We start from the raw sequence: 144,179 nt of genomic DNA on the forward strand, positions 1-144,179 counted from the left end.
AAGGAGACCAGTACTGTACACAATACTTCAGATGTTGTCTCACCAATGCCCTGTATAGCTGAAGCATAACCTTTGTATTCAATTCCCCTCATGATAAACAATAACATTCTATTAGCTTTCCTAATTACATGCTGTACCTGTATACTAATCTTTTGTGATTCATGCACTCGGACACCCAGATCCCTCTGCATCTCAGAACTCTGCAATCTTTCACCATTTAGATAATATGCTTTTTATTCTTTCAGCCAAAATGGACAACTTCACATTTTCCCACATTATACTCCATCTGCCAGATTTTTGCCCACTCACTTAACCGATCTATATCCCTTTGTAGCCTCTTTATGTCCTCTTCACAACCTATATTCCACCTATCTTTGTGTCATCAGCAAATTTGGCAACCATACCTTCAGTCCCTTCATCTAAGTCACTTTGGAAAACTAGCGCCATTTTGAACCCAATCTGCGCCCCAAATTGTTGATTATGGGAACAGAATCAAGGCAGAAACTCTACCTCAATGTGTTAAATATATTTCCATCAGACTGTCGCATAATGGGAGTATTCCAACTACAGCATAGACAGTATCAAAACTCCAGATAGAGTCATCATTGTCAGTATTATAATTAACAGTCATGTTCAGCCGTGAAACAATCCTGATCAGGAGCCTCTAAATACAGAGAACCAAGTCCACATTCCATACAATCACTTGATGACCAATGCTGCATCGGGCAGTGTATCTAATTACTAATCCACCAGGGTAGCTTCTTTCGCTAATCACTGGCAAAGATTTACCAGTTACGATTCATTTTCACTTCGGGGGTTGTCTCCATCCGTAGGCTCTTGAATCATCTCATATTCTTCCTATCTAGGATTCCTTTCTAAGGGGTGTTTTATTAATGGGCATGCCTACTTTATTATTATGTTTGACATGTCTTGTCAGCAAATACAAAGGGATTACACTGCTTCCTGACACAGCAATCCTAATGGCCGCATGTTTAAATATCGGCTGCCTGTAATGACATCACAAATCCCAGCCAGAATGGAGAGGTTTGGGTAATACAACTGTCAATCACACCTGGAGACTGCACTGCTGTTAAGTGATTGGGATTGATTTTAAGTGCACAATTTGTATTCCATAATTATCTTCCACTCACTGCATTTTTCTGGAGATATAACCCTGCTTTTAGCAGGAAACTATGTTGTACTTTAGTTCATTAGTTTTGTTTGCTATAGATTTGGTCATGAGTTCTATTTGCTGTAGTTCATAGAGAGTCTTTTTAAATAGACTCTGTAGACTGGTGTAGTGCGCTGTTTTAATAGACGGTTTGCTGAGTAAATAGCCTTTGTTTGCCGTAAAATAGACTGTTTGCTATGAGTCCTGCCTCAAGTCCCGCCCACCTCTAACTCATTGGCTAACACAGTGGTATCAAAACTCACTTTAAGTATATTTTGTTCTTGGAAGAGCACAGGCACAGTGTTTTCAGTAGACATGATTGTAGTTGCCAGGCTTTACTTTCTGCTGGTCCAAGAGGGTGATTGATCTGTCAGTATTGGACACATTTCTAATCAGCTTTTCCAGTCGCTTTTTGATTTTCTTCTGATCTTCCAAGGCACAGCCCACGATTATGGATTGAAATCTTTGATCGACCGGGCCCTGAGGTGCCTCAGAGGAGCAGGCATTGTAGAGAGCCGTCAAGCAGTTCTTGGCACTTCCCAGATCCTCCAGGACCTTATTGACCACCTCATCAATCAACGCCATGGCTTTGCAAAGGGACTCCTCCTGCTGAAGGTTCCGGATCGTCTCCACAGAAACTGCCACAGTCAGGGTTCGGCCGATGAGGCGATTGGCTGTCAAATTGAGTTCTTCCCGCTCCCCTGTGTAAAGATTTGAATAGACTACCAACAAAAACACCCTCAAATTATAACCCGCACTTTCATTCATGTTCATATTTATACATAGGAAATAAAAATCATGATTCATTTCACTGCCAAAAAGTTAGAGGCTGAAATTCCATCTACAAATTAAACTGTGATCAAACATAATTCATTCCTTTAATTATCTTTAATTATCATTAGTTTCCAACCTTTGATTTTTGACACATACTGACTCATAGCAATTTACTGAAACTGGCCATTCAGCCCATTGTGCCAGTGTCAGCTCTTTACTTGAGCAAACCAAAACTAATTCCACCACTCTGCTCTCTCCCTGTTTCAAACAAGGATTTATTAATATTGATCCAATTCTCCCTTAAGAGATTCAGTTGTCTCTATCTCAGCCATTCCCTGCGGCAAATCATTAAATGATTCGACTGTGTAGTTTAACTCACATATTTGTGCCATTAGGGCAGTAAAATGTCTGAAGGCACTTCACAGGGGCATTAACAGAAAAAAACTGGCACCAAGTCAAAGAAGGAGATATTAGGACAGGTGGTCAAATGCTTGGTCAAAGAGGTAGGTTTTAAGGAGCAACTTAAAAGGAGGAAAGAGAGGTGAAGAGGTGGCAAGGTTGAAGGAGGGAATTCCAGATATAGGGCCTCAAAAAACTTAGACATCTGAAGAATATAAATGATAATTAAAGCTATGAGTCATGAATGTGGGCATTTTATGACCTCTGGAATTCCCTCCCTAAACCTCTTGGCTGCTCTCTCTTTCCTCCTTTAAGACACTCCTTAAAACCTACCTCTTTGACCAAGCTTTTGGTCACCTGTCCTAATATCTCCTCCTTTGACGCAGTGTCAATTTTTGTCTGATCACACTGCTGTGAAGTGCTGTCAGACCATTTACTATGTTAACAGAGCAATACATCAATTAAACAATCAGGGATGCTTCTGGAAATAAAAATGTTTTAACTATAAAAGTTGTAAAAAGGTAGAAGGAGGATTATCAATCCTGAAATACTTACAATTTTCTCAGTGTATTACCTTTTCTGATACATTGGGCCTGAATGGCTTTATTTGACTCAGTTCCACATTTTACTTCTTACGTGCTTCTCTCCCCATATAAGCTACTGATGTTAGGAACATAGAAACATAGGAATATAGGAACAGAAGCATGCAATTCAGCCCTTCAAGCCTGCTCCGCCATTCAATTAGATCATGGTTGATTATCTACCTCAATGCCACTCCCCCGTGCTAACCCCATATCCCTTGATGTCATTAGTATCTAGATATCTATCGATTTCTGCCTTGAACATGCTCAATGATTGAGTTTCCACAACCCTCTGGGGTAAAGAATTCCAAAGATTCACCACCCTCTGAGTGAAGAAATTCCTCCTCATCTCAGTCTTAAATGGCCTGCCCCCTATTCTGAGACTGTGTCCCCTTGTTCTAGACTCACCAGCCAGAGGAAACATCCACCCTGTCTCGCCCTGGAAGAATTTTCTAAATTTCAATGAGATCATGTTTCATTCTTTGAAACTCGAGAGAATACAGGCCCAGTTTCCTCAATCTCTCCTCATAAAACAATCCCGCCATCCCAGGGATTAGTCTGGTGAACCTCCGTTGCACTCCCTCTATGGCAATTATATTCTTCCTTAGATGAGGAGACCAAAACTGTACACAATACTCCAGGTGCGGTCTCACCAAGACTCTATACAATTGCAGCAAGAGTTCTTTACTCCTGGACCCCTCCCCCTGGCCTCTTACCCGCTCTTGATCTCTTCATTGAAAACTGTCGGCGAGACACTTGGTCATCTCAATTTCTCTGCCCCCCTCACTCACTCTAACCTGTTCCCTCTGAACTTGAGGCACTCCGTTCTCTCAGGTCTAACCCCGACATGGTCATCAAACCTGCAGACAAGGGTGGTGCTGTTGTTGTATGGCGTACCGACCTCTACCTTGCAGAAGCTCAACACCAACTCTCAGACACTTCTTCCTACCTCTCTCTGGACCATGACCCCACCACCGAACATCAAGCCACTGTCCAAAGGACTGTCACTGACCTCATCTCCTCTGGAGATCGTTCCTCTACAGCTTCCAACCTCATAGTCCCGCAACCCCGGACAGCCCGCTTCTACCTCCTTCCCAAAATCCACAAACGGGACTGTCCCGGCAGACCCATTGTGTCAGCCTGCTCCTGCCCCACTGAACTCATTTCTTCCTATCTTGACTCTCTTTTCTCCGCTGGCAAAGTCTATTCCCACCTACATCCGTGACTCTTCTGACGCCCTACGTCATTTTGACCATTTCCAGTTTCCTGGTCCCAACCACCTCCTCTTCACTATGGACATCCAATCGCACTACACCTCCATCCCCCACCAGGATGGTTTAAGGGCTCTCCGCTTCTTCCTTGAACAGAGGCCCAAGCAGTCCCCATCCACCACCACCCTCCTCCGCCTGGCTGAACTTGTTCTCACACTGAACAACTTCTCCTTCAACTCCACTCACTTCCTTCAAGTAAAAGGTGTTGCTACGGGTACCCGCATGGGTCCTCGTTATGCCTGTCTTTTTGTGGGATATGTCGAGCATTCTTTGTTCCAGTCCTACTCAGGCCCCATCCCCCAACTCTTTTTCCAGTACATTGATGACTGTATCGGTGCCGTTTCCTCCTCCCGCCCCAAACTGGAAAACTTTATCAACTTTGCTTCCAATTTCAACCCTTCTCTCACCTTTACATGGTCCATCTCTGACACTTGGGCGGCACAGTGGCGCAGTGGTTAGCACCGCAGCCTCACAGCTCCAGCGACCCGGGTTCAATTCTGGGTACTGCCTGTGTGGAGTTTGCAAGTTCTCCCTGTGTCTGCGTGGGTTTTCTCCGGGTGCTCCGGTTTCCTCCCACAGCCAAAAGACTTGCAGGTTGATAGGTAAATTGGCCATTATAAATTGCCCCTAGTATAGGTAGGTGGTAGGGAAATATAGGGACAGGTTGGGATGTGGTAGGAATATGGGATTAGTGTAGGATTAGTATAAATGGGTGGTTGATGGTCAGCACAGACTCGGTGGGCCGAAGGGCCTGTTTCAATGCTGTATCTCTAACTAACTAACTTCCCTTCCCTTCCTCGACTTCTCTGTCTCCATCTCTGGAGATAGGTTGTCTACTAATATCCATTATAAGCCCACCGACTCCCACAGCTACCTCGACTACACTTCTTCACACCCTACCTCCTGTAAGGACTCCATTCCATTCTCCCAGTTTCTCCGTCTCCGACGCATCTGCTCTGATGATGCTACCTTCCATGACAGTGCTTCTGATATGACCTCCTTTTTCCTCAACCGAGGATTCCCCCCCACTGTTGTTGACAGGGCCCTCAACCGTGTCCGGCCAATTTCCCGGACCTCTACCCTCACCCCTTCCCCTACCTCCCAGAACCATGACAGGGTTCCCCTTGTCCTCACTTTCGACCCCATCAGCCTCCACATCCAAAAGATCATCCTCCGCCATTTCTGCCACCTCCAGCGTGATGTCACTACCAAACGCATCTTTCCCTCCCTTCCCCTGTCAGCATTCCGAAGGGATCGTTCCCTCTGCGACACCCTGGTCCACTCCTCCATTACCCCCACCACCTCATCCCCGTCCCATGGCACCTTCCCCTGCAATCGCAGGAGGTGTAATACCTGCCCATTTACCTCCTCTCTCCTCACTATCCCAGGCCCCAAACACTCCTTTCAGGTGAAGCAGCGATTTACTTGTACTTCTTTCAATGTAGTATACTGTATTCGCTGCTCACAATGTGGTCTCCTCTACATTGGGGAGACCAAATGCAGACTGGGTGACCGCTTTGTGTTTATTTCATTTCATCTTAGTTTGTTCAGTTTGCTTACCCACTGTTTTTTTTCATGTTTGTACTTGCTGCTGTTCAATCTTCAGTCCGTTAACACCCTATCTGTACTAATGCTTTGTCTTTCAACACACCTTTAACATATTGTTTGCCTTTGCTCCATGACCTTTTGGTCAGCTATGTGGCCTTGTCCAATCTACACCTTCTCCTTTGTTATCTTTTGCTCACCCCCGCCTCACTTGCTTATAACCTTTGACATTTCTAATATTTGCTAGTTCCTGACCCGAAACGTTAACTCTGCTTCTCTTTCCACAGATGCCGCCAGACCTGCTGAGTGGTTCCAGCATTTCTTGTTTTTATTTCAGATTTCCAGCATCCGCAGTATTTTGCTTTTATTTCTTTACTCCTGTACGCAAGTCCTCTTGCAATAAAAGCCAATATACCATTTGCCTTCCTAATTGCTTGCTGCACCTGCATGCTAGCTTTTAGTGACTCATGAACCCAGGTCCCTTTGGACATCAACACTTCCCAATCTCTCACCGTTTAAGAAATACTCTGCATTTCTGTTTTTTCTACCAAAGCGGATAACTTCATACTTATTCAAATTGTATTCCACCTGCTATGTTCTTGTCCATTCCCTTAACCTGTCCAGGTCCCCTGGAAGCCTCCCTGCATCCTCCTCACAATTTACATCCCCACCTAGTTTTGTGTCATCAGCAAATCTGTATAGATTACATTTGATACCCACTTTCAAATTATGTATACAGATTGTGAATAGCTGGGGCCCAAGCACTGATCCTTGTGGTACCCCACTAGTAACAGCCTGCCATCCTGAGAATGACCCATTTATTCCTACTTCCTGCTTTCTGTCCATTAACCAATTCTCAATCCATTGCAGTATATTACCCCCAATCCCATGTGCTCTAATTTTGTTTACTAACCTCCTGTGTGGGACCTTATCAAAAGCCTTCTGAAAATATAAAATAGACCACATCCACTTGTTCTCCTTTATCTATGCTACAAGTAACATCCTCATAAAAAAATGATTGCTCCGCTCTCAGCCTCGCTCTCTCTGACCCTCTGCTCTCAGCCTTGCTCTTTCTGACCGCTCTGCTCTCAGCCTAGCTCTCTTTGACCCTCTGCTCTCAGCCTCGCTCTCTCTGACCGCTCCGCTCTCAGCCTCGCTCTCTCTGACCGCTCCGCTCTCAGCCTTACTCTCTCTGACCGCTCCACTCTCAGCCTCGCTCTCTCTGACCGCTCCGCTCTCAGCCTCGCTCTCTCTGACCGCTCCGCTCTCAGCCTTGCTCTCTCTGACCGCTCCGCTCTCAGCCTTACTCTCTCTGACCGCTCCGCTCTCAGCCTCCCTCTCTCTGACCGCTCCGATCTCAGCCTCGCTCTCTCTGACCGCTCCACTCACAGCCTCGTGCTCTCAGCCTCGCTCTCTCTGTGCTCTGCTCTCAGCCTCACTCTCTCTGACCCTCTGTCTCAGCCTCGTTCTCCCTGACCGCTTCGCTCTCAGCCTCACCCTCTGCCTTGCCTGAGTCCCCACTATTTTGCTACCTCTCTCCCACTTTTGAGTCCAGAATCAGAATGATACTGGGGCTAAAAGGGTTCAGTTATGAGAAGAGGTTACAGCGACTAGGCTTGTGTTCCCTTAAGTACAGAAAGTTAAGGAGTGATCTAATTGAGGTGTTTAAGAAGATTAAAGGATTTGATAGGGTAGATGGAAAGAAACAAATTCCTCTGGTAGGGGTGTCCAGAACAAAGGGGTATAACCTTAAACTTAAGAGCTCAGCTGTTCAGGGGTGATGTCAGGAAGCAATTCACACTATTGAGACTGGGGGTCAATTGAAAATTTTAACACTGCGATTTTTTTTAGGTAAGGGTATTAACTTAAGGGTTACAGACCAAGGTAGGTAAATGGAGTTAAGATACAGACCAGCCATGACCAAATTTAACAGTCTGCACTGAGTGCTGCTTGAGTGCACGGAAAGTGAAGAAGGGGGTTTGGTGATTGAGGGAGTTCGATGAGGAGGGAACTTGTAAATTAATTAAGAAAAATGCATTTAATTTCATTAACACAATATAGATGGCAGGACAGATGATGTGTTTCAGCTGCAGGAGCTCCAGTGTGCCATGGTAATCCATGTAGTAAGTGGCTGTGGCTTGAGGAGCTACGGCTCAGAATAAATGAGCTAGAGGACAAGCAACAGACAATGCGACACATCAGAGAGGAGGAAAGATACCTGGACACTTTAGGTTAAGGGATAGGTCAATAGAGATGCAGTGGCAGACATTTAAGGGGATATTTCAGAATGCACAGAATAGATGCATTCCAATGAGAAATAAAAACTCCAAGGGGAGGACCCACCATACATGGTAAACTAAAAAAGTTAATGATAGTATCAAACTTAAAGCAAATAATTGTGCAAAAATGGGTGGCAGGTCAGAAGATTGGATAGAGTATAAAAAACAGCAAAAATTGCCTAAAAGATTAATAAGGAGGGAAAAATTAGAGAATGAGAGAAAGCTAGCTAGAAATATAAAAACAGATAGTAAGAGTTTCTATAGCTATTTAAAAAAGAAAAGAGTGAACAATATGAGCATTGGACTGAGAGAAAGTGAGTCTGGGGAATTAATAATGGATAATAGGGAGATGGCAGATGAATTGAACAGGTATTTTGCATCAGTCTTCACCATAGAGGAAACAAGTAACATCCTGGAAATAGCTGTAAATCAGGATATTAAAGGGAGGAAGGAACTTAAGAAAATTACAATCACCAGGGAAGTGGTACTGAGCAAATTGTTGGAGCTGCAGGCTGACAAGTCCCCGGGTCCTGATGGACCTCATCCTAGGGTCTTAAAAGAAATGGCTAGTGAGATAGTTGATGCATTGGTTTTCATTTTCCAAAATTCCCTAGATTCAGGGAAGGTTCCATTAGATTGGAAATTAGCCAATGTAACTCCTTTATTTAAAAAGGGAGGGCGACAGAAAGCAGGAAACTGTAGGGAAAATGTTAGAAGCTATTATTAAAGATGTTATAACAGGGCACTTAGAAAAATTCAAGGTAATCAGGCAGAGTCAACATGGTTTTGTGAAAGGGAAATCATATTTAACCAATTTATTGAAGTTCTTTGAGGGAGTTACATGTGCTGTGGATAAAGAGGAACCGGTGGATGTACTGCACTTAGATTTCTAGAAGATATTTGATAATGTGCCACATTAAAGGTTATTGCAGAACATAAAAGCTCATAGTATAGGGGGTAACATATTGGCATGAATAGAAGATTGGCTAGCTAACAGGAAACAGAGAGTAGAAATAAATGGGTCACTTTCTGGTTGGCAAGATGTAACGAGTGGTGTGCCACAGGAATCTGTGCTGGGGCCCCAACTTTTTACAATTTATATAATTGACTTGGATGAAAGGACTGAAGGTATGGTTGCTAAATTCGCTGATGACACAAAGATAGGTAGGAAAGAAAGTTGTGAAGAGAATGTAAGGAGGCTACAAAGGGATATGGATAGGTTAAGTGAGTGGGCAAAGATCTGGCAAATGGAATATAATGTGGGAATCTGTGAAATTGACCATTTTGGCAGGAAGAATAAAAAAGAAGCATATTATCTAAATGGTGAGAGATTGCAGAGATCTGAGATGCAGAGGGAACTGGGTGTCCTAGTGGATGAGTCACAAAATGTTAGTATGCAGGTACAGCATGTAATTAGGAAAGCTAATAGAATGTTATTGTTTATCGCGAGGGGAATTGAATACAAAAGTAGAGAGGTTATGCTTCAGCTATACAGGGCATTGGTGAGACCACATCTGGAGTACTGTGTACAGTATTGGTCTCCTTATTTAAGGAAGGATGTAAATGCGTTGGAAGCAGTTCAGAGAAGGTTTATTAGACTAATACCTGGAATGGGTGGGCCATCTTATGAGGAAAGGTTGGACAGGCTAGGCTTCTATCTGCTGAAGTTTAGAAGCGTAAGAGGCAACTTGATTGAAACACATAAGATCCTGAGGCGTCTTGACAGGGTGGATTTGGAAAGGATGTTTCCCCTTGTGGGAGAATCTCGAACTAGGGGTCACTGTTTAAAAATAAGGGGTCACCCATTTAAGACAGAGATGAGGAGAATTTTTTTCTCTCAGAGGGTCGTGAGTCTTTGGAACTCTCTTCCTCAAAAGGCAGTGGAAGCAGAGTCTTTGAATATTTTTAAGGCAGAGGTGGATAGATTCTTGATAAGCAAGGAGGTGAAAGGTTACTTGGGGTAGGCGGGAATGTGGATTGAGGTTACAATCAGATCGACCATGATCTTGTTGAATGGCAGGGCAGGCTCGAGGGGCCGAGTGGCCTACTCCTGCTCGGAATTCATATGTTCGTATGTATCTGACTTGAGGGGGTTGAATGACCTACTCATGTTCCTATGTTCCTTCCTACATTCCTAAATAACTCCCTCATAAACAATGGTTTGGTAAACACAAGCAAAATAAAAAGGAAGCACATGCCACATTGGAAGCCTCCACTTGTAGTATTACGTAGAATTCACAGCACAGAAAGAGGCTATTCACCCCAACTGGTCCATGCCGGTGTTTACACTCCACATGAGCCTCCTCCCACCTTACTTCATCGCACCTTATCAACATATCGTCCATTCCTTTCTCCCTCGTACTTATCTAATTTCCCTTTAAATGCATCTCTGCTATTTACCTCAACCACTCTACGTGTTACTGAGTTCCACATTCTCACCACTCTTTTGTGCCTGTTATAACTGGAATAGCATCCTTTAAAGGCCATGGCCTTGAGACAATTAAATATCTGCAGGATGGGGTTTGAAGCATTTGTTCTTGAAATTTGTGGAGTGGAAGATTTACTCTGATGATAAACCTGCTTTTCAGCCAATTTCCCTGCACATAATCACGGGAAATTTTGCCCCCTGGTGTCCAACTTTATACTGAATTGTCAGCTTTTGACTTGTGTATTTGATAAATACTGTCGAAATTATGAGAGAACTGAATTATAGTTGCAACGACTGAGCTTCAATATACATGACAAGTTTTGAGAAAAATAATATTTCAAAATTATTAAGTTGTGCAAAAGTCTTTGAATTTATTCTCTGGGAATGAAGAGACTGGGAACTGTATGTGATGCACAATTAGAAAATGGTGCAGGACAGGAGAGAATGAATACAGCAAAGAATAGCAGCAAAAGAATAATAAGCTTTATGATTTAAATCACATTTGTTTTACTGCCAACAGCTACTGGAATTGCTTCTGGGTGTTCATATATACAAATCTTTGAAGATGGCAGGACAAGTTGAGATGACTGTCAAAAGAGCATATGGGATTGTTGGCTTTATAAATAGAGGCATAGAGTTCAAGAGCAAGGAAGTTATGCTAAACCAAAAAAATACACTGGTTAGGCCCCAGCTGGAGTATTGTGTTGAAATCTGAGCACCACTCTTTGGGAAAGTTGTCAAGGTCTTAGAGAAGGTGCAGAGGAGATTTAGTAGAATGGTAGCAGGGATGAGGGACTTCAGTTCTGTGGGGAGACCAGAGAACCTGAGGTTATTCTCCTTAGAGGGGAAATTTAATAGAGGTATTCAAAATCATGATGGGTATTGATCGTGTAGATTGGGAGAAACTGGTGGGAAGGTCAGTAAGGAGAGGTCATAGATAAGGTAATTGGCAAAAGAACCAGAGGCAAGATGAGGAGAATTCTTTTTACACAGTGAGTTGTTGTGATCTAAAATGTTCTGTCTGAAAGGGCAGTGGAAGCAGATTCAATAATAACTTTCAAAAGAAAATTAGATAAGTAGTTAAAGGGGACGAATTTGCAGGGCCAATGGGAAAGAGTGGGGGAGTGGAACTAATTGGATAACTCTTTCAAAAAGGCAGCACAGGCATGATGGGCCGAATGGCCTCCTTCTGTGCTGCATTATTCTATGAATCTATGAATTATTCACACTTTCTATTCACAGATTTGGGGGAACAAAATCATTAATGGCAAATATGGATTGAATCGTGCAGTAATCAAAGGCCAGGGTCCAAATGTTAAGGGATTTTTTAAAAAAGATATTAAAAAAACATAAATTCGTTTGTCTTCAGAAGCTTATTTTTCCCTGGATACAAAATATCAGCTGCTCCTGAGGAAAATAAACGTTATCTTGTACAGAGGATGTCGTGAATATGATCAGGAAAAAGAGACACTGAAGACCATTGCTCTCTCTCAAATGTCAGTGTGGCTCACCAGGTGGCTCACTCACCTTTGACTGAGGACATTGTGCGTTCAAAGGCCTAGTTTAGGACTTGGGTACATAATCTAGGGCTAGGCTGACTCACTAGCCCAGTAGTGAGGGCGTGCTGTGTTACCGCAAGTGATAAGATGTTCAACTGCGTTGCAGTGTGCTTGCTTAGGTGGGTGTGAAAGATTCTCATTCACAATAACATTTGAAGAAGAGCAGACGTTTCTGGCCCTCATTCCGCCCTCAACCAACACTATCAAATGACTTTAACTAACAGTCGGCTGAGTCACTAAAGCCAATCAAACAAGCTTATTCTGCTTCTATTTGATAACTGTCATACAATGTTAGCTGTAAGGATATTAAATTAATATCACAATTCTTTTCTTTCATCGTCAATTTCTTTGTACCAATCTGACAACACTCTGTTTACACTCTGGTTACAATGACCCCTGTTGCCTGGCAGCCCCTCCCTGACCTCCGGCCTCCCTGTGTTGAAACTTCTCTCCATTTTGTGGCTACCACATTGATCTGCTGAAATCTCTTTCTCTGTTCCTCCCTAGTTGCAAATAATTCATTGTACAAGTGCTTGCACATCGAGATTTCACTGCATAGGAACAGGAGTAGGCTATTCAGCCCTCCAGCCTGTTCCACCATTCAGCATGGCCGCACAGTTTCCTGCTCCAATGTATTGTTGCCCAGGTACCCCCCTCATACTGCGGAATTCCACACAATCTATTCATTTAGCATTTCAAGTAACAAAAACAGGGCAAGGACTCACCGTCGCTGATATGCTTCATGTCCTGGCTGTTCTGCACACTTTGGATCAGCTCCAGTAGGGTCTCTTTCTCTTGCTCCATTGAAGCTGCTGCTTCCCGCAAAGCTTCCACCCTAAAATGAAAATGTTAACACGTCTCCGTGCCTTGGGGTGCCAGTGTGTGACGCGGATGGAAAGGAGAAAATCAATGATTCCAGTAAGGTGTTGTCGGTACATCATATTCCTGAATGACCAGCCCATAGAATCATAAACCAAAGGAGGAGGCCATTCGGCCCATCATGCCTGTGTTGACGCTTGGAAAGAGCTATCCAGTTAGTCCCACTCCCCCCACTCTTTCCCCACAACCCTGTATCTTCTTCCCTTTCAAGTATTTATCCAGGAACATAACAACTCACTGCATAAATTAATTCTCCTCATGTCCCATCTGGTTCTTTTGCCAATTACTTTCAATCTGTATCCCCTGGTTACTGATCCTCCTGCCAGTGGAAACAGTTTCTCCTTATTTATTCTATTCAAATCCTTCATCATTTTGGACACTAAAACTAAATCTCCCCTTAACCTTCTCCACTAGACAGAGAACAACCCCAGCTTCTCTAGTTTCTTCATCTTACATCATACATATTCTTCAATTCTTAGAACAAAACCATAGATTGAAATAAATACCATTGTAAGGTGATAAAATCAATTTATTTAAGCACATTTTCCACTGATTTATGCTGGAGCTTCCTGTTACATTTTGCATTGCAATATGAAATGTATCTTTTCACATGGATTGGACCTAGGCCAGGGCAGCAGGGCTTTAATAAAAGCAAAATACTGCAGATGCTGGAAATCTGAAATAAAAACAAGAAGTGCTGAAAATACTCAGCAGGTCCGGCAGCATCTGTGGAGAGAGAAGAAGAGTTAACATTTCAGCTCAGTGACCCTTCATCAGAACTGGTAAAGGTTTTAAGTAAATCGAGCGGGGGTGGGGCAAGAGATAACAAAGGGCAAGGTGTTGATAGGACAGAGGGTCACAGAGAATAACTGACCAGAAGGTCATGGAGCAAAGGCAAACGGTATGTTAATGGTGTGCTGAAAGACAAAACGTTAGTGCAGAGAGGGTCAGAATGGCCAGAAAAATGAACAGCCCTGGCCCATAGCACAAACATGAAAAAACAGTGCGAAGGCACATGGTAAAAAAAATGATGAAACAAACTAAAATAAAATAAACAAATGATAAAAAAATTTAAAAAAGGGAGGCTAGTCATGCTCTGAAATTACTGAACTCAATGTTCAGTCCGGCAGGCTGTAGTGTGCCTAATCAGTAAATGAGATGCTGTTCCTTGAGCTTGCATTGGTGTTCGCTGGAACACTGAGCATGAGAGCAAGGGGGTGATGGGGGGGGTGTTGAAACGGCAAGAAACCGGAAGCTCGGAGTCATGCTTACGTACTGAGCGGAGGTGATCCACAAAGCGGTCATCCAATCTGCGTTTGGTCTCCCCAATGTAGAGGAGACCACATTATGAGCAGCGAATACAGTATACTACATTGAAAGAAGTACAAGTAAATCGCTGCTGCACCTGAAAGGAGTGTTTGGGGCCTGGGATAGTGAGGAGAGAGGAGGTAAATGGGCAGGTATTACACCTCCTGCGATTGCAGGGGAAGGTGCCATGGGACGGGCACGAGGTGGTGGGGGTAATGGAGGAGTGGACCAGGGTGTCGCAGAGGAAACGATCCCTTCGGAATGCTGACAGGGGAAGGGAGGGGAAGATGCATTTGGTGGTGGCATTACGCTGGAGGTGGTGGAAATGGTGGAGGATGATCTTTTCGATATGGAGGCTGATGGGATGGAAAGTGAGGACAAGGGGAACCCTGTCACGGTTCTGGGAGGGAGGCGAAGGGGTGAGGGTAAAGGTGCAGGAAATGGGCCGGTCACAGTCGAGGGCTCTGCCAACCACAGTGGGGGGGGGGGGGGGCGGGAATCCTTGGTTGAGCAAAAAGGAAGACATACCAGAAGCGTTTTCATGGAAGGTAGCATCATCAGAGCAGATGCGTCAGTGACGGAGAAACTGGGAGAATGGAATGGAGTCCTTACAGGAGGCAGGGTGTGAAGAAGTGTAGTCGAGGTAACTGGGGGAGTCGGTGGGCTTATAATGAATATTAGTAGACAACCTATCCCCAGAGATGGAGACAGAGAAGTTGAGGAAGGGAAGTATCGGAGAGGGACCATGTAAAGGTGAGAGAAGGGTTGAAATTAGAAGCAAAGTTGATAAAGTTTTCCAGTTCGGGGCGGGAGCAGCAAACGGCACCGATAAAGTCATCAATGTACCGGAAAAAGAGTTAGGGGAGGGGGCCTGAGTAGGACTGGAACAAAGAATGTTCGACACATCCCACAAAAAGACAGGCATAACTAGGACCCATGCGGGTACCCATAGCAACACCTTTTACTTGAAGGAAGTAGGACTTGAATAACGGACGCCCTGGCTGCTGTGTCTGATGAGATTGTGACGGGAAATACACAATTCTGTCTGGAGGTGTTAAATGGTAATGGCACAAATATGTGTGTGTGTGTGTGTGTGTGTGTGTGAGAGACATCAGATGGCATGTGGTGGTGTCTTGTTAACACAGGGCGGGGGTAATATTAAATTGTGGTGATAGTCTAGACAACAAGTTGTATAAGTTATTATAGTGTGCATGCTTTATGCAGGCAAATTGAAACATTATTTTTTATAAATTGCATTGATGTTAATGCAAAGTTAGAAAGAACTTGTGTTTGTGTTGTGCCTTTCATCACCTTAAGAAACCCCAAAGCTACCTTACAGCCAGTGAAGTTCTTTTCGCAATACTGAAACTGTTGTAAGGTAGGGAATGTAATTATAAACTGGTGTACAGTGGGAGTAAATCAGAGTAATCACTCAGGATAAATTGAATTGGTATAGATTAATAAATAGTAATTTACATCCATATGACAAACGGGGTTTTCGAATCTGAACTGTACAGTATGCACTGTAGTTCACATCTAGTGTGAGTTCTTTTATCTTAAATCTGTGACCTCTGGTAAACGACCCACCCTCCTGCCAGTTTCCCCCTATCGACTCTATCCAAACTCTGCATGCTTTTGAACACCTATTCAATCCCCCCTTCATCTTCTCTACTCCACGAACGCAGTTGCTTCGATCTGAGATTGAAGTGCTGGTTGCAAGGTGCAGAATAGGCACTGCTTGTTAAAAGGGGTGAGCTGTTGAGAGTGTTTAGTGAGAACAGGAACTCTGAATCATCGAGATTTAACCGCACCTCAGTGGACAGAGAGAGGGGCAAAAGGCACAAAAATCTTTACTAAAAATAGAAATACAGAAGTCTCTTTCCCATTCGTTCAAAGTCTATCCTGGTCTCCAAGGCTATTTTTAGGATCCCTGACAGTGGTGCCAAGAACGGTTCTAGAATATAAAAAAATAACAACAATTTTCATTTAAAAACCCCATATATAGACGAGTCCCCTTTTTATAGCTTGGCTGTCTGTTTCTACAATAGCCAGTCTAAAGGGCGTGACTGGTGTCCTCCCTACCTCAGCTCTAAGTTGTCGAGAGTCTCCAGTAAACTCCCTGCTCGGTCTGCCATGGACACCGAGCGGAGGAACTTCTTCTCTGCATCGTCCTTGAGCTGATTCACCTTTAATTGCGCCATGCTGCTGAGAAGCTTCAGCCTGTTGACTTGCCTTTTCCTTTCACACACACACACTCTCTCTCTCTCTCTCTCCTTTGCTTCCTTCCCCCTCCTCTGGGAGATTTGGCTGCACTTGCCGCAGGATCTGCTCGTCACCCGACAGGGAGATGAAGATTTCCAAACATGGTGAGGACTCCCCGCCCTCACCAGGAACCAGCCCTGCTGCTCAGGGCCAAAGATGCAGAGCAGAGCCCAGCAGGATTCAAACACAGCCACTCACTCGGATTTGTTCCTATCTGGTGGCATTTTTTACTCGCTTCTAAAAGGACTCAACACATTTAGCCAAGTGCAGTTTTCATTCTATCAGCTCGTGAATTATTGATGGGGATTATAAACATGTCATTTAAAAAAAACTTACTTTTCCTTTCTGTCTCTTTCTCGCTCTCTCTTAACCCAATCTTTCTTTCCCTCTCTTGATTTCTTTCTCTGTGTGGTTTTCTTCTAATTCATCCTATTTCCTTCTCTGTAATTCCTCTGTTTCTTTCTCAACCTTTAAATATCATGGGTCGAGGAGGATACTCCTGGTCCCCTTATTCACCGAGGTCCCAGATGTCCTATTGCCCTCATGGAACTGTTATCAGCTCACACTTCCCGAAACTTAGGATGCAAAAACATTTTTGAGCTGAAGGAAGGGTGCAGGAAAAAAAAATCTAAATGCGTGCAGTGTGAGAGGCCCCACTCCAACAAGATCTGGCCCTTTTTTATTGATTATTCTGAATTTGCATCTAGTTCAGTATAGTCTTGGATGTCTACATTACATGTCAGCCTTGGCTCACTGGTTGCACACTCGCCTCTGAGTTAATAGGTTGTGTTTGGGTTCAAAACCCAACCCGGAGACTTGAGCACATACTCCGAGTTGACATTCCAGTGCTGTCTTTTGGATGACATGTTCAACTGAGACCCCATTTGCTCTCTCAGATGGGCACAAAAGATCCAACAGCACTATTTCAAAGTAAAGAAGCGGAGTTCGTCCAGGTATCCTGCCCAATGTTTATCACTCAATGAACATCACCAAAACAGAGTATCTGCGGTTGCCATGCTTCCCACAGTTTTTTTGATTCATTCACGGGATGTGGGCATCGCTAGCGAGGCCAGCATTTATTACCCATCCCTAATTGTCCTTGAGAAGATGGTAGTGAGCTGCCTTCTTGAACCGCTGCAGTCCATGTGAGGTAGGTGCACCCACAGTGCTGTTAGGAAGGGAGTTCCAGGATTTTGACCCAGTGACAGTGAAGGAACGGCGATATAGTTCCAAGTCAGGATGGTGTGTGACTTGGAGGGGAATTTGGAGGTGGTGGTGTTCACATGTGTTTGCTGCCCTTGTCCTTCTAGGTGGCTGAGGTCACAGGTTTGCAAGACGCTGTTGAAGGAGCCTTGGTGAGTTACTGAAATGCATCTTGTAGATGGTTCAGAAATATTTCAGTGGCTGCAAAGCGCTTTGAAAGACATAATACAAATACAAGTTCTTTCTTTCCAACTTCATGTGCGCATTCATATACAAAACCAAAAGTATAGTATAAATGTGCCTGTGTAAAACATGCAGACTGTGAAAACCAGTGCAGGAACGTACCCTGAAGATTTGGGTTGGAAATGGTTTCGTACCAACATTTCTTTACCTGGTCATTCATCTTATTACCTTTAGTAGGATGTTGCTGACATATTCATTTATTTTGTGTATCACTTTAAAATGTTTTAATAGTTATGTCCAAGGTGGGAGGAGTGCACTGTCTTTTCTATTTCCACTTCTCCACAGGTCACAACATATATTTAAATGTTTTTCCAGTTACTGATATGGTCAATCATATACTCTACTCTTTATCCCAGAATAAAATACACCAACCAGGTTTCTTTAATAAACAACAAAATTATCAGTTTATTATAAAACAAGACTTAACCAGTAATGAAGTAAAGCATTAACACACAGATTGAAATATGAAAGTTCCCTTTTTAAATACACCACACAAACACTCGCACACACACTGGTTAAAGAAAAATAAAGAAATTTTCTCTGCAGAGCTCTTTTATAGAAAAAGGTCCCAAAAAAATCTTTTGCAAAATACTTGTTAATTCTTGAAGAAAACAGATGAGATATGTTGTGCCCAAAAATGGCATACAGTCTGGTATCCAAGACCACGTAGACAGGTCAGTGGGATCTTTTCTGGAGCAGTTCTTTTCAGGCAGCATTGAGAATTAATCTGACAGGTTTTTCCAGTTTCTCAGGAGAAATGCAACAATAGGAGTTTCAGCTTTCACACACATTGAACTCTCAGGGCTTTTCAGAGAAGTGAAGAAACAGATGAGCTTTGTGTTTCTTGGCAGGTTGACCTCCAACTAACTCAAAACAGGCCACATCCCAAACAGAAAGTCAAAACAATATCCCTAAGGTGAAACCTCCTGACCATCATAAATCTTGACGTCACCTCTCTGTAAACATCTTCCCCAAGTCACCAAGGTTTCTGTTGTTTATTGAGCTTACAGCATATGACTTCGAGTAAAGGTTTGTTTTCAAACAAGACCTCACAGTGACCCTTGTAAAAACACATCCATGGAATCGTTTCAGTTTTAAGCACAAGTCCTCAAAAAGATTTTAAAAATGGAAGCACTTTCATAACAAAATAAATAATTTATACTTATATGGCATCCATCAAATCAACAGCCTCCACCCTAAGCATTTATCAACACTCTAGAAGTGCAGTGACTATTTTCATGTAGGCAAACACAGAAGCAATTTTGCACAGAGCAAGGTCCCATTAAAGGCTCATGAACAGCCAGATAAGCTGTTTATGCCGTCCTATTTGGCTGAGCAACCAGTCCCATATCCTTTCCATCAGTAAGACCAACTGTATTATCTGTTGCTGAAACCATCAACCATGCCTTCATTACCTCCAGACTTGACTATTGCAATGCACTCCTGGCCGACCTGCTACTTTCCATAAACGTTGGCTCATCCAAAACTCTGGTGCCTGTATCCTAACTCGCACCAATTCCCATTCACCTCATCACCCTTGTGTTCACTGACCTACATTGACTCCCATTCCCCAAATGTCTCAGATTTAAAATTCTCATCCTCATATTCAAATCCCTCCATGGTCTCTCCCATTCCTACCTCTGTAACCACTTCCAGTGCTTAGAGAAACCATGTTCCTCCTTTTGTGCATCACCCACTTCCTTCACTCCACCACTGGCAGCCATGCTTTCAGCTACCTAGACCCTAAGCTCTGGGACTCCCCTAAACCTCTCCTCCTTCAAGTCCCTCCTTAAAACTTACCTCCTTGACCAAACTTTTGGTCACCTGTCCTAATATTTCCTCCTTTGGGCTTGGTGTCAACTTTTGCCTGACAACACTCCAGCGGAGCAGTGTGCAATGTTTTACTATGCCAAAGGCAAGTAGTTGGTTGAGAAAGGAATGAGATGGTCAGGACACAGAACTCGCTGCTCTTCACTGAATTGTTCACTGACACCTGAGATGGAAGACAGGGCCGTGATTTAACACCTCATCCCAAAGACAGCACTTCGGACATTGTAACACTCCCCTATTGCAGTGAAATACCTGCCCAAGTTATATAATGAAGTTGATAGCGATGCTCAAACCCACCACCTGAACTCAAATGTGAAAGAAATATCAAGTAAGGTTATGACGTGATGTTCATATGTGATAAGGCACTTTGCAAATGCAATTATATCTTTCACAGCATCTCACAGAAAATCACCACATGGGCCTGAATATTGAAAGAAATTGCATTTATATAGTGCCTTTCACAACCTCAAGGTGTCCCAAAGCATGTCACAACTAATGAAGCACTTTTTGGAAGTCTACTCACTGTTACAATGTAGGAAATAGAGCAGTCAACTTGTACACAGCAAGATCCCACCAACAGCAATACAGCAAGGAGAAAGGGAAGAGCAATCAGCTTGAAATATACTTATATTTCAGGGAAGTATATTTTAAAAACTTACCATATTAGTTGCGGTTTAGGACACAGGTATGTACTATGAATTTGAAAGCAAAATACTTCTGCCCTCATGCCATCCCTCCCAGAACTGGGGCAGGGTTGCCCTTGTCCTCACTTTCCACCCCACCAGCCTCCATATCCAGAGGATCATCCTCTGCCATCTCCAGCGTGATGCCACTACCAAACACATCTTCCCCTCCCCTGTCAGCATTCCGAAGGGATCGTTCCCTCCATGACACCCTGGTCCACTGCTCCATTACCCCTGACACCTTGTCCCCTTCCCATGGCACCTTCCTATGCAATCACAGGAGGTGTGATACCTGCCCTTTTACCTCCTCTTCACTATCCAAGGCCCCAAACACTCCTTTCAGGTGCAGCAGCGATTTACTTGTACTTCTTTCAATGTAGTATACTGTATTCGCTACTCACAAAAATACTAATGGAAAAGGCATTATAACTAGAGGGCTAGAATATAAAGGGAGGGAGGTTTTGCTATAGCAATACAAAGCCTTGGTTAGATTACATCTGGAGTACTGTGGACAGTTCTGGATACTGCATCTTAGAAAGGATATATTGGCCTCGGCATAAATGTAGCGCAGAGTCATCAGAATGTTACCTCAGCTCCAAGAGTTACATTATAAGGAGGGATTACATAAACTAGACTCACTATCCCAGGCCCCAAACACTCCTTTCAGGTGAAGCAGTGATTTACTTGTACTTATTTCAATGTAGTATACTGTATTCACTGCTCACAATGTGGTCTCCTCTACATTGGGGAGACCAAACGCAGATTGGGTAACCGCTTTGCAGAACACCTCCACTCAGTCCGAAAGCATGACCCTGAGCTTCCGATTGCTTGCCATTTCAATACACCCCTCTGCTCTCATGCCAATATTTCTGTCCTTGGCCTGCTCCAGTGTTCCAGCGAACATCAACGCAAGCTCGAGGAGCAGCACCTGATCTTTCCATTAGGCACTCTACAACCTTGCAGACTGAACATTGAGTTCAATAACTTCAGAGCATGACTGGCCTTTTTTTAATATTTTATTTTTTAATCATGTGCCTGCTTTTCATGTAGTCAGAGCTGCTCATTATTCTGCTATAACAGTTGGACTAATGCCTTGTCTTTCACCACAAGCATTAACACACGTTTTGCCTTTGTCCCAGGACAACTTTGTTATTTAATCTCCCTCTGCCCTATCAAACACCTTCCCCTTTGTTCTCTCCCCACTCCCCTGCCCTTCACTTACTTAAAACTTACATCTTTTCTAACCTTTGCCAGTTCTGATGAAAGGTTACAGACATGAAACTTTAACTTTGCTTCTCTCTCCACAGATGCTGCCAGTCCTGTTGAGTATTTCCAGCACTTTCTGTTGTTGTGACGATGAATTTGAGTCTGCCCTATATACCCTCTCCAGTTCAGCTGTGCTATGAGCTATGCACGAAGAGATCAAGAGGGCGGTTGGCCCTGCCATCATCAAAGTTGCTGCCTGAAGTTGGCATATGAAGTACTCACCAACAGATGTAAACAGATGTCCCACTGGGCTGAACACTGACAGCTATATTCCCGTGAGTCAGAATCTTACAGTCTGCACTTGACGCTCTCCCGCAACTTCATGTCATGGATGAATTAGATGAAGAACCCTTATCACTGAAGCTTGAGAAGGCCATAGACCGCCTAGCGAACAGAAGGGCACCGGGCAAGGACGAACTCCCAGCCGAACTGCTCAGCATGTAAAGTCCTATCTATTGCTACACCTTTATGACCTTTTCCTTCTCTACTGGAAAGTAGGCTCTGTTCCTCAGGAGATGCATGATGCCAAAATCATCACCCTATACAAAACAAAGGTGCCAGAGGAGACTGCAACAACTACAGAGGCATCTCACTTCTAAGTGTCACAGGGTTAAGGCCTTTGCTAGGGTCATACTTAAAAGACTCCATTTACTTGCAGACCAAGTGTACCTGGAATCGCAGTGCAGTTTCCATGTCTGCAGATCTACTGTGAACATGATCTTCTCCATATGCCAGATACAAGAGAAGTGTATGGAACAGAGTATATTTCTTTACCTTACTTTTGTAGATCTCACAAAGGCATTCAACACCATCAGCAGAGCAGGGCTCTACAGGATTTTAGAAAACATTGAGCTGTCCACCAAAGCTCTTCAGTCTCATCCACTCCTTCCAATGACAACATGGACTGCCCTGTACAGTTTGATGGCTCCACTTCCGAGTTTCGAAGTAAAAGATGGAGTGCAACAGAATTGTGTCCTGGGCCGCACTATGTTTGGCATCTTCTCCATGCTCCTGACTTCCGCCTTCCCTGCAGATATACAAGCAGTCTACTTGCACACTAGGTCAGACAGCAAGCTCTGCAATGTATCAAGGCTGAAAGTGAAGAGAAAAACACATTGCATCCTGATCAGAGAACTCTGCTGCGTTAGTCGCTCACATGGAAACTCAGCTACAAAGACTCTTGGACTGTCTTTCCTGTGCCTGTTACTTGTTCTCCTTGAATATAAGCGTCAAGAAAACCATGGTTATGGGACGTGTTGCATCTCTGCCCCTGATCACACTAAATAACACCTTACTGGAAGTGGTTAGCAAAGTCTGCTACCTTGGGTCCACAATCCGTCCCTTGATGCAGAGCTCGATACACTCATAGGGAAAGTAGCTAACACCTTTGACAACTTGCAAAACGTGCATGAGAACACCAAGCTAATGATTTCTCAGGCCTGTATTCTCAGCACCTTGCTGTATGGCTGTGAAACATGGGTAACTTGCAGCTACCAGGAAGAGCAACTCAATAATTTCCATCTTCACTGTCCATGGCACATTATGGGTAGATCCTGACAGAACAAAATCACAAATGTGGCAGTCCTCTCAAAGGCAGAGCTCCCAAATGTGTTGGCACTAATCAAACAACTGGCTTCTATGGATCGGGCACATCCACGGGATGAAAGACAGTCGCATACCCAAGAACCTTCTGTATGGTGAGGTAGCCGTGGCCAGACGACCAGTGGGGTGCCCTAAGTTCTGCTTCAAGGATGCTTGCAAGCGTGACATGAAGGCCCCAAATGTTAACTAGCACACTAGCTGGAGTCACTAGCTGTCAAGAGGGAATTGGCGACATATTCTGTGGATTGATGTGCACTACCATGACGACCAGCAGCTTGGCAACAGGCGCCGACGTCAAAAACAACTCAGTATCACTAGGCAGCTTCACATGCGGCACTTGTGGCAGAACCTGCCTCTCAAGGATTGGCCTTCACAGGCATCAACAAAGGTGCACCAAGAGAAGACACCCCACCTAAATGGATTGTTTGCTGCGTGTCTATCATCTTTCGTAGATGGAAGGATGTCAACATACATACCCCTCTCCAGTTCAATTGGCAGTCATACCCATCAGTCTCGTGTTTATGGGAGTTGGCTGAGCCTATATCTAGTTGCACAATAGCAGGGCCCAGTACTCCTCATGATGAGAACTAGATACAAATGTATTTTGCACATGTACTCAATCTCCCTGAAGGCAGACGGAGTGGGCACTAAATGAAACTTGGCTCAAATTGTTCTTCTGCTTTATTGAAGTGTACAAACAGAGCAAGAATTATGATCAGATGCAATTAGTTCAATCGATACAACTTATCTCTGTCCAAAGGCAAATGATAAGCAGAGAGAACTACAACATGAATTCTTAATAAGTTTCTGATCCTGCACCATTGCTGAGTGTTGGACATCTTGGAGAGTTGAGGGTTAATCAAACTTCCTTGCATCTTGGAACAGGCTTTCGAATATGAACAGAATGGCTCTGAAGTGGAAATAAGGTTCAACAATGACTTCGCCATGAGTGATTAGTGTAACTTTAGTGGCTAGGATAATAAATGTAGGTAGAGTCATCCAGTGACTGTAGTATAGAAAGACAAGTTAATAAAAACTGCTCTTCAAAGAGGTCAAGAACAGGTAGGAAGTCTTGATTTGAGGGAACTAACTTTGGAGTAAATAACTACAACTGTTTGCATCAATATTGTCTTCAAAGAGATGTCATGAGGTCTTACCTGTGACATGTGCCTTTGATGTAGATAAAACATGGTGTATAAAGGAGCATGGTTTTCAACAGTTCTTCAAAAAGAGTTCGGTAGATAAAAGATGAAGCCGAAAAGTCACACTAATCTGGGTCGACTCGATATCTCATCCTAGGTATCGAGTCTGTTCTGTACACTACAAAGTATTTTGTGCTTACTCAAAGTGTGTTGTGAACCATAGAAGGAAGGAGGTTGACTGATAACAGCAAGCAAGACAAAAATCACTGCGATGTAATATTTCTGGGATCAGTGATGAATATCCACTATTCAACACAAGCTGCTTTCTGAAAACTCCAAATTATTTAGCCTTCTGTCCCAAACACTTGATTCTTCAAGTTATTGAGGCTAGGCCTCTATCAGAACCACTAGATCAGATCCTGGTTATTCTGAATTCAATGACAAATCCCATAATTGCACACCTTTACTCGTGGCTGACACTCCCAGTGCCAGTACTGAGGGAATGCTGCAGTGTCAGGGGTGTCATCTTTCAGATCAGACCTCAAAACGAGGCCCCGCCTTCCTTCACAGGTGAATGTAAAAGATCCTGCAACACTATTTCAAACAGAACAAGGGAGTTCTCCCCAGTATCCTGGTTAATATCTATACCTCAACTAACACCTTACCCCTTTTGGGGGCAAATTGGTTGCTGTGTTTCCTTCATTACAACAGGACCCAAGATTGTAAAAAGACAGGATATTAAATGCAAATTTTCCAGTAAGGTATAGTGCTTATACTAGTGATCGTGTTGAAATGAGCCGATTTAATACAATCAGGGGACCCACAAGCATGATCTGTGCTTCGGGTTCAGTCGAAAACATTTCCTCCTTTACAAGCAGAGAGAGCATGAGGCAGGATCTGTTTGAGGGCTTTGGCCACACAGGTGAGCTCAGATATGTGCAGATCACTGACAGAGTGTTACAGCAAACAAAATGAGGCACAGCACAAAAGAAGTTTTATTTTCCAGTCAACTACCAAATAAAATCTCAACAAAACACAGCAGTTTTTGAACATGTACATATGAAAAAATATACGTGCTTATATTTAAAAAGACTCGTCTTCATAACACCCGCGATGCGAGGAGTTAGGAAACTGAACATGGCAAAAAGAGGGAGAAAGATCCTGGATTGGAATGTCATTGCTGCAGATTTCAGCAGCATGAATGAACCGCACAATTTTAACATCTTAATTTTCCATAAATAAAATGCAAGAAATCCAGTGAATTGTCTAATCTGTGCAGAAGCCAGAAAACCCAGCAGTGATGCAGGCAGCTTGCTCCAACACAAGTTGAACAGCAAGGGGACTGATCCGACACAAACCTATCAGGAACAACTCTGTGCAGTTTTTCTGCGTTGTCATCATGGGCACCCTTCAGAATACCATGGCAACCAAGCACTTTAACCCTGCATTATGTTTAAATGCACTCCCTCTGGCCCCTCTCCATCTCTGTAGGTTTCTATTCACCCGCCATGAAAAAGGTTTCTTTTCCTTTTTCCTTCCTTCTAGGGGCTGTGAAGAGCTCCAGTTGACAACTAGCCAAGAGCAACATTTCTTCCCAGTGTTGGAGATTTGGAAAAGAAAGGCAGCTCTGTGGCTTGGAAAGAACGCTGGTGCACTTTTCCTTCGTTCCGAGCCTCCTCTGCATTCGTGCTGATTTGATTTACTGGGGCTTTTTCTTCACTCCTCCCTTCCATCATCGCACCCCAATCACTTTTTCTTCATGCTTTGCAAACTGGCTTCTTGAACTTTGACATCTGAAACAAACAGGCATCAAGAAACTTTATGCCTTTATTGAATTACAGAATTTTATAGCACAGGAGGATGCCATTCAGGCCATCATGCCTGTGTTAGCTCATTGAAAAACATTATCCAATAGTTCTCTGCTCTTTCCCCACAGCCCTGCAAATGTTTCCTTTTTGCAAGCATTGAGTAAATTCCCTTTTGAAAGTTATTACTGAATCTGCTTCCACTATGCTTTCAGGTAGTGAATTCCTGATCGTAATCAGAACAAATTTCCACTCATGTTGCTTCTGGTTTTTTTTTCCCAATTACCTTAAATTGGTCTCCTCTCATTACCCACATTTATCCTCTCAAAATCTTTCACCATTTTGAACACCTCTATCAAATCTCCCCAGGACAATCCCAGCTTCTTTACCCACACCACATAACTGAAGTCCCTCATCCCTGGCACCATTCCAGTAAATCTCTTCTGCACCCATTCCTTGGCATCATTCCTAAAAGAGTTTAAAACTGGGTACAATATTCCAGCTGTGGCAGTTCCTGAACTCAGCTGGGTCATCAGGATGTGGCATTCCTCCACCAGTTGAGAAGGAAAACTTGATTCCTTTTCAATGAAGCAAAAAAAAAATGTCATTCACTCATTTTCTCCTTCTGCCTGCTCCCTGCCTTTGATAAACCCCCATCACCTCTGCTATTCTCAGCCCTGTGAAACACTGCTGTTTATTCCGACTGTGTTCACCAATTATTATCCCTGATGTGAAATTCTGGGTTTGGAGCTTGAAACCGGAGGTGTGAGAGCAACTAACTAGGTGAAAAATTCTCTTAATAAAGACAGTTAATTTATTGTTTTAGCTGAAGTATTCTTCACTTAAAAAGTTATGACAAACCAAGACAGCACCTTCAACAACTGTTTCCTGCTTTTCCATAGCCTCTTGCAAGCTCAACACCAGTGTTTCCTGGAGGGCTTCATTTTCATCGTCACTGCCTGGAGTCCAAGAAAAGAAAGTTAACAAGGCAACTACAACAGCCGAGAGACCAAACAGGAACCAGAACTGTTTAATATCTAACTAGACAGTGTCAAACTTCCAGCTCTGATCCCTCGCCTTCCACCAGAGTTGTGTTCCCATATTGCTTTACTAGCCCTCCAAAAGTTTGGTCGTGAAGTTGTGTTAATTTTCCCTTTCTATTTCCATTAACAGCTTGCTGTTACGCTATCCTCAGTGGAGTGTGACAGTCCAGGCTTCTAGTACTTTATGCAGGCCACCCACATGCCATTTCCCCCACCTCCACTAGACCTGCTACTTCATGCATGCCTGCGTGACAATTTGCAACCCATTAAATCTGGAATAACGCTGGGCCAGTACTCAGAGGAAAGAGAGAAATTGAAGAACAAACTGTTTATTTTCAGAATGAGTCACTTTGTGCTATTGGAACATGACCGCTCGGCAACTCAATGCTCGCGACGATATACTGTTCCATTAGTAACTTTTCTCCGTCAAGAAGGAAGGAATTTCAGCTATGTGGAGAGTCTGGAAAAGATGGGGTTGTTCTTCTGAGAACAAAGAAGATTTAATAGAGGTGTTCCAAATTATCAGGGATTTTGACAGAGCAAATAAGAAACTGTTTCCACTGGCAGGGGGCGTCAGTAACCAGAAGAGACAGATTTAAGGTAATTGGCAAAAGAACTTGAGGGGAGATTAGGAGAATTTTTTTTAAACACAGCAAGCTGTCGTGACCTGGAATACATTCCCTGAAAGGGTGGTCGAAGCAGATTTAATAGTAAATTTCACAAGAAAATTGGATAAATAGTTAAAAAGAGAAAAATGCAGGGCTATGAGTAAAGAGCAGATGGAGTGGAACTATATTGGACAGCCCTTTCAAAGAGCCAGCACAGACACGATGGGCCAAATGGCTACCTTTTGTGCTTTTTGATTCTCCACAGCAGTCAACAAATCAACACAACAGCAGCGACAGGTGTCCCTGCTGGCTTCCCTTCTCAAAGAAGACACTCCAGAGGAGAGATGGCATTGAAGAGCATCTCATGTAGAGACAGGGAGTATCTGCTGTCTCGGATAGCTACACAGAATACAGCAAAGGAGGCCATTTACCCCATTGAGTCTACACTGCCTTTTTCAAAGAGAAGTCCAGTTAGTCCCACCTCCCTGCTCTTTCCCCATATCGCTGCAATTTTTTCTCCAATTCCCTTTTGAAAGTTACCACTGAATCTACTATCACCGCCCATTCAAAAAGTGCATTCCAGATCACAACTTGCCATTTAAAAAAAAAATCTTATTCTGCCTCTGGTTCTTTTGGCAATCAGCTTAAATTTGTGCTCTCTGGTTACTGACCCATCCGTCATTGGAACATTTCTCTTTATTTAGAATTAGAATCATTACAGCGCAGTACAGGCCCTTTGGCCCTCGATGTTGCGCCGACCTGTGAAACCATCTGACCTACACTATTCCATTTTCATCCATATGTCTATCCAATGACCACTTAAATGCCCTTAAAGTTGGAGAGTCTACTACTGTTGCAGGCAGGGCGTTCCACGCCCCTACTACTCTCTGAGTAAAGAAACTACCTCTGACATCTGTCCTATATCTATCACCCCTCAACTTAAAGCTATGTCCCCTCGTGTTTGCCATCACCATCCGAGGAAAAAGACTCTCACTATCCACCCTATCTAACCCTCTGATTATCTTATATGTCTCTATTAAGTCACCTCTCCTCCTCCTTCTCTCCAATGAAAACAACCTCAAGTCCCTCAGCCTTTCCTCGTAAGACCTTCCCTCCATACCAGGCAACATCCTAGTAAATCTCCTCTGCACCCTTTCCAAAGCTTCCACATCCTTCCTATAATGCGGTGACCAGAACTGCACGCAATACTCCAGGTGCGGTCTCACCAGAGTTTTGTACAGCTGCAGCATGACATCGTGGCTCCGAAACTCGATCCCCCTACTAATAAAAGCTAACACACCATATGCCTTCTTAACAGCCCTATTAACCTGGGTAGCAACCTTCAGGGATTTATGCACCTGAACACCAAGATCTCTCTGTTCATCTACACTACCAAGAATCTTCCCATTAGCCCAGTACTCTGCATTCCTGTTACTCCTTCCAAAGTGAATCACCTCGCACTTTTCCGCATTAAACTCCATTTGCCATCTCTCAGCCCAGCTCTGCAGCCTATCTATGTCCCTCTGTACCCTACAACATCCTTCGGCACTATCCACAGCTCCACCGACCTTAGTGTCATCCGCAAATTTACTAACCCACCCTTCTACACCCTCTTCCAGGTCATTTATAAAAATGACAAACAGCAGTGGCCCCAAAACAGATCCTTGTGGTACACCACTAGTAACTAAACTCCAGGATGAACATTTGCCATCAACCACCACCCTCTGTCTTCTTTCAGCTAGCCAATTTCTGATCCAAAGCTCTAAATCACCTTCAACCCCATACTTCCGTATTTTCTGCAATAGCCTACCATGGGGAACCTTATCAAACGCCTTACTGAAATCCATATACACCACATCCACTGCTTTACCCTCATCCATCTGTTTGGTCACCTTCTTGAAAAACTCAATAAGGTTTGTGAGGCACGACCTACCCGTCACAAAACCGTGCTGACTATCGCTAATGAACTTATTCTTTTCAAGATGATTATACATCCTGTCTCTTATAACCTTTTCCAACATTTTACCCACAACCGAAGTAAGGCTCACAGGTCTATAATTACCAGGGCTGTCTCTACTCCCCTTCTTGAACAAGGGGACAACATTTGCTATCCTCCAGTCTTCCGGCACTATTCCTGTCGACAATGACGACATAAAGATCAAGGATAAAGGCTCTGCAATCTCCTCCCTAGCTTCCCAGAGAATCCTAGGATAAATCCCATCTGGCCCAGGGGACTTATCTATTTTCACACTTTCCAAAATTGCTAACACCTCCTCCTTGTGAACCTCAATCCCATCTAGCCTAGTAGCCTGAATCTCAGTATTCCCCTCGACAACATTTTCTTTCTCTACTGTAAATACTGACGCAAAATATTCATTTAACGCTTCCCCTATCTCCTCTGATTCCACACACAACTTCCCACTACTATCCTTGATTGGCCCTAATCTAACTCTAGTCATTCTTTTATTCCTGATATACCTATAGAAAGCCTTAGGGTTTTCCCTGATCCTATCCGCCAATGACTTCTCGTGTCCTCTCCTTCCTCTTCTTAGCTCTCCCTTTAGATCCTTCCTGGCTAGCTTGTAACTCTCAAGCGCCACTCTATCTAAATCCTTCATGACTTTAAACAACTCCATCAAATCTCCACTTAGCCTTCTCGGCTCCAAGGAGAACAAATCCAGTTTCTCCAGTCTCCACACAACTTTAATCCCTCAGATACCAAGTCAGTGTGTGAGGGTCCACTGTTAGTTAACCATGCCTTGCATCCTTTTGTCCTTTAATCACCCTTGCCCTCCCACCGATCACAAACCTCTTCCCATTTCTTTCCTCCTCTCCCCCAACACTTTTTGCCCTGCCTCTGTGATTGCTTAAAACCTGTTACATTTCCAGTTCTGCAAGGAGGTAATCGACCAGGAACATTAATTCTCTCTCTCAGTCCAGATTCTGCCAGATCTACTGAGTGTTTCCAGCATTTTCTGTTTTTATGTCAGATTTTCAGCACCTGCTTTGGTTTCTGCAGTTAGTGATGTGGCCGCTTTATGAACCCACACTGACAGCTACATTTCACAACTTTTAAACACCTTCGGAAGAGCATCTCAAAAGAAAAGCAACCATTTCCAGAAGTAAAAAATTACATCTAATGTTAATGTAGGAATCATAGACGCATTTATTCCAGTTAAGCTGTGTCATGGGATTCAACTTTTCTTTTATCATCTTACTGCTTCTGCCCCACCTTTCCCAATATCAGATATACTATTCAGTAAGGCACACATCAGCTCCCCTTCCATCTGGTGGGGGTTCAGAATGTGGCCCGGACGCATCGTTTTCTTCAACTGATTCTTCAACTCCTCGAAGCCTTTGTCTCCAGAGAGTACAGTGAAAGGGATATGCTTTGGCAACTGTTCATCCATACGTCCGGCCTGGAAGTGTTGGGTGGGGGGAGAAATAGGGGCAAGGAGGGGAAAGGAGTTGGAAAGAAGAGAGAAGAGAACATAAAATAAAACTTTACATTTCTACCATTAATCAGAGTTGTGCAATTGCTCTATTCCCCAATGGTACAATTTAAATGGTACAATATTAAAGGGGGCGCAGGAAATGAGACACATGGAAGTTCACACACATAAGTCTTTGAAGCTACAGGACAAGTTGAGAAGGCCGTTTAAAAAAGCACACAGGATCCTTGGCTTTATAAATAAAGATGCAGAATACAAAAGCAAGGAAGTTATACTAAACATTTATAAATCACTAGTTAGGCTTCAGCTGGAGTATTGAGACCAATTCTGGGCACTGCACTTTAGGAAGAATGTCAAGGTCTTAGAGAGGGTGCATAAGAGATTTGAGAGAATGACACCAGGGATGAGGGAGTTCAGTTATGTGGAGAGACTGGAGAAGCTGGGAATGTTCTGCTTAGAGCAGAAAAGTGAGATTAAGAGGGGCTTTAATAGTAAATAATGTGAAACAGGAATAAGGCTGGGACAGACACAATGGGTTGAATGGCCTCTTTCTGCCCAATATAATTCTATGATTTCTATTTCTCCTTTCTCCCTCTACCTGGTACTAATCTTGATTGAAGCAAAACAGAATATACGTGTTGGGTTATCTGAGATCTACACAGGGTTCAGCAATTAAGTTGCTGACCAGCTTTGAAAAATGACTGTTCCAATCGTGGGTTGAGTCTCCCCCAGATTGAAATGCATATAAAAACCTCAACTACAATCCCCATTGTGTAGCACGGGTGTATTGGTGTTTGTGCAATTTGGCAGCGATATACAGTGAAATCCAGAAGCAAAGTATCCAATATATTTTTTGTTAGAAAACAGTAAATCACACGCCTAATTGTTACCCAGTTGCATCCAAATTCTCCACTAGGCTAATCACAAACAGCTGACTGGAACAGCTCGAGGACCTGACATGGCCTTTTCCTGCATTACAATTGACTACACTTCAAAGTGCTTCAATGGCTGTAAAGCACTTTGAAACATCTGGTGGTTGTGAAAAGCGCTATATAAATGTAAGTCTGTCTTTACAACACAGAGCTTTTTAAAAATGGAGAAGTACTTATTAGACTGCCTGAAATAGCCAGTGAGCTTAATACATTACAAACAGTGCCTTTGTAATTGGCTCCTGGCTAGTGCCATCTGTTAGACATAGGCAGTTGCAAATGATAAGCTTGGGTGGTGTAGGTAATGAGGACTGTGTGTTTATTTACAATTATACAAGACAATGACATAAGCAGTGCCTAAAAAATTCCTGAATTTCATCTGTTAAAAACATATGATAATTTTTGATGGCGAAGGCTATTTGGCCCATCTTAATTTATACATCCAGAAAATGATCTGCATTCCCTCCCTTATCCCATTGCAGCATCCTATGGTTTTTTTTTAAAAAAATGATTGCAAGGATTTAACCTCCATGACTATCTGCTCTCTTGTGTGGACAGATAGGGCAAAGGTGGGTAAACAGAGCGAGGTCACAGTTCAGCCATGAAATCATTGAATGGTGGAACAGGCTTGAGGGGCTAAATGGACTACGCCTGTTCCTAGGTTTATATGACCAAAGGAGATACCATTGCACTATTTCAAAGAGCAGGGGTTCTCCCCAGTGTCCTGGCCAAAATATTTATTCCTCAAGCAACAACTAAAACAGATGTTATCACATTGCTGTTTGCAGTATCTTGCTGTGCTTAAATGGACTGCTGCATTTCCTACATTACAACAGTGACTGCACTTCAAAAGTACTTCCTTGGCTGTAAAGCACTCTGGGATGTCCTGAGGTTGTGAAAAGGCGCTATATAAACGCAAGGCCCTTCTTTCATCTGTCACTATGCTGCCCACCCATGTCATTATGTCCCAACTTATTCCATAATTTCTGAGCTGCCTGCTTGCATTCCACTGCCCCTTCCAGTTAGTCATCACTCACGAATCTTTAACACTTGGCATTTGTGACTCCACCAACCACAGCTTAAAAAAAAAAGCAAGACATGGCTTTTCTCTCACCCCAAAACATGAACAATTATCTATATCCGTTGATTTGTACGAAAGAACCAGGTTATAAAAAAACAGAACACAAACATGCATGCAGATGGCAAAATCAGCAGCATCCTTCCTAGCACTGCACCGTGGATGAAGGAAAAAACATCCAGTGTTGACGAGAAAATTGTAGACAGGACAGTTTTCTGGTGCTTTCCAATGAGTGTTTCCACCTAAGGAAAAATACATTAAAAATAAAATAGTGAATTGTAGAAAAATATGAAGATCTTATAAAAAAAAAACACAACTCAAGGATAAAGGAAAGGAATGCAGAGAATCACCCATCTCATAATGCAACACTCTCAATTAAAGCATACAGCTGCATTTGTACATCAAGGATACTCTCGCTTGCAAACCAAATGGATATTACTTCTTCCCTGATGGTGCGTTTAAATTTTATTTCCATCAAGGTAAAATTTTTCTTCCCGTCTCCGCCAAACTCAGTCCACTTGAAAATAAATAATCTGGGTTTACCTTAAGGATGTAGCATTAGTGGGGTGGACAGCAAAAATGATTAACATTTGCCTAGAAGGGACAAAACAGAGTTGATGGTTGGAAGTGGTTAGAGATGTCCCACAAGGTTCAGTAAGGCCACCTTTGCGTCAAATTTTGTTTCGTAATACCCCTGTGAAGCACCATAGGATGTCTTATTACATTAAAAGTGCTATATAAATGCAAGCTGTTATTATATATCAATGATTTGGCTATAAGCCTAGAGTGCGCGACGTTGAAATTTACAGCTGATCTCAAAGCAGGAGGTGCATTAATTTCTTTAAAAGACCAAAGGAAACCGGATAAGCTGGGGGAATGAGGCTAAAAAGTGGGAGAAGGGATTCATTGTCAGCAAGCGAAAGGTACCACATTTCCGTAGTTAAAAAACAAACAGGAGTGATAATACGCCGACCGGAAGTAGGCTTGGTGCTGTGGAACAGCAGAAATTCACAGGTATGGGTTCATAGGGCAGTTAATGTCAGCTGTGGCTTAGTTAGTAGCACTCTCGCCTGAGTCAGAAGACTGGGCTTGAAGTTCCACTTCAGGACTTCAGCTCAACTATCTAGGCTGGCACTGCAGTGCAGTACTGAGGGAACATTACACGGTCAGAGGTGCCATCTTTCGGATGAGACGTTAAACCAAATCCTCATCTGCCCTCTCATGTAGGTATTGGCACTATATTCAAGAAGAGGTGTTATTCCCTGGTCACCTGGCCAATATTTATCCCACAATCGACATCACATTCAACATCACCAGTTTCTCCTGCATGGTGCAACCTTCCACGACAGCACTTCTGATATGTCTTCCTTTTTCCGCAATTGAGGATTCCCCCTCCACTATGGTTGACAGGGCCCTCAACCGCGTCCAGCCCATTTCCTGCACCCCTACCCTTATTCCTTTCCCTTCCTCCCGGAACTGCAACAGGGTTCCCCTTGTCCTCACTTTCCACCCCACCAACGTCCACATCCAAAGGATTATCCTCCGCCATTTCCAGCATGACGCCACTACCAAATGCTTCTTCCCCTCCCGTTAGCATTCTGAAGGGATCGTTCCCTCTGCGACACCCTGGTCCACTCCTCCATTACCCCCAACACCTCACCCCCTTCCCACGGCACCTTCCCATGCAATCGCAGGAGGTGTAATACCTGGCCTATTACCTCCCCTCTCCTCACTATCCAAGGCCCCAAACACTCCTTTCATTGAAGCAGCGATTTACTTGCACTCCTTTCAATTTAGTATACTGTGATCGCTGCTCACAATGTAGTCTCCACTACACTGGGGAGACCAAACGCAGATTGGGTGACCGTTTTGCGGAACACCTCCGCTCAGTCCAAAAGCATGACCCGAGCTTCCGGTTGCTTGCCATTTCACCACACCCCAGTGTTCTCATGCCCACATCTCTGTCCTGGGATTGCTGCAGTGTTCCAGTGAACATCAACGCAAGCTCGAGGAACAGCATCTCATTTACTGATTAGGCACACTACAGCCTGCCGGACTGAATATTGAGTTCAATAATTTCAGAGCATGACGGACCCTCCTTTTTATTTGTAGTTATTTTTTCTTTTTATTTTATTTTAGTTTGTTTCATGGTTTTTTTTTATTAACCTTGTGCCTACCCACTTTTTTTTTCATGTTTGTGCTTTGGGCCAGGGCTGTTCATTTTTGTGTCCATTAACACCCTCTCTGCACAAACGCTTTGTCTTTCAACAGACCATTAGCATAACGTTTGCCTTTGCTCCATGACCTTACCAGTTATTCTCTGTGACCCTGTCCTATCAACACCTTGCCTTTTGTTATCTCTTGCCCCAACCCCGCTTTATTTGCTTAAAACCTATTAGATTTCTAACCTTTGCCAATTCTGATGAAGGGTCACTGACCTGAAACGTTAACTCTGCTTCTCTTTCCACAGATGCTGCCAGACCTGCTGAGTATTTTCAGCATTTCTTGTTTTTATTTCAGATTTCCAGCATCTGCAGTATTTTGCTTTTATTATCGCTAGATGATTATCTGGTCATTACCCCAGTTTTGTTTGTGGGAGTTTGCTGATTGCAAATTTGCTGTGTCGTTTCCTATACTGCAACAATGACAACTCTACAAAAGTGCTTCATTGACTATGAAGTGCTTTGGGACGTCCTGTGGTTGTGAAAAGCACTATATAAATTTAAGTCTTTCTTTTCACCCAAGGTTGATAAGGCTGCAAAACAGCGAATTAAATTCTATCACGAGGTACAGAATTATAAAAACCAAATGGTAATAATTATATAATAAACCTTAATTAGACCACAGTTAAGAGAATTGTGTGTAGTATTCGGCTTCACATTATAGGATGGATATTGAGAATATAATGCAGATTCACTAGGATGCTGGCTGGTACAAGGAAATACAAATACGATGAAAGGCTTGCAAGATTGGGACTTCCATTAGAACAGTGCAGAGTATGGGACAATACAAGAGAAGCAATTAGGGTTTAGCAATATCTCAGTGGGAAGCACTCTCATTTGAGTCAGAAGGTTAAGGGTTCAAATCCAGAGACCTAAGCACATAATCTAGGTTTACACTTCAGTGCTGTATTGAGTGTGCATTGCACTGGAGGGGCTGTCTTATGGATGAGACTTGAAACTGAGGCCGTCTGCCCTCTCAGGTGGACGTAAAAAGATCCCATTGGCAATATTTTGAAGAGGAGCCATAGAGTTCTCCCTGGTGTCCAGGCCGATATTTACTGGGCAGGTATCTGACGAGAACTAATTTGCAAGGCGAGGGGGAAATAGTTGGGGTGTGGGACTATATTGGATAGCTCTTTCAAAAAGGCCAGCATAGACACAATGGTTGATATTTAGAATAGAAGGCAGGAGAAAAATCTTCAGAGAGCTGCAAGGCTATGGAATTCACTTAAACGGTTAGTGCTTAAACCAGAAATCCAAGATTCAAGATTGGATAGGTGGGTGAAATAAATGGGGTTGAAGGAATAAGACAGCAGAGTGGGTAAAATATGGTCAGAACTACTCATTCACGTGGAGGGTAAATGTCACCATGGACTGGATGGGCTAAATGTCCTGGTACTGTCTTGCAATTTCTATGTATTTTTCAGATGCAACCATAATCCATGACAGTTTCTTCCCTTCAAAAAAAACCCCAAAAAAGTCAACATATTGAACTAACCTTGAAAGCCCCAGAAAAATGTGCCTTGGTTAAGATGCCCTGGTAAATGGTTGAAGAAGCCTGCCCAATTATCCAAATCGATAAAAACAAGGTGAGTCATTGTGCGGAGCAGGTCCAAGTCGGGCAACTCGATGTCTTCTTCCTGGTCTGTGGCTTCCTCTTCTACTAGTTAGTAAAATATAATCACCAGGGAGAAGGAAAAAAAAGTTTACAATTGTTGCAAAGTTACAGCTTCAATAAGTCCTCTGAATAAACTAACATACACTAGACCATGCCAGGAAGCACTTAGCTTAATTCAGTGGAACAGGCCTTGCCGGAAAAGTAATGGTGCGTTAACAATGCACTCCATTATTAATGCACAAATTTTTATATTTTTACCTAACTTTTCCCTCTCTCTCAATTCAATCTTTCTGTTCCTCTCTTTATTCTTTGCCATGAGGCTGGTGGAAGTGGAGACGATCAATGTTTTCAAAAGGAAATTGGATGGGCACTTCAAGGAATAAACTTGCAGCGCTATGGGGATTGAGCAGGGGAGTGGGACTGACTGGATTGCACCATGGAGAGCCAGCATGGATCCGATGAGTGACTGCCCTCCTTTTATGCCATAAATGATTCCATGATTTCTATGACTTCTTTCTGTATCTGATTTGACTCTAATTCACCGTTTCCTTTTTCGTTGTTCCTGTTTCTTTCTCAATCCTTAAGGAAATCGATTGTCCTGTTGTTCGCTAAGGTCACACATGCCCCATAGCTCTCCTCACCCTGTTATCATCCTGTACTTCCAGCAAGTTACAGGGCAAAAAACACTAGGCTAAAGGGTGATGGATAGGTTTTAACAGGATACAGGATGCCCCATTCCAGCAAGATCTGGACCATTGTTATCAAGTGCATCCAGACTGGATTGTTTAAAGAACAGATAAATTGGGGATAATTTTAACCTAACCCACCCAATGGACTGGAAAATCAGGTGGGGTGTAAATCAGATATCTAACCCAAAACTGCCCCGTTCCCCATGCGAGGGTTATGTTAAAATTACTTCATTATGTTCGGCAGGAGTTAGGAGAGTCATAAACAACTGGAATCCATACTACCTTTGGACAATGAGCTCCCACACAAATGCATGCCTGGCACATAAAATAAACCTCCCCAAAGTAGCTTTGTATTTTCCACAGAATGCAATACCACACAAAATTGATTACGCTGAGCTTTATCAAAGTATTTTTTGCATGACATTTAAATATTTAGGGTTAGAAATTTTAATTTAATCCAGACTGAACAAATGGAAATCAGCAGTACTGTACTTGCCTCTTTTTACCTGCAGCTTTGGAAGGAACATTTTAATGTGCATATACGTAGTGTAGATGCATTTAAGGGGAAGTCATAGATAAATACACGAGAAAGGAATAGAAGGAAATGTTCAGTTATATGAAGAGGGATGGGAGGAGGCTTGTGTGAAGCATAAACACCAGCATATACAAGTTGGGCCAAAAGGCCTGTTTCGTGCTGTACATTCTAGGTAAACATTGTGTATGTAATGTGTTGGCTGGGGGAGGTGGAGAATGTAACCCTCTAGTGTAGAAGAGTAAAGTCCTCGTCCTGACAAGTTAGTCGCAGAAGACGCCCTCTTTACAAGCATAAAATTCCTGCTGGGGTCTGGTCCAACCCATCAGTCCATAAAATGCCCTCCAGCAAATCAAAGTTCATCCAATACTCTACAAAGTTATGAAAATTGGGAGGTACAAGAGTGCATGGGTTATGAGATCGAGTGTTTCATCTGAAAACAAAAGATTGAAGTCAAATCCTGATGGAGATAGTTGCTGTTTCTGTCTAAATTAAACAGAGCACTTAAGACAGCATAACCAGCAAGTTTAAAATTGAGGTTAATGCAATGGAATAATTTTGCTGAATAAAGCAAATTCTCATTTTAAACATAACCTGGGACTGTACTTTAACCTCCTAGTGCAGTAGCTCCATGTAGAGGCTATAGTGGTCGTGCAGCACACAAGCGCTTCAATATGCTGAGGTAACACTTCGGACACTGAATGGCACTTCCCATTGCCTCACTGGGCGAGTTCCCAATCTTGGTGCTGCCGTAAGGATACGGTGTGATGGTCTGGTGATTCCCAAAGTAAGGACAGGACAATTGGAAAGCATGAAACTCTGTCCACCCATTCCAGGTACTCTGCCACCTATTGGTGCAGGCGACAAGCAGCAGGTTGCTTTTGATCTCCCCACTCAACTATGAGGGATTCTGATAGAGTAAATAAGGAGAAACTGTTTCCAGTAGCAGAAAGGTCAGCAACCTGAGGAGACAGATTTAAGGTAATTGGCAAAAGAATCAGAGAGATAAGGAGATTTGTTTTTCCCCTCTCTTTAAACACATAAAAGACAGTGGAAGCAGATCCAATACTTTTCAAAGGGGACTTGAAAAGGAAAGAATTGCAGCGCAATGGGGAAAGAGCAGGGGGAGTAGGACTAATTGGATAGCTCTTTCAAAATAGTTGTAAGAGGTTAAAAATGGAAGGGGTGAGGCCACGGAAGGGTTTAGCACAAGAATGAGTACTTTAAATTCTCAGCAATAGAATCAGGGTAGTATAGTGTAGGAGGAGGCCATTCAGCCCATCAAGTCTGCGCTGGCTCTTTTGAACAATCCAGTTAGTCCCATTCTCTGCTCCTTCCCCTGGGCCTGCAATTTTTCTTGCAAATATTTATCCAATTCACTTTCGAAAGCTACTACTGAATCTGTATCAACCACCCTATCAAACAGTGTATCATAAATCCTAACCAGTTTGCGTAAAAAAGTATTTCCTCATGTCACCTCTGCATCGTTTGTCATTTACCTTAAATCTGTGTCTTCTAGTTATCGACCCGGGAGCTAATTCATGTCAGTGAGCATGGGTGCAGTGCGAGTGGATTAGGAGTTTTGGATGAGCTCAAGTTCATGGAAGGTGAAAGATGGGAGACTGGCCAAGAGAGCATTGTTGTAGTCGAGTCCAGAGTTAACAAAGGCATGGATGAGGGTTTCAGCAGCCAATGGTCTGAGGCGGAGGCAGGCAAAAATTAAGGAGGCGGAAGTAGGCAGTCTTGGTGATGGGACTGGATATGGGCTCAGAATCTCAGGTCAAGGTCAAATAGGGCGCCAAGGTTGAGTAAAGTCTGGTTCAACCTCAGACAGTGGCTAAGGAGGGTGTCAAGATGGTGGCTAGACAACAGGCAGTGGCGTAGCGGTATTGTCACTGAACTAATAACCCAGAGACCCAGGGTATTTCTCTGGGGACATGGGTCCGAATCCCACCACAGCAGAAGGTGGAATTTGAATTCGATTAATAAATCTGGAATTAAAAGCTAGTCTAATGATGGCCATGAAACCATTGTCGATTGTTGTAAAAACCCATCCGGTTCACTAATGTCCTTTAGGGAAGGAAATCTCCTGTCCTTACCTGGTCTGGTCTACATGTGACTCCAGACCCATAGCAATGTGGTTGACTCTTAAATGCCCTCTGAAATGGCCGAGCAAGCCATTCAGTTGTATCTAACCTCTACAAAGTCAATAAAACAGAATGAAACTGGACGGACCACCTGGCATCAACCTAGAAACCAGAAACGACAACAGCAAACCCAGCCCTGTCGACCCTGCAAAGTCCTTCTTGCTAACATCTGGGGGCTTGTGCCAAAGTTGGGAGAGCTGTCCCACAGACTAGTTAAGTAACAGCCTGACATAGTCTTACTCACAGAATCATACCTGCTGTATAACTCGATGCCAAGGTCCCAGACACTGCCATCCCTGGGTATGCCCTGTCCCACCGGCAGGACAGACTCAGCAGAGGTAGCGGCACAGTGGTATACAGTCGGGAGGGAGTTGCCCTGGGAGTCCTCAATATCTACTCCGGACCCCATCAGGTCAAGCGTGGGCAAGGAATTCTCCTGCTGATTATCACCTATCACCCTCAGCTAATGAATCAGTACCCATGTTGATCACCAGGTGGAGGAAGCACACAGGGTGGCAAGGGTGCAGAATGTACTCTAGGTGGGGGACTTCAATGTCCATCACCATGAGGGGCTCAGTGGCACCACCACTGACCGAGCTGGCTGAGTCCTAAAGGACAGAGCTGCTAGACTGGGTCTGCGGCAGATGATGAGGGAAACAACAAGAGGGAAAAACATACTTGACCCCGTCCTCACCCATCTGCCTGCCACAGATGCATCTGTCCATGACAGTATTGGTAGGAGTGACCACCACACAGTCCTTGAGGAGACGACGTCCCACCTTCACATTGAGGACACCCTCCATCGTGTTGGTGGCACTACCACCGTGCTAAATGGGATAGATTTCGAACAGATCTAGCAATGCAAAACTGGGCATCCACGAGGCGCTGTGGACCATCAGCAGCAGCAGAATTGTACTCAACCACAACCTGCAACTTCTTGGCCTGGCATATTCCCCACTCCACTATTATCATCAAGCCAGGAGACCAACCCTGGTTCAACGAATAGTGCAGGAGGGCATGCCAGGAGCAGCACCAGGCATAGCTTAAAACGAGGCGTTGACCTGGTGAAGCTACAACACAAGACTACTTGCATGCCAAACTGCGTAAGCAGCATGCAATAGACAGAGCTAAGTGATCCCATAACCAACGGATCAGATCTAAGCTCTGCAGTCCTGCCACATCCAGCCGTGAATGGTGGTGGACAATTAAACAACTAACTGGAGGAGGTGGCTCCACAAATATCCCCATCCTCAATGATGGGGGAGCCCAGCACATCAGTGTGAAAGATAAGGCTGAAGCATTTACAACAATCTTCAGCCAGAAGTGCCGAGTTGATGATCCATCTCGGCCTCTTCCTGAGGTCCCCAGCATCACAGATGCCAGACTTCAGCCAATTTGATTAATTCCGCGTGATATCAAGAAACGACTGAAGGCACTGGATACTGCAAAGGCTACGGGTTCTGACTATACTCCAGAAATTGTACTGAAGACCTGTGTTCCAGAACTTGCCACACCCCTAGCCAAGCTGTTCCAGTAGAGCTACAACACTGGCATCTACCCGGAACAGTGGCGCAGTGGTTAGCACCGCAGCCTCACAGCTCCAGCAACCTGGGTTCGATTCTGGGTACTGCCTGTGTGGAGTTTGCAAGTTCTCCCTGTGTCTGCGTGGGTTTCCTCCGGGTGCTCCGGTTTCCTCCCACATGCCAATGACTTGCAGGTTGATAGGTAAATTGGCCATTATAAATTGTCCCTAGTGTAGGTAGGTGGGAGGGAAATATAGTGACAGGTGGGGATGTGCCAGGAATATGGAATTAGAGTAGGATTAATATAAATGGGTGGTTGATGGTCGGCACAGGCTCGGTGGGCCGAAGGGCCTGTTTCAGTGTTGTATCTCTAAAAAAAAGACTGAAAGCACTGGATACTGCAAAAGCTATGGGCCCTGACAATATTCTGGCAATAGTACTGAAGACCTGTGCTACAGAACTTGCCGCGTCCTAGCAAGCTGTTCCAGTATAGCTACAACACTGGCATCTACCCGGCAATGTGGAAAATTGTCCAGGTATGTCCTGTACACAAAAAGCAGGGCAAGTCAATCCGGCCAATTACCGCCCCATCAGTCTACTCTCAATCAGTCAAGTGATGGAAGGTGTCAAGCGACACTTGCTTAGCAATAACCTGCTTGCTGAAGCTCAGTTTGGGTTCCACCAGGGCCACTCAGCTCCTGACCTCATTACAGCCTTGGTTCAAATATGGACAAAAGAGCTGAACTCAAGAGGTGAGCCAAAAGTGACTGCCCCTGACATCAAGGCAGCATTTAACCGAGTATGGCATCAAGGAGCCCTAGCAAAACTGAAGTCAATGGGAATCAGGGGAAAACTTTCCGCTGGTTGGAGTCATACCTAGCGCAAAGGAAGATAGTTGTGGTTGTTGGAGGTCAATCATCTGAGCTCCAGAACATCACTGCAGGAGTTCCTCAGGGGAGTGTCCTCGGCCCAACCATCTTCAATGACCTTCCTTCAACCCCAAGGTCAGAAGTGGAGATGTTCGCTGATGATTGCACAATGTTCAGCACCATTCACGACTCCTCAGTTACTGAAGCAGTCCGTGTAGAAATGCAGCAAGACCTGGACAATATCCAGGGGGCTGATAAGTGGCAAGTAACATTTGCGCCACACAAGTGCTGGGCAATGACCATCTCCAACAAGAGAGAATCTAACCATCTCCCCATGACATTCAATGGCATTACAATCGCTGAATCCCCCACTATCAACATCCTAGGGGCTATCATTGACCAGAAACTGAACTGCAGTAGCCATATAAATATCATGGCTACAACAGCAGGTCAGAGGCTAGGAATCCTACAGTGAGTAACTCACCTCTTGACTCCCCAAAGCCTGTCCACCATCTACAAGCACAAGTCAGCAGTGTGATGGAATACTCTCCACTTGCCTGAATGGGTGCAGCTCCAACAACACTCAAGAAGCCCGACACCATCCAGGACAAAGTACCCCATCCACAAACATTCACCCCCTCCACCACCACAGTGGCAGCAGTGTGTACCATCAACAAGATGCACTGCAGCAACGCACCAAGGCTCCTTAGTCAGCATCTTCCAAACCCACGACCTCTACCACCTAGAAGGACAAGGGCAGAAAAAGCATGGGAACACCACCACCAGCAAGTTCCCAAGCCACACACCATCCTGACTTGGAACTAGATCGCTAAAATTCTGGAACTCCCTTCCTAACAGCACTGTGGGTGTACCTACCTCACATGGACTGCAGCGGTTCAAGAAGGCAGCTCACCACCACCTTCGAGGGCAATTAGGGATGGGCGATAAATGCTGGCCTTGCCAGCAATGCCCACTTCCCATGAATGAATAAAAAGAATTCATGACAGAGATCAAAAATAATGGCTTTGGTCTTCTACTATTTAATTAACATATCACTTTACTCAAGTAAACCCTGTTTCACTGGAACTTCAAATTAAATTGCTCCATTTATCATACATGCTGCTTTGTTTTGCTCAGCTGAAGATTAATTCAGCACAAAGGCTTTTTAAGACAAGGCTCATCATTAGCTACGGAGCATGCATGAGGCAGCTTAGTTGACCATATGCAACTATATAAAGTTCTTAAACGACAACAGGAAAAAAAAAGATACACAGCTGAGAGAGGCTCCAATATAATGATTTCTATGGATGGAGCATTCAAACTGCCCTGGGCATACTGAACTTGCAACATTTGGAGCCAAGTTTAAACAAAAGACATAGAGATGAGACAAAGATCAGTATCAATCCCATCTGGAGTAACTGGCTTCAGTTCTGGGCACAATGAGGATTTATCAGGAAGGATATGTCTTGGAGGGAGTGCAAGGCAGATTCACGAGAATTATAACAGTTAAATGGGTTAAAATTATGAGGCCATGTTATATACAAAAGGCTTGTATTCTCTTCAGTATAGAAGATCAAGGGATGAACTAATTGGGGTGTTTAAGATGATTAAAAGGAGTTGATAGGGTAGATAGAGAGAAACTATTTGCTCTGTTGGGGGGAGTCCAGTACAAGAGGGCATAACCTTAAACTAAAACGATCATTCAGGGGTGATGTCAGAAAGCACTTCACACAAAAGTAGTGGAAATCTGGAAATCTCTCTCTCGCCCCCAAAAAGCTGCTGAGCCTAGGGGGTCAACAGAAAATTTCAAAACGGAGGTTGATCGAAATTTATTAGATAAGGGTTACAGAAGCAATGTGGGTAAATGAAGTTAAAATATAGATCAATCATCATCTAACTGAATGGCAAAACAGGCTTGAGGGGCTGAATGGCCTCCTCCTGTTCCTATAACTAGGAAAGAATAATGTTGTCAACCAGAACAAGTATATGTGCTAACTCAAATCTTAAACAGACTGAAGCTAACTCTTGCCCCTATTTACTACTCCTGTGCAATCACCAGCTTGGGATCCTTCACCTCTTACAGTGGATCTCGAGCTGGCTGGTGGAAAACTCCAGTCTTTGTTCCTTCAAAAGCCAAAACCCTGATTCTACACGGACACCTGTACAAATGGACGCCCCCCCCCCCCCCCCCACCCACCCACCAAAAATGCATACTTACTGACAGTCCCAAATAACTTGCAGGGTGAAATATACATGTGGTATTGAAACCACAGACACCAACAAATTATTAAATACAACCTCAATGCACCAAGCCCTTTTACAATCTAAAACACAGGGCACAGCCTGTTGCAAAGCTGCTGTATCTGGAACTTAGTGTCATGATCACTGGCACTTCCCCGTGCAATTTGCTTACTTTCTGGCCCCAAATTGCTGTGAGGTCAGTGTATGCTGGTCATCGAGAGGCAGCAGCAGGTTTTGTGAAAGTAATTGTTTTTGTGGAATGAGGAGACATTACCCAGCACCCTGCTCTAGCTTTGTGATTGAATCCTTGCACCTCTCCCTCCCGGGGAGAATGATTTCTCTTGCACTATGGATGCTGGGTTATTTTGTTTTATAGCATTCCTGTGAAGCCTTGGGACATTTTATGTTGTTACTGGTCTAAGTGCAAGCTGTTATGAAAATAAAGACACCTGCAAAAAAGTCAGTCAATCCCACATAAGAAATAGGAGCAGGAGTAGGCCATTCGTCCGCTCGAGTCTGCTCCACCATTCAATAAGATTATGACTGACCTAATTGTGGCCTCAACTCCACTTTCCTGTCTGCACCCTATAACCCCCGACTCCCTTGTCGACCAAAATTCTATCTCAGCCTTGAATATATTCAATGACCCAGCCTCTACTGCTCTCTGGGGGAGAGAATTCCACAGACTAACAACCCTCTGAAAAAATTTCTCCTCATCTCAGTCTTAAAAGGGAGACCCCTAATATTTAAACAGTGTCCTAGTTCTAGACTCCCCCCACAAAAGGAAACATCTTCTGAGCATCCACCCTGTCAAGTCCCCTCTGGATCTTATATATGTTTCAATAAGATCACCTCTTATTCTTCTAAACTCCAATGGATACAGGCCCAGCCTGCTCAACCTTTCCTCATAAGACAACCCCTTTATTCAGAGAATCAGCCTAGAGAACTTTCTCTGAATGGCTTCTAACACAAATATATATATATTTTTGAGAGAGACAAAAACTGAACACGGTACTCCAGATGCGGTCTAACTAAGTCCCTGTACAGCTGTAGCAATACTTCCCTACTTTTATACTCCATTCCCCTTGCAATAAACGCCAACATTCCATTTGCCTTCCTAATCACTTGCTGTACCTGCATACTAGCTTTTTGTGATTCATGTATCAGGGCACCCCTCTGTACCACACAGTTCTGTAGTCTCTCCATTCAATATAATGCTTTTCTATTCTCCCTGCCAAAGTAGACAAGTTCGTTTTTTCCCACATTATACTCCCATCTGCCAAATTTTTGCCCACTCACTTATCTAAATCCCTTCATAGACACTATATCCTCTTGACAGCTTACTTTCCTACCTATCTTTGTCATCAGCAATTTAGCTACCATACATTCAGTCCCTTCATCCAAGTCATTACTATAGATTGTAAATAGTTGAGGCCCCAGCAGGAGTAACAGCTTGCCAATGTGAAAATGATACATTTATTCCTACTCTCTGCTTCCTGTTAGCTAACCGATCTTCAATCCATGCTAATGTTACCTCCTATACCATGAGCTCTTATTTTGTGTAGCAACCTTTTATGTGGCACCTTATCGAATGCCTTTTGGAAATCCAAGTACACTACATCTACAGGTTCCCCTTTATCCACCTTGCTTATTCCTTCCTCAAGGCACTCTAATAAATTAGTCAAACACTATTTCCCTTTCACAAAACCATATTGACTCTGCCTGGATGCTGGCATAGGCTGTGCATGTGCAGCACCATACTAGCAGCAAGCATTTGCTCCGCACATTTGCGAAACTGGGAGCGCTCTGATGACGTCAGCAGGAGGCTGTGCTGTCAGGAGTCACTTTGTTCTTGAATAGAGGTAGTCCATTTGCGATTTTCCAATTCGCTGGGACCTTTGGAAGATTACACCCATTGCATCCACTATCTCTATAGCCACTTCTTTTAAGACCCTAGGATGCAGGCCATTAGGCTCAGGGGACTTGTAAGCCTTTAGTTCCAATTGTTTTCCCAGTACCTTTCCCTAGCGATTGAGATTGTTTTCAGTTCCTCCCTTTCATCTTTTGATTTTCAAGTATTTATGGGATTTTTTTTTGTCTCTTCTACAGTGAAGACTAACACAAAATACATGTTCAACGCTTCTGCCATTTCCTTATTTCCCATTATTTCCACAGTCTCAACCTCTAAGGGACCAACACTCATTTTACTTACTCTCTTCCTTTTTAAATACTTGTAGAAACTCTTGCTATCTGTTTTGTATATTTTTAGCTATCCTCTCATATTCTAATTTCTCCATCATTTTTTTGAGTCATTCTTTGCTGGTTTCTGAAACCTGCCCAATTTTCTCACCTACCACTAATCTTCGCAGTATTGTACGCCTTTCTTTCAATTTGATACCATCCTCAACTTCCTTAGTGAGCCACAAATTGTGCTTCCTTCTCGTAGAGTCTCTCCTTCTCAATGGAATACATCTTTGCTGAGAATTAGTAAATATCTCCTTAAATATCTGTCACACATTGTCTACTATCCTACCTTTTAACCTATTTTCCCAGTTCATTTTAGCCAACTCGGTCTTCATAACTTTGTAACTGCCTTTATTTAAGACACTAGTCTTAGACCCATACTGCTCACTCTCAAACTGAATGTGAAATTCTATCATGCTTTGATCACTGTTGCCCAGTGGATCCTTTACTACTAGTTCATTAATTAATCCAGTCTCATTGCACATTACCAGGTCGAAAATAACCTGCTCCCTGGTTGGTTCTACAGCATACTACTCTAAAAGATTTTCCCGAATACACTATGAACTCACCGTCCAGGCTACCTTTGCCAATCTGATTTGTCTAACCTATATGAAGATTAAAATCATCCATGATTATTGTGGTTTCTTGCAACCCCCCATTATTTCTTCCTGGTATACTCTGTCCGACAGTGTAGCTACTGTTAGGGGGCCTATAAACTACTCCAACAAGTGACTACCTACCTTTACTATTTCTTACCTCTACCCAAACTGATTCTACATTATCTTTTGAACGAAGGGCACCCCTCGCTGTCGCACTGAGGGCACCTCTGTTCTGTAGAAATGTCAAATACCCTTGAATATTTAGGTCCCAGCCTTGGTCACCTTGCAACCATATCTCTGAAATGACCATCAGGCCATACATATTTATTTCTATTTGTGCTATCAATTCATCAATTATGTATGCTGCCGCATTCAGAAATGAAGACTTCAATTCTGTCTCTTTACCATTCTTGCAAACTCTTGCTTTACCTGCTGGTACACTCTTCAGTTTATACATTCTGTCCCTTCCTGCCACACTCTGGTTATCATTACCTACATCACTAACCTGCCTTGTCCTTTCTCTTTAAATTTATCACATCTCCTCTCACATGATCCCTCTTCCCCACTATATAGTTTACAGCCCTCTCTACCGCCCTAGTTATACGACTTGCCAGAACACTGGTCCCAGCACGGTTCAGGTGAAGACCGTCCCAACAGTACAGCTTCCACTTTCCCAAGTACTGGTGGCAGTGCCCCATGAGTTGAAACCCATTTCTCCCACACGAATCTTTGATCCCAGACTCCAAATTATTTGCAATTAACAGATTTCACTGCAAATACAGCAGAGCCAGAGCCAGCCAGCCAGAGCTGGCTAAGATCCTTTAAACAATACTTGGTCAGCTGTAGAACAGGTTATAGGATTAGTAGTTACAATTTTATGCTAAACTTATCCTGTCCCAGCTCAATCCATAGCCCACTACCTTTTCTGTTTAGTCTCTTGACACAATAGGTGACTTCCATGCCTTTCTGAGGAAGAGCTGCCACTGACCTACTTGCTGGCATGAATTGGGCAGGTGTAATACGAAGGCTACCTTTGGCCGCTGTAAAGACCTGATGACTGGTTGAGGCCTCGGCATTGTGATCTTGTGGCATCTCCTTGGTGTTGCCGCAACATGCGGCCACGTGAGGGGCGGTGGCCTCGTTGTCAGCTGGTTCAGAAGTGGCCGGACCTGCCTCCTGTAAAGTGCTGTGCTTATAATGGTAGTGCATTTGGCCACTTTCAGCATCATTAAAAGACTTGCCACAAATGCATTTGACCAATAAGGACCTGGCGCCTGCCCCTCTCGCCCCATCGCACTCTGCCACATGATTCCGGATATCTTCCTCCGACTGGGCTGTTGCCGAACATGAGCAATGAAACCACAGCTTCCCTTGGTCACACAGATTTCTCAGGCACCTGCGGAAATCCTCCTTCCTTAACTTTTTGGAGTTATAGTGCAGCCGACACCCACAGGACAAAAATAAACACTCATCTGGCTCCACCTCTTTATTGGTAGCTGCATCCCCGTGCCCCACAAAGACATAATCAGTGCTGTGGAAAGCCTTGTAATGCTTGAGAAATTCATCTTCGGAATCGAACTCAATGTCATCGCACAATCCGCAGAAATACTTGACGCTTAGCCCGTTGTCATGCTGATCGCGACTATGACGGTACAAGGTTTCCACTCTGTGGAAGTGCTTCTTGCAAAAACCGCAGCTGTATTTATGAAACTGGTGGTTTGCCAGGCAGCTGCAGTGCTGGGCAACGCTTTCCTCCGAATCAAACATCTCTTCGCACAACCTGCACTGCCACAAACTATTGGCAACGGCAGCTTCCGGCTCAGGGCTGATTGGATCCAGCTGCACCCCTTCACTATCTTTGCCTCCCAAATCCGCCAAGCTCCACGCTGATTTGGATGTAGAGGGCTCACAAGCCATCAACTCATCTTTGTCCACTGGCTTCTCATAGTAATAAGCGTGGCCACTGTGGCACTCCACAATATGCGCCATCAGATCATCCCTCCTTAGCATTTCCGCTTGGCAGCGTTTGCACCAGAAGTGGTAGTTGGTCAGGTGAGCTCCCCCGTGACTACGGCTCATGTGCAAGCCGATAATCCCAGCATCAAGCGCGAGTTTGCCGCAGACCAAACACTTATGGTGGATTCCGTTGGCCGCCATGACGTGTTGCTCCACTGCCTCTTCAGTGTCAAACCTTTGGTGGCATTCACAGAACCATAGCCTGGCTCCCAGGCTGTTGTCACTCTCCACCTTTTCCTCCTTCACGCGCACATTGTTGAATTCTGTACGGCTCCTCTTGCTGGAGTTGGGCGCAGCAGTCTCATTGGAACATGTTTCGACCAAAGGTCTTTTGAATGGAGAGTTCTTCTTGGCCTTCGACTGATCCAAAATCATGCGGAGGTCAGAGGGGGTCTTGCTCTCCTCATTGAACTGGCAAAATTCCAAGATGGCCTTCTGCATGCTGCGTATCCACCGGATGTTGTGCATGGTTTGCTGAGTGTGCTGATTGATCTGATTGTCATCCACAAATAGTTTACTGCAGTCCAGACAGCGTCCCCTCACTTTGAATATCGCAGCAACTTGGCTAATATCTTTTGCAGACACAGCAACAGGGCCAGCCCTTCTGCATCGTGTTCTGCAAAGAAAGAAACCCAGACAGTTATACATTTATACCAGCTTTATAGGAACAGGAGACACCATGCAACTCCTTGAACCTATGCCAATTCAATTAGATCAGGGCTAATCTGCACCTCAACTCCTTTTACCCACCTTTGCTCCTATCTTTCGATCCCCTTACCTAACAAAAAATTGATCGATGACAGTCTTGACATCTCCGATTAAACCCCAGCATCCACAGCCATTTTTTGGGGGGGGGGGGGGGGCGGGGCAGCAGTAAGGGTTCTTGATTTCCACTATCCTTTGTGTGAAAAAGTACTTCCGATTTCTCTCCTAAAATGTCCCCCTCAATCCCAATTCCCACCCACCAGAGGAAACAGTTTTTTCTGAACCTACCCAATCGAATTCTTTTAACATTTTAAAACCTTTGATCTCTCACACTTGGCTAATGACTGACTTGTCATTTGTCCAAAAGGACAAGGATTTCAAAAATCAATGAAACTGGGAGTTGATAAAAGGGAGTTTAGGGAAACAGGACTTGGTGCAGGAGAGAATATAGGCAACAGAGTTTTACAATTTGTGAAGGGTTGAATTGACAAGGCTGGCAAGGATAGCATTGGAGCAATCAAGGCTGGAAGTGAAGACAAAGACATGGAGAAGGATGTCAGCAGCAGGACGAGGCTGGGGTAGAAGTGGGCTATATCGTGCAGGTAGAAATCTAGGACCTCGGGACTGCTAGGACTTAGGTCTTCAAGTTCAGCACAGGGTCAACCGGTACGCTGAGGTTGCATGTCACAATCAAGAGGCAAATGTCAGAAGCCAGTTCTGTCGAGTACACTTCACTTCAATGCAATAAAGTAAGGTGCCTCTCTTTTTCATCCTAATGAGTATCAGCTGCATTTCTAAAGAGGCAGGAGGCCCTAAAAGACATGTCAAGCGCTGCAAAGCAAGGCAGCTGAGGTCAAATGAGATCACAGGGCTGGTTAAAACCTTCTGTGAAGTAAACTCCACCCTAAAATTATGGTTCTTGCAAAACATGAGACATTTTCTGTTGGGTATTAGCTATAACTAGGTCAGGAATTTCTTCCATAATCCTGGTGGCTAATTAACTGGATCAGTCAAGTTCAAAGTGGATGTACACAACCAGATACAACAATTACAGTGTTCAAAGGAATGCAGTCTTAGCTCCAGGTCCTTATTAAATCCTTCCCAATATGGAAAACAGCAGTCGGGATCTTGCTTCAGCTGAACTGTACCTTGGCTATGTATAGGAACGTAGGAACAGGAGTAGGCCATTCAGCCCCTTGAGCTTGCACTGCCATTCAGTTAAATCACGGCTGATTTGTATCTCAACTTCATCTATCTGCCTTGGCTCCGTAACCCTTGCGTCACAAATATGTTCAAAAACATATGTCCTAAAAGTTAAAAGCAAAATACTGCGGATGCTGGAAATCTGAAACAAAAACAAGAAATGCTGGATTCACTCAGCAGGTCTGGCAGCATCTGTGGAAAGAGAAGCAGAGTTAACGTTCCGAAGAAGGGTCACTGACCCGAAACGTTAACTCTGCTTCTCTTTCCACAGATGCTGCCAGACCTGCTGAGTGAATCCAGCATTTCTTGTTTTTGTCCTAAAAGTTAATTTAACGAAGTACAAGTTTCCTTGTTGAACCTACATAGAATCATAGAATGGTTACAGCACAGAAGGAGGCCATTCTGCCCATCACATCCACACCAGCCCTCTGCAAGAGCAACTCAGCTAGTCCCACAAGCCCCCCCTCCCCCCTATAGCCCTGCAAATTTTCCTCTCTTCAGGCGCTTATTCAATTCCCTTTTGCATCTGCCTCCACCCCACACTCAGGCAATGCAGTCCAGATCCTAACCACTCACTGCATCAAATCAGTGTCCTCAGGTTCTAGATCCTCCGGCTAATAGGAACAGTTTCGCTCTATCTACCCTGTCTAGACCCATGATTTTGATCACTTATCAAATCTCCTCTAAGGAGAACAACCCCAGGTTCACCAATCTATCCATGTAACTGAAGTCTTTCACTCCCGGAACCATTCTCAAATCTTTTCTGCACTCTCTCTACAGCCTTCACATCCTTCCTGAAGTGTAGTGCCCAGATTTGAACACAATGTTCCAGTTGAGAACAAACCAGTTTCATAAAGGATCATAACTTCCTTGCTTTTGTACTCTGCCTGTATTTATGAAGCCAAGGATTCCGTATGTATTTTCTAACCACTTGCTCAGCCTTCAATGATTTATGCACATATATCCCCAGGTCCCTCTGCTCCTGCACCCCCTTTAGAATTGTATCCTTTATTTTATATTGCCTCTCTCCATTCTTTCTACAGAAATATGCCACTTCACACTTCTCTGCCATGAATCTGCCCATTCCACCAGCCTGTCTATATCCTCTTGAAGTCCATCACTATTCTCCTCACAGTTCACAATACTTCCAAGTTTTGTCGCATCTGCAAACTCCCAAGTCTAGGTCATTAATATAGATCAAGAAAAGCAGTGGTCTGAGTACCTATCCTAGGGAATCCCACTGCATACCTTCCTCCAGTCCAAAAAACAACTGTTCACCACTACCCTCTTTTTCCTGTCACTCAGCCAACTCCATATCTATGCGGCCACTGTCCCTTTTATTCCATGGGCTTCAACTTTGCTGGCAAGTCTGTTATGTGGCACTTTCTCAATGCCTTTTGGAAGTCCACATCAACCACATTACCCTCATCAACCCTTTGATATCTCATCAAAAAACTCAATCAAGTGAGTTGAACACAATTTGCCTTTAAAAAATCCATGCTAGCTCTTCCCCAATTAATCTGCACTTGTCCAAGTGACTGTTAATTTTGTCCCAGATTATCATCTCTAAAAGCTTTCCAATCACCGAGTTTAAACTGACAGGTCTGGAGTTGTTGGGTTTATCCTTACACTCTATTTTGAATAAGCGTGCAACGTTTGCAATTTCCCATTCCTGTGGCACCACCTCCATATCTGAGGAGGACTGGAAGATTATGGCCAGTGTCTCCGCAATTTCTACCCTTACTTCCCTTAGCAGCCTTCGATGCATCCCATCTGGTCCTGGTGACTTATCGATTTTAAGTATAGCCAGCCTTTCGAACACCTCCTCTTTATAAATTTTAGCCCATCAAGCATCTCAACTACCTCCTCTTTCACAATGACTTTGACAGCATCTTCTTCCTTGGTAGACAGATGCAAATCACTCACTTAATACCTCAACAATGCCCTCTGCCTCCATGCGTAGATCCTCTTTTTTGATCCCCGATTAGTCCCAACCCCTCCTGGTACTACTTATTTTTTTGACTATTTATATGCCTATAAAAGAATTTTGGATTCCTTTTATGGTAGTTGCCAATCTCTTCTCAAACTCTCTCTTTGCCTCATTTGTTTTTGCACTTCCCCTCAGCCTGGTTCTCACTCATGTCATCAACCTGACATTGGTCATATGCACCTTTTCTCTGCTTCATCGTACTTCTATCTCTTTTGTCAACCAGAAAGCTCTGAATTTGGTTGCCTACCTTTCCTTTCATGGCAATGTACTTCGACTACACCCAAACCATCTCCTCTTTAAATGCAGCCTATTGTTCAGTTACAGTTTTGCCTGCCAATCTTGGATTCCAATTTACCTGCACCAGATCCATTCTCAGCCCACTGAAATTGGTCCTCCTCCAATTTAGTACTTTTACCTTAGATTTCTCCTTGTCCTTTTCCATAGATAATTTAAACCTTATGATACTATGACTACTGTTCCCTAAAAGATCCCAACTGACAACTGATCTACCTCATTTCCCAGAACCAGATCCAGCAATGTCTCCTTCCTCATTGGGCAAGAAATATACTGATCATTAAAATTCTCCAGAACACACTTCATAAATTCTCCCCCCTCTGTCCTTTTCATTACTATCCCAGTCTATATTAGGATAATTCAAGTATTCTATGATAACTACATTATAGTTTTTGCAACTTGTAATTTCCTTGTATATTTGCTTCTCTATCTTTCCATTAGTTGGTGACCTATAGAATACAGTCAGTAGTGTAATGGTACCTCTATTGTTTCTTAGCTCTAACCAAATAGATTCCGTCCTTGACCCCTCTAGCACTGTAACATTCTCCTTAATCATTACAGCTACTCCTCCTCCTTTCCTATCTAACCTGAACACCTAGTATCCAGGAATATTTAGTATCCAGTCCTGCCCCATTTTGAGCTAGGTGTCTGGAACTGCCATGACATCACATGCTCATGTGGTGTTATATGCTTCTTCCAATCCTTGGTGCACCTTGTTTATCCTTCACAATGCTACGTCCCCATCCCCATTCCCCCTGCCAAGTTAGTTTAAATCCTCCCCCACAGCACGAGCAAACCACCCCACAAGGACATAGGTCCTGGCTCTGTTGAGCTGCATCCCATCCAATGTCCCAGGAAACTCAAACCCTCCCTCCTGCAACGCATTCATCTGCTCTATCCTCCCACTTCTATACTCACTACCGCTTGGCACTGATTATTACCTTAGAGATCCTGCTTGCTAGTCTCTTTCCGAGCTCCCTAAAATCTGCCTGATGGACTTCATCCCTCTTTCTACATATGTCGTTGGTACCATTGGTACATGGCTTATCAGATAAGAGTAGGTGCAATCCAATTCTCCTGTTGGGGATCATTAAAATAGTGCAGATTGGGAAAACAGCCCATGTTTCTTGAATGCTGATGAAAGAGGTGAGAGTTTGACAAAGTAAAACATCAAATGAGTAGCAACATCTTTGCTGTACGTCCCAGGAAGAATGGCTTATATTCCCATGAATATGGATGAGAGGTGTTCCAGTTGTAGTTTTAAGATGATTAAAAGATTTAACAGGGTAGATGGCGAGAAACTACTTCCTCTGGTGGGGGAATCAGAACAAGGGGATATAACTTTAAAATCAGAGCTAGGCCATTTAGGGGTGATGTCAGGAAGCACTTCTTCACACAAAGGGTAGTGGAAGTCTGGAATGCTCTCTACTAAAAGGCTATCAAGGCTCGGAGTCGACTGAATATTTCAAAACCAGGATGAATAATTTTTGTTTGGCAAGGGTATTAGGGTTACTGAAACAAGCTGGATAGATGGAATCAGACACAATCTAACTGAATGATGAAACAAGCGCAAGGAGCTGAATGCCCTCCTCCTTTTCCTATGAATGGACCAAATAAACTTTTATGCTTCTCAAAGGCACAAGACAAAATTCAAAACCAAGGAGCTTGCCCAAATCCACCCCCGTCAAGTGTCAGTTATGTGATTTAAAATAATATAGCTCCTGAACAATGTTCCCGCTAATCTGTGTGCATGCACTGTCATGCAGCAATCTGGAAGGTACTGCACAGGCTGCTCACAAGTTGTGGCTTTTAAGACACCATGCATGTGTGGCCATGCAAAAAAATTAAAGGTGTTGCTCATTGAAATGAACAGGCCGTGCACTAAGAAAATTTACAGGGAACAATGGCCGTGACCCTACTTTTCAGATAAAATGTTGGTCTCCTATTCAAATAGGGCAAAAGATAGTGTTTTACTCCTTTCACAAAGTAAAAGTTACATCTTTAGTTGCAGCCCATATCTTCCAGTTTAAAACTGCAAATCACTGCTTCGAACTTCTGAAACAAGATTACCCTTTGCGAAAAGTAAATGAAATTGTGGGAAAATAGGATGCTAGAGGCCTCCCCTGATCATGGTCCATGGTCAGCGTAGCTCAATTATTTAAGTAAGTAAAAAATCACAGAGAAGCTCCCAGTTTGACACTACCGGTCATGCAGTTCAGTTAAGGTACAATAGATTTCAACATCCCTGGGTCAGCGAGGGGAAAATCAGCCAGTCTTCACACTCCTGATGGCTGCTTTACTGGGACCACATGCGTCTGGATATAAGACGAGAGCACAGAATTAGGCCCGAAAATGACTGCTCCCATAGTCAAATAGCTTGCTAACAAGCACGGTCATAGCACCTATACCATTGTACCCCAGCAAGGAGTCAACAACTTCTGGGAGAGGAAAATGGGCAGGAGAAGAGAAAGGAATGCAGTGATTAAATCTAACAGCCAGGACCAGCTATCCTTTCCACTAGTTAAAAATCAAGGAAAACTCTATTTCTATCAAACTGTCAGTTAAATAACTTTTATTTATATAGCACCTTTACACTTCTGTGATGTTTGACTGTGTTAGATAAAAATTGACAGAACCATATAAGGAAATATTAGGACAGGTGACTATAAGTTTGGTCATACAGGAAGGTTTTAAGGAGTGTCTTAAAAAGGAAGAAAGAGTGGGGGGGGGGGGGGGGGAAGGTTTAGGGAGGAAATTTCAGAGCGTAGGGCCCAGGCAGTTGAAGGCACCAACAGTGGACAAAGGGAATGAGAGATGAAGGAAAACACACGCACCTGAAATGTGCTGTCAGTTCTGCATGGGTGCGTAGCATCTGTTGGCAAGCTGTACAATTAACCTGGAAAGGAACTTCCTGGCACAGAGAAATCAATAACTTCTTTGCATAGTTAGGAAATGGAAGAGGGCAGCGCGTTCCCCGCTCACCTAGTAAAAAAAGAGAAAGAGAAACCGGGAAAACAAAAAGGGAAAACTGAATTAGTGTTCAGACAAGACCTGAATTTTTGAGCGTGTTTCAAGTTTAATTTGACTTTAAATGAACGAAATGTAAATAATAAAATGCTGGAGAATTTAATACAATAGGGTTAAAAAAATTGCTTAATGATGAATCGAAGCTAATAAGGAGTCGTTAGCTCCGCAAGAGACATCTCGCCAAGACTCCCATCTTGAATTCTGATGACAGGTCATTGACCTGAAACATTAACTCTTTCTCTTGCCACAGATGGCACCTGACTTGCTGAGTGTTCTCCAGCATTTTATGTATTAATTTCAGATTCACCCATGTTACCAAATGCCAGTCAAACATCCCATTTAATGAAACGCAGTACCACACAGATAGGAAGGTTTAAGGTTCAACACTTTCTGTGCAGGACAAGTTAATTCCTAGTTCGGAACTCAGCATTTCCAGGTAAGGCAAGGATTCTCTCTCTCTCTCTCTCTCGAGGCGCTATCCAGCAATCCCTACTTTTTAAAAAAAAAATTCTCTTTCAGGTGTCACTGACAAGGCCAGCATTCGTTGCCCATCCCTAATCGTCCTCGAGAAGGTGGTGGTGAGCCGTCTTCTTGAACTGCTGCAGTCCATGTGGCGTAGGTACACCCACAGTGCTGTTAGGGAGGGAGCTCCAGGATTTTGACCCAGAGTGAAGGAACAGTGATATATTTCCAAATCAGCATGGTGTGTGACATGGGTGGGAAACTTGCAGGTGGTGGTGTTCCATGCGCCTGCTGCCCTTGTCCTTCTGGATGGTAGATGGCATGGGTTTGGGGGTTGGGATTCTTATTTGGTGACGCCAGGATCACATTCAGCTCTTCTCAACTCCCAATTACCTTACAGTCCACTACAAATTATCTCCTCCACACCGTACACCTAGACCACATTACAGGAAGGACGTAATTGCTCTGGGGACAGTGCAGAGGAGATTTACAAGAATGTTGTCAGAGCTTGAAAACTGCAGCTATGAGGAAAGATTGGATAGGCTCGGGCTGTTTCCCTGGAACTGAGGAGGCTGAAGGGTGAATTAATTGAGGTGTACAAAATTATGAGGGGCCCAGGTAAAGTAGACAGGAAGGACCCGTCTCCCCTAGCAGAGAGGTCAATTACTGGAGGGGGTGGGAAACAGATTTAAGGTGATTGGTAAAAGAATCAAAGGGGACATGAGGAAACCCTTTTTCACCCAGAGAGTGGTGCGTGTCTGGAATTCACTGCCTGGATCGGTGGTGGAGACAAAAACCCTCAGCTCATTTAAAAAGGTACCTAGACCTGCACCTGAAGTGCTGTAACCTGCAAGGCTGCGGGCCAGGTGCTGTAAAGTGGGATTAGATTAGGCATCTAGTTTTTTCAGCCAGCGCAGACAGGAGGGGCTGAATGGCTTCTTTCAGTGCCGTAACTTTTCTATGGTTCTATGGCTGTTACATTATTGTGGAAGTTTTGTCTCCACCGTGGCTCAGTGCCAATACTCTTGCCTCAGAATCAGAAGGTTATGGGTTCAAATCCCACTTCATAAACCTGAGCGCATAATCCAGGGTGACATTCAAGTGCTGCCCTATCAGAGGTGCTGTCTTTTGAAAAAGATGTTAAACCAAGACCTCATCTGCCTCTCAGGAAGACATAAAAGATCCTGTGGCATTCATTTTAAGAGCAGTGGGGGATTTATCCCTGGTGCCCTGGCCAATAGTCATCCCTCAACCAACACCATTAAAACAGTTTATTCGATCACTATCACACTGCTGGTTGTGGGAGCTTGCTATATCTAACTTGGCTGCTGTGTTTCCCACATTACAACAGTGACTATGCTAAAAGTACTTCACTGGCTGCAAATCGCTTGGGAATATCCTGAGGTTATGAAAGGCATAATAGAAATTCAAATTTTTCTTCTTTTGAGAGAAATCCTGGCTTAAGTGGTGGCTGTACTGTTGGGACGGTCTACACCTGAACCGTGTTGGGGCTGCATAACCAAGGAAGTTGAGAGGGTTTTAGACTGAATAGTGGGGGCAAGGGATGAAATTTGGGAAGATATGGTAAATCAAGTAGAGACAAGGCAAGAGAGAAAGGTATTAATATGGGAAATGATAAACAGACTGTGACAGGAAGGGACAGAGTGTACAAATCTAACAGTAAATCAACAGATAAGGCTAGAGGTTACAATAATAATAAAAGGACAAAACTAAAGGCTCTGTATCTGAATGCACGTAGCATTCGAAACAAGACAGATGAACTGAGAGTGCAAATAGAAATAAATAAGTACGATCTGATAGCCATTACAGAGACATGGCTGCAGGATGACATAGATTGGGACCTGAAAATTGAAGGACACATGGCATTTAGGAAGGACAGGAAGCTAGGAAAAGATGCAGGGGTAGCTCTGTTATTTAATAATGGTATTAGCGCAATAGAGAGGGATGACCCAAGTTCAGGAGACCAGGATGTTGGAGCAGTTTGGGTAGCGATAAGAAATCATAAAGGCAAAAAGTCACTTGTGGGAGTGGTGTACAGGGCACCTAACATTAACCACATGGTAGGACAGAGTATAAAGAAAGAAATAATAGCAGCTTGACAGAAAGGTACAGTGATAATTAGGGGGGATTTTAATCTACATTATAGACTAGAAAAATCAGATGGGCAAAGGTAGCCTTGATGAGGAGCACATAGAAAGTTTTCGGGATTATTTCTTGGAACAATACGTTCTGGAGCCAAGCAGGCTATACTAGACCTGGTATTGTGCAACAAGATAGGATTAATTAATGACCTCATAGTTCAGGCGCCCCTAGGTAGCAGCGATCATATGATTGAATTTTACATTAAGTTTGAGGGACAGAAGAGTGCATCCAAGACTAGTATTTTAAACTTAAATCAGAAGACACAGATTTAAGATTATTTTTACACAGCAAGTTATGGTCCAGAATGCACTGCCTGAAAGGTGGTGGAAGCACATTCAATAATTACTTGCAGAAGGAATTGGATTTACATTTAAAAAAGGAAAAAATTGCTGGTTCGATGGAGAAGGGCAGAGGGCAGTGAAACTTATTGGAAATCTCTAAGAGTCAGCAGACATGATGGGCCGAATGGCCTCCTCCTTGATCCAAGTTTCTATGCTTCGAACACTCTTTACAAAATGTACCGTTGCCCCCAACCTCTATTCCCGATAGGATATGGTTTCATAGCACTGGGTTAATTTAACAATTTTGATATACAACAGCAATGATTTATTAGACCAAAAAAAACTTCATTCCTTGCTTAAAGTTTCATCTGTTTTAAGCACTGCATTTTAAAAAGTTGTTCCCAGTCTTCCATTCAGCAGTAAAAACTCCAGACACAGAATTTTCTTTTTGGACTCTCTTCCACCACCACCCCCACCACCCCAAAACCTACCACTCAATTTGTGCCTTTGAAGGAAGTGGTTTCTCTCAGCCATATGCTGCAGGCATTCATCCCTCAAGTTAAAAAGGAGGTAGCAGCTCGGGCAAGCGAAGCACTGAGCGATCTGAGGCTCAAGGTCACGCCGATGGCCTTCAAGGTGCAGGGAATCAACCTACGAAATAAAAAGGGCAGTGTTTTAATTAATACATGCTTCTATTAGAAGTACAAGCTCTTCATTAACTAGCAGCAATTGATAGAATGATCTAGCACACAGGCCATTTGGCCTATCATGCTTGTGCCGGCTCTTTGATAGAGCTATCCAATTAGTCCCAAGCCTCCTGCTCTTTCCCCATAGCCCAGTTTCTTCCCTTCAAGTATTACCCAATTCCCTTTTGAAAGTTATGACTAAATCTGCTTCCACTGTCCATTCAGGCAGAGCATTCCAGATCATAACAACTCACTGCATTTAAAAAATAATTCTCCCCCCACCCACCTCGGTTCTTTTGCCAATTATCTTAGATAAACGTCCACTGGTTAAAGACCCAACCACCAGTGGAAAGAGTTTCTTCCCATCATAACTGGCCCAGGCTGACAGCACATTAATGAGATCTCATCAACTGCAGATACAGGAGTCTCAGAGTAAATGATACAATGCCCAAAGATTGCCTTGCAACTGGAGGTCATCTCCATCTCAGTTGGATCAAGCTGTGCAAAGTGGCTGTCAAGCTTGCTTGCCTAACAGCAATGAACTTCAAAGTAGCTACTTTTACATTTTGAAGAGAAACACTTTTCTTTGAGAACTGTGATAAAGGCATCACGTAACACCAACTATTTCACTGGTTACATACGAACATATGAATTAGGAGCAGGAGTAGGCCACTCGGCCCCTCGAGCCTGCTCCGCCATTCAATAAGTTCATGGCTGAACTGATTACTCCACATTTCCACCTACCCCTGATAACCTTCCACCCCCTTGCATATCAAGAATCTATCTACCTCTGCCTTAAAAATATTCAAAGACTCTGCTTCCACCGCCTTTTGAGGAAGAGAATTCCAAAGACTCACGACCCCTGAAGAAAAAATTTCTCCTCATCTCTGCATTAAATGTGTGACCCGTTATTGTTAAACAGTAACCCCTAGTTCTAGATTATCCCTCATGGGGAAACATCTTTTCCACATCCACCCTGTCAAGACCCCTCAGGATTTTAGATGTTTCAATCAAGTCGCATCTTACTCTTCGAAATTAAAGCGGATACAAGCTTAGCCTGTCCAATCTTTCCTCACAAGACAGCCCGCCCATTCCAGGTATCAGTCTAGTAAACCTTCTCTGAACTGCTTCCAACGCATTTACATCCTTCCTTACATAAGGAGACCAGTATTATACACTGTACTCCAGATGTGGTCTCACCAATGCCCTGTATAGCTGAAGCATAACCTCCCTACTTTTGTATTCAAATCCCCTCGCGATAAATAAAAAACATTCTATTAGCTTTCCTAATTACGTGCTGTACCTGCATACTAACCTTCGCGATTCATGCACTAGGTCACCCAGATCCCTCTACATCGCAGAGCTCCGCAATCTCTCACCAGTTAAATATACTTCTTTTTTATTCTTCCTGCCAAAGTGGACAATTTCACACTTTCCCACATTATATTCCATTTGCCAGGTCTTTGCCCACTCACTTATCCATATCCCTTTGTAGCCTGCTTACGCCCTCTTCACAACTTACTTTCCTACCCATCTTTGTGTCATCAGCAAATTTAGCAACCATACCTTCGGTCCCTTCATCTAAGTCATTTATATAAATTGTAAAACGTTGAGGACCCAACAAAGATCCCTGTGTCACACCACTCATCACATCTTGCCAACAAGAAAATGACCCATTCCCTACTCTGTTTCCTGTTAGCTAGCCAATCTTCTATCCATGCAAATATGTTACCCCCCTACACCATGAGCTTTTATTTTGTGCTACAACCTTTGATGTGGCACCTTATCAAATGCCTTCTGGAAATCTAAGTACAATATATCTACCAGTTCCCCTTCATCCACAGCACATGCAACTCCCTCCAAGAACTCCAATAAATTGGTTAAACATGATTTCCCTTTCACAAAACCATGTTGACTCTGCCTGATTACCGTGAATTTTTCTAAGTGCCCCGCTAGAACGTCTTTAACAATAGATTCTAACATTTTCCCTATGACCAATGTTAAGCTAACTGGTCTATAGTTTCCTGCTTTCTGTCTCCCTCTCTTTTTCACTAATGGAGTTACATTTGCTATTTTCCAATCTAACGGAACCCTCCCCGAATCTAGGGAAGTTTGGAAAATTAAAACTAATGCATCAACTAGATCACTAGCCACTTCTTTTAACACCCTAGGATGAAGTCCATCAGGACCCGGGGACTTGTCAGCACGCAGTTCCAACAATTTGTTCAGTACCACTTTCCTGGTGATTGTAATTTTCTTCAGTTCAGCCCTCCCTTCCATTTTCTGGCTTACAGCTATTCTGGGATGTTACTTGTATCCTCAATAGTGAAGACCGATACAAAATACCTGTTCAAATTCATCTGCCATCTCCTTATTATCCATTATTAATTCCCAGACTCACTTTCAATAGGACCAACGCTCATTTTGTTAACTCTTTTCTTTTTAAGTGTCTATAGAAACTCTTCTGTCTTTATATTTCTAGCTAGCTTTCTCTTGTACTCTAATTTTACCTTCCTTATCAATCTTTTAGTCATTCTTTGCTGTTTTTTATATTCCGTCCAATCTTCTGACCTGCCTCCCACCTTTGCACAATTATAGGCTTTTTCTTTATGTTTGATACTATCTTTAACTGTTTTAGTTAACCACCCTTGGAATTTTTCTTTCTCATTGAAATGTATCTATTCTGTGTATTCTGAAATATCCCCTTAAATATCTGCCACTGCATCTCCATTGACCTATCCCTTAACCTAATTTTCCAGTTCACTTTAGATAGCTCTGCTTTCATGCCCTCAATTACCCTTATTTAAGTTTAAAATACTAGTCTTGGACCCACTTCTCTCTCCTTCAAACTGAATGTAAACTTCATTCATATTATGATTGCTGCTACCTAAGGGTGCCTTAGCTATGAGGTCATTAATTAATCCTATCTCGTTGCACAATACCAGATCTAGTATAACCTGCTCTCTGGTTGGCTCCAGAACGTACTGTTCCAAGAAATTATCCTGAGAACATTCTATGTACTCTTCATCTAGGCTACCTCTGCCCATCTGATTTTTCCAGTCTATATGTAGGTTAAAAGCCCCCATTATTATCGCTGTACCTTTCTAACAAGCTAACAATTTCTTCCTTTATACCCAGTGCTACCGTGTGGTTAATGTTAGGTGGCCTGTACACGACTCCCACAAGTGGCTTCTTGCCTTTATGATTTCCCATCTCTACCCAAACTGCTTCTGCACTCTGGTCTCGTGAACTTAGGTCACCCCTCTCTATTGCGCTAATACCATTAATTAATAGAGCTACCCCTCCACCTTTTCCTAGCTTCCGGTCCTTCCGAAATGTCATGTGCCCTTCAATATTCAGCTTCCAATCTATGTCGTCCTGCAGCCATGTCTCTGTAATGGCTATCAGATCGTACTTATTTATTTCTATTTGCACTCTCAGTTCATCTGTTTGGTTTCGAATCTACATGCATTCAGATACAGAGCCTTTAGTTTTGTCCTTTTATTATTTTTGTAACCTCTAGCCTTATCTATTGATTTACTCTTAGATTTGTACACTCTGTCCCTTCCTGTCACAGTCTGTTTATCATTTCCCATATTAATACTTTTCTCTCTTGCCTTATCTCTACTCCTTGATTTACTATATCTTGACAAATTTGATCCCTTGCCCCCACTATTCAGTTGAAAACCCTCTCAACTTCCCTAGTTATGCGGCTTAGAGTCATAGAGTCTAGAACACCCGCCCCAGCATGGTTCAGGGGTAGACCGTCCCAACGGTACAGCCACCACTTTCCCCAGTACTGGTGCCACTGCCCCAAGAGGAACCCACTTCTACACACCAGTCTTTGAACCACACATTAATTTCTCTAATCTTATTTGACCTATGCCAATTTGCACACGGTTCAGGTAATAATCCAGAGATAGTCAGTATGACGAACTAGGCACCAAATTAAGCAGAACCTCAAAGGTAATAATCCAGAGATTATTACCTTTGAGGTTCTGCTTCTTAATTTGGTGCCTAGTTCCTCATACAGACTATGCAGAACTTCTTTCTCTATGTTGCCTATGGCGTTGCTAGCTACATGGACCACGATGACTGGATCCTCCCCCTCCCACTGTATGTTCCTCTCCAGCCCTGAGCAGATGTCCCGAGCTCTGGCACCAGGCAGGCAACACAGCCTTCTGGACTCTCACTCTTTGTTGCAGAGAAGAGTGCCAATCCTCCTATCTATATTGTCCCCTACTACCACGACATTACTTTTCTCCGAAGAAGGGTCACTGACCCGAAACGTTAACTCTGCTTCTCTTTTCACAGATGCTGCCAGACTTGCTGAGTGGTTCCAGCATTTATTGTTTTTATTACTTTTTTCTCTCTCCACTTGAATGGCTTCGCTGTACCATGGTGCCATGGTCAGTTAGCTCATCCACCCTGCAGCTCCCACTCTCATCCAAACAAGCTGAAAGAACCTCAAACCTGTTGCACAATCGCAAAGGCGGAGGCTCTAGCACTCCTGCCCTCTGGGTCCCCTTATCTGCCTCAACTGCAGCCACACTCTCCTGTTACTGACCAAATCAGAAGACCCTATCCTAAGGGATGCGACCATTTCCTGATACAAAATATCCAGGTAACTTTCCCCCTCCCTGACGTGTCGCAGTGTCTGCAGCTTGGACTCCTGTACAATGACTCTGAACTGAAGCTCTTCAAGGCCTAAACACTTACTGCGGACGTGTTTGCCCTGGATCACAGTGGCATCCAGGAGCTCCCACATGCTGCAGCTGTGACACATCACCTGTCCTGGAATCCTTAATGTGTTTAATTAACTACTTAATTATTTTAATCAATTGTTTATTTTAAATATATTTTATTAAGCTTACCAATAGTTCCTTGACTATTTTAAACGTTAGGATTAGAATAGGCCTTAATCACTTACCAGATACTCACCCAAAAGGTAGCGTCTTCTCCAACAAATCACCTACCTGCTTGCCTGTGAAGTCATACTTGATTTTCTCGAACAAGTTCATTCCACTGTAACTGGGAGGTGGGGGATGGGAGAACTAGGAGGTGTTGGGGGTAGGGGGGGGGGGGGGCTAGCCTTTCCCAGCACTCCACGCTCTTTTCAATGAAGCCTCACCCTGCTCTTCAAGTTGCAGTCATAACACTCTGAATAGTTTGGAAACAAGGAAACACTGAGTGTGCCTTTACTGACTGCTTTAGATCATGGCTGGCATCACTAATTCCAGGGAGTAGTAGCAGCATAATATATGAAGCTTCAGCTTTTTGATGAAGCAGAAGGTAAAAAGAAATCCTGAAACTGTACTTATCTGTAATCATCTGAATTGCATAACTTTCCAATCCAAACCTTTTGAGGTTAGTTTGAAGAACACAGTACAGTGTTCCAAACACCATTCTAAACATACCACAGCATTGCGTCATATGGCATTGAACAAGATGTGCCAGCTGTGGCTTCAGGAGTAGCACTCTCACCTCCGAATTAGATAGTCGTGGGTTCAAATCCCACTCCAGAGACTTGAACACATAATCCAGGCTAGCAATCCAGTGCAGAACGGAGGGAGTACAGCACTAACAGAGGTGCCATCTTTCGGATGAGACATTAAACTGAGACCCCATCTCCCTCTCGGATGCACACAAAAGATTCCATTGCCCTACTTTGAAAAGGAGTTGGGGGGGGTGGGGGGAGGAAGGTGCACGGCGAAATGAACAGGAAAGAAGCGTGGGGAGGAGACTAGAGTAGAGTGGGCGGCACAGTGGTTAGCACCGCGGCCTCACAGCTCCAGCGACCCGAGTTCAATTCTGGGTACTGCCTGTGTGGAATTTGCAAGTTCTCCCTGTGTCTGCGTGGGTTTTCTCCGGGTGCTCCGGTTTCCTCCCACATGCCAAAGACTTGCAGGTTGATAGGTAAATTGGCCATTATAGATTGCCCCTAGTATAGGTAGGTGGTAGGGAAATATAGGGACAGGTGGGGATGTGGCAGGAATATGGGATTAGTGTAGGATTAGTATAAATGGGTGGTTGATGGTCGGCACAGACTCGGTGGGCCAAAGGGCCTGTTTCAGTGCTGTATCTCTAAATATAAAATAAACTAAAACAAAAAGAGGTAAGCTACTTGAGAGATTTCATCAATGATTTAGGAACTTACATATTTAAGTAGAGAAATGAGCAATGCCTGCCATGGTTAACTTAAAAATGGAAAAATTACACATAGGTGTATTAAATATGAATGTTATTCATCATGCAAGCAATTATCATCATGTACCTTTAAAGCCAAATGATCTTCATATTTCTGTGGGTTTGTGAATCGTTGGCAGCATGCAACACAAATATACCAAGTGGATGGAGACCCATGAAGTGTAATTGTGGGATCACAGGGAGAATGGTCAAACCTTTTTGTAAAGAAAACACATTAAAAAGTTACCACTGTTGTATGAATTGAACTTCCTCTAAGCCAGCCAATAGCAAAGATTAGAGAAGTATAGCATCGAACAAAAAAGTTGCAGAGGGGGATTTTATGAGATGATCATGCTCCAGCTGTCAGTTTGTGCGCCCATTACATGAAGCACAGGAATTACACAGGTCCCTCGACAGAGCGCATTTAACATTTTGGCATAAATGTGGAAACCCCACTAAGTGGCTGCATAATCGTCAGACGTGTTGCAGAGGAATGACAACAGCTCACCCATACCACTTCAACGTTGTTAAGATGGACTTCTCCATCACATAGCCCAAAATCAACACAGCCATAGGTCTGCCAGAAATAAAAACAAGAAATGCTGGAAATCCTCAGCAGGTCTGGCAGCATCTGTGGAGGGAGAAGCAGAGTTAACGTTTCAGGTCAGTGACCCTTCTTCAGAACTGGCAAGTATTAGAAATGTGAAAGATTATAAGCAAGTAAAGCGGGGGTGGGGCAAGAGATAACAAAGGAGAAGGTGTAGATAGGACAAGGTCACAGAATAGCTGACCAGAAGGTCATGGAGCAAAGGCAAACAGTATGTTAATGGTGTGTTGAAAGACAAAGCATTAGTACAGATAGGGTGTTAATGGACTGAAAATTGAACAGTCGTAAGTACAAACATGAAAAAAAAAGTGGGTAAGCAAACTGAACAAACTATGAAATAAAATAAAAACAAAAAATATATAAAAAAGAAAAAATAACTTAAAGTGAAAGTAAAAAGGGAGCCCGTCATACTCTGAAATTATTGACTGCTTTGCGGAACACCTTCGCTCAGTCCGAAAGCATGACCCCGAGCTTCCGGTTGCTTGCCATTTCAACACTCCCCCCTGCTCTCATGCTCACATCTCTATGCTGGGCTTGCCGCAGTGTTCCAGTGAACACCAACGCAAGCTCGAGGAACAGCATCTCCTTTACCGATTAGGCACATTACAGTCTGCCGGACTGAACATTGAGTTCAATAATTTCAGAGCATGACGGGCCCCCCCCATTTTACTTTTATTTTTAGTTATTTTTTTCTTTATTTTTTGTGTTTATTTTATTTCATCTTGGTTTGTTCAGTTTGCTTACCCACTTTTTTTTTCATGTTTGTACTTGCGGCTGTTCATTTTTCAGTCCGTTAACACCCTATCTGTACTAATGCTTTGTCTTTCAACACACCATTAACATATTGTTTGCCTTTGCTCCATGACCTTCTGGTCAGCTATTGTGACCTTGTCCTATCTACATCTTCTCCTTTGTTATCTCTTGCCCCACCCCCGCTTTACTTGCTTATAATCTTTCACATTTCTAATACTTGCCAGTTCTGAAGAAGGGTCACTGACCTGAAACGTTAACTTTGCTTCTCTCTCCACAGATGCTGCCAGACCTGCTGAGTGGTTCCAGCATTTCTTGTTTTTATTTCAGATTTCCAGCATCCGCAGTATTTTGCTTTTATACATAGGTCTGCCAGACTCTGGACTGTACCGAGCACAGCACTCAAATGGATTTTCCCTGTCAGCCTGCCACAGAGAGCTACACTATTCATCAATGGATGGATTCAAGGCTTCATAAAACAAAGTTTTAATCATCTTAAACACCTCAATTAGATCACCCTTAACCTTTCACATTCAATGAAATATAAGCCTAGTTTGTGTAACCTGTCCTCATAATTTATCCCTTTTAGGCCTGGTATCATTCTGGTGAATCTGCATTGCACCCTGTCCAAGGCCAATATATCCTTCCTGAGGGTGTGGTGCCCAGAACTGAACACAGAGCTGAGGGGAAATGTTGAAACTCAACCACAAACAGGCCAATGAAGTCAGGTGTCTCGAAATCAGACAGTCATGGTTCAGCAATCACTGCAGCCACTCAGCAGTACCGTTCGGACAAATTTATACAAAGATTGAATTGGCAAGGAATTAACTTTATCCAGTTGCTGAGTCACTATTTTGCTGTATTCCGATTTCTTAAAACATTTACACAGCCATATACTGACATTACTTTCACTATCAAGTTTAAAAGAAAGTGCGTACCTTTTCAAATGTCCTAGAAGCAGGTGCCTATTGTCAAACTTCCTGTTGCAATTCATTATAGGGCAGTCAATGGGATCAGAAGTCTCTGATGCATCTGTGCGCCTTCTATCTGCTCTACGCCCAAAACTGACAACCCCAGGCTTTAGCCCTATTTGGAAAATACATTGGGAAGCAAAGAAGGGATTTTGGTGGGGGGGAAGGAGAGAAGGGCAAAATATGCAAAGAAACAGATCAGGAACGCAAGAAAATACAAAACTGTTAACTCGGTAAGAACCAGAATAAAAATTAATGTGAACGTAGCAAATAAAATCTTTCCAATTTCACAACTAAATAAGAGCTTGGAAATGTTACTCATTCTTAGAACATTATTTTGCACTGAAGAATAAATTGCAGCAGTTGTATTTACCAAAACATTATGATCAGGGATATTGTCAGAAGGAAGGATCCAAATACAGGACCAAATATATCCAGGATTTTCATTTGTTTAGTATTTTCCATTCCTCTCCTGAAGAGATAGAATATTGCAGCAACACCATTCCATGGCTGCCAGCCAGCTTTCAAGTACTTTATCCAAGTCGTATGCTTCACCTGATCAGCTCCAATCCCCACCCAACACCCATCACATCCAGGAGTCAGCAATTTGCATTTATACAGCACGTGCAACGTAATAAACGCCCCAAGACACTTCAAAGGAACAACTTTTTTTTTTTTTGACACCAAACCAAAGGAGATATTAGGACATGTGAACAAAAGCTTGTTCGAAGAGCTAAGTTTTAAGGAGCATCAGAGATGTTTAGTGCGTGAATTCCAGAACTTATGGCTTAGATAGTTCAAAGCATGGTCACCAATGGAGGAGTGAAGGAATTCGAGAATGCACAAGAGGCAAGGTTGGAGGAATGCAGAGTTCTCAGAGGTTTGTTGGGCTGGAGGAGGTTGGTTCAGATAGTGATCCAGAGAGAGGACCAGAGCTGATGTGTTTCCTTTCCTAGCTCCATGCATGATGAGCAGCCAACTGCAACTCAAGCTGCTGGCTAACTCAACCACAGGCAAGGATTAAATGTGGAGCCTTCCTGGTCTGTATGGATCAGCCTTGCATCAAGCAATGTGCGTCAACATAGGCAATAATACAGTAAAGTACAAGACTTTCCAAGTGGAACAATGTACTTGGGGAAAGTAGAGTGGAATTCTCTGTAATTTTACATTTATTGCCCTTAATACATTTTATGCACAACAGTAATTCAGCCCTTTTCAGTTCAGACTGACACACTGAATTTTTATTTTGGGAATCTTTGATATGTTGTAAATCATCCAATATTTTAGACTTTTTTGTACAACACTCCTCTAATTCTGGCCTCTTCCTGCACATCCCTGATTTTAATCGCTCCACCATTAGCGGCTGTGCCTTGAGCTGCCAAGACCCAAAGCTCTGGAATTTCTTCCCTCAAGATCTCTGCCCTTCTACCTCTCTCTCCTCCTTTAAGATGCTCCTTAAAACCTACCTCTAACCAAGCTTGTCATCTGTCCTAATATCACTTTATGTGGTTTGGCATCAAAGTTTGCTTTATAACACTCCTGTGAAGTGCTTTGGGACATTTTGTTATATTAAAGGCAAGTTGTTGTTGCCAAACAAATCATTTTTAAAAATAATTTTACACCACTTAGCTATTATTATGTAATATTAGGAATGCGAGTAGACCCTTCAGCCCCTCAAGCTTGTTCTGCCATTTAATCATGATGTTTCTGTATCTCAACACCATCTACCCACCTTTGTTCCCTATCTCTATACCCTTAGTCAACAGCTGTGAGGTTGTCTCCTGGCCCCAGCTGGTGAATCTGGGAGTTCCCCCTCCCTGGCCTTTTTGCCACAAATCCATCTCAAGGCTTGGCCTGGATTGTGGACAGGGACCAAAGAAAGCCCTCCCATTGCATGGGATCTTCAAGCGATCATGGTTGGGCATTCCCACCAACAAACAGCAATCTTTGTGCAGTCACTGATATTGGCAGGTGAGTGGATCTCAGACTGTCTGTAAGGAAGAAACTAGGGCAGAGATCACATCATATAGAAGGCAAGTATCTTATGGGATAACATTTGGCCCACGTGATTTCCTTAACTGGTTTCCACCACCTGAGGGGGAAACTGAAGAGGAATTTTCAAGAGTGTGTTTTTTTTCCCTTATTGTCGTTGAGTTTTTTTTTTGCCTTTCCCAGTAGATTACAGTGGTGGAAAGGGTGGGAAAAAGTGCTTAGCCACGATGGTCCAGCTGGCCTTTTCTGCCTGTCATTTTCATGTACAAGTGTGGATAAGTCCCCACCGCCGCCACCACCCAGGTTTCCTCCTTCTCCCTTTAACTCAGCGATTTACATTGCCAAACAAAAATAATAATTTATAAAAGTGACATCACGTAGGAGAAATGATACCTGGCACTTTCAGCCACCCGTCGACACACCTTCGCGCTTCTTCTGTTGCAGGTTGTCCTTGAATGAATTCCAACTCTTGCATGCCATGAGCATGCTGTGAATCCACCTTCTCCTGCACAAACACACAATGTAAAAACTTCAGAGGAAAATTCCTCAATAATAGCCAACAGCTACCAGCAACAGCCCAGATACTGGTAAAAATAAAAAATGACAGAAGATGTATATCCGCTATAATGACTGTTCCTACAAAATGAAATGATTTCCGCACAGAATAAATATTTTAATTTGAAACAGAGACACAAATCTTATGGAAACCCATGGTTTTTAGCCACCTGGTTTGAAAATGAGAGTTTGGATACATACACCCTTGGTTAAACCACACTTGGGAGCACTGTGCACAGTTCTGGTCTCCATATTGTGAAAAGGATGTAGAGGCAATGGGAAAAGTGCGAAAAATATTCATCAGAATGCTACCAGAACTGAGAAAATATCACGATCAAGAAAAGCTGAACAGGCTGGGACACTTCTCTATGAAAAAGAGAAGACTGAGGAGTCACCTGACAGAGTTCTTCAAGATTGGAAGGTTTGGATGTGGAAGCATCGTCTCTACGTCTACAGATAGTCACTAATAAATCCAATGGGGAATTCAGGAGAAACTTCTTTATCCAGAGAATGGTGAGAATGTGAAACTCACTACCACAGAGCAGTTAAGGCAAATAGCATAGATACATATAAAGAGAAGCTAGATAAGTATACGAAAGCAAAACAAATAGAAGAATTTGCTGATAGAGTTAAATGAAGTAGAGTGGAAGGAGGCTGATATGGAGCATACACATCAGCATGGACCACTTGGATTGAATGGGCTGTAAATTCTTTGCAGTGTGAGGGATTTGTCCCTGAAAGGACAGTTTTCCTTAGTTTCACTATGCTTTCAATTCTGTTGTGTGCAATACCAATATCGGCCTGTATTTTAAAGCTCATGCTGCTGGGATACAGCACTGCTCCACCTTATAACAAATAAGTGAAAGATAATCCTATTCATATGCCAGGCTGTTGTTGTCTTCATACTTCTTGTGAAAGGGCCTTGCGACCATCTTATGGGATGTATCCCTTCCAAATGTCTCAAGGACATATGCTCAGAAGAATGAGTAACAAGCACTAATTTAAAGTAAGGAGAATGAACCAACTTGCAATTCTATAGCACCGTTCACAACCTCAGGACTTCTCAAAGTGTTCCACAGCCAATGAAGTACTGTTGTTGTGATGTTGGAAAAATGAAATCCAATTTGCACACAGCAAGCTCCGACAAACAGTGATTAGATCAATAACCAGCTAACTTGTTTCAGTGATAGCGACTAGTCTGGCCAATCAAGCATTCTTGTTAAAAAAAAAAAATTTCAATCAGTACTCTTGATTACTATACATCATGAGCTGATCACTAACTCAAACAACTCAGGTTATGCAATGGTAAAATGGGTGTGCATACTAATGTGTTTATCCATAACACATTTAAGGTTCGCTCCCTCAGTTCCTCACACAATACAAAGGAGGATTACCATTACCAAACTGCCTGTTCCACATCTGATCGCCCCTAGATTCACATCACAATGGAATGAACCCAACTTCAACAGTCTACCAATGGATGGGAATGGAACTGAAACTGAAGCATGATCAACTGCCAGCCATCAGCAACTTCCCCATCATGGAACACTAAGCATTCTGAAATTATTACAGTAGGACCCCTACTGGCCAGGACCCTATCAGAACACAATGCATTGGGTCCCATCAAGACAATTTCCATCCAACAGACATGCACAATCTGGAATAAAAGTTGTGGAATCTGCTCAATTTATTTACTCTCCAAAGGGGTCACTGTAAATAAAACTTCCAGCATAGAAGCTTGTGAAATCTGCCCCCGAAGGTAGTTCAGCCCACCGAAATTCAGGATAATAATCTGTTATAATCCACTCTGTACAATCATCATTAGCTGCATTCCATAAATGAAATTTCCATCATTTCATTTACACCAAAACCATTGTGCTCCATGTAATATCCAACTTTCACTTATACCGACAACCTAAAATCCCACGTCCAATGTTTAATGCATAAATCACAAATGACAGGAATCTTTTTCACAGCTATGCCACTTTGTAGGTGGCAAAAAAATCTGTTCTCATATTTGCATCAGTTCATTTTCTATTCGTGTCCTCTTGATACTTTCAATATTGCACAGTAGCATTGTTTGTGACTTGGATCACATTGTCTCAAAAACTGTGCACACACTGATAACTAGCTATTTCTTACAACACTCGCCCACCACAACTCTTTGCAAATCTTTGCAGTCATTCTTAAACTTGCTCGTAGCAAAGGACTGTGCTGGGAACTCAAAGCCAATCGCAAAATATCATGGCAGGTCTTTCTATATTGCAATGTAATCAAAACAGTACAGCAAGCTGGAGCAGGGGTCAATTAGGTAGACAGACTGGAGCCTGATGTTCAAAACAAAAGCGGTTTATTCACTCATGGCAAAGACAAACGTAACAGAAACAGGGTTTACTTTCCAGCCCACAGCACCTCATTTTCAGTTCATTCCTCTCCAACCTCTCACCAAGTGAACTATTTCCCTACCTTGCATCTTTCCAAACTGGGACTTGGTCTAGAAGGGCCTTCAGTGCCTTTACAGATTTTACACCGCCTTGGTCATGGACATTTTACATACAATTTCCTAAAGCTGCACCTAAAGTCCTTCAGCCCTCTCTCACATTCTGTTACAATAGTTAGACAAAGCACACTTCTATGCACACTGATGCTCAAATCAAAGACCATTAGGTCTTTGGCCAAGGCCATGGATCGAGATAAACAATTATTGGTTAATATCAATTGCCTTCATCTTGCACTTGTTTATCAATCGATCAAAATAGCAGTGATTGCTCCACCTTCGAAGTGATGCCCTAGTCCCCAATAAAACCATTATTTTCTCACCCAGGCCGTTCCATTTTGTACTGCCCTCATCTCCAGACTCAAGCCCGAGGGACACGTATTCAAGAGCATAAAAAATAGGAGAAGGCCCCTCAATCCTGTTCTGCCATTCAATAAGATCATGGCCGATCTTTGACCTCGACCCCACTACCTACCCAATCCCCATATCCCTTCATTCCCCTGGAGTCCAAAAATGTCTGAAGAAATTTCTCTCATCTCAGTCTTAAATGATCGATCCCTTATTCTTAAACTATGTCCCCTAGCTCTAGACTCTCCAACTAGAGCAAACAGCCTCTCAGTGTCTACCCTGTCAAGCCATCTCAGAATCTTACATGTTTCAATGAGATCACATCTCATTCTTCCAAACTCCAAACAGTACAGGCCCATTCTACTCAACCAAAGCACAACCCCCTCATTCCAGATATAGCATACAATTAGTTTAGTCATTCACCGCCAAATCTGGCTGGACCACAAAGCACAAATCAGGTTTTGCTCACTTGCTAAAACTAATCCCTATTCTAGGATCATCTGGGAATGCAAAGATAACCCCATCGTCTTCTCCCAACTGCATACCATCTTCTTAAACCCCTCCCCTCTTTCTCCTCCATTTTCAGCTCCAACTGCAAGGAGCTCATGGATTTCTTTGCCTCCAAGATTGAGGCCTTCTGATCAGCTGCCTCTGCCACTTCCCTCCCTTCCATGAGCCCACCAGGCCAAGCTTCCACTAAAGATCCTGTCCACACCCCTCCATCCTAGCCATGAGCTTGCATCTTTCTCTAGTTTCTCTCCTGTCTCCCTCTTGCCCTCTGTGAGCTCATCTTGTCCATGAGACCCACCTCCTGCTCCCTCGACTCTATTCCAACTAAACTGCTGACCACCCAAGTTCCCTTCCTGGCTCCTACTTTAGCTGATATTGCAAACGGTTCTCTCTCCTCAGGTACTGTCCCTCTCTCCTCAAACCTGCCATCATCACCACCTGCCCCCATCCCTGCAAACTACTGCCCCATCTCCAATCTCCCTTTGTTCTCCAAAGTCCTTGAACGTGTTGTCGCCTCCTAAATTCCGTGCCCATCTTTCTTGGAACACCATACATGAGATCACTCCGATCAGGTTTCCACGCCTGCCATAGTAACAAAATGGCTCTTAAAGTCACAAATAGCACCCTATGTGATGGTGACAAGTGTGAACTATCCCTCCCCGTCCTTCTCGACATATCTGCAGCCTTGGACATGGTTGCTCACATCATCCTCCTCTAACACTGTGGTCCAACTGGGTGAAACTGTACTTTCCTGGTTCCTTTCTTACTAATTTAGCCATAAAATCAAATGCAGTTGCTTCTCTTCCTGCTCCTGCACTGTTACCTCTGCTGTCCCCAAAGGATCTATCCTTGGCCCCCTCTTATTCATCACCTACATGATGCCCCTCAGTGACATCAGCAAACTGTGTCAATTTCTACATGTACTCTGATAATACCCAGCTCTTCCTCACCAATACTTCTCTCGACCCCTCCACTGTCTCTAAATTGTCACTCCTTTTTCCCACCATCCGGAACTGCATGAGCAGAAATTTCCTCCAACTAAATATTGGGAAGGCCGAAGCCATTGTCTTCAGTCCCTGCCACAACCTCTGTCCCCCAGCCAATGACTCCATCCCCCACCCTGGCAACTATCTGAGGCTCGAAACCTTAGTCATATTTGACCCCATGATGAGCTTCCAACCATATATCTGCGCCACCAATAAAAGATTTCAACTTCAGCTGCTGCTGAAGCTCTCCTTTATGCCTTTGCTAGCTCTAGACTTGCCTATTCTAATGCACTCCAGGCCAGCATGCCATGTTCTACCCTCTGTAAACTTGAGGTCATCCAAAACTCTGCTGCTCGCATTCTAACTTGCACCAAGTCCTGCTACCCATCACCACTGTGCTCACTGATCTACACTGCCTCCCGGCTCTTAAGCAACACCTAGATTTTAAAATCCTCACCCTTGTTTTCAAATATCTCCATAATCTCGTCCCTCCCTACTTCTGTAATCCTACTAATACCAACCCCAATGTCTCAAGAAACAAACTTGAAAATCAAGAGATTTGGTATATAAAATCAGGAGTTGCTTTTTTCCCTCAAACACAAACCACTAGAGGAAAAAAGCCTTATAGGAGGGGTGCAGTAATGTCCAAAACCTGCCCAAAAAGGTACAGGAGGTGTCAACCTGGTGAAGCTACAACCCAGGACTACTTGCGTGCCAAACAGCGTAAGCAGCATGTGATAAGACAGAGCCAAGCGATCCCAAACGGATCAGATCTAAGCTGTGCAGTCTTGCCACATCCAGTCATGAATGGTGGTGGACAATTAAACAACTAATTGGAGGAAATAAAAACAAGAAATTCTGGAAATACTCGGCAGGTCTGGCAGCATCTGTGGAGAGAGAAGCAGAGTTAACGTTTCAGGTCAGTGACCCTTCTTCGGAACTGGCAAATATTAGAAATGTCAAAGGTTATAAGCAAGTAAAGCGGAGGTGGGGCAAGAGATAACAAAGGAGAAGGTGTACATTGGACAAGGCCCAAACACTCCTTTCAGGTGAAGCAGCGATTTACTTGTACTTCTTTCAACGTAATATACTGTATCCACTGCTCACAACGTGGTCTCCTCTACATTGGGGAGACCAAATGCAGACTGGGTGACCGCTTTGCGGAACAACTCCGCTCAGTCCGCAAGCAGGACTTTGAGCTTCCGGTTGCTTGCCATTTCAACACTCACCCCTGCTTTCATGCTCACATCTCCATCCTGGGCTTGCCGCAGTGTTCCAGTGAACATCAACGCAAGCTCGAGGAACAGCATCTCATTTACCGATTAAGCACACTGCAGCCTGCCGGTCTGAACATTGAGTTCAATAATTTCAGAGCATGACGTGCCCCCCACTCTACTTTCATTTTTAATTATTTTTTCTTTTTTACATTTTTTTTCTATGTTTATTTTATTTCATCTTGGTTTGTTCAGTTTGCTTATCCACTGCTTTTTTCATGTTTGTACTTGCTGCTGTTCAGTTTTCAGTCCGTTAACACCCTATCTGTGCAAATGCTTTGTCTTTCAGCACACTATTAACATATTGTTTGCCTTTGCTCCATGACCTTCTGGTCAGCTATTCTGTGACCTTGTCCTATCTACACCTTCTCCTTTGTTATCTCTTGCCCCACCCCCGCTTTACTTGCTTAAAATCTTTTACATTTCTAATATTTGCCAGTTCCGAATAAGGGTCACTGACCCGAAACGTTAACTCTGCTTCTCTCTCCACAGATGCTGCCAGACCTGCTGAGTATTTCCAGCATTTTTTGTTTTTATTTCAGATTTCCAGCATCCGCAGTATTTTGCTTTTAATTAATTGGAGGAGGTGGCTCTATAAATATCCCCATCCTCAATTATGAGGGAGCCCAGCACATCAGTGCAAAAGATAAGGCTGAAGCATTTGCAATATTTCCTTTATTAGCCGAGGTATAGAATATAAGAACAGGGAGGTTATGCTGGAACTGTATAACTCATTGGTTAGGCCACAACTTGAGTACTGTGTGCAGTTCTGGTCACCTCATTACAGATAGGATGTAATTGCACTAGAGAGGGTACAAAGGAGATTTACGAGGATGTTGCCAGGACTGGAAAAATGCAGCTATGAGGAAAGATTGGATAGGCTTGGGTTGTTCTCCTTGGAACAGAGAAGGCTGAGGGGAGATTTGATTGAGATGTACAAAATTGTGAGGGGCCTGGATAGAGTGAAGGTGAAGGGTCTATTCACCTTAGCAGAGAGATCAGTGACGAGGGGGCATAGATTTAAAGTGATTGGTAGAAAAATTAGAGGGGAGATGAGGAAAACTCTTTTCACCCAGAAGGTGGTGGGAGTCTGGAACTCACTGCCTGAAAGGGTAGCTGAGGCAGAGACCCTCAACTCATTCAAAAGGAGTCTGGATATTCACTTCAAGTGCCGTAACCTGCAGGGCTACAGACCAAATGCTGGAAGGTGGGATTAGAATAGGTGGATCGTTTATTGGCCGGCGCAGACATGATGGGCCAAGTGGCCTCCTTCCTGTGCCTTAAACCTTCTATGATTTCTGTAACAATTTTCAGCCAATTCGATTCACTCCACATAATATCAAGAAACGAGTGAAGGCACTGGATACTGCAAATGCTACGGGCTCTGACAATATTCCGGCAATAATACTGAAAACCTGTGCCCCTGAACTTACTGTGCCCCAAGCCAAGCTGTTCCAGTCCAGCTACAACACTGCCATAGAATCATAGAATAGAATGTGGGAAATTGTCCACATATATCTTGTACACAAAAAGCAGGACAAATCCAGTTACCGCCTCATCAATCTACTCTCAATCTTCAGTAAAGTGATGGAAGGTGTCATAGACAGTGCTACCAAGCGGCACTTACTTAGCAATAATCTGCTCACTTACACTCAGTTTGGGTTCCGCCAGGGCTACTCAGCTCCTGACCTCATTACAGACTTGGTTCAAACATGGACAAAAGAGCTGAACTCCAGAGGTGAGGCATTTGACCGAGTATGGCATCAAGGAGCCCTAGCAAATCTGGATCTGGAGTCAATGGGAATCAGGGGGAAAACTCACCACTAGTTGAAGTCATACCAAATGCAAAGGAAGATGGTTGTGGTTGTTGGAGGTTGATCATCGCAGCTCCAAGACATCACCGTAGGAGTTCCTCAAGGTAGCGTCCTGGGCCCAACCATCTTCAGCTGCTTCATTGACCTTCCTTCAATCATAAGGTCAGAAGTGGGGATGTTCGCTGATGATTGCACAATGTTCAACACCATTCGCGACTCCTCAGATACTGAAGCAGTCAGTGTAGAAGTGCAGCAAGACCTGGACAATATCTGGGCTTGGGCTGATAAGTGGCAAGTAACATTCGCACCACACAAATGCCAGGCAATGTCCATCTGCAACGAGAGTATCTAACCATCTCCCCTTGACATTCAACGGTATTACGATCGCTGAAATCGCCCACTATCAACATCCTGAGGTTACCACTGACCAGAATCTGAACTGGAGTAGTCATATAAATTACTGTGGCTACAAGAGCAGGTCAGAGGCTAGGAATCCTGTGGCGACTAACTCACCTCCTGACTCCCCAAAGCGTGCCCACCATCTACAAGGCACAAATCAGGAGTGTGATGGAATACTCTCCACTTGCCTGCATGGGTGCAGCTCCAACAGTACTCAAGAAGCTCGACACCATCCAAGACAAAGCAGCCCACTTGATTGGCACCCCATCCACAAACATTCAGACCCCCCACCACCGAAGCACAGTGGCAGCAGTGTGCATCATCTACAAGATGCACTGCAGCGACTCACCAAGTCTCCTTCGACAGCACCTTCCAAATCCACGACCTCTACCACCTAGAAGGACAAGGGCAGCAGATACATGGGAACACCACCACCAGTTCCCCTCCAAGCCATACACCATCCTGACTTGCAACTATATCGCCATTCCTTCATTGTTGCCGGGTCAAAATCCCAGAACTCCCTAACAGCACTGTGGGTGTACCGACCCCATATGGCAGCTCACCACCACCTTCTCAAGGGCAATTAGGAATAGACAATAAATGTTGACCTAGTCAGTGACGCCCACAACCCAGGAAGGAATAAAAAAGGAAAACATATCTCCTTGCAATCTCCCGTCAAATGTTAACAGCATAGGAAGTAGTGACCTCATTTGTCCTGGAGGAAAAAAACACCAAAGTAATATGTAAACCTAAATACTACTTAACGCATTAAAATACTCGACAAACAAATATTACCAAATTCCTGGGTTCAGTGATCCAGTGGCAATTACACTGAACTGGAAAAAGAGTCAACAGACCTGGAAAGCCAACTGAAAGCATAATGTACAAATAGCTTCTCCTGTTAGGGCTGGTTCTCAGTCTAATTAAGTATTATGTGTTTGCAACTTACTAAATAATCTTGGAAATGCGCACACCACGGGCGTTACGAATCTTTCACTAACCTTCCGCTGCAGATTATAAATAATTCACAAAAAGTGAATAAAACCTGCCTGACGTTTTACAATGTTTCAAACCCATGCAGATCTGATCACCAACAAAGTGGTTCTCAAACTCATTTTGGTTAAAGGGCCCCTTTTCAAAAGGATTAGTAATCGCAGGGCCCCATTTAAATTATACGAATTAGAAGCAGGAGTAGGCCACTCGGCCCCTCAAGCCTGCTCCGCAATTCAACAAGATCATGGCTGATCTGATTGTAGCCTCAACGCCACATTCCCACCTACCCCAAATAACCTTTCACCTCCTTGCTTATCCAGAATCTATCTACTTCTACTTAAAAATATTCAAAGACTCTGCTTCCACTGCCTTTTGAGGAAGAGAGTTCCAAACACTCACGACACTCAAAGAAATAATTTCTCATCTGCCTTAAATGGGCGACCCCTTATTTTTAAATAGTGACCCCTAGTTCCAGATTCTCCCACAAGAGGAAACATACTTTCCACATCCACCCTGTCAAAACCCCTCAGAATCTTATATGTTTCAATCAAGTCGCCTCTTACTCTTCTAAACTCGTGGATACAAGTCTAGCCTGTCTAACCTTTCCTCATAAGGCAATCTGCCCATTCCAGGTATTAGTCGAGTAAACCTTCTCTGAACTGCTTCCAATGCATTTACATCCTTCCTTAAATAAAGGAGACCAATAGTGTACACAGTACTCCAGATGTGGTCTCACCAATGTCCTGTAGAGCTGAAACATAACCTCCTTAACTTTTGCATTCAATTCCCCTCGCAATAAATGATAACATTCTACTGGCTTTCCTAGTTACTTGCTGTACCTGCATACTAACCTTTTGCGATTCATGCACTAGGACACCCAGATCCCTCTGCATCTCAGAGCTCTGCAATCTCTCACCATTTAAAATAATGTGGGTTTTTTTTTTACTCGTACCTGCCACAATTGACAATTTCACATTTTCCCACATTATACTCCATTTTCCAGATCTTTGCCCACTCACTTAACATATCTATATCCCTTTGTAGCCCCTTTATGTCTTTTTCATACTTTACTTTGCTATCTATCTTTGTGTCATCAGCAAATTTAGCAACCATATCTTCGATCCCTTCATCTAAATCATTTATCCAAATTGTAAATAGTTGAGGCCCCAGCACAGATCACTGTGGCACCCCACTCGTTATATCTTGTCAACTAGAAAATGATCCATTTAAGCCTACTCTGTTTCCTGTTAGTTATCCAATCTTCTATCCATGCCACAATGTTATCCCCTACACCATAAGCTTTTATTTTCCACAATAGCCTTTGATGTAGCACTTTATCAAATGCCTTCCGGAAATCTAAGTACAGTACATCCCCTTTATCCACAACACATTTTATTTCAAAGAACTCCAATAAATTGTTTAAACATGATTTCCCTTTCACAAAACCATGCTGACTCTGCCTGATTACCTTGAATTTTTCTAAGTGCTCCGCTAGAACGTCTTTAATAATAGTTTCTAACATTTTCACTGACAGGTGTTAAGCTAACTGGCCTGTAGTTTCCTGCTTTGTCTCCCTCCCTCCCTTTTTGAATAAAGGAGTTACATTGGCTTTTTCCAATCTAATAGAACCTTCTCCAAATCAATGGAATTCTGGAAAATTAAAACCAACGCATCAAGTATCTCACTAGCCACTTCTTTTAAGACCAGAGGATGAAGCCCATCGGAACCCGGGGACTTGTCAGCCCGCAGCTCCAACAATTTGCTCAGTACCACTTCCCTGGTGATTCCCTGAGTTCCGCCCTCCCTTCCATTTCCTGATTACAGCTATTTCTGGGATATTAGTTGTATCCTCCACGGTGAAGACTGATGGAAAATACTTCTTCAAATTCATCTGCCATCTCCTTATTTTCCATTATTAATTCCCCAGACTCACTTTCTATAAGACCGACGCTCACTTTGTTAACTTTTCTTTTTTAAATATCTATAGAAACTCTTAATGTTTTTATACTTCTTGCCAGCTTTCTCTCTCATTCTAATTTTTTCCTCATTAATCGTTTAGTTGTTTGCTACTTTTTACATTCTGTCCAATCTTTTGTCCTGCCTCCCATCTTTGCGCAATTATAGGCTTTTTCTTTAAGTCTGATACTATCTTTAACTGTTTTAGTTAACCACGGATGATGGGTCCCACCTTTGGAATTTTTCTTTCTCGTTGGAATGTATCGATTGCGTATTCTGAAATATCCCCTTAAATGTCTGCCACTGCATCTCTATTGATGTATCCCTTAACTTACTTTGCCAGTTCACTTTTGCTAGTTCTGCTTTCATGCCCTCATAATTGCCCTTATTTAAGTTTAAAGTACCAGTCTTTAGACCCACTCTTCTCTCCCTCAAACTGAATGTAAAATTCAATCATATTCTGCCTAGGGGCGACTTCACTATGAGCTCATTAATTAATCCTATCCATGTCCAGTATAGCCTGCTATCTGATTGGCTCTATTCTAAGAAACTATCCCAAAAACATTCTATGAACTTATCTAGGTTAGCTTTGCCCATCTGATTTTTCCCAATCTATATGTACATTAAAATCCCGCACAATTATCGCTATACCTTTCTGACAAGGACCCATTATTTCTTCCTTTGTACCCCGTCCTACTGCGCAATTACTGTTAGGGAGCCTGTACACCACTCCCACAAGTGACTTCTTGCCTTTATCATTTCTTATCTCGACCCAAACCGCTTCTACATCCTAGTTTCCTGCACTTAGGTCATCCCTCTCTATTGTGTGAATACCATTATTAATTAACAGAGCCACCCCTCCACCTTTTCCTAGCTTCCTGTCCTTCCTAAATGTCATGGACCCTTAAATAATAAGGTCCCAATCTATGTCATCTTGCAGCCATGTCTCTGTAATGGCAATCGGATCGTACAGATATCTTTCTATTTGCACTATCAGTTCATCTGTTTTGTTTCGAATGCTACGTGCATTCAGATACAGAGCCTTTAATTACATAATACTCAATATACAAAAGTGCTCCATGTAAATAGTATTGTAATAAGGCTTTTAAGAAAACAGGTATTTACTTAAGAGTAGCAGTTTGAAGACTATTTCACTGATGTAGACAATAATGAGACAGACTAGACAAACCAGCGATAAAGGATAATTGCAGCTGCACTAACATTCCAGTGTGTGCTAAGTGAACTGCTTTTAATGTGGTTGAAGATTGCCTGTTCATGGCATACTGACACAATTAGTTCACAGATCACATCCTATGCAAACAGCTATTGTCAAAAATCAGTATTAACAGCAGTTTCATTCCTTTTAGATGTTAAATAAGCTCAAAGCAGGTTATTATTTTAATATAAAAAACTTCCCAATGTATGAGTTTCCTTCCCCCCAATTCTATTAAGAGTACTCACTGGAATCTGACATTCTTGAGAATATTTTACAGATCTGTGTAAACCCAGCCCAGTTTCTTAGCGTTACTTAGTCATTCAAGGAATTTACATTATTGCAACATCACAGGATTTAAGCAAGTCAAACTAACAGCTTTTCCACAATTATGTTCATCTCTTGGTTTGATTTTTGTAACTAGAAAATGCTGGAAATACTCAGCAGGCCAGTCAGTATTTTAATAGCGCTTCACTGCACGAGTCCTAATTGAATGCACCCGAGTATTACAGTAGTAGCTGGCCTCCCACCTCCCTTCCATCCCCCCTGCTGAAAGCAAATGTGAGACTCACCAGTGAATACCATGGCAGCTAAGGTGGCCATCACTGCAAAGAAAGCAGAGTACTCTGGAGCTTCAGGGGTGGAGAGCTCATCAGCTACTTCTGCAGGATTAACACGAACTACCATTATATTACAAAAAACGGACAGCTTGACTTTCTCTTTTCCTTTTTGCCCCATTTTTGTTTCTCTTTCTTGCCCGCCAGAGAGATTATATCATGGACCCCTTGAAAAGTCTGTAAAGAATGCAAGGGTCCACGGACCCCAGTTTGCAAACCACTGCGCTAACAGACTGGTCATTGACAGAGGATGATCATTGTCAGCCACAACCCAGCACAAGCTGTCTGCCCCATGACTGTCAGAGTCACCGTCCCAGTAAATTTTGGGAAAAGTCTTGGCCTCTTCCATGGGCATGTGCATGCATTTAGGAAAAAACAAAAGCATGAGGCACAGAAATTGTGTCTCATGATTACTTCGCAAGTGTTGGCATCTCTGTAACCTCACATCCCTCCAGGATCTCTGCACTCCTCCAATTCTGGTCTCTTGAGCATCCCCTATTTTAATTACTCTACCTTGCTTATCATGCCTTCAGCTTCCTGGGCCCCAGGCTCTGGAATTCCCTCCCAAAACCTCTCTGTCTCTCTTTTCTCCCTTAAGCCACTTGTTAAACCCTACATCTTTGACCTTTTGATCTTTTGCCCTATCTCGTTATGTGGCTCAGTGTCACTCCTGAGAGACACTTTGGGATGTTTCACTATGTTAAGGGTGTTATATAAATAGGAGTTGCTGCTGACATCGAGGCATAGAGAAGCTCTGGTGCAGATAAAGTGTATTCCAGAAGAGACAGGGTGTTCCTAGTAATGCAATAACCAACTTGAAGTGGCCAAAATAATGGCACAACTTAACATTACTCCATCATTCCCCACCTCCCACAAAAATAACAGCGATTATTCTATTAACCACATAGAACTGTGACCTATCACAGGAGTCTTTGGCCAAGTGTTCTGATTTGAATATACATACTTAAGGCAGAACTTTGTGGTTAATTATTGTTGCACAGGTATTTGGTGAACTAAGTAATCAACAAGTATCCCTGACCTTTATCCCAGGGGCTGGAATACAAAGGGTAGAAGTTATGCTTCAGTTGTACAGAGCCTTGGTCAGACCCTGTCTGGAGTAACTGCATTCAGTTCGGAGCACTGCATCTCTGAGGATGTATTGGCTATGGAGGGGGTGCAGCGCAGATTGACGAGAATGACAGAGCTGAAAGGGTTTGTCATAATCCTGGGGTTTTTTTTCAGGGAATATGCAGTGTGCCTTTAAGGCTGTAAGAGATCAGTACTTCTTTAAGGCAGCAAGCTTCAGAAGTTACTGAGTAAAGGTGCATCTTGGTTGCCCTAGATACAATTAGAGACAAAGACCAGGACAGACAATGTTGTGTTTGACGTTTGAAAAACTGGCTTGGCAGAGACAGTTTGAGACACAGACTGTTCTGACATGCTGTGCCAACATGAACTGAAGGAAATAGGAGAGCTCTCTCAGTCTATTTAAACCCTATTTATTATTCTCTCTCAAAATTCTAAAAATTAAGCCAGATTGACTCTTTTGAAAGTGGTTGCAAATTGTGATAGTTTTTAGTTTTAGTTTTAGAGATACAGCACTGAAACAGGCCCTTCAGCCCACCGAGTCTGTGCCGACCATCAACCACCCATTTATACTAATCCTACACTAATCCCATATTCCTACCACATCCCCACCTGTCCCTATATTTCCCTACCATCTACCTATACTAGGGGCAATTTATAATGGCCAATTTACCTACCAACCTGCAAGTCTTTTGGCTTGTGGGAGGAAACCGGAGCACCCGGAGAAAACCCACGCAGACACAGGGAGAACTTGCAAACTCCACACAGGCAGTACCCAGAATTGAACCCGGGTCACTGGAGCTGTGAGGCTGCGGTGCTAACCACTGTGCCACCCTGCTGTGATCATCGCTGGAAAGAGGAGGAGTTTGAAGCTTCAAATGTTGAACTGAATTACTGAATGGTCTTTCGATGACGAACTGTTTTCCTTCCCTCATCGGACCCTAGAAGATTGCGAGTGGACTATTCACCAGGAAGCATAAACCTGCAAGGACTTTATTGTTATTTCTATTTTTAAATATTGTTTCATCTTAGTAGTGTTTAAGATTTTTTTTTCTAATAAACAGTTAATTTGTTGATATCTAAAGATACCTGGTTTGGTTCACGGCATTCAGAGGTTACTAGATTATTCAACTCGGCTGTGGCTTTCTTTGATTTGGGAAAGCTTAAAGATATATGTTATACGGCCTGTGCAGTGACAGGATTAAATTGACAATGTATTGCTCCCACCACAATCAGAATCATATATTTTGATTGGGGGTTTTGTCTTGAGCGGTCGTGTCATAACAGATTACATTACAAGAACAGGTAGGATAAACTTAACTTGTATTGCTTGGAATCTAGATAGTTCAGTAGAGATTTAATGAAGTTGTTTAAAATGATTGAAGGTTTCGATAGGGTCATTACGAAACTACGTCTAGTGAAGTAATCCTAAAATTAGAGCTAGGAGATCTAGGAGTGAAATCGGGAAGCACTTTTTCCAATGGGTAGCAAAAAGCTGAAACTTTCTTCTCCAAAAAGCTGTTGATGCTGAATCAATTGAAGTGTTCAAGACTGATACCAATAGATTGTTAAATAAGGTTACCAAAGGATAGGAACATAGGAGCAGGAGTAGGCCATTCAGCCCACTGAGCCTGCCGCACCAATATGATCATGACTGATGCTCCACTTCAATGCCTTTTTCCCACACTATCCTCATATCCCCTTATGTCATTGGTATTTAGAAATCTGTCAATCTCTGCTTTAAACATACTCAATGATTGAGCTTCCACAGCCCTCTGGGGTAGAGAATTGCAAAGATTCACAACCCTCTGATTAAAGAAATTTCTCCTCATATATGGAGCAAAGGCAGGTGACTGGAGTTGTGATACAGATCAGGTGATCTGATTGAATGGCAGAACAGCTCGAGGGGCTTTGATGCAAGGAGGAACAATGCAGTCTAAATTATATATACTTCTTGGGCTTCAGGCCTGCACCTGGCTCGATCACTGCAAGTAAATGTATGTAAAACTGCGTCTAAGATGGGAATCAGCTCTATTCCTTTTACTCAATTATTTTTTTGGAAATCAATCAGAATGCAATTACTGCATCAATTCCAGGAAGTCTTACAAATGCCTTGCCAGAATCTTCGGAAATATGCAAGTAGTGCACATTTGCAACAGTGTAACTGCTGACTCACTGAGCTATTAAATATTTCTTCACCAAGTAGTTTGCAAATTGAAAAAATAATTTGTGCATTTATGTAGCACCTTTCACAACCACAGGATGTTCCAAAACATTTACAGTCAATGAAGTACTTTTGAAATGTAGTCACAGTCGCAATCTAAGAAACGTGGCGGCTAATTTGCGCACAGCGAGCTCCGTGTCTGCTGCCTTGGTCACGGTAGAGGTCACGGTTTTGGAAGATGCTGTCGAAGGAACCTTAATGAGTTGCTGCAGTGTATCTTTTAGATGGTACACACTGTAGCCACGGTGCCCTGGTGGTGGAGGCTATGCATGTTTAAGGTGGTGGATGGGGTGCCAACTAAGAGGATTGCTTTGCCCTGGATAGTGTTGAGCTTGAGTGTTGTTGGAGTTGCACCCATCCGAGCAAGTGGAGAGTATTCCATCACAGTCCTGACTTGTGCCTTGTAGATGGTGGAGAGGCAGAGAATTCCCAGCCACTGACCTGCACTTGTACTCACAATATTTATTTGGCTGGGCCAGTTAAGTTTCTGGTTAATGGTAATCACCCCACCACCCCCTCCCCCACCCACCAGCCTCCCCCAGGATATTGGTGGAGAATGCATCAATAGTATTGCCATTCAATGTTAACAGACGTTGGTCAGACTCTCTTTCATTGGGAATGCCGTGTGGTGCAAATATTCCTTGCCATTTATCAGCCCAAGCCTGAATGTTGTCAAGGTCTTGTTGCACGCGGGCACTGACTGCTTCAGTCTCTCAGAAATTGCGAATGGTACTGAACACTGTGCAATCGTCAGTGAACATCCCCACTTCTGACCATATGATGGAGGGAAGTTCTCTGATGAAGCAACTGAAGATGGTTGGGATACTGCAGGATTATCCTGGGCTGAGATGATTGGCCTTCAACAATGACAACCATCTTCTTTTGTGCTATGTATGCCTGCAGCCTGTGGACCACACCCACCCCCCCGATTCCCACTGACTTTTACTAGGGTTCCTTGATGACACATTTGGTCCAAGGCAGTGCTGAGGTCAAGGGCAATCATTATATCACAGGAGTCAGCCATTCGGCCCATTGAGTCCCTACTGGCTCTGTGGAGCAATACAGTTAGTTCTATTCCCCACCCCCCCCACCCCGTTATACCTGTAGCCCTCAAATGCCCATCCAATTTCCTTTTGAAATCATTCATTGTCTCCACTTCCACCATCCCTGAAGGCACTAAGTTCCAAGTCATTACCACTCGCTACGTAATAAAGTTCTTGCTCACATCCACGCCCGCGCCCCCCCCCGCATCTCTTGCCCAAAACCTAGAATGTGTCCCTGAATCCTTGCACCATCAGCTAAAGGGAACAGCTTTTCTTTGTCTACCTTATCGAAACTTCACCTCTGGAATTCAGCTCTTCTGTCCATGTTTGGGCCAAGGCTGTAATATGGTCTGGAGCGGAATGGTCCTGGCATATGTCAGCAGGTGTCAATACAATTCACATTAAGTAATATCAAGAAATGGCTGAAGATTGGCTTCTGAGATGAAGGGGACCGCGGGAGGAAGCAGAGACGGGTCCTCCACTTAGTACATCTGGCTGAAGATGGCTGCAAATGGTTCAGCCTGGTCTCTTGCACCAACCATTTCACCATCACAGAGGATGGGGATGTTGGTGTAGCCGCCTCCTCCTGTTAGTTGTTAATTGTCCACCACAATTCACAACTGGATGTGGCTGTACCATAGAGCTTTGGTCTGACCCATTGGTCGTGGGATTGCTTAGAACCATAGAAAAATTACGGCACAGGAGGAGGCCATTCAGACCGTTGTGTCCGCACTGGCCGAAAAATCTAGCTGCCCAATCTAATCCCACCTGCCAGCACCTGGTCCTTGGCCTTGCAAGTTACAGCATTTTGGTTGCATGTCCAGGTACCTTGTAAAAGAATTGAGGGTTTCTGCCTCCACCAATATTCCTGGCAGTGAATTCCAGACATCCACCACCCTCTGGGTGAAAAAGTTTTTCCTCATGTCCCCTCTAATCCTTCTACCAATCACCTTAAATCTGTGACCCCAAAAACTGATCTCTCCACTAGCGGAAACAAGTCCTTCCTGTCTACTCCATCTAGGCCCCTCAGCCTCCTCTGTTATAAGGAAAACAACCCAAGCCAATCCAATCCTTCCTCACAGCTGCAACTTTCAAGCCCTGGCAACATTCTTGTAAATCTCCTCTGTACTCTCAGAGTAATTATGTCCTTTCCGTAATGTGGCGACCAGAACTGTATGCAATACTCCAGCTGTGGCCTAACAAGTACTTTATACAGTTCCAGCATTACATCCCTGCTTTTGTATTCTATACCTCAGCCAATAAAGGAAAGCATTCCATATGCCTTCTTCACCACTCTATCTACCTGTCCTGCCACATTCAGGGATCTGTGGACATGCACGCCAAGATCTCTCACTTCTTCTACCTCTATCAATATCGTCCCATTTAATGTATATTCCCTCGCTTTATTTGCCCTCCCCAAATGCATTACCTCAAACTTCTCTGGACTGAATTTCATTTGCCACTTTTTCGCCCAGTCAACTAAACCATTGATATCATTCTGGAGTCTACAGCCAACATCTGCACTATCAACTACACAGCCAATTTTTGCGTCATCAGCAAATTTCCCAATCAAGGCTCCCACAGTTAAGTCCAAATCATTAATATATATTACAAACAAAAGAAGGGCCAGACAATGGTAGAAGTGTCAGTGGGGGAGCATTTCGGGGATAGTGACCATAACCCTAAGATTTAAGGTAGTTATGGAAAAGGACAAAGATGGACCGGAAATAAAGGTACTGAATTGGGGGAAGGCAGATTTCAATATGATAAAACAGAATCTGGCCAAAGTGGACTGGGAACAGCTACTTGAGGGAAAGTCGACATCAGACCAGTGGGAGTCATTCAAAAAGGAATGAGTGAGAGTTCAGGGCAAGCATGTTCCTGTAAAGGTGAAGGGTAGGATCAACACGTCCAGGGAACCCTGAATGTCAAGGGATATAGAGGATTGGATAAGGAAAGAAAATGGAGGCTTATGACAGATTCAGGGGGCTGAAAACAGCAGAGACCCTAAAGGGGCATAGAAAGCGTAGGGGGGTACTTAAAAAAGTAATTAGAAGAGCCAAGAGGGGGCATGAAAAAGCACTGGCAGGCAAGATAAAGGAAAATCCCAAGACGTTTTTTAAGCATATTAAGGGCAAGAGGATAACCAGGGAAAGAGTAGGGCCTTTGCTCCATGACCTTCTGGTCGGTTATTCTCGGTGACCTTGTCTTATCGACACTTCTCCTTTGTTATCTCTTGCCCCACCCCCGCTTTACTTGCTTAAAACCTTTCACATTTCTAATATCTGCTAGTTCTGAAGAAGGGTCACTGACCTGAAATGTTAACTCTGCTTCTCTCTCCACAGATGCTGCCAGACCTGCTGAGTATTTTCAGCATTTCTTGTTTTTATTTCAGATTTCCAGCATCTGCAGTATTTTGCTTTTATTAAAGAGTAGGGCCCATTAGGGACCAAAGTGACAATCTGTGTGTGGAGCCAGAGGACGTAGGTGAGGTTTCAAATGATTACTTTTCATCTGTGTGCACTATGGAGAAGGACGATGTAGGTGTAGAGATCAGAGAAGGGGACTGTGATATACTCAAACAAATTAACATTGGAAAGGGAGGAGATTTTAGCGGGCTTAAAAGTGGATAAATCCCCAGGCCAGATGAGATGTATCCCAGGCTGTTATGTGAGGCAAGGGAGGAGATAGCAGGGGCTCTGACACAAATGTTCAAATCCTCTCTGGCCGCAGGAGAGGTGACAGAGGACTGGAGGACAGTGAATGTGGTACCATTATTTAAGAAGGGTAGCAGGGATAAACCAGGTAATTACAGGCCAGTGAGTCTAACATCAGTGGTTGGGAATCTATTGGAAAAAGTTCTGAGGGACAGGATTAATCTCCACTTGGAGAGGTAGGGATTAATCAAGGATAGTCAGCATGACTTTGTCAGGGGGAGATCATGCCTAACAAATCTGATTAAATTTTTTTGAGGTGCTGACTAGATATGTAGATTTTTTATTTATTTAGAGATACAGCACAGAAACAGGCCCTTCAGCCCACCCAAGTCTGTGCCGACCATGAGGGTAAAGCAGTTGAGGTGGTCTACATGGACTTCAGTAAGGCTTTTCATAAGGTCCCGCATGGGAGATTGGTTAAGGAGCTCAGAGCCCATGGGATCCAGGGCAATTTGGCAAATTGGATCCAAAATTGGCTTAGTGTCAGTAAGCAGAGGGTGATGGTCGAGGGTTGTTTTTGCAATTGGAAGCCTGTGACCAGTGGTGTACTGCAGGGATCGGTGCTGGGACCCTTGCTGTTTGTAGTCTACATTCATGATTTAGACATGAATGAAGGCGGTACGATCAGTAAGTTCACAGATGACACGAAAATTGGTGGTGTCGTAAATAGTGAGGAGGAAAGCCTTAGATTACAGGATGATATAGATGGGCTGGTAAAATGGGCAGAGCAGTGGCAAATGGAATTTAATCCTGAGAAGTGTGAGATGATGCATTTTGGGAGGACTAACAAGGCAAGGGAATATACAGTGGATGGTAGGCCCCTAGGAAGTAGAGTCAGAGGGACCTTGGTGTACTTGTCCATAGATCACTGAAGGCAGCAGCACAGGTAGATAAGGTGGTTAGGAAGACATATGGGATACTTGACTTTATTAGCCGAGGCACAGAATATAAGAGCAGGAAGGTTATGATGGAGCTGTATAAAACGCTAGTTAGGCCACAGCTGGAGTACTGTGTACAGTTGTGGTCGCCACACTATAGGAAGGATGTGATTGCACTGGAGAGGGTGCAGAGGAGATTCACCAGGATGTTGCCTGGGGCTGGAACATTTCAGCTATGGAGACAGGCAGGATAGGCCAAGGTTGTTTTTCTTAGAGCAGAGAAGGCTGAGGGGGAGACCCGATAGAGGTATACAAAATTATGGCGGGCTTAGATAGGGTAGATAGAAAGAAATTTTTTCCCTTAGCGGAGGTGTCAATGAGCAGGGGGCATAAATTTAAGTTAAGGGGCAGGGGGTTTAGAGGGGATTTGAGGAAAAACATTTTCACCCAGAGGGTGGTTGGAATCTGGAACACACTGCCTGAAGGGGTGGCAGAGGCAGGAACTCTCACAACATTTCAGAAGTATTTAGATGAGCACTTGAAATGCCATAGCATACAAGGCTACGGGCCAAGTGCTGGAAAATGGGATTAGAATGGACAGGTGCTTGATGGCCTGCACGGACACGATGGGCCGTAGGTCCTGTTTCTGTGCTGTATAACTCTATGACTCGATGACAAACAGCAAGGGACCCAACACTAAGCCCTGTGGAACGTCACTGGAAACAGCTTTCCATCCGCAAAAACATCCGTCAACTACTACCCTTTGTTTCCTGTCACTGAGCCAATTTTGGATCCAACCTGCCACATTTCCCTGTATCCCATGGGCTTTCATTTTACTGACCAGTCTGCCATGTGGGACCTTGTCAAATGCCTTACTAAAATCCATGTAGACCACATCCACTGCACTATCATCAATCCTCCTGTTAGTAAGACATGGCCTTCCCTTAACAAATCCATGCTGACTATCCCTGATTAATTCATGCCTTTCTAAGTGGTAGTTTATCCTGTCCCTCAGAATTGATTCTAATAATTTACCCACCGTCGACCGGCCTATAATTATTTGGCCTATCGCTCACACCCTTTTTAAACAATGGTACAATGTTCGCAGACCTCCAATCGTCTGTTACCTCGCCTGTATCCAGTGAGGATTTGAAGATGATCCTCAGAGCATCTGTTATTTCCTCCCCGGCTTCCTTTAACAACCTGGGATGCAATCCATCCGGCCCTGGCGATATATCCATTTTTAAGGATGTCAGACCCTCTAGTACTTCCTCTCTCATTATGCTTATCATACAAGGGTATATCGAGGGTAACTAGGGATGGGCAATAAATGCCAGGGACGCCCACATTCTGAATGTGTATATGAAAAAGATGCTCTACTTCCAAAATCTTTATCAATGTGTTAATCTGTTTGCAACTTACATGGAAAGCTTTGCATTTCTCTTCCTTCAGCTGTTTTTCAACTTCCACATGACGTGCCAATCGATCCAATGTCGACAGAACTCTTGCCTTTTGCCAATCAATGTGATCCTTTGGTTTCTGTGTTGTTTGTGAAAAAAAATACACAAAACAGCAATTGTTGCCAAGGTTTTTTTTACAAAGAAAGTGAAAACAAATAGAAACATTTGTTCCAAAATTTCATCAAAGCAGATTTATTTTTTAAATTCATTCTCAGGAACATGGGTGTCACAAGCATTTACTGCCCATCACCTAACACCCCAGAGGTGGTGGCAGTCCTTCTTGAACCACAGTGGTTTTAAAGGATGATACAGAAGCAGGTCATGCTATCCAGCACGTCTGTGTCGTTTCTTTGGTAGACATATCCAACTAGTCCACTTCTCTGCTCTTTCCCCATAGCCTTTCAAGTATTTAATCAATTCCCTTTTGAAAGTAACCAGTGAATCCACACCCACCATCCTTTCAGGCAGCGTATTCCAGGTTACAACAACTTGCAGCTTAAAAGAAAGTTTCACGTCACCTCTGGTTCCCAACCCTCCTGCCACTGGAAGCAGTTTTCCCTTATTTATTCTATCAAAACCAATCATGATTTTGCACATCTCATCAAATCTCCCCTTAACCTTCTCTACTCTAAAGGGAACTGCAGTTTCTACAGTCTTTCCACTGAGGTCCTTCATTCCCAATACCAGTCTAGTAAATCTCCTCTGCACCCTCTCAAGGCAGTGACATCCTTCCTAAAGGGTGGTGCCCAAAACTGAACACAATACTCCAGCTGAGGCCTAATCAGCGTTTCATAATGGTTAAGCATAATTTCGTTCCCTTAGTACTCCATTAATAAAGTCAAAATCAACAGGTATACCTACCCCACATGGACTGCAGTGGTTCAAGAAGGCAGCTCACTACTACCTTCTCATGGGCAATTAGAGATGGACAATAAATGCTGGCCTAGCCAGCGACACCCACATTCCCAGGAACGAATAACAATAAAATGCCATATGCTTTTTTCTTTAAAAAAGAATCCTTTTCAAACTGTCCGACTGTCTTCAAAGACTAAAGTACGTACACCCTAAGGTCTCTTCCTGCACCCTCTTTAAAATTGTACCATTTAGTTTATTCTCTCGTCCAAAATGCATCACTTCACACTTTACTGTATTAGATGTAATCTGCCATGCATCTGCCCATTTCACTAGTCTATATCCTCCTGAAGTCTGTGCCCCTTTGGTACCCAAGGATCTATCCTTGGCCCCTTATTTCTCATCCACATGCTCCCCGTCAGTGACATCATCCGAAAAGAGAGTCCGATTCCACAAGTAGGCAAGACGACACCCAACTCAACTTCACCACCACCTGTCTTGACCACTCCACTGTTTCCAAGTTATCACACTGCTTGTTCAACATCCAGCACTGGATCAGCAGTAATTTCCTGGTCTTCAGTCCCTTTCACAAATTCCATCCCTTGCCACCTGACTCCATCCCTCTCCCGAGCAATTGTCTCAGACTGAAGCAGACTTTTTGCAACTTTGGTGTCCCATTCTAAAGCCTGGCTCGGGCATAAAATTAAAACCCGACCTGGGCCCGAGCTGACCAGGCCAACCCGAACCTGAACCCTTTAATTTTTTTTCGCGCCCAACCTGACCAGACACAAATCTCCTTCATCTGTTCCAGCAGCAGGCTATTCCTGCAGCTGGAGTTGTGGGGCATCATGGGTAAGTCTGATCCCATGACTTCCCCGAAGCAGTGCCCAGTCTGATCCAACCCGAGCCCGAATGCTGGACTTGGAATTTCAACCCGACCCAAACCTGACACATGTAGTCGGGTCGCCAGGCTTTAACCCATTCGACCCTTGGATGAGCTTTCAACCACATATCTGCACCTTTACTAAGACTGCCTATTTCCTCCTCCATAACGTCACCTGACTCCACCCAGCCTCAGCTCATCTGCTGCTGAAACCTTCATTCGTGCCTTTGTCACCTCTAGACTATTCCAATGTACTCCTGGGTGGCCTCCCACATTCTACCCTCCGTAAACTTCAGATCATCCAAAACTCTGTTGCCTGTATCCTAACTTGGACCAAGTCCCATTTTCCTCTCACTTCTGTGCTCGCTGACCTACATTGGCTCCCGGTCCGGCAACACTTCAATTTTAAAATTCTCATCCTTGTTTTCAAATGCTTCAACCCTCCCTATCTCTGCAATCTCCTCCAGCACTGAAATCCTTCGAGATCTCTGCACTCCTGCAATTCTGGCCTCTTGCGCATTTCCAATTTTAAATAACACCACCATTGACGGCCCTGCCTTCAGCTGCATAGGTTCTAAAGCTCTTGGATTCTCTCCCAAAACCTCTCTGCCTCCTTTTAGATACTCTTAAAAGCTATTTCTTTGTCTAAGCTTCTGGTCAGCCGTCTTAATAACCCCTTAAGTGGTTAGGTGTCCAATTTCTGTTTGATAATGTTGCTGTAAAGTACCTGGAAACATTTCACTGTGTTAAGGGTGCTATATTAATGGAAGTTGCTATTGTTAATATCTTCCTCATTGTTTATTACATTTCCAAGCTTCAAGTCGTTTGCAAACTTTTAAATGATGTCTTGTATACCCAAATCCAGGTCGTTTATCTATCAAAAATATAAATAAGTGGCAGGTAACATTCATGCCACATAAGTGGCAGACAATGTCCATCTAAAACAAGAGACTAATGACATTCCACAGCATTACCATTGCTGAATCCCCTACCATCAACATCCTGCAAGGAGTGGGGGGGGGAAAACGAACCATTGAACAGTAACTTAACTGGACCAGTCACATAAATACTGTGGCTGCAAGAGCAGGTCACAGGCTGGGTATTCTATAGCAAGCAACTTACTTGACTCCCCAAAGTCTTTCTACTACCTACAAGTCAGGAATATATTCCATTGGAATTTTTGATTATTTTCTGCGCCTGTCCATGACATTGTAATGATATATGTACCTGGACCACCAAGTCTCTTTGGACCTCCACTGTTTCTAGCTTTCCATCATTTAAAAGGTACTCTTTCCTATCCTTTTTAGGTCTAAGGTGGATGGCCTCACAATTGTTCACATTGAAATCCATTTGCCAGTTTTTCCCATTCATTTAATCCATTAATTTTACACTGCTTATAATGCTGCCAATCTTCACACCATTGGCAAATTTGGATATGTGACTTTCTATCCCATCATCTAAGTTGTTAATAAATATGGCGAATTGTTGAGGCCCAAACACAGATCCTTGCGGGACACCACTAGACGGATCCTGCCAATCAGAAGTACCTGCCCACTATCCCTACTCTCTGTCTCCTGAAGCTCAGCCAATTTCCTAAGCCAGGTCAATAATCTGTCATGACCTTCAACTTTAGCTAACATTCTCTTATGAGGGGCTTTATATAATGCCTCTGGAAGTCCATAGCAATAACATCCAGAGACAGTCCCATTTACTACTTCAGTCACTTCAATAAATTCCATCAGATTCATCAGGCATGATCTACCCTTTATAAAAATACGTTGGCTCTCTCTGATCAGCTGAAAATGTTCAAGGTGTTCAGTCACCCCATCCTTAATTACAGACTTTAGTAATTTCCCAACAATGGATGTAGGCTAACTGGTCTACAATTCCTGGGTTTTCTTCCCACCTTCCTTAAATGGTGGAGTGACATGCACAATTTTCCAATCTAAAGGAACAGTTCCCAAACTGACAGCTTTACAACGCAACATCAACCACACTACCCTCATCAGCCCTCTCCATTATTTCATCAAAGAACTCAACAACTTTGTCACTTGCTAGGACAAAAATGTTTGGTGACTTTCTGTTTTGGGAGGCAGTAATTTAGTGCCAGAGATCTTTTACATTATAAGCCACAGGTGAAAAATTAAGTTCTGGTGCTTTCTTTTGTATGATCACTGTAAGGAGCCTCCGCAGATTATAATGATGAGAACATTCTGTTGGAAATCATTCAGATTAGTATGTGTTCGTTGGTCACTGCCTTAGAGTTTAAGAGTGAACCATCTTGAAGACTGAAGGGCCGGGCGTACATTTGTTAGATCCAAATCTGATTCCCAAGTTGAAGCTGAGTGGTCTGTCCAGTTTTATTCTTCCTGTAATTTTTTTGTCAGGGTTGAGGCCTCTGGTGGGTCTGTCCTGCCAGTGGGATATGGCATACCCAAGGATGCTGATGGAGTCTAGAACATTGGCTATATGATTTGGTGAGTATGACTGTGGCAGGCTGTTGCTTGACTAATCTGTGGGACAGCTCTCCCAATTTTGGCACAAGTCCCCAGATGTTAGTGAGGAGAGCTTTGCAGAGTTGACTGGACAGGTTGTGCCTTTGCCCGACACCCAGGTCGATGCTGGGTGGCCCAATTGGTTTTAATCTCACAACTTTTTGTGGAGGTTTGATACAACTGAGGAGCTTACTAGGCCATTTGTGAGGACATTCAAGAGTCAACCATATTGTTGAGACTCTGGAGTCACATGTTGGCCAGCAGGTTTCCTTCCATGAAGGACAGTAGCAAACCAGATTGATTTTTTACAACAACCCAAGAGCTTCATGGTCACTCTTTCTTTACTGATAGTTTATTTCCAGAATTTACAGATTTTAATTTTTTAAAAAAACCACAGTCAAATTCTAAAACTTCCACTATGGGACCTGAACTTGCGTTTGCTCGATTAGTCCAGGTCTCTGATTACCAGTCCAGTAATGCCGCTGTGCCCAATTTCAAAGGTCTTCATCATCTAATACCCCCAAAACCACTGGATCATATCATAACTGGATCACAATGAAACAATGAAAGCTCAATCACCAGGTCAGCTTCACTCTTTTGTACAAAATCTGGTGCATAGTTCAGGGTTTTCTTCCTCATGATCTAAATCAAATGGTAAAGAAAGTTTCTACAACAACTGCTCGCATTTGTATAGCGGCTTTAATGCAGTAAAATGCTCCAACCCTTCGGAGCCAATTTAGCATTTACACTGCTGCTGCCCCTTTAATCTGATGGGCGTCGATATTGCTAACAAGTCTATTATGTGGCATTTTAACAAACCAAACCTCATGCATGTATGTGGTGGACTGGGAAGATTTTAAGCCTTGCTAAACTTAGCGATTGGCAGATCTGATGAGCTTACAAGGATGGAGAAATGATAGGAGTGGTTCTGGTGGGGAGGCAAGGCGAGTTGGCAAACCAAACACAGAAGTTTCGTTTGAACAATTTGATACTTTTGTTTAACCCAATTTGCCCATCTCACACAAGCACAAACTAGAATGAGCTTTTCTGCTGGGACACACAGGGAGCAATGTTTTCAAGAAGGAGTTAGATATCGCTCTTGGGTCTAAAGGGATCAAACGGTATGGGGCGAAAGTGGGAACAGGCTACTGAGTTGGATGATCAGCCATGATCATAATGAATGGTGGAGCAGGCTCGAAGGGCCAAATGGCCTACTCCTGCTCCTATTTTCTATGTTTAATGGAAATATACTGGTATGGTAGCAGCAATGAGGGACTTCAATTATGTGGAGACTGGAGAAGCTGGGATTGTTCTCCCTAGAGCAGAGAAGGTTAAAGGAAGATTAACAGAGGTGTTCAAAATTATGCAGGGTTTTCATACTTTCTCCCTATCGACTGTTTCCACTGGTAGGAAGGAGGCAGGTAACCGCAGGACACAGGTATGAGATAACTGGCTAAACAGCCAGAGGTGAAATGAGGAAAAAATTCTTCACACATCAACTGATAATGATTTGGAATGCACTGCCTGAAAGGGCAGTGGAAGCAGATTCAACAGCAACTTTCAAAAGGGAATTGAATAAACACTTGAAAAAGAACAAATGTGCAGGGCTATAGGGATAGAGCAGGAGAGTGGAACTAATTGGATAGCTCTACCAAAGAGTCGGCACAGGCAGGATGCGCTGAATGGCCTCCTTCTATGCCTTAAGATTCTATGAAAAGTGACTAAATAAAAAGGATATTTGTCAACATTTAACATGATGATCAAATTAGGTTGCATTTGAATTTGCATTCACATCTCAGGACATTCCAAATTGGTGCAAAGTCATATTTGGTTTTATAAGCCATTTTGCACAAAGTAAGGTCCCATAAACAGTAATGAGATGACTGACCAATTAATCTATTTTGATGCTGTTGTTGATGCTGATAAAATCTTGGCCAGGGCACCAGGGTGAACTCCCCTGCTCTTCTTCAAATTGGTGCTCTTGGATCGTTTACGTGTGGCTGAGGAGGCAGACAAGGTTTTGATTCAAGGTCTCATCCAAAAGACGATACCTCCAACAGTGCCCTCCCTCAGTACTGCACTGAGCTGTCAGCCTTGTGTGCTCAAGTCCTGGTGTGGGTCTTGAACCCACGACCTTCTGACTCAAGAGAGTGCTACTGCCGGCCAAGCTCACACCATAGACAAGATGTTTGAAAATCTACTCACTGAATAAATTATCTCCTGCAACAGATCCCAGATGTGTCTGCTGATTGCCAGATGGATTTTATTTTGAGCTGGAATCCAGGAAATAAGAGGTGATTCATGCAATGAGATTGAGGTGTTGCTGACTAGGTATGTCACCGAGCAGGTGATTTCACTTACCGCAATGAGGCAAAAAGAAGTTGATTGCCAGGGCCTGAATATGGGAACACCTCTTTAAAATCAACAGCAGCTGTGGATCAGATAGATGGCATTTGTGCTTTAGTGTTCAAGGAGCTTCTACACAGAAAAATTCACAGCGGTATAGGGAAAGAGTAAGGGGATTGGGATGATTTGGATACTTCTACCATAGAGCCAGTACAGACACAACGGTCAAATGGTCTCCTTCAGTACTGTATCATTCTACAATTAGAGGTTAGCTACCAAGGAATAGCACAGAGCGGCTAAGGAGCAATGATTTTTAGAGGAATAGTTGCACTTTTATGCCAGAGATCTCTAAGGCAGGCCGGTACAGTGACCAACAAACATTACTAGTCTGAATGATTTCCAACAGAACGTTTTCACCATTATAATCTGCAGAGGCTCCTTACAGTTACCATACAAAAATAAGGATCAGGAATTAATTCTTCACCTGTGGCATATAGTTTCTGGCACAAAGTTACCGTATCACAAACAGAAAGTCACCAGATGTTTTAGTCAGAGCACAAGATCCAACATTTACATACATAGAATCTACATAAGTGAAACAGGCCATTTGGCCCAACTAGTCCGTGCCAGTGTTTAAGCTCCACATGAGCCTCTTCCCGCTTCTCTTCATCTCACCCGATCAGCATATCCTTCTATTCCTTTGTCCCTCGTACGCTTATCCAGCTTCTCCCTTGAAGGCAATTCTGCTGTGCGTCTCAACTACTCCTTGTGGTAGCGAGTCCCACGTGCTAACCAGTCTTTGGGTAAAGAAATTTCTCCTGAATTTCTTATTGGATTGATCAGTAACTAATATCCTCTCCACAAGTGAAAGTAACATCTCCATGTCAGCCCCTGTGAAACCCCTTTATCATGATCAGTATGATGTACTCACCTTGCGCTGTACAGTGTTCCCTTCACTGTCTTCATCACTTGATAGATCGATACATTCCAACACAGGCCTTATTGGTTGCTCCTTTTATCACAAAAGAGTAATTAGTCCACAGACATGTTTTAACACAATTTGCTGCACTAGCCCTGACAGTTGCTGTATCACAAACACCAAAACCATTCCAGTGCAGGAGGTATTGCCCAGCTACAGGACCAATGTTTCAGACAAAAAAGATGCAAAATAAGTGAGCGCATTGAGATAGTGAAAAATACAATCAGGTTTCCCGCTGCCATTGAGATACTTGAGAGTAGGTGCGCCCCATTAGGCTACTTCAGTGACATTACTGATGGGGAGCACCTTGAGTCTTTATCCACTCTCTAACACCCACTCTCCACCACCCACTCTCCCAAATTTAAACAAAACAAAAAGACATTTTTAAATAATTTTGTTGCAATAGCAATCTCAATTGTACGACTGTGTCTCTGGCTCCATCGCAGTCAGTTCACTGCAGAACCAGAAAACCAGGTGACCAATTGGGAAACCTCCATCAGACCCCAGCCAACTGAGAGGAACTGACCTGAGGAACAGTATCGTCACGCAACACTTGAGATTTTTTTCTATTATTGACAATGAAACAGAGCAAGAACCCAAAAAGATACTACAAAAGCCAAAACTGAAGACCACCACAACCCCACACTGTTCCTAACTTACAGAATGAGCATATAATTGGCAAATTCACTTCAGTCTTGGTAAGTCAGAGGTAATAAAGTCACATATGCCTTGGAAAATAAATGTCTAAGTAGGATAGAGGAGCAAAGGGATCAGGGGCGGGGTACAGATATATATCACTAAATGTGGTGATGCAGCTAATGAAGCCATTAAAAAAAACAAACAGCACTGGGGCTCATTTCTCGAGAGATAGAATTGAAAAATGAAGTTATGTTACAAATGTATAGAACCTTGGTTGGACCAGACTTGAAGTACTGTCCACATCTTCACCTCAACTCATCACGTCCTCTCTCCTCTGAGTGCACTTCCCTCTTACCCTCCCTTTAAGCTCGCTCTCTCCACGTAAACCCTCAAAGCCACATTCACAGCCATCTCACGTGGCCTCATTATTTCCATTGTATCAATCACAGATAAGGCCATCTCTGATCTCTTCCTTGTATCACTTTCCACCCACATCCCCCTTCCACATCATAACCCTACCTCCTTCTGTATCTGCCCTTGGAAAACTCTTCACACATTTCACTTACAACTACACTTCCAAAATTCCAACGTCTAGCCTTTGGCCCTCCATTTTCCACATTTCTAAACGCATCTATGTGCTCAACCATACCCTCACCTTCACTTTTGATGCCAGAGTCCCCAATAAAACCTTGACATTCTCTCACCCTGGCCATTCCCCTCGGTAAGGCCCTCATCTCTGCTCCCTTACGTCCAAGGGACACAGACTTGAAAGGATATGGTAGACAGCTGGTTTGGCCATCAACCGCCAGATCTGGCTGGAACACATAAAACACAATCAGCTCCTGCTCTTGTCTGCTAAAACTGCTCACTCTTCCAGCATCATCCTGGAACGCAAAGATAACCCCCAGCTTCTTTTCTCTACTGCAAACCATCTTCTTACACCCCTCTCCCTCCACCCTCACCTCAAAGTGTGAGGAGCTCATGGATTTCTTTGTCACTAAGATTGAAACCATCCGATCAGCTGACTCTGCCATGTCTCTCCCTTCCACGAGCCCACTTGGCCAAACTTCCTGAGGCTGCAGTTTCCGTCCTACTGGGGCGGCACAGTGGCGCAGTGATTAGCACCGCAGCCTCACAGCTCCAGCGACCCGGGTTCAATTCTGGGTACTGCCTGTGTGGAGTTTGCAAGTTCTCCCTGTGTCTGCATGGGTTTCCTCCGGGTGCTCCGGTTTCCTCCCACAAGCCAAAAGACTTGCAGGTTGATAGGTAAATTGGCCATTGTAAATTGCCCCTAGTATAGGTAGGGGAATATAGGGACAGGCGAGGATGTGGTAGGAATATGGGATTAGTGTAGGATTAGTATAAATGGGTGGTTAATGGTCGGCACAGACTCGGTGGGCTGAAGGGCCTGTTTCAGTGCTGTATCTCTAAATCAAAATCAAATCAAATCTCATGCCCTCTCTGAGCTCATCTTGTCCACGAGACCCACCTTCTGCTCCCTCGATCCTATTCCCACTAAACTGACCACCCAACTTCCCCTCCTGATCCCAATGTTAGCTGATATTGTTCATGGTTCTCTCTCTTTCCTGTCCTCAAAAAAAACCCTTGCATTTATATAGCACCTTTAATATAGAGCATCCCAAAGGCGCTTCACAGGAACAGTATCAATCTAAATTTGACACCAAGCCATATAAGGAAATAATACAACAGAGAGATCCGTGTTAAAAAAATGTATTAAAAGCAGGAAAGCGAGATAGAGACACAGCCAGGTTTAGGGAGGGAATTCCAGAGCTAAGGGCCTGGGAAGCAATTGCAGAAAACAAAAACTGTGACAAGGAATGGAGTAGGCCAGCATGCAACCACCACTGGGTAAATGGACATATTTCTGCATGAAGCTGGGAGAGAAGGGCTTCCCTATTTGGTACTTCAGGGCAACCTCCCCAGATGACAGCAGAGCGCCATTCTTAGCAGCAGGTGATACTCGCACTGACCATTACTACATGTAGGACTAGTGAGGACGAAAAAAAAAGACAAAGCAGCAAAAATTGGCACAAATAAAGCAAACTGCCATGGAAAGACTACCCAACAGCATCATGTATCTCATGACGGCCCAAAGATGGGATGCCACCAAGTGTATTTGCACTCTTCACCCATGCCACGCCCTCACACAACCTTACAAATTCTTCCTTTGCAATTCACGCATACTCATACATCTGGAGGGCACGCCTTCAAGATTCAAGGTAGAATTAAAACCTTTAGCACACTTGCAACTTCCAAGATAATTTTGAAATTACCTTACCTGCATGCTGACTGCTAAGTCTAGTTGGTGTGCAGGTTATGCACTGCTGTCACTGGGTATGTTTCCAATCTCTCAAAATGGGTTGTCTGTTGGCCTAACATGATAGCACTCCAAGGTCACAATCCTGAACAAAGGCATCCCTTGGTCAAGCACCGGAGCCAATGGCACATGTCTTCCGACATGCCCAAAGGAATTCCAGCATTGTCACTGGACACACCTAGGTGGGGTCTACCTAGCAGCCTCACATAAAGCCAGACCTCCCACAGTAATTCATCTCCTCCTTATACTCCAGCTCCTCGAGGGCAAGAGGAATTCCAAAAGAATGCCCAATACATTAGTAGGGGTCCCTTGACTGTTGATAAATAGGGGGGAGGGAGAAGCAGCAAAATTAAGAGTAAGACGCCATTACAAAAATGCTCCTCAATAAATGCGACAGAATCAAACAAAAAAAATGCAACAAACAAGTCAGCCAACCCAGGGAGACACAGCATTTTTCCACGCTGTATCACCAAAACAGAGTACAGGAGTCTGCTAAGTCCAGACCTTAAGCACGGAATCTAATTCTCGACTGAGCCTCAAAGGGGACGGTTAGCTCACAGAAGGTGGTTCAGAGGATAACTAGGAAAATGATCTTGAACACCAAAGTAATTTAGAGTGACTGAGAGCCTGATTGGTGCTATGCCCCTCCCCGAAGGGTGTTGTGTCCTTACCACTCTTTGGTGCTGTGTCGGGTGACATCGCACTGGAGCAGAAAATCACAGCAAGATACAGGGAACAGCTGCCCCACCTCCACTTGCATGAATTAGAGACATTTCCCAAAGTGTGTCCCATGATCAAGAGAGGAGAGAGAAAAACAGACCATCCATTCAGAAAAATGCACAGCATTAGAATACTTACACTCACAAATATCACTTCATCTTCATTTTCATTTTTTTCTGCTGACATTCGCCCATCGCTGGACGACATGATGGGAAACAGGAATCTACACAGGGAAAGATGGCAAAAAATATTGGTAAGTTGTTTTCCAACACCTTTGAAAATTATTGAAGCACTACCTCGCAGACTCATCTAAATACCTGCTTTCTATCCATGGGCCACCATTTCTAAACCAAGCTTAAAAAGCAAAATAGTCATTTAAAATTGTCTCTGTCAGTAACATTATCTTGGTACAAGTTTGCCATATCGTTCCTTGAAATTACTTTCTATACTTATGCAATGTCCCAAGATCCTCCCTCAGCTTCCCCTCACACAAAAGTCAACAAGCTCTTAAAACTCAGGTTTGGTCGACTTTAGTGGCATCATATACTCTGGACCTTGATATTCTCATAGGAACAGGAAGAGGCCATTCAGCCCATTGAGCCTGCTTAGCCATTCAATTAGATCATGGCTGATCTGTACCATCCACTTGCCTTGGTTCCGTAACCCTTAATACCCTTGCCAAACAAAAATAATCGATCAGTTCTGAAGAAGGGTCACTGACCCGAAACGTTAACTCTGCTTCTCTTTCCACAGATGCTGCCAGACCTGCTGAGTGGTTCCAGCATTTCTTGTTTTTATTTCAGATTTCCAGCATCCGCAGTATTTTGCTTTTATATAAAAAAATCAATCTAGTTTTGAAATTTTCAGTTCACCCCCCCCGTCTGAACAGCTATTTTGGGGTGGGGAGCGAGCTCCAGATTTCCACTACCCCTTGTGTGAAGAAACTATAAATACACACAAAATTAATAGTCACTTGGACATAGACAGATTAATTAAAGAAAGCCAGCATGGATTTGTTACGGGCAAATTGTGTTTAACTAACTTGATTGAGTTTTTTTATTGATGAGATAACAGAGAAGGTTGATGAGGGTAATACAGTTGATGTGTACATGGTCGCCCAAAAGGCATTTGATAAAGTGCCATATAACAGGCTTGTCAGAAAGTTACAGCCCACAGAATAAAGGACAGTAGCAGCAAGGAGACAAAATTAGCAGACAAAACAAGGAGCAGTTACAAACGGTTGTTTTTTGGACTGGAGGAAGTGGGGAACTTTTCTTGATATACATTAATTTTTAAAATTCTCTCACTGGATGTGGGCATCGCTGGCTAGGCCAGCATTCACTGCCCATCCCTAATTGCCATTGAGAAGGTGGTGATAACCCGCCTTTTTGAACTGCTGTGGTCCTTGGGGTGTAGGTACACCCACAGTGCTGTTCAGGAGGGACTTCCAGGATTTTGATCCAGTGACAGTGAAGGAACAGCGATACAGTTCCAAGTCAGGATGGTGTGTGGCTTGGAGGGGAACTTGCAGTTGGTGGTGTCCCCATGCATCTGCTGCCCTTGTCCTTCTAGGTGGTAGAGGTCGCGGGCTTGGAAGGTGCTGCTGAAGGAACCTTGGTGCATTGCTGCAGTGCATCTTGTAGATGGTACACATTGCTGCCACTGTGCATCGGTGGTGGTGGTGGGAGTGAACGTTGAGAGTGGCGGATGGGGTGGCAATCAAGCGGGCTGCTTTGTCCAGGATGGTATCGAGCTTGTGTTGTTGCAGCTGCACCCATCCAGGAAAGTGGAGAGTATTTCACCACATTCCCGACATGTGCCTTGTAGATGGTGGACAGACTTTGGTGAGCCAGGAGGCAAGTTACTCACCACAGAATTCCCAGCCTCTGAACTGCTCTTGTAGCCACCGGATTTATTTGGCTGGTCCAGTTCAGTTTCTGGTCAATGGTAACTCCCAGGATGTGGATGGTGGGGAATTCAGAGATGGTAATGCCATTGAATGTCAAGGATAGATGGTTGGATTCTCTCTTGTCTGGGACAAAATGACAATCTCCAACAAGTGCCAGGCATGTAACTTGCCACTTATCAGCCCAGGCCTGAATATTGTCCAGGTCTTGCTGCATATGGACACAGACTGCTTCAGTATCTGAGTCGCCGCAAATGGTGCTGAATATTGTGCAATGATGAGTGCACTCATGACCTAGACTTGGGTGTACATGGCACAAGTTCAAAATTTGCAGATAAAACTTGGAAGTATTGTGAACTGTGGGGAGTATGGTGATAAATTTCAAGAGGACATAGACAGGCTGGTGGAATGGGCAGACAAGTGGTGGATAAAATTTAATGCAGAAAAGCGTGAAGTGATTCATTTTGGTAGGAAGAAAGAAGAGAGGCAAAATAACTTAAAGGGTATAATTCTAAAGGAGTGCAGGAGCAGAGGGACCTGGAGTACGTGTGCACAAATCATTGTAGGTTACAGGGCAGGTCAGGAAAGCAGTTAATAAAGCATATGGGATCCCGGGTTTAATAAATAGTAGCAGAGCAATGGCTACCCGACCCCGACCGGGTCCAATGACGTGTCAGGTTCGGGTCACTTTTGCAGGTCCAGCATTCGGCCTTGGGTCGGACACAGTGACACCCAAGACGTCAAGGCGGGAATCGTGCATTTGGACTCCGCACTAGTCTGCAGTGAGCGATTCCATCCAAGGTAGAGCACAACCTCTTTAATAGAATCAACTGTATTCCGGTGGTCAGGTCGGGCGCGGGAATAAATCAAAGGACTCGGACCGGGTCGGGTTTCATTTGCAGACCTGAGCAGGCCTTTAGCAGAGAGTACTAAAACAAGGGAGTTATGATAAACTTGTATAAAACACTGGTTTGGCCTCAAATGCAGTACTGTGCCCACTTCTGGCCTCCAGACTTTAGGAAGGATGTTAAGGCATTAGAGAGGGTGCAGAAAAGATTCACAAGAATGGTTCCCAGGATGAGGAACTTCAGTTACATGGATAGATTGGAGAAGCTGGGGTATTCTCCCCAGAGAAGATTGAGAGGAGATTTGATGGAAGTGTTCAAAATCATGAGGGGCCTGGACACAGTAACTATGGAGAAACTGTTCCCATTGGCCAAAGCATCCAGAACCAGAGGTCACCGATCTAAGTAAGGGGAGAGGCAAAAGAAGCAACGACATGAGGAAAACCTTTTATATGGAGCGAGTGGTTATAAAGACACACCTTCAAAGTCGTTATTTAAAAATAATCTGCTTGGCGGCAATTGCCTTATGATGGTAAAACAGTTAATAAAAAAGTCAAAATACCTCCCGGCCCCCTGCAACTTGTCTTCTTGGGATCCAGCACTCCTTCCCCCAACTCAGCCTCAATCTCTGCACCAACCTCCAGCTCAACACCAACTTCTTTCTTCACCAGCACCCCGCTAGCAAACTTGCTCACAGTCGAAAAGAGGCTCGGTGCCCTGCTACTGCTGCAGGATTGCACACTACTCTCAGCAAGAAACGCATTGCATTTAGGCCGCAGCGAGGGCTTGTATACGTCTGCTGAATGCTCAATTAATACCGAATTGCTGAATGATTGAATGAATAACAAACACAGTAATAGGATGCCAGCCGCAACCACGAGCAGCTCGCGGTCGCCAGTCAACTCGCTACATGTACATCTGAGACTTGCCCGGAGCGCGGGACCGATCCACCTCCCGCTCCCACTCACTGCGCCTGCGCTGCCGCACAGCGTCAGCCCGCTCCGCCAATTGGCCACCTCCCCCTTCACCTTCCCCTTCCCCTTCCCCTTCTTCTCGCTGCGCCTGCGCTGCCGTCTCCCCTTCTTCTCGCTGCGCCTGCGCCGCCTTCTCCCCCTTTCCCCTGTTCTCTTTGCGTCTGCGTCTGCGCCTGCGCCGCCGTCTCCCGTGCTGCCGCACAGCGTCAGCCCGCTACGCCAATTGGCCGTCTCCCCCTTCCCCTGCTCACTGCGCCGCCGTCTGTCGTGCTGCACACAGAGGCGGTGCCTGGCTCACAATGTGCACGTCAGGTGTGCATGCATCAACAAGCACCAGCCAGGTTGGTGCAAGTGGGTGGATTTTTTTTTTAAAACGCGTGAAAGGTTCTTGCCAATTCAGAAGTCAGCCCAATGTAGGAAATGAATTAATTTGCTGGGAAATTTCCGTTTTATAAATAAGGGATAAAGCTGTTGCACCAAAAATATTTGTTGTAAGTGCCATCCATTGCTCACTGAGGAGCACTCTCACCTCTGAGTCAGAAGGTTTAAGCTCCACTCCAGGGACTTGAGGACGGAATCCAGACTGACACTCCCAGTGCAGTACTGAGGGAGTGCTGCACTGTCGGAGGTGCTGTATGTCAGATGTGATGTTATACCGAGGACTGAGGCCCTCTCAGGTGGACATAAAAAATCCCATAGCATTATTTCAAAAAAGGGCAGGGAAGTTCTCCTCAATGTCCTGGCTATTATTTATCCCTCAACTGACATAACTAAAAAAAAATTGATTATCTGGTCATTTATCTCATTGCAGTTTGTGGGAGCTTAGCTGCTTGAAAGAAAAAAAAAGGACTTGCATTTGTACAGCATCTTTCACAACTGCAAGATGCCCCAAAGTGCGTTACAACCGATGAAGAACTTTGGAAATGTAGTCACTGTTGTAATGCAGGAAACACAGCACTCGATTAATGCACAGCAAGATCCCACAAATAGCACAAGAAGATAATAGGAGCAGAAGTAGATCAAATGGCCCATCGAGCCTGCTCCACCATTTACTATGATCATGGCTTAGCTTGGGCTTCAGTTCCACTTTCCTGCCCATTCCTCATATCCCTTAATTCCTTGCGAGACCAAAAATCTATCTATCCCAGCCTTAAATGTATTCAATGATGGAGCATCCACAACCCTCTGGGGTAGAGGATTCTAAAGATTCACAACCCTTTCAGTGTAGTAATTTCTCCTCATCTCAGTCCGGAATGATTGACCTCTTATCCTGAGACTGTGCCCCCGTGTTCTAGATTCCCTGACCAGCGGAAACGATCTCTCAGCTTCTACCCTATAAAGCCCTTTCAGAATCTTGTATGTCTCAATTAGATCGCACCTCATTCTTAAAAACTCCAGAGAATATCGGCCCAATTTACTCAGCCTCTTATCATAGAATAACCCCCTTAGTCCAGGGACCAATTTAGTAAATCTTCACTGTACTGCCTTCAGTGTAAGTATATCCTTCCTTAAATGTGGAGACCAAAACTGCACACAGTATTCCAGGTGTGGTCCCAAAAGCCCTGTACAATTTTAGTAAGACGACTTTATTCCTGTACTTCAATCCCCTTGCAATAAAGACCAACATGCCATTTCCCTTCCTAATAGCCTGCCGCACCTGCATGTTAACTTTGTGTGTTCCTATTACGAGCACACCCAAATGTCTCTGAACATCAACACTTACCAGTTTCACACCTTTTAAAAAAAATTCTGCTTTTCTATTTTTATGACACAAAACATTTGTTCAATGCTCTGACATTTCCTCATTCCCCATGATGATTTCTCCTGTCTCTGCCTCTAAGGGACCAACATCTACTTTAGCTACTCTCTTCCTTTTTATATACTTACAAAAGCTCTTGCAATCTGTTTTTTACTCCTATTTTTTCCCTTTTTATCAACTTTTTGGTGGCCCTTTGCTGGTTTCTAAAACACTTCCAATCCTCAGACTTGCTACTATTTTTTGCAACATTGTAAGCCTCATCTTTTAGTTTAATACTCTCCAATCTTATTGAAACGTACAAGATTCTGAGGGGGCTTGACAGGGTAAAGGCCTGCTACCCGACCCGAACCCAACGGGACCCAACGGCAATGTGTCGGGTTTGGGTCGGGTCGGGCTCGCTACGGTACACACGGTAACTGCTCTGCTTGTAAGTGTTAAAATAAAAAAAACTTAACTGAGCTGGGAGTCCGGGACATCAAGCAGGGAAACTGAGTCTGCGCAGTGAACGAGTGACATTTCTATGATGTCATCACGCACACGCCGGAGGTTCCGAGTTGGAAGATAAGTAAAGGGGTGCTCGGGTTGGGTCGGGCGCGGGGCAAAATTTGAGGGACTCGGCCCAGGTCGGTCTCGGGTCTGCTGTGGTTCGGGTCGGGTTCTTTTTCCCTGACCTGAGCAAGCCTTTATGACAGGGTAGATGTTGAAAAGATGTTTCCACGGAGGAGTTGAGGTCTGGGGCAGATCAGCCATGATCTTAGTGAATGGCGGGGCAGGCTTGAGGGGCCGAATGGCCTACTCTCGCTCCTATTTCTTATGTTATGTTCACTTCCTGAGTGAGCCATGAATGGGTCTTGCTTGCCGAGTTTTTGTTTTTGAACAGAATGTATTTTTGTTGAACCCTTTGAATTGTTTCTTTAAATGCTTCCCACTGTTCATTTACCGCCATACCTTCCAGTGTATTTACCCAATTAACCTTAGCCAGTTCTCCCCTCATACCTTCGTAATTGGCTTTAAGATTCTCGTTTGTGATTGAAATGTGTCACTTTCAAACTTAACCTAAAATTCAATGGTATTATGATCACTATTTCCCAGTGGATAATGACCAGATAATCTGCTCGTGATGTTGATTGAGGGATAAATATTGTCCAGGGCTCTGGGGTAATTCACCTGTTCTTCTTTGAAATAGTGCTCTGGGATATTGTATGCCCTTCAAGAGGGTAGATGGCACCTCTGACAGTGCAGCAGAACCTTAGTGCCAAATTGGCCGCTTTGGTTCCTACATTACACCAGTGACTATGCTTAAAATGTTTAGGATGTCCCAAGGAAGAAAAATTCACTATATAAATGCAAATTTTTTTTTTGCAAACTGGCAAACATGGGCCAAGCCCCAAAAAGTAAACCTCGGGGAAGTATTTGTGCATTTCAAAGGTGATTTATCCACCCAGACACAGAGGCCTGAATTTTACGCCCCCGAAACGAGCGGGCTGGGGGGGGGGGGTGGAAGGGGTTGTAAAATTGAGTGGGAGGTGGAGGCGAACAACGCCCGCCCCAGACCAATCAAGGCCCCCAATTATCTGGCATTCAAGGGCCTCTGCCCGCCGCCGCAGGCATTTTGTCCTTGGCAGCAAGACGGCAGAACCCTCAAAAAGTCTGCCTGGTGAAACCAGGCGGCCTTCTTGTGGGTCCTCCTGATCGGGCACCCTGTGCCCCATGGAGGGCCGTCTCCGAAGCCCCAACCAGCCTCAACGCCACACCCCCACCCCCCCCCCCCCAACCAACCCACTTTGCTTTGCCGAGACCCAGCCAATTGTCCCCAGCGAGGCCCCAAAACCTTAGCTTAGTTCTGGTGCCATCCTTCATCTTGCTTGCCATGGCTGGGTGTAGTCCCAGCATTGGCTACCGCTCCCAGTGGCGCTGCTGGGACTAATAGCTGCTGGCCAGCTGATTGGCCAGCAGTTTCATTAGGCAGAACTTCCTGCCTCAAAGAGGAGGAAGTCCCGCCCAAGACCAATTAAAGGCCTGCGGAGCGAAAAATGCCAGTCTGGCACCCCAGGCCCAGCGGAGGCGGGCGCGCTGCCCACTTTTTGGCTGGTGGATGGGTCCTGCTGCCCAACAAAGAATTCTGGCCAGAGACAGACCACACAAACACTACACCACAGAGACACAGAGGTGCAGAGGAGGTTTATCAGACTGGTACAAGGGATGAGGGATTTCAGTTATGTGGAGAGACTAGAGAACTGGGATTGTTCTCCTTAGAGCAGAGAAGGGTAGGCGATTTAATAGAGATGGTCAAAATTATGATGGGTTTTGATAGAGCAGATAGGGAGAATCTGTTTCCACTGGGTCAGTAACCGTGGAGACAGATTGAAGATAACTGGCATTATGGGCGGCACAGTGGCGCAGTGGTTAGCACTGCAGCCTCACAGCTCCAGGGACCCGGGTTCGATTCTGGGTACTGCCTGTGTGGAGTTTGCAAGTTCTCCCTGTGTCTGCGTGGGTTTTCTCCGGGTGCTCCGGTTTCCTCCCACAAGCCAAAAGACTTGCAGGTTGATAGGTTAATTGGCCATTATAAATTGTCACCAGTATAGGTAGGTGGTAGGGAAATATAGGGACAGGTGGGGATGTTTGGTAGGAATATGGGATTAGTGTAGGATTAGTATAAATGGGTGGTTGATGATCGGCACAGACTCGGTGGGCCGAAGGGCCTGTTTCAGTGCTGTATCTCTAATCGTAATCGAAAAGAACTTGAGGGGAGATGAGAATTATTTTTACGCAGAAAGTTTTGAGGATCTGGAATGCTCTATCTGAAAGGGTGGTGGAAGCAGATTCAATCTTAACTTGAGGGGAGGCGGTGGCGTAGTGGTAATGTCACTAGACTAGTAACCCAGAACCACAGGCTAATGCTAACAGTGGAATTTGAATTCAATTAATAAATCTAGAATTAAAAGGCTAGTCTAGTGGTGACCATGAAACTATTGTAAAAACCCATCTGCTTCACTAATGTCCTTTAGGGAAGGAAATCTGCTGTCCTTACCTGGTCTGGCCAAGTGTGTCTCCAGACTTACAGCAATATGGTTGACTCTTTAACTGCTCTCTGAATTGGCCGAGCAAGCCACTTAGTTGCATCAAACCGCGACAAAGTCTAAGAAGAGGAATGAAACTGGACAGACCACCCGACATCGACCTAGGCACCAAAAACGACAACTGCAAACCCAGCTCTGTCGACCCTGCAAAGTCCTCCTTACTAACATCTGGGGGCTTGTACCAAAATTGGGAGAGCTGTCCCACAGACTGGTCAAGTAACAGCCTAACATAGCCATACTCACAGAATCATACTTTGGAGACAATGTCCCAGACACCACCATCACCATCCCTGGGTATATCCTGTCCCACTGGCAGGACAGACCCAGCAGAGGTGGCGGCGAATTGGTATACAGGCAGGACGGAGTTGCCCTGGGAGTCCTCAACATCGATTCTGGAACGCACGAAGTCTCATGGCATCAGGTCAAACGTGGGCAAGGAAACCTCCTGCTGATTACCAGCTATTGCCCCCACTTGGCTGATGAATCAGTGCTTCTCCATGTTGTACACCAATTGGAAGAAGCACTGAGGGTGGCAAGGGCACAGAATGTATGCTGGGTGGGGGGACTTCAATGTCCATCACTCAAGAGTGGCTCAGTAGCACCACTACTGACCAAGCTGGCTGAGTCCTAAAGGACATTGCTGCTAGACTGAGTCTGTGGCTGTTTGTGAGGTAACCAACAAGAGGGAAAAATCTACTTGCAATCATCCTCACCAATCTACCTGTCGCAGATGCATCTGTTCATGACTGTATTGGTAGGAGTGACCACCACACAGTCCTTATGGAAACAAATCTTGACATTGAGGGTACCTCACCATCGTGTTGTGTGGCACTACCACCATGCTAAATGGGATAGACTCCGAACAGATCTATCAACTCAAAACCAGGCATCCATGAGGTGCCGTGGGCCATCAGCAGCAGCAGAATTGTATGCAACCACAATCTGTAACCTCATGGCCCAGCATACCCACACTCTACCATTACCATTAAGCCAGGGGACCAACACTGGTTCAATGAAGCGTGCAGGAGGACATGCCAGGAGCAGCACCAGGCATACCTCAAAATGTGGTGTCAACCCGGTAAAGCTAAACACAGGACTACTTGCATGCCAAACAGCAGAAGCAGCATGCAATAGACAGAGCTAAGCGATCCCACAACCAACGGATCAGATCTAAGCTCTGCAGTCCCGCCACATCCAGTCGTGAATGGTGGTGAACAATTAACTAACAGGAGGAGGTGGCTCCACAAATATCCCCATTCTCAACAATGGGGGAGCCCAGCACATCAGTACAAAAGACAAGGCTGAAGCGTTTGTATCCATCTTCATCCAGAAGTGCCGAGTGGATGATCCATCTCAGCCTCCTCCGGAGATCCCCGGCATCACAGTTGCCAGTCTTCAGCCAATTCGATTCACTCCACGTGACAAAGAAATGGCTGAAGGCACTGAATCCGGCAAAGACTATGGGCCCTGACAACATTCTAGTAATAGTACTGAAAACCTGTGCTCCAGAACTAGCCGTGCCCCTCGCCAAGCTGTTCCAGTACAGCTACAACACTGGCATCAGTCCGGCAATGTGGAAAATTGCCCAAGTATGTCCAGTGCACAAAAAGCAGGAGAAATTGAACTTGGCCAATTACCACCCTAACAGTCTACTCCCGATCATTGGCAAAATAATGGAAGGGGGTCGCGACACTGCTATCAAGTGGCACTTGCTCAGCCATACCTGCTCAGTTTGGGTTCCGTCAGGGCCCCTCAGCTCCTGACCTCATTACAACCTTGGTACAAACATGAACAAAAGAGCTGAACTCCAGAGCTGAGGGGAGAGTGACTGCCCTTGACATCAAAGCAGCATTTGACCGAGTATGGCATCAAGAACCCTAGTAAAACTGGAGTCAGTGGGAATCAGGGAGAAACTCTGCATTAGTTGGAGTTATACCTAGCACAAAAGGAAGATGGTTGTGGTTGTTGGAGGACAATCATCTCAGCCCCAGGATATCACTGCAAGAGTTCCTCGGGGTAGTGTCCTAGGTCCAAACATCTTCAGCTGCTTCATCAATGACCTTCCCTCCATCATATGGTTAGAAGTGGGGATGTTCGCTGAGGATTGCACAATGCTCAGCACCATTTGCAACTCCTCAGGTACTGAAGCAGCCCATGTCCATATGCAGCAAGACTTGGACAACATCCAGACTTGGGCCGATAAGTGGCAAGTAACATTCGTGCCAAACAAGTGCCAGGCAATGATCATCTCAAACAAGAGAGAATCTAACCATCTCCCCTTGACGTTCAATGGCATTACCATCACTGAATCCCCCACTATCAACATTGTCATGCAGGGCCCCACCTGCCAAGAATGAGGCATATTAATTTTGTCACATGAACATTGATTTGAAACTGTTACTGGAGTGAAGAAAGCACTTGTTTTGAAAAAAATGCCAGACCCTTGACATTTTCTTATTTACAGACAATGCTTAAAAGGGACAAAAGACCCTTCCCCGACACATTCAACCCACAATGGACTTTTGATTACCAGACATTGAAGGTGGGGGAGCTCGCATTCCAGGTTGACTGCTAAGATGGCTGAATACACAAACGGACGTGGTCACACCAGCTAGTCACATGACTAACTTGATGGGCCACCTGAGTTTTTTGAATTTGAACTTGCCACAGAGTTTTGAACTGACAGAAAGCTGTTTGCTCCTGGGCTGAGAAGACCTCTCTTCTGCCTGCTCCCATCTCGTTCTCACGGAACTCCAAAAACCATTGGAGACACATGTACCACAAGAGAGAAACATCTCCTACATTGAACAAGGTTTAAGAAGAATACTGGGCCCCAACGAAAAACAAGGCTAATGACAATCAAGGACTCTACAGTGAGCTCGGAGCACAGTAACATACCCCTTCAGAGACTGCCTCAACTTTTTCACTTTATTTTTCTTCTGCTCTTTTCTGTCCCTATTTTCATGTGTGTATCGCATGTGCATAGTAGCATGGGTAATTCGAGTATCCATAGGCATTAGCCGAATTAGAGTTTAAGTTTTAATAAATTTCACTTTTCTTCTTTAAACCTAAGAAAACTTGTTGGTGCTCATTTCTTTGCCTTATAATTGGAAAGTGGTGAACAAGGACTCAACAAGGGGGAGCTCAAAACACTGTTTAAAAACAAAACCCTGTTACAGAGAGACCAGGTGAAGGCTGAAAGGGAACCCCTAGACCTCTTTCTCACCTGGTCGCAACAACATCCTGGGGGTCACCATTGACCAGAAACTGAACTGGACCAGTCACACAAATGCTGTGGCTAGAAGAGCAGATCAGAGGCTGAGAATTCTGCGGCAGGTAACTCACCTCCTGACTCCCCAAAGCCTGTCCAACATCTACAAGGCACAAGTCAGGAGTGTGATGGAATACACTCTACTTGCCTGGATGGATGCAGCTCCAACAACACTTAAGAAGCTCAACAACATTCAGGACAAAGCAGCCCACTTAATCGGCACCCCATCCACAAACATTTACTCCGTCCACCACCGAAGCACAGTGGCAGCAGTGTGTACCATCTACAAGATGCACTACAGCAACCCACCAAGTCTCCTTCGACAGCACCTTCCAAACCACAACCTCTACCACCGAGAAGGACAAGGGCAGCAGATACATGGAAACACTGCCACATGCAAGTTCCCTCCAAGCCATACACCATCCTGACTTGGAACTATATTGCCGTTCCTTCACTGTCGCTGGGTCAAAATCCTGAAACTTCCTTCCTAACAGCACCTTTGGTGTACCTACACCCCAAGGACTGCAGCAGTTCAAGAAGGCAGCTCAACACCACCTTCTCAAGGGCAATTAGTGATGGGCAATAAATGCTGGCTTAGCTAGCAATGCCCACATCCCCCAAACAATTAAAATCAAACGTTTAAGGGGAACAAACCAATAATTTGTTAAAGCCCACAGGAAAACACCGAATCTGTCTGAAGTTGGGAGATTGCTGTTCCCAATGTCAGTTCCCGTCAGCTGTGAAACTGACAGCGCAATTTTTAAAAACAAACTGACCAAACACAAAGCTGCGGTGGGAAGCACATCCACTCCCTGCAACTGTCGGGGGGGGGGGGGGGGGTGCTGGAAAGAGAGAGAGGGAGAGGGGAGGAACAGAGAGAGAGAGAGAGGAGGGGGGACAGAGAGAGAGAGAGGGAGAGAAGGGGGGACAGAGAGAGAGAGAGAGAAGGGGGGACAGAGAGAGAGAGAGAGAGAAGGGGGTCAGAGAGAGAGAGAGAGAGAGAGAAAGAGGTGAGAGTGAGAAAGAGAAGGGGGGACGTGGGAGAGAGAGATGGGGCAGAGAGAAAGAAGCAGGACAGAGAGAGAGATAAAAGGGGGGGACAGAGAGAGAGAGAAGGGGGGGGGGGCCAGAGAGAGAGAGGTAGAATGGGGGGACAGAGAGAGAGAGAAGGGGGGACAGAGAGAGGGAGAGAGAAGGGGGACACCCACACAGTGAGAGAGAGAGGGGGGAAAGAGAGAGATGGGGGAGGAGAGAGAGGGAGGAGAGGGGGGGGAGAGGGGTGGAAAGAGAGAAGGAGAGAGCGAGAGAGAGGGAAGGGTGGGGAAGAGAGAGAGAATGAGGGGGAGAGAGAGATATCAATATCACTCCTCACAGTTGGACATTTATCCGGAATACTCCACATTGCTACAAGTGTGCAGGCAAACATTGACTACTTGTGCAGGCAATAAAAACGTCCGCTATCTCACTAAATCAGTGTCCAACATAGTGATGAGAAATGTTGTAAAAGTGCTTCTATTTTTTTTGTTAAATATATGTTTTTGAGGATATATACTAAAATTATGAAGATGGATTCAGTGGAAAGCTGAAGACTTCATAGAAGCTGGACTTTGCTTTGTTGTTGACAGTTAATTGAAAGGACACTGAGATGTTCTTGAAAAACAGCCTTGCTGGAACTCATGTGTTTTATGCAATAAACAACAGAAACCTTGGTGACTTGGGGAAGATGTTTACGGAGAAGTGGCAGGTCAAGCTTTATAGGGGTCAGGAGGCTTGACTCTTGAGATATTGTATTTGGTTTCACTTTGGACAGTGTATTGGGGTGTGAACTGTTTTGAAGACAGTTGGAGAAAACCAGCCCAGAGACAGCCACCATCAACTCACCCTCTTCCAGCTCTTTAAGAATTTACCGAAGAATCAGTTTAAGAAATAGAGAAACTGATGCCACATTTCTCCTGGAAAGCCTGCCAAACCAATCCTCCACGTCGCCTGAAAAGCATTACTCTCGAAAGATCCAAGTGACAGACGTCTATGAGTATGTGGGATGCCAGACCAAAAAGGGACATAAGATAAGAAATAGGAGCAGGAGCAGGCCATTCGGCCCCTCAAGACTTCCCCGCCATTCAATAAGATCATAGCTGATCTGCCCCAGACTTCAACTCCTCTTTCGTGTCAGCTCTTCATTGCCCTCAACTTCCTGACATTTCTACCTCCTCTTTAAATACTTTCAGTGATCTAGCCTCCACAACTCTGTGGGGTAGAGAATTCCAGACATTCTCTACCATCTAAGAGAAGAAATTTCTTTGCATCTCAGTTTTAAATGAGTGTCCCCTTATTCTGTAACTATGTCCCCTAGTTCGAGATTCCCCCACGAGTGGAAACATCTTCTCAACATCTACCCTGTCAAGCCCCCTCAGAATCTTGTATGTTTCAATAAGATCACCCCTCATTCTTCTAAACTCTAATGAATAAAGGCCTAAGCTCTTTAGCCGTTCTTGATAAGTCAACCCCTTCATCCCAGGAATCAGCGTAGTGAATCTCATCTGAACCACCTTCAATACCTGTATATCCTTTCTTAAATACGGGGACCAAAACTGTACACAGTACTGCAGGTACGGACTCACCAACACCCTGTACCGTTGTAAAAAGACTTCCCTATTTTTAACTCCAACCCCCTAGCAATAAAGGCCAAAATTCCATTTGCCTTCTCAATTACTTGCTGCACCTGCATGCTAGCTTTTTGTGTTTCATGCACCATCACAACCACATTTGATCTTATACAACATCTGTATTGTGATTCCACACTCATTGTGGGAAAGTGTTGTCGACATAGCACATGAAGGACACCAAGGAACAGTCAAAACCAAACAACTCCTGAGGGAAAAGGTATGGTTCCCAGGAATCGACCGCATGGTAGAGCACAAAATGTCAAGAAACTACAATATCAAATCTTGATGATGCTCTCAAGATGTCCGAACTACCTCCAGGACCGTGGATTGAAGTCAGTGTAGATTTCACAGATTTTCCCACAGGCGAACATCTACTTGTTGTTACTGATAACTACAATTGATTCCCAATCGTGGAATTAGTTTATGTCAACTTCTATGAAAGCAGTCACCCCAAAGCTTGATATTTGCCTTGTTTGGAATCCCTCAAATGGTAAGAAGTGACAATGTACCCCATTCAACAGTGATGAGTTCAGCAAATTCGCAAACTACCTAGGGTTCACTCATAGGAAAATCACACCCTGTTGGCCAAGAGCTAATGGTGAAATCGAAAGGTTCATGCAAACCTTAAAAAAAAGAGATTCGTACAACTACAGCTGAGAACAAGTAATGGAGGTAAGTGCTGTATCACTTCCTTCATAATTAGAGTGACTCCTCATTCCTCTACTGGAAAACATACAGCTACACTCATCTTTGCACATTATATGCACACACGTCGACTTGATCAACCCTGCGGAGCTAATGATCAACATGTACGCGAATGCAATCGAGAACAGTAAATGCAGAGCAAAACATGAAATTTAGAGCTACATGCTTAAGCCAGGAGATAAAGCATTTGTTAAACATGATGGTCGCATTGGAAAGCAAACAACCCTTTATGACAAACAACCATTTAGTTTAGTTTAGTGATACAGCACTGAAACAGGCCCTTCGGCCCACCGAGTCTGTGCCAACCATCAACCACCCATATTATACTAATCCTACACTAATCCCATATTCCTACCACATCCACACCTGTCCCTATATTTCCCTACCACCTACCTATACTAGGGGCAATTTATAATGGCCAATTTACCTATCAACCTGCAAGTCTTTGGCATGTGGGAGGAAACCGGAGCACCCGGAGGAAACCCACGCAGACACAGGGAGAACTTGCAAACTCCACACAGGCAATACCCAGAATTGAACCCGGGTCGCTGGAGCTGTGAGGCTGCGTTGCTAACCACTGCGCCACTGTGCCGCAGTGACCAACACAAAAGGATCAATGATCATTGCTGCGTGTGGTTCACAAATCATCACACGAAACGCGTCATTCTTCAAAACATTGAAAACACCATTCATAAGCATTGAATCCAATTCCGACATTGATACTTCAGATGAAGAACTTGATTCAAATGAGACGACATCTGATGTCAGACAATATCCTACTCATGGGAGAAAATGCCCAACATACTTAAATGACTATGTTACAAAGTGAATTATTTAAGTTTAAGTTTATTGTTTACATTTTTATAAACAAACCATTGAAACTTGCTATGTCTCTCATTTACCAAGAAGGGGAGGGATGTAATGTTGTTGTTTTGAAATTGCCTTGTGTACTCTCGAGGCTGCTGTAGAACACACATGCTAGCAAAGGGAAAGTAAAATGAAAAACAGAATAAAGGAGAAACAGTTATATTCAGCTGCTACAGTCTGTCTCTCTCTGTTTTTGCCTCATATCCTATACTAAACTCAGCTAAACCTCACTACAGTCCTTAGGACATCCCACCACATAATAGATTTGTTTGCAAAATTGAAGCCCATGGGATTAAAGGAACAGTGGCAGCATGGATACGATATTGACTTAAGAGACAGAAAGCAAAGAGTATTGGTGAATGGTTGTTCTTCTGACTGGAGTGAGGTGTTCCTCAGGTTTCCTGACTAGAAACTTTGGCGCATAATTTCAAAATGTATGGATGACAAAAAGTCAGAAATGTGATAAACAATGAGGAGGATAGGAACAGACTTCAGGAGGACATGGACAGACTGGTGAAATGGGAAGACACATGACAGACGAAATTTAACAGAGAAGTGCGAAGTGATTCATTTTGTTAGAAAAAATGGGGAGACAATGTAAACTAAATGGTACAATATTAGAGGTGCAGGAACAGAGAGACCCAGGGGTTCATCTATACAAATCTTTGAAGGTGGCAGGACAAGTTGAGAAGGCTGTTAAAAAAACATATGGAATCCTTGGCTTTATAAATATAGGCATAGAATAAAATAGCAAAGAAGTTATGCTAAACCTTTATAAAACACTGCTTAGGTCTCAGCTGCAGCATTGTTATCCAATTCTGAGACCCAAACTTCAGGAAGGATGTCAAGGCCTTAGAGAGGATGCAGAAGAGATTTATGAGAATGGTACGAGGGACTTAAGTTATGTGGAGAGACTGCAGAAGATTTGTTTTTATTCATTCGGGGGATGTGGGCATCACTGGCCATGCCAGCATTTATTGCCCATCCCTAATTGCCCTTGAGAAGGTGGTGGTGAGTTTCCTTCTTTAACTGCTACAGTCCTTGGGGTGTAGGAAGTTCCAGGATTTTGATTCAGCCACAGTGAAGGAATGGCATTGGGAATGTTCTCCTTAGAGCAGAGAATGTTAAGGGAAGATTTGATAGAGATATTCAAAATCTTGAAGGGTTTCAATAGTAATAAGCAGAATCTGCTTTCAGTGACTTAAGGGTTGGTAACCAGAGGACACAGAGAACCAAAGATGACATGAAAAAAAATTTATGCAGCAAGTTATGTTCAAGAATGTACTGCCTGAACGACTGGTAGAAGTAGATTCAATAATAATAACTTTCAAAAGGAAATTAGATAAATACTTGAAGGGTAACAATTTGCAAAGCTATCAGGAAAGAGCATGGGTGTAAGATGAATTGGACAGTTCTTCCAAAGATCTGGCACAGACTTAACGGTATGAGTGGCCTCCTTCTGTGTTCTAAGATTCGATGTTTTTTTTTGAGATGTGGGCATCGCTGGAAAGACAAATATTTACTGCCTATCCCTAAGTGCGTTTGAGAAGGTGGTGATCAGAAACTTTGAACAACTGAAATCCGTGTCAAATCATCGAGGCTCATTGAATAGGAAGGTCAGTGTCTAATTGGATTTTTAAAAATTGGCTTAAGGACAGAAATCATAGTAAATGGTTGCTTTTCAGACTGGAGGATGGTAGATAGTGTTGTTCCTCAAGGGTCAGTGCTGGGACCACTGCTGTTTTTGCTATATATAAATGACTTGGATCTTGGAATACAGAGTAGAATCTCAAAATTTGCTGACAACACCAAACTTGAACGTGAAGCAATGAGGATGATATGAACCGCCTACAACAGGACATAGATAGGCTAGCAAAATGGACAGAGAGGTGGCAAATAGAATTTAATATGACAAGTGTTAGGTGATGCATTTTGGCAGAAGTAATAGGGAGAGGCAATATATATTTAATGGCACAGTTCTAAAGAGTATCCAGGAACAGAGGGACCTGGGGGTGCATATGCATCAATCTTTGAAGGTGGCGGGACATATTGAGAGAGTGGTTAGTATAGCACATGGGATCTTAGGCTTTATAAATAGAAGCATTGAGTACAAAAGCAGCGAAGTTATGGTGAACCTTTACAAGACTCTGGTTAGGCCCCAACTGGAGTACTGCATCCAGTACTGGTCACCACACTTTAGGAAAGATGTGAGGGCCCTTGAGAGAACATAAGAAATAGGAGCAGGAGTAGGCCATTCAGGCTCTCAAGACTGCCCTGCCATTCAATAAAATCATGGCTGATCTGTCCCAGGCCTCAACTCCTCTTTCGGGCCAGCTCTGCATAACCCTTGACTCCCCGAGATTTCAAAAATCTATCTACCTCCTCCTTAAATACATTTAGTGGCCTAGCCTCCACAACTCTCTGAGGTAGAGAATTCCAGAGATTCACCACTGTCAGAGAGGAAATTCCTTCACATCAGTTTTAAATGCGTGACCCCTTATTCTGTAACTATATCCCCTAGTTCGAGATTCCCCCACTAGTGGAAACATATTCTCAACATCTACCCTGTCAAGCCTCCTTAGAATCTTATATGTTTCAATAAGATCACCTCTCATTCTTCTAAACTCCAATGAATAAATGCCTAACCTGTTTAGCTGTTCTTGATAAGACAACCCCTTCATCCCAGGAATCAGCCTAGTGAACCTTTGCTGAACTGCCTCCAATGCTAGTATATCCTTCTTTAAATACGGGGACCAAAACTGTACGCAGTACTCCAGGTGTGGCCTCACCAACACCTTGTACAGTTATAACAAGACTTCCCTAATTTAAACTCTAACCCCCTTGCAATAAAGGCCAAAATTCCATTTGCCTTCCTAATTACTTGCTGCACCTGCATGCTAACTTTTTGTGTTTCATGCACAAGAACACCCAGATCCCTCTATACTGCAGTATTTTGTAGTCTTTCTCCATCTAAATAATAATCTGCCTTTTTACTCTTCGTACCAAAGTGGATGACCTCACACTTTCCCACATTGAACTCCATCTGCCAGGTTTTTGCCCAATCACTTAACCTATCAATATCCCTTTGCAGATTATTTGTCCTCATCACAAACATGCCTTCCCAACTATTTTTGTATCGTCAGCAAATGTGGATACAGTACACACTGTCCCTTCCTCCAAGCCATTAATATAGATAGTAAATAGTTGAGGCCCTAGGACCAATCCTTGTGGCACCCCACTAGTTACAGCTTTACAACTTGAAAAATACGCATTAATCCCGACTCTCTGCCTTCCGTGTGTTAGTCAATGCTCAATCCATGCCAATACATTACCCCCAATACCCTGAGCTCTTATTTTGTGCAAAAACCTTTTATATGGCACCTTATGAAAATCCAAATACACTACATCTACCGGTTCCCCTTTATTCACTCTGCTTGTTATATCCTCAAAGAACTCTAACAAATTTATCAAACATGATTACCCTTTCATAAAACCATGTTGACTCTGTTTGATTGCATTATGTTTTTCTAAATGTCATGCTATTTCTTCCTTAATAATGGACTTTAGCATTTTCGCAATGACAGATGTTAAGCTAACTGGTCTACAGTTTCCTGCTTTCTGTCTCCCTCCTTTCTTGACTAGGGGCGTCACATTAGTGGTTTTCCAATCCGCTGGTGCCCGACCGGAATCCAGTGAGTTTTGATATATTACGACCAATGCCGCCACTATCTCTGCAGCCACTTCTTTTTAAAATCCTTGGATGCAAGCCATCAGGTCCTGGCGACTTGTCTGCCTTTAGTCCCATCAGTTTGTGAAGTACCTTTTCCCTCGTGATAGAGATTGTTACAGGTTCCTCCTGTCACATCCTGATTAATGATTGCCACTTCACTACCCTGCACCTCTGCTCTCTCGTTACTTTTCGACTTTTTTAAACTTCTCTTCAATTGAACCCTCCCCCCCCACTATTTAGTTTAAAGCCTTATCTACAACCCTAGTTATATGATTTGCCAGGACACTGGTCCCAGCATGGTTAAAGTGAAGCCCATCCCAACAGAACAGCTCTCTCTTTCCCCAGTACTGGTGCCAGTGTCCCATGAATCAGAATCCATTTCTCCCACACCAATCTTTGAGCCACACATTTACCTCTCTAATCTTATTTACCCTAAGCCAATTTGCACGTGGCTCAGGCATTAATTCGGAGATTATTACCTTTGTGGTTCTGCTTTATAATTTGTCCCCGAGCTGCTCATAGTCCCTCAGCAGAACCTCTTTCCTAGTCCTACCTATGTCGTTGGTACATACGTGGACCACGACAACTGGATCCTTCCCCTCCCACTCCAAGTTCCTCTCCAGCCCAGAAGAGATGTCCTTAACCTTGCCACCAGGTAGGCAACACAACCTTCGTGACTCTATCTTTGCTGCAGAGAACAGTATCTATTCCCCTAACTATGCTATCCCCTATTACTACTACATTTCTCTTTTCTCCCCCCACTTGAATGGTGCTCTGTACCATGGTGCTGTGGTCAGTTCGCTCATCCTCTATGCAGTCTGTGCCCTCATCCACACTGGGAACAAGAACCTCATACCTATTGGATAACAGCAATGGCTGAGGTTCCTCCAAAGCTAAATTCTGGATCCCCATACCTGCCTCATTTGCAGTCACACCCTCCTGTCCCTGACCACGGTCCAAATTTGATGTAATTAATCTAAGGGGTATGACTGTCTCCTGAAACACAGCGTCCAGGTAACTCTCCCCCTCCCTGATGTGTCGCAGTGTCCGCAGCTCGGACTCCAGCTCATCAACTCTGAGCCGAAGTTCCTCGAGCAGCCAACACTTGCTGCAGATGTGATCACTGTGGATTGCACTGGCGTCCACCAGCTCCCACATACTACAGCTACAACACATTGCCTGCCCAGCCATCTCTATTCTATTTAATTAATTAATTTGGATCTCAGTATTTAAAAAAATAATTATTTGTGTACTCTTAACCTGTAATGATGTCTCTAGATTTAAATCGCTTGGCCAAACAAAAAAGAGATACTAGCTAGCACTCCTTGATGTCAAGAGCAGTCACTGGCACCTCAGCTCTAGAATTCAGCTCTTTTGTCCTTGTTTGGACAAGGCTGTAATGAGTTCTGGAGTCAAGTGGTTCTGGCAGAATATAAACTGATACCTTCCATCATTTTGCTGATGATTGAGAATGGAATGATGCGGCGGTAATTGGCCAGATTGGATTTGTCCTGTGTTCTGTGGACAGGAAATACCCCTCGGTAATTTTCCACTCTGACTGTTAAATGCCATGTTGTAGCTAAAATAAAAGCAAAATACTGCGGATGCTGGAAATCTGAAACAAAAACAAGAAATGCTGGATTCACTCAGAGTGAATCCAGCATTTCTTGTTTTTGTGCCATGTTGTAGCTATACTGGAATAACTTGGCTGGAGGCATGGCTTCTGAAGTACAGTCTTCAGCACTACAACTAGGATTTTATCGGGGCTGCATAGCCTTTGCTGTATCCCATGCGCTCAGCCGTTTCTTGATTTCACCACCTTTTCAAGAGAAATTAGGGATGGGCAATAAATGCTGGCCCAGACAGTGATGTTCACATCCCGTGAAAGAATAAAAATAAAATGACGTGGCGGGGTCCCCAATCATTGAGGATGGGGATGTTTGTGGCACCTCCTCCTCTGGTCAATTGTTTAAATGTTCACCATCATTCACGACTGGCTGTGGGAGGACTGCAGAGCTTTTATTTGATCTTTTGGTTATGGGATAGCTTGGTTCTGTCTCTAGCATGCTGCTTTTGCTGTTTAGCATGCATATAGTCCTGTGTTGTAACTTTACCAGGTTGGCTTCTCATTTTCAGATATGCCTGGTGCTGCTCCTTTACACTCCTCATTAAACAGGGTTGGTCCCTTGGCTTGATGGTAATGGTAGTGCGAGGGAATAGCCAAGCCATGCAGTTACAGGTTGAGGTGAAATACAGTCCTAATGCTGTTGATGACCCACAGTGCCCCATGTATGCCCAGTTTTGAGCTGTTAGATTGTTCTGAATGTATCCCATTCAGCATGGTGATAGTGCTGCACAACACGATGAAGGGTATCCTCAGTGTGAAGATGGGGCCTCATCTTCATGAGGACTATACAGTTGCCACTCCTACAAATAATGTCATGGACATATGCATCACTTATCGGCCTTTTGGCTAAGATCAAGTGTAGTATCTGTTCTTATCAGTGCTTATTTGATTGAGAAGAGACCATAATCATTGCCTTTTAATCCTGGGGAAGCTTTGTGTAAAATGGCTATAACCAATTTTCGAGCTTCGGGCCAGGGAGTGCGCAACACCGTTCAGGTGGTCATGAAGGACAAGGAAGGAGATGCACCGGTCGATCGCACCTTCTTCATCAAGAAAATTCTCTTGGATTGCTGCGGATTTCAAGCGACGGACGTCTTCTGCCTGCAGGATTTCCCCAGCAGTGGATACTTCGACATGACGTTCCGGAACGTGGCGGGATGCATCAAGTTCCTGAAGGCGTTCAAGGAGAAAGGGGACCGGGCGCCACTGTCGATCCTCACAGCAGAGCCGCTCTTCACCCTTCCGTCACAACGGGACCAGGTGGTGACGATTCACCTCTACAACCCCCATGTTCTGGTGGTGGATGTACTCACCTTTCTCGCCAGGTACGTCGAGGTGGCCGGCAGCAGCACCTCTTTGGGATTTGGACCAGCAAGCGGCAGGTCAAGGTGACCTTGAAGGTAGATCCCAGTGGAGCCATCATCCACCCTCCCTCCAGCTTCGCTATCGGGGGAAGTTGAGGCTTCTTGGTCTACGCTGGGCAGCCAGAGTTTGCCGCACCTGTGGCAAATCTGGTCACATGGCAGCCAACTGCAGCACGGTTGTTTGCAAGAACTGCAAGGAGGAAGGCCATCAGACCAAGGACTGTAAGCAGACTAAGTGTTGCAACTTGTGCGGTGCAGCAGGCCATCTCTACAAAACCTGCCCCAAACGCTGCCTCAGTTATGCTCAGGCGGCAAGGTCCAAGGAAAAGCCGGGAGAAGGTTCGACGAAGGCGTCCGGTGTTTGAAAGGAGACCAGCAACTTTCTCCGCAGTGAGGAACTTCAACCTGAGAAGGAGAAGGAAGGGGAGGCAGCTGAAACCAGCGACCCAGCACCTACCCAGCGCCCGGAAACCCCTCCTCCACAGACAGAATCAATGGAGGAGGAGGCAGCAGATGGACAAACAGGTCAGTGGCAAGTGGTCCAGAGGAAAACCACAAAGAAAAAACATCCCAAAGCGGAACAGGCCACCACCCAAACCAGTGGTAAGAGGAGGCTATCTTCTGAATCAGACTGCAACAACTCCTCTTCACTGGACGGGGGAATGCTGGAACGACAGCCCCTTCAAAAGAGGCGGCAGAACTCCGAGATGGATGATAAAGCATCCCAGCCCCCGGGCACTGGAAGCTGTGATGGGCCCGGCGTGCCCCAACCCCAATGCGCCACACGTAACGACGTGGCCAACGCATCTCAGCTCCGGGACACCGGGAGCAAAGACACGTCTGGCGCACCTGAGCTCCGGGAGACCGGGAGCTGTGATGTTTTCGAGGAGGAACAGATGGAAGCAGCTGAGGACAACCCAATCCCCTCTGCCTACAAGACTCCCCCGATGTCACCCGAGCGGAACAAACACTGCATGAAAAAGCAGGAGGGGTTTCTGAGCCCAACCAACGTGAACCTGCTTGCTCACACTATGGGTATGCAGGAACATCCCGAAGGACTGGGACTAGCAAGGACAAATGGTATGGGAAGCAACAAATAACTTTTTAAAAATGGGCGTAAGAATTGCTTCCATTAATGTGCGTAGCATTAAATCTACTGCGCGATGTGTTTCAACCTTGGATTACCTCGCCAAGGTCAAAGCTGACCTACTGTTTCTGCAGGAGTGTGGAATACCACACCTCAGCACCTACAGGCAGTGGTCGCGATGGTGGTCCCACGGGCCATCGATCTGGTCGGGGGGTAATGATTGCCGTTCCTCCGGCCTGGGTATTCTGCTGCGGGGAGGTAACTTCACCATCTCCGAAGTTAAGGAGGTGGTGGGCGGCCGCCTCTTCGTAGCAGACGTGATGTACAACAACGCTCCGCTCCGGTTGATCAACGTGTACGCCCCGGTACAACGCAGCGAGCGGCTGACCGTCTTCCAGCAGCTCCCACTGCTGCTGGCGACGTCCAGGCCGGTCATCCTAGGCGGTGACTTCAACTGCATCATCGATGCGGCTGGACGATCCGGCAGTGACGACAGCAAACTGGACACTACGTCCAGATTCCTAATAGAAACAGTTAAAGATGCCAAACTGCACGATGTCTTCAGTAAACCTGCAGACGGAGCGCAGCACAGATACACATGGTCAAGATCGGACGGGTCTGCCCGTTCCAGGATTGACTTCCTGTTTGTGTCCAGTGCTGTCACGGTCGGATCCACCGACGTCAAGCCGGTGTTCTTCTCCGACCACTGCCTCTTACTGGCTGACTGTCACTTACAGGACGACCAATGCTACACTGCTGACCCCAGAGAACGTTGAGGAACTCAAAAGGGATTACAATGGTTGGAGGACCGTGAAACCCCTCTTTGAGTCTCCAGTTCACTGGTGGGAAGCAATCAAGGAGAACATCAAGAGGTTCTTCATCCACAAAGGTGTTCAGAGGGCGAGAGAGAGACAGAGGGAAATGTCCCGACTCCAGAAAAGTATGCAAAATCTACTCCAGTTGCAGTCAATGGGGGTCGGGGTCAAAGAGGACCTCCAAGAGGTGAAGAGCCAGCAGATCTCGCTCTTTGCCACGGAGACCTCCAAGATCATCTTCCAGTCCAGAGTCTGCTCCATCGAGCAGGATGAGACGTGCTCGCGTTACTTCTTCCAAAAGGTACACAGAGAGAGCTCTGTTATCAGCAGCCTGAAGGAAGAAGATGGCTCGGTAAAGTCTTCGCAGTCCGACATACTAAGGATCAGCTAATCCTTTTATGCTGGGCTGTATGACGCGAAGCCCACAGACAGCAGAGCCTCCCAGTCCTTCCTGTCATCTATCACAGAGGTCTTAGATGACAGCAGGAGGGAGAGATTGGACAAGCCGCTAACTCTGGACGAGCTGACAAAGGCCGTCGAGTTCTTCGAGACGAGTAAAACTCCCGGGAGCGACGGCTTACCGGTCGAGTTGTACTCGGGCCTGTGGGACTGGGTCAGCACGGACCTGCTGGAAGTATACGAGAGTATGCTCCTGGCCGGCAGCATGGCAGAATCCATGAGGAAAGGCATCATCACCCTCATTTACAAGCAGAAGGGGGAGAGGGCAGAAATCAGAAATTGGCAGCCCATCTCACTGCTTAATGTTGACTACAAGATTCTGTCCAAAGTCATAGCCAGTCGAGTCAAATCTGCTCTGGAGTTGGTGATTCACCCCGATCAGACCTGTACTGTACCTGGCAGGAAGATCTCTGATAGCCTCGCGCTACTCAGGGATACGATCGCCTACGTACGGGACAGGAGGGTGGACACCTGCCTCATCAGCCTGGACCAGGAGAAGGCTTTTGACAGGATACCGCACACCTACATGATGGACGTGCTTTCCAAAATGGGGTTTGGGGAGGGAATCTGCAATTGGATCCAACTGCTCTACACAAACATCAGTAGCGCAGTCTCAATCAACGGGTGGGAATCGGAAAGTTTCCCGATCAAATCTGGAGTCAGACAGGGCTGTCCTCTCTCCCCGGTCTTGTTTGTTTGCTGTATTGAACCCTTTGCTGAGTCTATTAGGAAGGATGCGAGCATAAGAGGGGTGACAATCCCAGGCAGCGGAGGCACTCAGGTTAAAACCTCCCTGTACATGGATGACTTCGTCGTCTTCTGCTCGGATCCGTTGTCCATTAGCAGACTGATGAGCATCTGCGACCAGTTCGAACTGGCCTCGGGAGCCAAAGTTAACCACGGCAAGAGCGAGGCCATGTTCTTTGGGAACTGGGCTGACCGATCCTTTGTCCCCTTCACCGTCAGGTCAGATTACCTGAAGGTGCTGGGGATATGGTTCAGAAGGGCTGGGGCGTGCACCAAAACATGGGAGGAGCGAGTAGCCAAGGTACGACAAAAGTTGGGCATATGGGGGCAGCGATCTCTCTCCATTGTGGGTAAGAACCTGGTCATCAGGTGCGAGGCGCTCACGTTGTTGCTCTACGTGGCGCAGGTCTGGCCCATACCCCACTCCTGCGCCGTGGCAGTCACCCGAGCCATTTTCCGCTTCATCTGGGGATCTAAAATGGACCGGGTCCGGAGGGACACGATGTTCAAATCTCTGGACAAGGGCGGGAAAAATGTACCCAACGTGGCCCTCATCCTGATGACCACCTTCGTGTGCGGCTGCATCAAGCTGTGTGTCGACCTCCAGTACGTAAACTCCAAGTGTCACTACGTGCTGAGGTTCTATCTGTTCCCGGTGTTGTGAAGGATGGGCTTGGCCACATTGCCGCGGAACGCTCCATGCAGTTGGACCGTACCGTACCACCTATCCTTCGTGGAGCAGTTTCTGCGGGAAAACACCTTTGACCACCGGTCCATCAGGCAGTGGTCTGCACAGAATGTCCTCAAGGCCCTGCGGGAAAAGGAGACGGTGGATGCTGTCGGATGGTTCCCCGAGCAGACCATCAAAGTCATTTGGCGGAATGCCTCATCACCAGAACTTTCAAACAAGCACCAAGATGTAGCTTGGCTGGTGGCAAGAGCCCTCCCCATCAGATCCTTCCTGCATGCCCGAAGTCTTACCCCCTCCGCACAATGCCCCCGCGGTGGCTGTGGTGGGGAAGAGACGGTTGCCCACCTCCTCCTGGAATGTGTCTTTGCAAAGCAGGTGTGGAAAGAGATGCAGTGGTTTTTGTCGAGGTTCATCCCAAGCAGCTCTGTAACACAGGAGTCTGTGCTCTACAGGCTGTTCCCAGGGACGCACACCGAGACAAACATCAACTGCTGCTGGAGGACTATCAATTCGGTGAAAGACACCCTTTGGTCTGCCCGAAACTTGCTGGTCTTCCAGCGCAAAGAGTTGTCCACCACCGATGGTTGCAGACTGGCACATTCCAAGGTCCAGGACTACGTGCTGAGGGACGCACTAAAGCTTGGGGCAGCCGCAGCAAAGGCTCAATGGGGAAAGACCACAGTGTAAGGACCCCCACCAAGCTGAACTGAGGGGCTGGATCCATGGGAAACCCCTCAAACTGTATCGTTGATATTTTCATTTGCTGTAAATGTAAAACTGTAATTGGCATGACAATAGTGAAAGGGAAGGGTTGTGAAGAAACTCATGATAGTATAGAAGGAAACTGATCTCCCTTGAAATGTTTGTATTTTTTGATGCTGTTTGAAACTGTTTGGCAATGTAATTTTTGCAGATTTTTATGAATAAAGTATATTTTGGGAGTCCTTCAGGACTCAGCCAGCTCGGTCAGTAGTGAGGCTACCAAGTCATTCTTAGTGACGGACATTAAAGTCCCCCACAAAGAGTACATACCGTGCCCTTGAAAATTGCAGGGTCAACTGGGCTGAGTATGCCCTTGTCATGTCAAAAATCTAATGACTAGGTAGATGCCAAATGGTCTGTCCATTTGTACTATAATTTTTTGTAGCAATTTTGATAAAATGGTGTTCAACATGGAGGAGTACTGATTCATGAGCTGAGGGAGGGCAGGAGGTTGTAATCATCCCATGTTTGACCTGATGAACTGACAGCGCAAATAGAAATAAATAAGTACGATCTGATAGCCATTACAGAGACATGGCTGCAGGATGACATAGATTGGGACCTGAATATTGAAGGGAACAAGTCATTGAGGAAGGACAGGAAGCTAAGAAAAGGTGGAGGGGGTTGCTCTGTTAATTAATGATGCTATTAGCACAATTGCGAGGGATGACCTAAGTTCAGGAAACCAGGATGTAGAAGCGGTTTGGGTAGAGATGAGAAATGATAAAGGCAAGAAGTCACTTGTGGGAGTGATGTACAGGCCCCCTAACAGTAACCACATGGTAGGGCAGAGTATAAAGGAGTATAAATGAGTGTTTGACAGAAAGGCACGGCGATAATCATGGGGGATTTTAACTCCATATAGACTGGAAAAATCAGATGGACAAAGGTAGCCTAGATGAGGAGTTCATAGGATGTTTCCAAGATAGTTTCTGAGAACAGCACATTCTGAAGCCAACCAGAGAGCAGGCTATACCAGACCTGGCATTGTGCAATGAGATAGGATTAATTAATGACCTCATGGGGAAGGCACCCCTAGGCAGCAGCAATCATAATATGATTGAAGTTTACATTCAGTTTGATGGAGAGGAGAGGGTCTAAGACTAGTATTTTAAAACTTAAATAAGGGCATTTTGAGGGCATGACAGCACAGCTAGCTAAAGTTAACTGGCAAATTAGGTTAAGCAATAGGTCAATAGAGATGCAGTGGCAGGAATTTATGGGGATATTATAGAATACACAGAATAGATACATTCCAATGAGAAAGAAAAATTTCAAGGGGAGGACCCACCATCCGTGGTTAACTAAAATAGTTAAAGATAGTATCAAACCTGAAGAAAAAGCATATAATTGTGCAAATGTGGTTGGCAGGTCCAAAGATTGGACACAATATAAAAACAGCAAAGAATGGCTAAAAGATTGATAAGGAGGGAAAAATTAGAGTACGAGAGAAAGCTAGCTAGAAATATAAAAACAGATAGTAAGAGTTTCTATAGATATTAAAAAAAGAAAAGAGTGAGCAAAGTGAAGGTTGGTCTGATAGAAAGTGAGTCTGGAGAATTAATAAGGGAAAATAAGGAGATATCAGATGAATTAAACAGGTATTTTGCATCGGTCTTCAGTATAGAGGATACAAGTAACATCCCAGAAATAGCTGTAATTCAGGAAATGGAAGGGAGGGAGGAATTCAAGAAAATATAATCACCAGGGAAGTGGTACTGAGCAAATTTTTGGAGTTGTGGGCTGACAAGTCCCCAGGTCCTGATGGACTTCATCCTCAGGTTTTACAAGAAGTGGCTAGGGAGATAGTTGATGCGTTGCTTTTAATTTTCCAAACTTCTCTAGATTCAGGGAAGGTTCCATTAGATTGGAAAATAGTGAATGTAACTCCTTTATTCAAAAAGGGAGGGAGACAGAAAGCAGGCCAGTTAGCTTAACATCTCTCATAGGGAAAATGTTAGAAGCTATGAGTAAAGATGTTATAGCAGGTCCAGCTCTAATTTTAAGGTTATGCCCCCTTGTTTTGGACTCCCACTACCAGAGGAAATAGTTTCACCCTATCTACCCTGTTAACTTATATTTATTTTATATTTAGAGATACAGCACTGAAACAGGCCCTTCGGCCCACCGAGTCTGTGCCGACCATTAACCACCTATTTATACTAATCCTACACTAATCCCATATTCCTATCACATCCTCATCTGTCCCTATATTTCCCTACCACCTACCTATACTAGTGACAATTTATAATGGCCAATTCACCTATCAACCTGCAAGTCTTTTGGCTGTGGGAGGAAACCCACGCAGACACAGGGAGAACTTGCAAACTCCACACAGGCAGTACCCAGATTTGAACCCGGGTCGCTGGAGCTGTGAGGCTGCGGTGCTAACCACTGCGCCATTTCTTGAATCAAATTTAAAAAGTGATTTAAAAAAAAACTTCTCGTAAATGATTTTCCTCTGTCATTTTTTTCCTCAGTAACTAAGATTGTCATGTCTAAAATAAGAATATGACTAAAAATTTTAAATTACATATTTCACAATAACACAATACATTAATCCTCTTTTACGTATTTCAGTATCTTCTTTAAGGTTTTTACTTAAAGGCCTCACCCTCTTCCTGCCTGGGCTTCAATTTGATATTTTTGCCCAGAGATTGAATTTTGATTAGGCACTCTAAGCACATGCAGTGTGCCTAGTTTCCCAAGATGAATCAATACCTTTCAGCCTGCTGTACTGATGGAATATTTTTCATCTTGCGCTTTTGATCAGTATGTTCCTCAAATAATTTTGAAAAGCAAGGGGAGGCTTTGTTGAGGTAAAATTTATATTGAATCTTTTAAGAGAGGTTGTGTGCGTTGATCATTTTAACTTAATATATTCTTGGGTTATGAAACCAAGGCGCATAAATGGAATTAAGGTTCAAATCAGCCTTGATCTAACTGAATGGTCAATTCTGTGCTCCAAGTGGGCAGTGTTACTGAAAGAGAGCACATTGTGGCAAGTTGCAAAAACTTAATTGACAGGTTGTGAATCTAGAACCTGCAATGGCCCTGTTGAGAGCATTAATTCAGCCTCAGAGTGTCCCAAAATGTTTTACAGTCAGTGAAGTACTTTTGACGTGTAGTCAGTGTCCTACATTACAACTGTGACTACACTTCAAAAGTACTTAAATGGCTGTAAAGCACAGCCTGAGGTCATGAAAGTCTGTACATCAATTTAAATCTGTCTTTTGTCACTGAACCGTTTTTATTTTCTCCTCGGATTAAAACAGTGTGCCTTTAAGACAGGGAGAGAAGCTTTTGGATTTCTGAGGCAGTGTGCCAGCTGCACTTGTTACCGAGACCACATCAGGAGAGAGAGGTCACATGGTATAATTTCGATATAGTTTCGATTTGACTGTGTGTAAAAACTGGTCTGAGCCAGTCATCAGCGAAGCGTGCTTACTGATGGAAAGAGCTGTCTATTTCTCAGCATAAATTCGACAATGAGCTACAGGCCGTCAATTGCGGAAGGAGGAAAAATCCCTTTGAATAGACCACTTGAATGCTGGAATAAAGTTTTGACTGAGAAACTGCTGGTTTTAAAATTCAAGTTGACTTATTGCTGTGCTCATTGTTGAAGAACTGTTTGATGCCTGCTGCAGCCGAGGTGCTTTGAATGCCTATGTACTGAAGGACTGTTTCTTCAAATCCGTGTGAAGACTTTGAGAGGCACTTGATTATTTTCACACTAGGATACCTCACCCATCAGGAACGTAACCCACAAGACTTATTTATTTATTCTTAAGAAACAGCTAATTTTTTAAAAAATAAATAGTTAATTTGTTGTTGTCTAAAGATACCTGGTTTGGTCTGTCTTATTCTCGGGATTACTAGAGTGTTTAATTTGCTGCTTTTCCGGTCGGGTGGGAAAACTTTAATAATATACTGCAACCTGTGGTGTGATGGGACTGAATCAACGGTGCATTGCTGCTGCCTTGGTCGCAACACTTTCAATGCAGGCAATGCAGCAGCAAACTTGCACAAAGCAAGATCCCACAAACAACAATGACATAAAGATCATATAATCTGTTTTCATAATGATGGTTGAGGGATAAATATTGGTTAGGTTTAGCTGATCTACACCTTAACTCCATGTGCTCACCTTTGTTCGACATCCCTTAGTATTCTCACTGTAGTCCCTGCTGTAAACCTTAGACAAGTTTCCTAACTCCAAATGTCACTGCTCACCCAGCAATAAGAAAGAACCTGGTTGTTAGCCAAATTCCAGATCACCTTCCAGGGTAATGGCAGATAGCAAGTGATCTGGAACACAGGGGCAAGGGTAGGGGATTCAGCCCCATGTACCTCACCTACCAAATCTTCTTGAATAACTTGACACATCCTTATTCTTTCTCAAAGAGTGTTGTTTTTGCTCAGGTAGCAGCTGCCACACTATATAAAAGGAAATTTACATACCCAATTGCAGTAAAGTGAATGGTCATTTTTGACAAATATTGATGTCAAATTTCCTTTTCAAAACTTATTTTTTGCCTGGATCAGCAGGGTTTTTGGATGAAACAGGCTTCTTTAGACCTTCAAAGTACTGCATTGTATGTGGGTGATGCAATTATCGATCAACCCATAGAGTTCAGCCTGTTAGGACTGAAGATGCAAGCAAGCTATACGTGGATTTGTCTCATGATAAATCTTTCATGTTATAGCCAGATCTTTGAAATAAGCTTGCATGGCTCGCAAGGTGCATTGTTAATATTCAGGTATTAAAACCTTGCTGCAATAGACTGCCTGTTTTTGACATCCTGTTGTCACAGTCTGAGGCTGAACCAGGCCATTTGCAATCTTGCCATCCTGTTTGATCCTGAGATCAGCCTCCGACCCATATGCTCTCCATCACCAAGTCCACTTACTTCGACCTCCGTAATGTCGTCCATCTCTGCCCCTACCTTAACTCATGTGCTGCTGAAATCCTCATCCATGTCTTTGTTACCTCTGGACTCTACTATTCCAATGCTCTCCTGACCAGCCTCCTACCTTACATTCTCCATAAACTTGGGCTCATCTAAATCTCGACTGCACATATCCTAACTCGCAGCAAGTTCAATTCACCCATCATCCCTGTGCACTCTGATCTACACAGGCCTCTGGTTTGGCAATGCCTCATTTTTTTAAAAATTCGTTCATGGGATCTGTGCATCACTGGCAAGGACAGCATTTTTTGTCCATCTCAAATTGTCCTTGAGAAGGCGACGGTGAAATTTTAAATTTCTCATCCTTGTGTTCAGATTCCTCCGTGGCCTCACTCCGCCCCATCTCTGTAACTGTCTTAGCCCTAAAATCCTCCGAGATCTCTGCAGTCTCCTGATTCTGGCCTCTTACCATCACACCAATATTGGCAGCCACTGCAATCAAAACTGAACCCTGCTTTTCTCTCTGTCCTGAGCCTCATATTTTACTCTGCTTCAAATGTTTATCCACTTGTCCCATATAAGATGCCATGGTCTCTGCTTCCTACACTTCCATCCTCCAACAATTCTCACTAATTTTTCTCTCCTGGAGTGACAATACAATTTAAATTAATGACTCTTCCTCACTTAATGCCCAAAGAAAATAGTCTTTCACTCGATCTAAATCCTTCATAACTTGATTTAAATAAACCTCCATTAAGCTTCTGGGTGCTTGCTATGCCTTTGGAAGGGGGCTTCTTAAACCCATCTTATCTTTCTAACTCAGAGCTGGGAGTGCTCCCAACTGGAGTAACTACAGCAACGAACCAGAACACACTGCACAGCTCTGCAGAACATCATGACCTCACATTTTAAGAACTCCTGACACCCATTGGGGTTAGATATAACCACACTGAACTCACCGCGAAAGGTTTAGCACATCACTCTCCTGACGTCAGGAAGCATATCTTCACACAAAGGGTAGTGGAAATCTGGAACTCTCTCCTCCCAAAAACTATTGAGGCTGGGGGCTAATTAAACATTTCAAAACTGAGACTGATAGATTTTTGCTATATGAAGGTATTAAGGGTTATGGAACCAAGGTGGCTGCATTTGAGTTAAAATACAGATCCACCCTGATCTAATTGAATGACAGAACAGGCTTAAGGGGCTGAATGGCCTCCTGTGTTGCTCTGTCAGAGGCTTTCAGCTGTAACAGTTCTCTGTGACACACTTAGGTTTATTTCATTTACCGTAGGGGTGGATGGTGGTGGACCCCACCTTTTCTAAACACAAGACTCAAATAACCAAGTGACTAAACTTCTTCAAATGCAGTTGCTAGATATCATTAAACGTCTGCATTGATAAGTAGATGAGGGAGAAAAGAATAGAAGGGATAGGTGTCGTAAGTGGGAGGAGGCTGTTGTGGAGCGTAAACATCGGCAGTTGGACCGAAATGGCTGTTCTTGTTTTGTAATTTCGGTGTAATTCTATGTCTGCAAAAGTGATCTATTTATTTTAGGTATAATTAACAAGTGGGCGTAACTAGACATTTGGTAACTATACTAGGCCTTTTGGGGTTTCATTCTTGTACTGCATAAAACACAACTTAAACAAGTCAAGTTTTGCACAAAATATAAACCCCCCTCTCAGAAGTTCGTCCCTCATTCTGACCCCAACATTTTCTGTCACGTACTGTAAGCAAAACGGTGTTCAACGGCGAGTTCTAGTATTACAAGGGTAAATAAAATAGAACTGTAATCCTGTTTTAAAAGGTTTTTTTTTCTTGTATCCTTTTTCTACGTTGTTTCGCCTTGGCCGGCCCTTTTCACTGCTGTAAAGATTAGATGGACTGTGCAAAACGTCTCGTTTAAATGCACCGTCTCCCTATTTCACACGGAGTCCTGACGGTGATGGGGGAATGCTATCAGATAGTGGGGGGTACATGAGACAGAATTATTCCCATTTGGTGCTGAGACGTCACATTGTAAGAAAATCTGCCTTGTTCCCAAAACCCTGCTGCTGTGTTGCTTGTTTGATTCATTATGATCCGAACATTGATATAGCATTCCGAAACTAGGACTATTATTTAATGGGTCGTGTTGATTGCAACGTGAAACCAATGCGTCTCCCCTGTCTGCCTTTAGGTGGAAATTGAATAGCACGTTTTAGATTATTCCCTGGGCTGTTTTTTTTTATTCACAGGGACTGCGGATGCACGATGGTGAGACTGCTGCTTTGCATCCTGCTGACTCATGGACTGATGCCCTCCACTTTTATGTCAAATCAATAATTCTCCCCCCTCCCCTCCCCGATGTCCCAGGATGGCTCTCTGCAGTGGAAGCAGGGCTTCCAAAATATCAAGAGCTTTTCCCTCGATTTCCTGCGAGAGAGCGAAATATATATATATATACAATTGCGTGATGAGGTACAGACATTAATATATATATAACTCCCCTGAATCTTCATATCTAGATCATGTTGTAGCAGAGAAGAGGCACTGCACACAGCCACGTACAATGATAGCAGCGGCGTTCCTGGTCTTGCTGAAGCCCTACAGTGTCCAATGCATTTTGCTGCTGTTACTGCTGCTGCTGGGCACCATCGCTACCATCTTGTTCTTTTGCTGCTGGCACCGCAAACTCCGCAAGGCTCGCCACCCCACCAAGTCGGTCGGCTCGGGCCGCTCCAGGAGTCGAGGTAAGGCAGCGGTCTGATGGTCCCGCCGTAGTTGCTCTGCGGATCCCGGCCCTCCACCCCATAGCATCGCCCCCTCCTCCTAAACCCACCCCCTCCACCCAATACCGTCCCTCGCCCTCTCCTCCTAAGCAATCCCCCTCCTCCCAGTCCCGTTCCCTCGAGCCCCCCCATCCTAAACCAACCGCTCCTCCCATTCCCGTCCCCCATCCCCCCTCCTCCCAAACCGTCCCTCATCCCCCCCTCCTCCCATTCCCGTCCCCCATCCCCCCTCCTCCCATTCCCGTCCCCCATTCCCCCTCCTCCCAAACCGTCCCTCACCCCCCTCCTAAATCCATCCCCCTCCTCCCATTCCCCATCCCCCTCCTCCCATTCCCCATCCCCCTCCTCCCATTCCCCATCCCCCTCCTCCCATTCCCGTCCCCCATCCCCCCTCCTCCCATTCCCGTCCCCCATCCCCCCTCCTCCCAAACCGTCCCTCACCCCCCTCCTAAATCCATCCCCCTCCTCCCATTCCCATCCCACTCCTCCCATTCCCGTCCCTCACCCCCTCCTCCCCTTCCTCACCCCCTCCTCCCGTTCCCGTCCCTCACCCCCTCCTCCCGTTCCCTCATCCCCCTCCTCCTGTTCCCTTCCCATCCCCCTCCTCCCATTCCCTTCCCTCATCCCCCTCCTCCCGTTCCCTCATCCCCCTCCTCCCGTTCCCGTCCCTCACCCCCTCCTCCCGTTCCCTCATCCCCCTCCTCCTGTTCCCTTCCCATCCCCCTCCTCCCATTCCCTTCCCTCATCCCCCTCCTCCCGTTCCCTCATCCCCCTCCTCCCATTCCCGTCCCTCACCCCCTCCTCCCATTCCTCACCCCCTCCTCCCGTTCCCGTCCCTCACCCCCTCCTCCCGTTCCCTCATCCCCCTCCTCCCGTTCCCTCATCCCCCTCCTCCCGTTCCCTTCCCTCATCCCCCTCCTCCCGTTCCCTCATCCCCCTCCTCCCGTTCCCTCATCCCCCTCCTCCCGTTCCCTTCCCTCATCCCCCTCCTCCCGTTCCCTCAATCTCCTCCTCCCGTTCCCTCATCCCCCTCCTCCCGTTCCCTTCCCTCATCCCCCTCCTCCCATTCCCGTCCCTGACCCCCTCCTCCCATTCCCGTCCCTGACCCCCTCCTCCCATTCCCGTCCCTGACCCGCTCCTCCCATTCCCGTCCCTCATCCCCCTCCTAAACCCAACCCCCTCCTGCCAATACCTTCCCATTGCCTCCTCCTCCCAATCCCTTCCCCTCGCCCCCTCCTCCCAATCCCTTCCCCTCCCCCCACCCCCCAGTCCCGTCCCGCCCCCCCGTCCCTTCCCCCCTGTCCCCCTGTCCCCTCCCCCATCCCCTTTCCCCTCCCCCTCCCCTCGTCCCCTCCCCCATCCCCTTTCCCCTCCCCCTCGTCCCTCCGTCCCCTCCCCCCGTCCCGTCCCCTCGTCCTCCCGTCCCCTCCCCCCGTCCCCTCCCCTCGTCCTCCCGTCCCCTCCCCTCGTCCTCCCGTCCCCTCCCCTCGTCCCCTCCCCTCGTCCCCTCCCCTCGTCCCCTCCCCTCGTCCCCTCCCCTCGTCCCTCCCCTCGTCCCCCGTCCCCTCCCTTCGTCCCCTCCCCTCGTCCCCCCGTCCCCTCCCCTCCCCTCGTCCCCTCCACCCGTCCCCTCCCCTCGTCCCTTCCCCCCGTCCCCTCCCCTCGTCCCCCCGTCCCCTCCCCTCGTCCCCTCCCCTCGTCCCCTCCCCTCGTCCCCCCGTCCCCTCCCCTCGTCCCCTCCCCTCGTCCCCTCCCCTCGTCCCCTCCCCTCGTCCCCCCGTCCCCTCCCCTCGTCCCCTCCCGTCCCCCCTCGTCCCCTCCCCTCGTCCCCCCGTCCCCTCCCCCCGCCCCTCCCCTCGTCCCCCCGTCCCTCCCCTCGTCCCCCCGTCCCCTCCCCCCGTCCCCTCCCCTCGTCCCCTCGTCCCCTCCCCTCGTCCCCATCGTCCACTCCCCTCGTCACCTGGTCCCCTCGTCACCCCGTCCCCTCCTCCTCGTCCCCGTCCCCTCCTCCTCGTCCCCGGCCCCCGTCCCCTCCGCCCTCGTCCCCCCTCCCCCCTCGTCCCCCCTCGTCCCCCGTCCCCTCCCCCCTCGTCCCGCCGTCCCCTCCCCCCTCGTCCCGCCGTCCCCTTCCCCTCGTCCCCTCCCCCCCTTGTCCCGCCCCCTCGTCCTCGTCACCTCCCCCTCGTCCCCTCCCCCGGTCCCCTCCATCCCGTCCCCTCCCCCCTCCTCCCCTCCTTCCCTCCTCCCCTCCCCCCCTCCCCTCCCCCTCCTCCCCTCCCTCTCCCTCCTCCCCTCCCCCTCCCTCCTCCCCTCCCCCCCTCCTCCCCTCCCTCTCCCTCCTCCCCCTCCCTCTCCCTCCTTCCCCTCCCCCCTCCCTCTCCCTCCTCCCCCTCCCCCCTCCCTCTCCCTCCTCCCCCTCCCCCCTCCCTCTCCCTCCTCCCCCTCCCCCCTCCTCTCCCTCCTCCCCCTCCCTCTCCTCCTCCCCCTCCCTCCTCCCCCTCCCTCCTCCCCCTCCCTCCTCCCTCCCCTCCCTCCTCCCCTCCCCTCCTCCTCGCCTCCCCCTCCCTCTCCCTCTCCCTCCTCCCCATCCCCTCCCTCTCCCTCCTCCCCATCCCCTCCCTCTCCCTCCTCCCCATCCCCTCCCTCTCCCTCCTCCCCATCCCCTCCCCTCGCCTCCTCCCCTCCTTCCCTCCCCATCCCCTACTCCTCCACCCCTCCCATCCCTACTCCTCCACCCTCCCTCCCCCCTCCACCCCTCCCTCCCCCCTCCACCCCTCCCTCCACCCTCCACCCCTCCCTCCACCCCTTTCCCCTCCCTCCACCCCTTTCCCCCTCCACCCCTTTCCCCCTCCACCCCTTCCCCCCTCCCCCACCCCCTTCCGACTCCACCCCTCCCCCACCCCCTTCCCCCTCCACCCCCACCCCCTTCCCCTCCCCTCCTTCCCACCCCTTTCCCCACCCTCTTCCCCTCCCCTCCTTCCCCTCTTCCCCTCCCCTCCTTCCCCTCTTCCCCTCCCCTCCTTCCCCTCTTCCCCTCCCCTCCTTCCCCTCTTCCCCTCCCCTCCTTCCCCTCTTCCCCTGCCCCTCCTTCCCCGCTTCCCTCCCCTCCTTCCCCTCTTCCCCTCTTCCCCTCCCCTCCTTCCCCTCTTCCCCTCCCCTCCCTCCCCTCTTCCCTCCCCTCCCTCCCCTCTTCCCTCCCCTCCTTCCCCTCTTCCCTCCCCTCCTTCCCCTCTTCCCCTCCCCCTCTTCCCCTCCCTCTTCCCCTCCCCTCCTTCCCTCTTCCCCTCTTCCCCTCCCCTCCTTCCCTCTTCCCCTCTTCCCTCTTCCCCTCCCCTCCTTCCCCTCTTCCCTCCCTCCTTCCCCTCTTCCCCTCTTCCCCTCCCCTCCTTCCCCTCTTCCCCTCCCCTCCTTCCCTCTTCCCCTCCCCTCCTTCCTCTTCCCCTCCCCTCCTTCCCCTCCTTCCCCTCTTCCCCTCCCCCCCTCCCCTCCTCCCCTCCCCCCCTCCCCTCCTTCCCCTCTTCCCCTCCCCTCCTTCCCCTCTTCCCCTCCCCTCCTTCCCCTCTTCCCCTCCCCTCCTTCCCCTCTTCCCCTCCCCTCCTTCCCCTCTTCCCCTCCCCTCCTTCCCCTCTTCCCCTCTTCCCCTCATCCCCTCCCCTCATTCCCCACTTCCCCCTCATTCCCCCCTTCCCCTCTTCCCCTCCTTCCCCTCTTCCCTCCTTCCCCTCTTCCCCTCCTTCCCCTCTTCCCCTCCCCTCCTTCCCCTCCCCCCTCCCTCCCCTCTTCCCCTCCCCCCCTCCCCTCCTTCCCCTCTTCCCCTCCCCTCCTTCCCCTCTTCCCCTCCCCTCCTTCCCCTCTTCCCCTCTTCCCCTCCCCTCCTTCCCCTCTTCCCCTCCCCTCCTTCCCTCTTCCCCTCCCCTCCTTCCCTCTTCCCCTCTTCCCCTCCCCTCCTTCCCTCTT

The 144,179-nt window shown here is 44.8% G+C and overlaps 2 protein-coding genes and 1 pseudogene across 6 annotated transcripts in view; 1 reads left to right on the top strand and 2 right to left on the bottom strand.

Annotated features, from left to right (window-relative positions):
* bag2 (BCL2 associated athanogene 2) overlaps positions 1-16,481 on the bottom strand; it is a 17,665-nt gene extending 1,184 nt beyond the window's left edge. The window contains exons 1-3 of the mRNA XM_068017170.1: positions 16,277-16,481; positions 12,733-12,842; positions 1,435-1,872 (exon numbers count right to left, since the gene is read on the bottom strand). Coding sequence (XP_067873271.1) covers positions 1,478-1,872; positions 12,733-12,842; positions 16,277-16,395 — 624 coding nt within the window. The 5' untranslated portion in view covers positions 16,396-16,481 and the 3' untranslated portion in view covers positions 1,435-1,477. The remainder of the gene's footprint in view (positions 1-1,434; positions 1,873-12,732; positions 12,843-16,276) is intronic.
* Positions 16,482-25,392: 8,911 nt separating this feature from the next.
* On the bottom strand, positions 25,393-108,904 carry znf451 (zinc finger protein 451). 5 transcript variants are annotated; one of them, XM_068020157.1, is made up of 15 exons: positions 108,493-108,904; positions 105,324-105,402; positions 101,435-101,515; positions 93,890-94,006; positions 71,751-71,862; positions 69,333-69,480; positions 67,126-67,252; positions 60,657-60,816; positions 57,067-57,214; positions 49,056-50,656; positions 37,061-37,225; positions 33,377-33,582; positions 31,114-31,300; positions 27,103-27,189; positions 25,393-26,218 (listed from the first exon to the last, which is right to left on the bottom strand). In XM_068020157.1, the coding sequence occupies exons 2-15, from the start codon at positions 105,384-105,386 to the stop codon at positions 26,172-26,174; spliced, it is 3,249 nt and encodes a 1,082-aa protein (XP_067876258.1). In that variant the 5' UTR covers positions 105,387-105,402; positions 108,493-108,904; the 3' UTR covers positions 25,393-26,171. The 5 variants fall into 5 exon arrangements, with proteins under 5 accessions (XP_067876258.1, XP_067876260.1, XP_067876257.1 ...); XM_068020159.1 differs by having other exon boundaries at positions 25,394-26,218; positions 33,452-33,582; positions 37,061-37,222; positions 105,318-105,402; XM_068020156.1 differs by having other exon boundaries at positions 25,394-26,218; positions 37,061-37,222; positions 105,318-105,402.
* An 18,534-nt stretch (positions 108,905-127,438) lies between these two features.
* LOC137368111 (U2 spliceosomal RNA) lies at positions 127,439-127,547 on the top strand (annotated as a pseudogene).
* The last annotated feature ends 16,632 nt before the right edge of the window (positions 127,548-144,179 follow it).

This window comes from Heterodontus francisci, chromosome 3, assembly GCF_036365525.1.
Source record: "Heterodontus francisci isolate sHetFra1 chromosome 3, sHetFra1.hap1, whole genome shotgun sequence".
NCBI lineage: Eukaryota > Metazoa > Chordata > Chondrichthyes > Heterodontiformes > Heterodontidae > Heterodontus > Heterodontus francisci.

Excerpts from the sequence above, each read along its gene's own strand:
- znf451 (XM_068020155.1), bottom strand. The coding sequence starts at position 105,386 with ATGTCGTCCAGCGATGGGCGAATGTCAGCAGAAAAAAATGAAAATGAA. Across the intron at positions 31,301-33,376 it reads ATAATTGTTCATGTTTTGGG|GCCGGACGTATGGATGAACA; the intron begins GTGAGAGAAAAG and ends CAACACTTCCAG. Across the intron at positions 26,219-27,102 it reads GCAGGAAACAGTTGTTGAAG|ATGTCAAAGTTCAAGAAGCC; the intron begins GTGCTGTCTTGG and ends TGTTTGTTTCAG.